Source organism: Strongylocentrotus purpuratus, unplaced genomic scaffold (assembly GCF_000002235.5).
Source record: "Strongylocentrotus purpuratus isolate Spur 01 unplaced genomic scaffold, Spur_5.0 spur5_scaffold_20, whole genome shotgun sequence".
NCBI classification, from domain to species: Eukaryota; Metazoa; Echinodermata; class Echinoidea; order Camarodonta; family Strongylocentrotidae; genus Strongylocentrotus; species Strongylocentrotus purpuratus.
Window position 1 is genome coordinate 49,921,262 of NW_022145606.1, and position 106,335 is coordinate 50,027,596.

At 38.4% G+C, this 106,335-nt stretch overlaps 2 protein-coding genes across 7 annotated transcripts; one reads left to right on the top strand and one right to left on the bottom strand.

Moving 5' to 3' along the window:
* Window positions 1-20,961: 20,961 nt before the first annotated feature.
* Window positions 20,962-29,317, top strand: LOC105447252 (collagen alpha-1(VII) chain-like). Of its 6 annotated transcripts, XR_004065704.1 has the most exons (8): window positions 22,337-22,556; window positions 23,264-23,383; window positions 23,550-23,669; window positions 23,834-23,953; window positions 25,567-25,686; window positions 26,274-26,387; window positions 26,684-26,761; window positions 28,733-29,317. XR_004065704.1 is itself a non-coding variant. In XM_030993551.1 (7 exons), the coding sequence occupies exons 2-7, from the start codon at window positions 22,391-22,393 to the stop codon at window positions 25,173-25,175; spliced, it is 792 nt and encodes a 263-aa protein (XP_030849411.1). In that variant the 5' UTR covers window positions 20,962-21,019; window positions 22,389-22,390; the 3' UTR covers window positions 25,176-25,189. The 6 variants fall into 6 exon arrangements, 5 of the variants coding, with proteins under 5 accessions (XP_030849411.1, XP_030849410.1, XP_030849414.1 ...); XM_030993551.1 differs by lacking the exons at window positions 25,567-25,686; window positions 26,274-26,387; window positions 26,684-26,761; window positions 28,733-29,317 and adding exons at window positions 20,962-21,019; window positions 24,382-24,465; window positions 24,994-25,189 and having other exon boundaries at window positions 22,389-22,556; XM_030993550.1 differs by lacking the exons at window positions 25,567-25,686; window positions 26,274-26,387; window positions 26,684-26,761; window positions 28,733-29,317 and adding exons at window positions 24,382-24,465; window positions 24,994-25,189.
* Window positions 29,318-47,162: 17,845 nt separating this feature from the next.
* LOC100890779 lies at window positions 47,163-95,008 on the bottom strand. Its single transcript, XM_030994041.1, has 16 exons — window positions 94,377-95,008; window positions 78,929-79,209; window positions 78,621-78,689; window positions 72,532-74,126; window positions 71,023-71,543; window positions 68,805-68,853; window positions 67,622-68,130; window positions 60,477-60,513; window positions 59,692-60,203; window positions 58,939-58,978; window positions 57,926-58,099; window positions 57,582-57,829; window positions 54,928-55,024; window positions 52,643-53,019; window positions 50,155-50,251; window positions 47,163-47,414 (listed from the first exon to the last, which is right to left on the bottom strand). Exons 2-16 carry the CDS (start codon window positions 79,203-79,205, stop codon window positions 47,163-47,165), a joined length of 4,854 nt encoding a protein of 1,617 aa, XP_030849901.1. The 5' UTR covers window positions 79,206-79,209; window positions 94,377-95,008.
* Window positions 95,009-106,335: the final 11,327 nt, after the last annotated feature.

A 106,335-nucleotide genomic window follows, 5' to 3' on the forward strand; every position in this document is an offset into this window, starting at 1 on the left:
TAAGAACACCATTTTAGGTGTCTGCAGATTCAAAATGTTGACATTATAATATAGAAGAAAGTGATATAGAAGAAAGTATTCTGTTTCAGGAAGAGCTAAAAACTGAAACTTGACAATGCTAACAACAAATATCTTTAATGAGCTCTAGCTTAAGATCTTACCATATGATATTTCCGTGTTTGTTTGGTGCCTGATCACTTGTCTTTTCAAAAATCTATTCATAGCCTATCCTATAGCGAGGAACATAATTAGAGGGCGCTCGACAACAATCCCTTTTTAGTGCCGTTGATTAATATATGATAGTTTGGCCAACCCGGATTAAGTTGGGCCGAATATGACGAATACTATTTTGTTAGGCGAGCACAAAACAAAATAATATAGGCCATGTCGAGACGTACTAAAACCAAGTTGGCCAAACTCTGTTTATAGATGGTTTTGATCCTTTCAAAAGATATTTTAAGCATTGAGAAGTCCCCCTTTGTGTATTTTTCGAATAATCATCTTCTTCAATCCACCTCACCCATCCCCAACGCCTGGATGTATGAATAATGATTACCTAATTTCCATGGCCACATCAGTTGTCATCTCTACGCTTAAGTATCAATACCATTTTCTACCCATGCGAAAATAGTATCTAAAGACTGGAAATGTCCCCCCCCCCCCTCCCCATCACACTCTGGATAAACTGTAATTATTACAAGGGAAGGCAAGGGGAGGGGGAAATCCAATCTTAATTTGTATGACAGTAGAAAAATAATATCTGAATGGCGAAAGTTTGAAATAAATCTGATAAATAATGAAAGAGTTATGGAAGTTTGAAATATGATATATGCAATTCCAAAGCTGGCACTTTTGCCAGTGGATTGTGACGTAGTTAAGGGCAACTGTCCAGTTTGTCGTGTACAACAAAACTTCTTCATTTTTCTCCGATATTCCCTCTCCCTTGGGGAACTATTCAAAATGCATCGTAGATAGCCAACTATTACATGTCCTCTGAAAAGAAAATATTCCTCTGAGTACTCCATTTTAAAAATGAACGTATTTTTCGTTTCTGTTTAGTGTTGGAACAAATGGGAGTTTTGTCCACTACTACATCTGCAGTGACATTACCGGTGCGGCCAATCTACAACCCTCAAATGTTATAGCTGTGATATCTTAATAGGGACGATGAGAAATGCACCAGTTACACGTTGTCTCCTGGGTATCAACTGCACATGTGGTTTATTACTAAAGCAGTCACAAGGTGGCGCTAGAACAACTCATCCCTTCACAATGAAAGAGTCATCAATATTATTGTTCGGACATCTGTGATAACATTCATGTTTGCTTTCACCACAATTTCTGAAATCAAGATCCAGATTGATCACTTGCCACAACCTGATAACTCAATGTTTATGTACATCTTCTTGTACAGATATCATACACGTAAGTTTTAACTGTCGTAGAGTTGTAAGAAAACCAATGATTACTATATGCATTGTATCTTTATGTCTTTGTTTTTTGTTTGTTTTCTATTTCCCTTTTTTAGAACACATACACATTTGTATTCATAACAATGTTTCCTTTAAACCACCACTATTAAAGAATCATTTCTTTCTAGCATCACCTTTCTTTCTTCCTTTTTTGTATCGTTGTTACGCCGCATAAAAATCAACATCATATCATATTTAAATCATTAAATGAGTAAGATGTGTACTGTATCTGTGTGAATAACAAATGAAGCATTCTACTTCATCTATAGCGCAATCCCCATACATGATACAAGTGCCATCATAAATATATGATAGAAACAACTCGTATACACATTATCAACCACAATTTTTTGGTAAAATGCATATCAATAAATAATGAAACAATGCAAATTAATAAAGTTACTTGAGTTTCGTATTCAGCTGTAAAGACGCACATAATGGAGTTATCACTTACAAAAGCAATCACTATTATACACAATTACTTAATCTTCCAACACATATATGCATCTTTTGTATATACTTCGTGAATTTTTTCGTCACACAAACCTATTTACAATAAATAGTGCTATTCTAGTAGCAATCCAAGGTGTAGTTGTCGAAATAGTAAATGATATAATGTGTGTATGTATATACATATAATACATATAAAGTACATATAATACAAAAGTTGGTTCATAATAAAGATATTTACAATAATAAAGATATGTACAATAATAAAGATATGTACATTATTACAACAAGTACATTAATTAGCTTCATGCATTCCATGGGACTCATTGGGTATATGTCTCACATTTAAATGGTGATGTCAAGTACTGACATAAACTGCATTATTTTGATAAAAAATGCTCCGAAAATATAATGAATAATACCAAACGTAATACAAGTCCTTTAACAAATAGATCGTTGTATTATGATATTATCCTAATCGAACAAAACCGAGTAAAATGAGACAAAACCTGGAAGGCCAGTTGCCCGAAAATATACTACATGTATTATTTCACGTTCTGTTTCCTTTTCATTCATCTCTCCCCCAATCGAATTGGGTGGGGAGGGGGGGGGGGGTACTCAGCGTTGAGGGCGTGTGAAATAACATATGTTTAAAGATCCACAATAGCTGTAAGCATGCATTTTCTTCAGTATTTCGCCATCAAAATAATCCCATATTCAAGTATCATGTTTGTACAAAGATTAGGTAAATAGTCCCATTGCAGATTTAAGTTATTTTCAAAATTCAAATAGCTTTCCCCAAAAATTGGAATAGGCAAAACTAATTTAAGAAAAGTTTATGAATAAAACGTATACCTAAATCGCAAATTTGTATGTTTCCAAAAAAATCCCAAACAGCTGGGTATTTTATGTATCTACATCTTCGATCATCACAACACTTGATTCATAAAAAGTGCAAAAAACACATTTGTACATAAGTTTCTATATCTAGTGTAACACAACCTGCTGTTTATATACTTTGAAAAACTGTAATAAGGAGTGAAATTATTCCAAGTACGATGATGGAAATGAGGCATGAGTTACAATCAACATCATAATTACCAATGACAATGCATAAAGCTGGTTAGCAGGGACCTACACTATCTAAACATGAAGATGAAATAAATTGAACTTCATTTCTCCTGGAAGTTAACATGTTCACTACTGATGTAACACATTCCCCATAGCTTTAATACAAAAATAGACCGGTTCCAGTAGGAAATGGGTAAATAAGTAGATCAGGTATATATCAGGTATGAGACAATGCAGCATGTCAACTTGACCGGGTAGTGTGTAGTCATCACTGGAACTCATCCAATGTGAGAAAAATAATGATGTCAGGTACAATGCAATGCACTATGTCAGCTGCAGCTGCACTGTGGCTCAATCAGTGCGGGTAATGAAGTAAATCTCATACGTAGGGGCATAATCCTGAATGAGAAAACATAATGGAATTACGATAGGAAGAAGAATATTCAACGACATAGAAGTGTAATGCTTACATATTCATTGGATTTTACATATAAATGATGATTTTTTTTTTTTACCTCAGGGTTATGATAAGACCCACAGTTTAAATGTCTTTATACAGATGGTTGTTTCACTGACCACCTTGATAAATGTCAGTTTTATTAAAGAATTCCTGATTCTGTTTCCTATTCGTGTCTAGGTAAAGATGTATATCATTGTAAAATCTTTCCCAAATGCATCCTCGAATCCAATTATCCTCTAGCTGGGGACTGTTGAATAAAGATGAAACGGAAAAGAGTGTAATCAGTAACCTCCTTTCCACGTTATCATGATTTTTTCATTTGCTGGACCTGAGTCATAAACAGAAAGCAGACAATGACTTATTAGCTATGTGGAACCCTAATTTTGTTATCAGCATACAACATGAAGCTTAACTAATAAACCTTAGTAACATCATTCTGAAAAGAAAGAAATCAATTCCCAGACATCATTACATCAACAAAATAGCAAATTTACTATTTCAAGTCCCTTATTTCATAATGATAATTGTTAATAAAGACAGATCTATATGTTTAGTATTAGTTAGCATTATATGAAAACATAGGGCCTCACTCCAATGACGTAGCATGGGTCTAGGCACTGATAGTGGCATTATGGGGGGGGGGGGGGGGGGGGGGGGGGGGGGGGGGCTCACACCACTCTCACTATATAGGTGGATACAATGCAAATTAACAAAGACAATTTTGAAAAGGGCAGGATAGGAAATGTTCTTCTTTTTCATCATCATCATCATCATTATCTTCTTCTTCTTCTTCTTCTTCTCCTTCTTCTTCTTCTCTACCCTCTTCCTCCTCCTTTACACTCTTATTTCTTTATATCGTCTTCTGTCTCTTTCTCTCTCTCTTTCTAATTTTTCACCAAAAACTTAATAAAACGGCACAGTTCTTGGAATGCGTCCCTGGCTCTGCTGCCTTTCATTGTGGTGGTAGAAATAGGGTACTTTATACGATACAACAAGCTGCTCACATTCTTTAAAACAAAATATAGTTCTTTAGATGACCGCAAAAGGGCAAACTGTGTAAAGGACAATGGGAAATGTAAGTAAAAAGGGTGAATTATCAAAGGGCGATTATTAGAAGAAAAAAAAAGGACACTTATCAGAAGAAAAAATGGCAATTATTAAATAGGAATAGGGGTCATCCAATCTCTACGTATATATTGAGCTTTACGGCAACATCGACAAGAAGCTCTGTTGACCGTACATACTTCGTTCATACGCATTGCACTAGAATGACGTGCTCCCGTGTGGCACCCCGGTATCACCTTGCGACAAAGCCATAACATAGAAATGATCACGAAAAGGACCTTGCGGATCATTCTCTCTGACCAGTATTTGAACTACAACAATGCCACCCCCCCCCCCCCCCCCGAGCCGAGTTCAATTTCGACGAAGAAAATCGGGGAAAAAAACATTAAACGCATCATCCAGTCAATCTGGTAACTCAGTGGAACCGATAAGCCTAGTGTTAGCCTAGGCCTAATTTTCAAAAGTAAATGCATCGCATATGAATCCACTAAAGTGACATTTTAGTCCAAAAGAGAGGAGCCAACCCTACCCAAATCAGAGGCTAACGAACAAAAGAGACATGAATTTTCGGTCTAAAACAGCTAGCCCTGCTCTTGGGCGGCGGAGCTCCCCGGAGTTATCCCTGCGCTATCTGCCCCTATAATCATCATCAGAGTAATTTGGGGACGAATACAAAGTTCACAAACCTCTAAAAAGGCTCCGTGCATGCAGATTGAATTTTTGCCCGAGGTTTAAAAGTATGGCAATAACAATAACCTTGCCAAACTTGCATGTCCTTGCATAATTAAAGATAAACTTTAGTACTGGTAATGCGATTGCATTGTGAAAGAAAAGGTGTGAAAGGATCAGAAACAGTTGATCATGTAGCATGTAAGTATTGGTGTGCACTGCAAGATTCTGGAGTCATCAAAATCATAATAAATTTGACCGAGTCTTGTTAAAGTAACAAACACTCACATAGAAAGCAATATATGGGACAACACACATGGTGTCGGGGATGGTACTCAGGCGCGTACGCAGGGGGGGTGGTTTAGGGGGTTAAACCCCCCCCCCCTTTGGAATTTTTTTGTGTGTAAACCCCCCTAAAAAAACCTAAACCCCCCCCCCCCCCCCCCCCTTTTGGATTTTTTTTTTTTTTTTTTTTTTTTTTTTAATTATTAAAAAAAAAAAAAATTAAAAAAATTATTCCCATGGCCGACCTAAAAAAGGTGACCTTTACCCCCCCCCCAACGGAGCAAAATGTCAAATTTCCAAATTTCGAGACCAAAAAAAAAAAAAAAGTGTCCTCTTACCCCCCCCCCCCCCCCCCCCCCCCCCCCCCCCCCGCCCCCCGCCCCCCGCTTATTCAGCGGTCGGCTGAGTCGTTGCGAAATTTTCGGACCGATTTATAAATGTTAAAACCCCCCCCTTGAAAAAATCCTGCGTACGCGCCTGATGGTACTACCTTGGTTTCCTTGTCTTTCTATGCTCATTACTCAGCCAGTATACATTTTCTTCCAAAATTGTTTGGCACATGTCATTTATCTGTAATCTTGAACATTCAGTGTAAGTTTCGTTTGATTCTGTGAGAATTTTTTTTTTTTTTTTACCAGTACTGGAGTTTATCTTTAAGTGTGAGTGCGTATTTAGGGTGCTTTTTCACAAAGTGATTTACGCGGATATACAATTTTAATCTCATTGAGACACCCCCCCCCCCCCCCCCGGCCCCTCTCACAGTTGGAAGGTCGGCTGAGTAGTGAGTATAGAGCCACAGGTCAAACACATTTTTTTTTCCAGAGACAGAGGGAAACATCAATCATGCCTGTGTACAAAAACAAAGCATATAGGCCTACATCTAGATCACAGTTGTGAACAAAAAATTATATTACTAGGTCTACTACTAGAAATATTCATGAAAGGTGGGATATAATCTATAACTAAGTGTATCTATGCCAGATGGCTGGTAGTAAATACCTGCCAATGTTTATGCAAATCTTAGCCACTCCAAAACAACAACAAACACATTATCAGGAGAAAACCAAGAAGGAAACAACATATATAAGTCGTAATAGAAAAGAAAGACTAATTGAAAGAAAAAGTAAAAGTGTGTCATTGAGTCATCTTATTTCTTTACGCAATTCGCACAAGAAAGGGAATGTATTGCCTCCCTGTGCACCCATCCTTTCCAACCCCTTTCCCCATGCTATATTTATCGCAATTGATCATTAATCATCATACAAAAGCAGGTATGAAATGATATGCAACGTCTTCTTTCTTTCAAAATTTCATGAAATAATCCCTCAATGTTTGGTTTACACGCTTCGAATGCTCACTACTGCCCCCCTAAACAAAAATCAATTTCTGTAATATATATTATTCATGTTCATACGTCTACTTCATCCTCCTCTATCTCTTCCTCCTCTTTAACTCTCTTACCCCCATTTCTCTCCCTCCCTGGACTCCATTTTCCCCGTCTTCTGTCACTCATCCCCTCTGTGCAATATAGTGTTAAACTTAATGCTCACTACCCGCCCAACCCTCTCCCCCACCCCCGATTATTCGGCCGGTCGGCTGAGTCGCTGCTTAATATTTACCCACAAATTGGGCCCCTCCCTTGCTGCCTTATGGATCAGCCGCTGCCCCACCCCGCGCCCCCTAGAATCCCGCGGATTTCCGCGGACCCAACTAGTAATGATAACAAGTCAACGCAAAGCGTAGCATCCCCTTGCAGGGTACAAATGGCCTATATATGTCAGAACAGGTTACTTTCATTAGACTAAACTATTTTATTACAAGGCAAGGAAGTTAACCCCATTTTCACATATATAATTAGGTGTTTTTGCTTATTTGATGAGCTATGATTAAAGAAAGAAACTTCTCAATTTCATGCAAGGAACACAAACAATAAATCATACTAAAAATCGTACCATCGAAACAACACCGAAAACAAGAATAATATTTGATGAAATATTTGATAGAATGTTGAAGTTCAAATCCAGACAGAGGAAACAAAGTGAAGTACGTGTACAAACGTAATAGGAACACATGGGAGAGAAGAAATATAAATTATGTCATTTAGCAACGTTTCGATATTCTGTTGAGCATTTGATGTGTAGGAAATGGGATAACAATCATCAACAACAATAAAGACAGATACCCGGGACAAAGACAAAAGAGTATGATACGAAAAATCAAAATATAAAACAGTTTGAAAAATTTACGAAGCAGAAGGGGATTATTTTACAAGAAAAGAGAAATTACACTAAGAAAACGTTAACAAAGAAAATGGGCCAAAAATGGAAAGAAAATTTAGAAATTGAATATTAAAAACAATATACAAAACAATATTAGCATCATAGCGGTCATTATACAGATGAAAATAAGAAATAGTGAAAGTGTACAGTGAACATAACGTGAAGCGATACTTACATGAAGAAGCTTCACTACAATGTGGTTGCCTAGTGAATATGAATATAGACCTTGGAGATGAGTATCCAGTCTACCGCCCTCTCTAGTTCCACACATCTGTAACCTATGTTCAGAAAACAGAGTGATGGAGGTAAGGTGTGTTGGATGTTAGGGTAAAGAGAAAGAAGCAGAGAGAGTAAGAGAGAGCGCGCGATAAAGAGGGGGAGGGCATGTATATTATATATATATATATATATATATATATATAGGACACAAGGTAGATAAATAAAAACACCGGAGAAGTGAATATTCCACTGACGTTTCGGGCATAGCCCTTTATCGAAGTGATTCAAGCATGAACAACAATATACAAAATCAAAAATATATAGGCGACGCTTGGTAGTCAAGATGCAAAGGCGCGTGAGAGTACGCGAAAGAAGAGAAAAAGAGATAGAGAAACGTCACAAAGCTCAAAAGTTGGACCATTGTGACGTGAGAAAATAGGAGAAAATTAGAAATATAGGGAGCGTTAGAAGAGCGTATCTCCAGGGGAGATACGCGGAAAGCAAAAGAAAAGGAAAAGAAGAGGCGCACAGAAAGAAAAATAAGCAATTGAAAAAGCATTATGACGTAAAAAAGATATTAAAGTTCAACAAAGTTCAGTGTGAGTTAGGGAAAGATCTGAAAGTGGCGTTCATCCCGTCCGGGTGGAGAGTGCCAAGTTTGAAGATTATCCTCTCCTCCATCAGCTTCCTTTCTTTCTCATCTCGGCAAGATTTCAGCACACATACTTGAAGGTCATCAGCATTATGATCTCCGATGTTGAAGTGGTGAGCTACAGGTAGTCCGGCTGTCTTCAGGCGTATGGAACGCAGATGCTCCGTGATTCTATCGGCTAGGCGTCTCTTTGTCTCCCTAACTCACACTGAACTTTGTTGAACTTTAATATCTTTATTACGTCATAATGCTTTTTCAATTGCTTATTTTTCTTTCTGTGCGCCTCTTCTTTTCCTTTTCTTTTGCTTTCCGCGTATCTCCCCTGGAGATACGCTCTTCTAACGCTCCCTATATTTCTAATTTTCTCCTATTTTCTCACGTCACAATGGTCCAACTTTTGAGCTTTGTGACGTTTCTCTATCTCTTTTTCTCTTCTTTCGCGTACTCTCACGCGCCTTTGCATCTTGACTACCAAGCGTCGCCTATATATTTTTGATTTTGTATATTGTTGTTCATGCTTGAATCACTTCGATAAAGGGCTATGCCCGAAACGTCAGTGGAATATTCACTTCTCCGGTGTTTTTATTTATCTACCTTGTGTCCTATTCATTTTATGCACCGACGCAGAACCATTTATTTTTACATTATATATATATATATATACATATATACGTATATATATATAGATAAAGAGAGGAATACATATAGTAGAGAGACAAACAAAGAACAGAGAAATTAAGAAAGAGAAAAAGACAGAGAATGCGATAACATAATACTCTTATTATTTCCATATTGGGATTTATATATTTTATATCTTTTTTTGTCTCTGCCCCATGAACGATTTAATTGTGTAGGCCTCATTTAAATTGTTTAGCGACAACAAAATACAAGCTCCGGGAGGTGGAAAGGGAAGAGGAAAGTTCGGGGGGGGGGGGTGTTTCATGAATCCTTGAAAATTTATATGAAAAATAATCAACTCAATTTTAAGGGCCTTAACATTTCCGATTTTAGGCCCCGTTTCATAATGAAAAACACAACAAAAACAAAAACAAAAGATTTAAGCTGTAAAATCCATTTTAAGATACATGGTATCATTTTTGTTTAATCCCAGAGACGGTTCCTTTCAGTATTAAACAACAAACCAAACGAGTATTTTTGCTTTTCCGCTTTAATTTTCCGTTAATCGATTCGAAAGGAGCCTTTGCCTAACCTTGTCAAATATCAATTTTTGTCAGTGTTTATAATTATCATGTTTGTTGTTAAATGGAACAAAATAATCCATGATATGATAGGTAATATGTATTTACACTTTGTTCAACCTATAATTTGTACAGGACCTCTCAGGAAAACACGTTTAATACTGAGAGAGTAACCCTGTTTAGGAATATATATATTTATATATATATTATTCCGATAGGTTCAGCCGTGATTTGCTTGAAAGGCGTAAATGACGGCCAACTTTAATTTGGGCATGTATCGGAAAATAGAGAATTCTGTACAAAAGTAATGGCCAATTTAGGGCAATTAAATACCATATTTGTTTATAAATTTGTGCCCTTATTCCGTTGATATACCCTCTCTCTCTCTCTCTCTCTCTCTCTTTCTCATTAACACACAACTACACTCCAATCACAACTCCCCCCCCCCCGCAAAAAAAAAAAAAATTATATATATATAAAAAAGGAATAAAGGAATAAAGGAATAAAGTATTAATGCAGAAAAATGATAAACACTGGCTTCTTAAATCATTGCTAGGTTATTTGAATACTCCCCATTAAAAAAACACAACATCATTGAATCACATCATTTCACAATTACTACCATGCGTTAGCGTACAATCTCATCCATTCATTTTTTGCCCCAACCCCTTTTTCTTTTAAGATGACAAACCGTACATTACTCAAATACAAAATAGAATTTACACAGATTTGTCAAGCTTTAAAGTGTAATCGTTATTGCTTTGCTTTAATGCACGAAAATTTACTTTATGATGACCAAAGGGCAAATTAATTCAAGAGATACAATAACAACATTTTAAATGACACAAATAAAAGTACTGCTAATAAAGCGACAGCCAGTTGTTAAAACTATTGCAGCTAATATATGCCATGTGAATTGGTGGAGATTAAAAGAGTAATGTTTGTGGTAAGGACTGGTCTTACTTTTTAACCTAAGGGTTATACACATTGTCATGTATTAAAGATCATGCAGTTGGTGAAGATGTATTTGTTATTGATACAACATTTTGTCTAAATGAAGTTAATTATCATTTTTTTCTATCAGCTTTAAACATTTTCTATAAATAATGGACAACATAAATCTGAGTTGATATATCACTTCCTGCCGGACAAATCTATTTTAACTGCAATAACAATATTCATGTTTTTGTAATTATTAGGCAATTGATAAAAATATACGATCAACTGGTAATTATCGACACATGGTCATGCCAACAGAACCTATAGGAAGAGTTCCAAATAAATAAGCCCTCAAATTGGTCCACTGCTGCTCAGATGAATTTGCTTCTTTGAAATTTCCAATTTGATATGTTAATATTTATCACCATGAACGGATTTATCTATGTAATTTAAGTTCAAGATTCAAGATTCAAGATAATTTATTGTCTGATTTAAAAAAATACAAAAATTCGTCCTCCACTGGCGAGTGACTTACATATACAAACAACATAAACAATATATAAACACATTCGAGGATACAAAGAAAATACTACAATAATAATAATAACAATAATAGTAATAGCAATAATAGCATTGACAAAACTGACATGTAAACTTGAAGACTGGCATTTAAAAATGAATCTCGATAATGCACAGAATGCATTGAATAAATTAATTTAAGTGCTCTGAAACATTCACCCCTTCTCTCCCAGAAAAGGGGTATGAGGAGAGAGAGTAAAGAACAAATCTGAGAGAGAGAGAGAGAGAGAGAGAGCGAGAGAGAGGGAGGAGTCGAATGGAGTAGAACAGAAAGGAAATGTGAGGGAGAAAGAGAAGAGGGGAGAAAAGAGAAGGTGACAGAAAACGAGGAGCTCTGGGAGGGAAGAGATGAGGTAGAGGTAAGAGTACAGGATATCAAGAACAGTGACTGCCCGTGGTAAAGAAGACAAATGAGTCGTCAACATTCGAAATTTGAAATTCAGAGCTGCAAGCTAGAGATAGACCCTGTGCAGTAGAAAGTTAGAATAAAAAAAGTGTCTATTAAGGAACCTAGCCTTAGCCATTTCACATTTACATATACATATACATATGTGTCATGAGACAGCGGCCATAACATACTAAACACATGTTAAAGAGGGCGTGCACAAAGTCTGGTACAAAGAGATACAGTGTAGAAGAGAGGGGAGAAATAAGAAAAAGTGGTAGAAAAGGGAGAGATGCACACCTAAAACAAAGCTTCAAGTGAAACGAGGGAAGAGGGAGGGAGAAAGAACATAGCAGCTGACATTCATGCACGCACTCAAGATACGTTGTTTATCCATTAAAAGATTAAAAGATTACTGTTTCGCATTATTATGGACGGAGTGAAAGGCATTTAAACACTATCATATATATATATAAATTCAGGAACAATAACCTCCATGACATAATCATAGTTTTTTAGATCAGCAACAACACTTAGCAATATATTTCTAGAAAGTGCAGGCTCAAATTGCTCAGCTAACTTAATATGAATTATGAATTTAGCTTCATCTTTCAACTGTAATTGTTATCTTTTTTCTTCCGCAAGATTCTACAATTCTGTTTAAAAGAATATAATTTTTGGAAGTATCATTGCTCTGGACTGGTTGCATTCTCATTTAATAACGATTTCCAGCAAAACAGATTTTTAAATTAAAACATCTAAAGATATTCAAAATGGTCCAGTCACTCTCTCTCTCTCTCTCCTCTTCTCTTCTCTGTCTGGTGCTGTTACTAAATTGACCTTGTGAAGAGTTGCTAAAGTGTAAACAAGATAATTATAGGTTTATTTGAGGAGGATTGAGAAAGTAAGAAAGTTTTTAGAGTTCATTAAAAACATTACTTGATGAAATCTTTCCAATATTGATGGCAAATTTAAGTAAACAGACTGAAGCACTTTTAACATCTTCTGATGAGTTAATTTAAAAATCTGTTTCACTGGAAGTCGTAGTTAAATGAGAAAGTGACCAGTCCACGATCTGGTTAGCATTGTGGTCCCTCTTGCTTAGAGCTGGAAAAGGAAACTTGTATCTGTAGGCTGGCTGATGTTCCATATGAAGCATAATGTTGGAGGCGATTCAGGCTCTGCAGTCTAAAATTTTGAATTGAAAGTTATGTAATAACACAATTAATAAATACTAGAGGACTTTTTCAATCTATCTACAACTTTGTTTATATTTCTGGTCATGTCAATTTCCTTGATTGGAATACAAATAAAGTAGAAGGGTAATGAATATTCTTGACAAATATCGATACGAAATCAGTTTTAGTAAGAAAAGATAACAATTAATTTAGGTTTAGGTTTTGGAAAGAAGAAAAAAAAAATCCATAATCATTTGTGAATGTTTTATACAATAAATTGGGTAAGATCGAAATTAGACCTCTAACAAGGACTATGAGAACTGTACTTACTTAAACAAAAAACAAATTATTGATTGATGTAGGGGCATGGCAATGATGACAGGCACAAAACATACTAATAAGATCAATTATGTGTACTGATACCGCTTACCTTTTCAACTTGAAGAAATGGACAAGACCTTAGGTATGAAATTCCAGCTGCCATAAGACGTGGAAGCTATTTTTTTATTACACACATTTTGGACTCATCTTGATTTTGATTTTGATCCCAAATAAAATCTTGATCTTAAATGTGTTGATCTTGAACATGAGCTTTCATTTTGTAATCTGACTCTACAACAGTCTAATCTTAATCTTGGATACACTGAACTTGAACCAAACCCTATTGTATGGAGATTTGATAAAAAATTACCCTCTGGTGAATAAAAGGGAAAGAGTTCCTTTCCTGGTATATAACAAACAGGTTGAAGCTTACATCATACATATGATTATTAGAGTTTGTTCAATCACATCTCTATACTTCAATTGCTGCCCTATGCTAAGTACAATTTTGATCAAAATCTGACTGATCTAGTAGTTAATCTATGTTTTTGACCTGTCATGGTTGGTTTCCTCTTAAATTAAGAATACAGAATTTTCAGTTTGTCATTGTAAAATCCAATATCCGGTATCTTAACCCTTTATCATAAATGAATATCAAGAATATAAACTCAGTAATTCATATCTATGTAGGTCTAGAAGAAGAAGAAAAAAAAAACCTCACCCTTATTTTAATGTCGGTGTTCAAACTTTGCTAAGAAAATCACATCAAAAGGCCACTTAGCACGGTAGGATCTGCAGTACACTTGAACTGGATTACATTATGCAGTCCAAGACGTTGAAGACACGGTGAGAGAGAAGTCTTATTCTTAGACTAGAGGTCTATTTCTTGGATATGACTCAGATGTCCAGGTCCACTCCATCTCTGACTCTGAAAGAAAAACAAAATAGGAGAGCTTGATACATGAGTCCACTAATACTAGAACTACATAACATTCTGCATCTAGTCTTAAATCTAACTTTTTACTGTTAGACGTAGACTAGATCTAACTCCTGTTAATTTAGATGTCACAAAAATACAAGTAGTCAACTACATCTATGACTCAGGGACTAACTCTAACTCCTAACTTATCTAAGTTAGTCCTGCACAAAGGGTGCAGTGTGAAGACTAGGTCTAGACTGCATCTACCCTAGACCTGGTATCATGTAGACTAAATGATACATCAAGATCTTGATCAAGATCTAACCTGGTCTTCGGTCTGACACTGTAGAGTCGTATTTTCTTGCATAAAATGTTGAAGTTAAAGCAATGATCTCGTTGATTGTTATTATTAACACAAAACAATGGCTACCGCACTGCCTACCGGCAAAAAAACAAAGTAGTCTAGCCTGGATCTAGAATCTAGGCCTAGATTCGGAATCTAAGCCTAAATCTAAATTTTAAGCACTAGACTTATCGACGAAACCATACAACACGATGATTCCAAAAGCCGTGGTAGACTTGTTTTGTTATCAAATGCAAAAATAAACTATATTTCTTACATGTCCTATTAAACCAAATATTCAACATCGTTAGACAAGTATGCTACAGTTAAACATGCATGAATGTAGGCTATATGAAGGGGACGGAAATGCATGAACCGGTGCAATTCGAAGAATTAACTTAAGTTTAGCTCAGTTGGGGAATGCTTTTAGTTGATATTTATTTGAAATATCGTTCGGTTACAAATGAGAGTAATACTTTCCTTCTACCAAAATAAAATTTGTCGTATCAACAAAACATAATTTACTTACTTTTCGAGGACCTCTCTTGCAGTAGTTTAGCGACGCAATGTTGTAGTTGATTGACCCGGAATCGACTAGCCTTGATTACAGAGCCCATTTACATTTAACCTACAATTTATCTAAATCAATTTTAGTCTAAGTCTGATTCGATGAAACGGCTCACGAGCATCAGTTTTAAGCCAAAAGTGATTCTGCCTTAAAAATTGATTTTTAAAATCGAAATTAATTTTAATTGATGAAACACCCTCCAGGGGGAGAAAAGGGGAAAAATTGTAATTTCCCAGCTTGGCATTGCTTAAGCTTCGAAAATTCACAAATTCTGAGTCGAAGAGTAAGAGCTGACGATGGCCTGGAGAGGGAGGGAGGGAGGGGCTGAGGCATACATGCCACCTCATGGAACTTGAAGTTCTTTGGACGATGAATCAGAAAAACAATGTAGAATAATTTTAAAAAGGACAGTTTGCCTTTTACGGTTCGTTGCAGCTAGAGCGCAACACCTTTGAATTCGCTGCCGGTATTCGCTGATTCGCCATTCTGCCCAAAAATAAAACACGTACTTGCAACCCGAAATATTGATACTGATGATAATTAATAAGATAGTCTAGTGACAATAATAACATGATGATGATATTAACAGTAGTAAACGCAATAATAATAAATTATGATAATGATGATAGTAGTGGCAAAATAACAACAGCAATAATAATAATAATAAGAATAAGAATGACAATTTATGATAATGATAATTAATTTTATCAGGATATGATTTTTTGTAAAGTCAAAATGAACTTAGATCTAGATCTATATTATTTTACCTTCCGACGGTTTATAATAATACATGCAACTGTATATCAAAATTTTGGATTTTCAATACAGGTATTCAAATTCAATCTATGCATTGCGACTGTAGAACCTACAATGAAAATTCTGAAATAACAATTGAGAGCAATAGTAAAACAAAACCCATCCTAACTTGGAGGTTACGCCCACGTTTTAACCTTTGCACCCCTTGACGCATTCGTATCATTTTGCTTTCTCACTGCAAACTAACTAAACAGGATCGTCTAGTAGGATTGTAATCTATTTTATACAAAATTGAACAAGAACCTACATCAGCTCTGACATCGTCTTCACATGTCTGCAGCACTCGAGGAGGTAAACCAAGTCTTCCTCGTCTGTGCACTTCACATCGTCCAGACGCAGCCACTGTAGGTTCTTGGTTTTTTCTCTGATCAGAAGACCCAGTCCTCTCATCGTCTCTCTCGATACACTCTGCTTCTCTGATGGGAGTGGGGGCCATAGCTGTGCGCTAAGCTCGATGTGTGTGAGCTGCTGTCCTCCGGTTCGACGAAGACCAGCCGTGATCTGAGCTATGTCTCTCTCTGCATCATCGATATTGATATCGATATCTCTCAAGCCAGGAAGCGATGAGAGCAGACCTTCATAGCTTTGTGACGTCACTCTCCCACCTGATAGCTTTGTGACGGATGGAAGCTCAGGAGGAGATGGAGGGAAACTGAGAGAGGAGTCTGAAATGCTGAGATGGTTCAGTGAGGTGTAGGATCTGAGACAGGACAATAATCTGGCAGTCATCTCGGTAGATAGCTGGCATTTCTCTACGAGGAGTTGACCATTATCCTGGAATTAGAAAGTAATTTGATATGTTAGACATATAATAAACAACAAATATTGGAAATGGGAAGAATTGAAGTGAAGGCACCGTGCTTTATGAAGTTGACATTATAATTCAGAAGCAAAAACAAAAACATTTGTATTATTTATATTCTCTTAAAATATTGCTGTACCTGTCAAGAAAAATGTCATTGCCCCCCCCCCCTCCCTCTCTCTCTCTCTCTCTCTCTTCAAGAAACGGGTCGTCTTTTTATAATTTCTCCAATGTTTTCCTAATCCATTCACCCCTTTGAATCCTTATGTTAGATCTCGATCCTTACATACATACTAAACACAGGGGGTAATTTTCAGGAGGGTGGTTGTTCTCGGGCGTACTTTGTCCTACACCCATACAACAGTTGCTTTAAAACATTTGAGTGATGGGAGAAATATGTGCTCGGCATTTAAGGGATTCCATTGTTACGTACGGAAATCCATTAGTACCACCATGTGAATTAAAATTTAAGAGGAATTAAGTGGCGACATTGCAAAGTATTAAAATGATTACTATATCAATACATGTCCAGGAATATATGATCTCTCTCTCTCTCTCTCTCTTACTCTCTCTCTCTCTCTGTCTTTCTCTTTCTTTCTCTGTCTGTCTGTCTCCGCCTATGTCTGTCTCTCTCTCCTTCTCACTTCCATCCTCCTTCTCCTCCTCTCCCTTTTCTACCTCTCTCCCATTTTCCCCGTGTATTCTGTAGCGTACATGTACACTTTTCTAGGGGGAACAATGTTTGCTGACTCATGTTTCCTGTAATACCCTGGTACTCCATTGTTCTTCCTTCTCCTCTTCCTCTCTTTCTCTCTCCTCCCCTCTCGCTCTATCTTTGCCAGCTTTATTTGCTCTCATTCAATCTATCTCCATTTAACATTCTCCAGTATATTACCTCATTTTGCTTTCAACGGCTGTAATAAGTATTTGGACAGTATTAGATAATTTATCAACTGTATGTTTCGATCATACTATATATGCTGAAAATTAGTAACACTTTACAATTTTATATTTATATTATGTCTTTCTTATGTTATTAAACTTTATTTTCCTGATCTTTGTTTGTTATGCAATTATGAGTTCAATATGTACTTATCAAGTCCATAGATATTGTATATACGTTGTTTTTATTGTGCAGGGCGCTCAGGGATAGCAGTTTGTAAACTGAAGAGGTAAGCCTGCTTTAAATAAAACGGTACAGATAATATACATATATATGGCCAATAAATCAATCACTTTGTTTTGCATACGTGTGAATCTGATCTGCGAATGACTGATTTTCATTTAGACAGTCAACCTGTCTCTTTATTTCATGATATGACGGACCGGTGGGTTGGTGAATGGCTCCAAACATACCGGTCATTCACGGTTTGTGTTAATGTTAATTTCAATTTTATTTTCAAGCTTTTGTAAATGTGTAGGGTCATCGGAAGCATAATCTTATAATCTTGTAGTTAACATGTACATGCAGCACCTACATCCAATATAATATAACAATAAACAGGATGCCACTATATTTTTACAAACACGCTATACACATGATATCCATTTAAATACATTTATGTTACACTGTCTAATGATATGTGATTGTCCAAGGGGGTTATTTTCAGGGTGGGGTAATTGTCCCGTTGGTAATTTGCCAGGGGAAGGGAGGTGGGTGATTGTCCAGGGGGTAATTGTCCTAGAACCCTTGTATTCATGTAGCAATCGATATACTTAGTAGGTAACTTACATGCAATGCAATCACACTGAGTGACTTCTCTGACTTGGTAGGAATGCGATGTCTTATTCTACCGTCTGACTTTGTCCCACAGCCAAGAAGCCTGCAACATATAAATGAAGTGTAAATTGCGTATAAAAAGAGGAATGGAAAGAAGATGTTAATTGCACCCATTTGTAGATGAGTGCATGTACGGTTGAAGTGTACCGATCACCTGAATATTATTTGTGTGCAGCAAGAATGTATAAAATCAACACGAAAATAAAAGACCTGGCATTATTTGGGTTAACGGTATGAAGTATGAAGAAATAGGTGGCAACATAAATAGGCCGCGCACGAGACCGAATTCGGTCTTCGGTTCCATGCGTGCCCTATTCTTCTGCAAGCACATACGGATGCGTCGACAACTCTACCACGAGGTGTCAATCTTCTAATTAATATACTTTTAAAAATTGTATTTAAACATGCAACAGCGGCGGCATTCCAGCCGGAAGGAGGGAGGGGGCATGATGCCCATTTTCTTCGAGTACCTCGAAAGAGCCCCCTTTTAATTTCTAATAAGTGTCCCTTTCCCCTTCTCATCAATGCTCATATCACTCTGACAAGTATCCCTATTCTAATTTGATAGGTGATCCTTTTGCTTTGACGAAATACCCATTTTCTTTAGTAATAAATGCCACTTTTCAAGCGCAAAAAGTGCCCCTGTTACTAGGGCAGACAGGGGCGTCGCTAAAGGAGGAATGTCGGGAGTTTGTCTGTAAAATTGCGCTGTCGTCGGGAAAAATGAGAAAAGGAAAAAAAGAGAGGGAAAGGGAAAGAAAAAAAAAAGGAAAAGGAAAAGAAAGGAAAGAAAGGAAAGAAAGGAAAGAGAAAGGAAAGAAAGAGAAAAAAGAAAAAGAGGAAGGAAGGAAAGGAAGAAAAGGAAAAGGGAGAAAAGAAAGAAAAGGAGAACAGGAAAAAAAAAAAAAAAAAAAAAAAGAAAAAAGAAACGGGGGTGAAAGAGAGGAGAGAGAGGGGGTAAGAGCCTGTGAGAGGATGGGTTGGAGTAAGAGAGAGAGGGGGTTGTTGGGTGGAGTCGCCTCGTCGAGGGAGCAAGAAAGAAACGCATAAATATGTTGCTGTGTCTGGTCAGCTATGTCGGTATTCTTGCTCGATCATCGTGCACTATATCAATGCAGAAGTCGGTTAGACGTATTATGTCGGTCAGCCGGCAAATTTGGTTTCCCTACGAACTGTGACTTTTTATCAGACAAAGTAAAACTTTTTGAAATGATTTAGAGTCGGGAACGGTAAAAACGAATCGTCTTCTTTCTCTTATAATTTAATGAAACGTCAAAACTTTCGCGCTTCGCGCAGGAGGGGCGATAATGAATTCAAACAAGGATTACGAGTAATAATTTAATATAACGTCAAAGCTTTTGCGCTTCGCGCGGGAGGAGCAAAAATGAATTCAAACGAGGATTAAGAGTAATAATTATTTGATGAAATATCAATGCTTCCGCGTTTCGCGCGGGAGGGGGGGGGGACTGAATTCAGACAACGATTACTGAGAGTCGAGAACCGTATACAACGAATCGTCTTCTTTCTCTAATAATTTAATGAAATGTCAAAGCTTTCGCGCTTCGCGCAGGAGAGGCGATAATGAATTCAAACAAGGATTACGAGTAATAATTTAATAAAACGTCAAAGCTTCTGCGCTTTGCGCGGGAGGAGCGAAAATGAATTCAAACGAGGATTAAGAGTAATAATTATTTGATGAAACATCAATGCTTACGCGCTTGAATTCAGATAAGGATCAAGAGTAGAGAACGGTACATCGAATCGTCTTCTTTCTGTAATGATATAATGAAACGTTAAAGCTTCAACGCTTCGCGCGGGAGGGGCGAAAATGAATTCAGACAAGGATTAAGAGTAATAATTGAAAGAAACATCAAAGCTTCCGCGCTTCGCGTGGTAGGGGCAAAACAAGAATTAAGAGTCGAGAACGGTACAACGAATCGTCTTCATTTATAATAACTTGATGAAACGTCAAAGCTTTCGTGCTTCGCGCGAAAGGGGGGAACTGGGTACAGACAACCATCCTCTGGTATATTTCCAGTCCATTTGTTCCGGATAATGATACACATACATGTTTTGTACTGAACATAATGGCATTCAGACCCCTTGCTAGCTTTGAGAAATTCACGTCATCTACATGTCGTCGCGGACTTTACGAACCGGCGAATAGTCAAATTTCAATGAAATTTTCAATTTTGTAATTTTTACATATTTTGATAGTGCTTACAAGGATGTATCAAAATGCCAAATTTCAGGACATAAAAGTGAATATTACTGAAATTATCAATGTTTTTGTATATTGACCATGTCCTAAATTTACCAAAAGTGAAAAAAGGGGTTTTACGAACCGGCGAATAAAATATTCGTCGGTTCGTAAAAACCGATGGGATGCGCGGCGCTGTAGTGTACTATGCGTTATCAACTACACTTAACTAGAAAAACTCGCGGGTTTTACGAAGCGACGAAAATATAGTATTTCGTTACTGTATCGTCTGCAGAGCCTGAAACATTATTATTATTTTCTGTTATTTCATCGGAATTGCCTGGAATAAGTTCGTCATTGTAAAAAGGGTGAGCTTTAAATGATTATGTCACATTATTATAGTTTTGATTAACCTCACATTCCAAATTTCAACACTATTAAGACTTAAATATAATATTTTCTTCGCTGATTGAAACAATGTTTGTAGCATGGTCCCAAATGCCTTAATTTATGTTAGTAGGTGCAAGCAATCGGCGCTAATGCTGTTTCGCATCGACATCCGGCGAAAGATTAATTACTTAACTTAGGGTTAAGTTTAGATATATAACTTAGATCTAAGTTTATGGTTAGGGTAAGGGTAACCTTACGTTACATTAGGTAGCCTTATGTAATCTTAACTCTAACCCTAACTTAGATCTAGATCTAACTTGGATCTATTCTAAGTTTGAAGTTCAAGTCTGAGCCTGGCCTTGGGCCGCCGATTTTTCTAGAAATACAATTTTACATTGTTTTTTGTATGGATCTAACGTTAGACTAAGGTTAAAAGTGTTAAGTTAGTTAGATTCTAAGTAGATCTAGCGTTAGTCTAGATCTAATAGAATAAACAAATAGGGTCTATGTCAAGACTCAAGTCCTAGATCTAACTGTTACTCAAGTTCGATTTAGTTTAGCCTAAGTTAGACTCTAGAGTCTACTTGAGTTAAGTTTAAGCCAGGGCAAGGGACAGGAGATGGATGTAACGTTAACATTAACAGTTACTCATGTAGATCTAACGTTAGATCTATGTTAACTTAACATCTACCAAAGATCCTAGATCTACATCTATGACAAAATGGCATGGGTGAATTCAATTTAATTTGAAATATTTAAAAGAGGGCGATTGACTAACAAAAGTTAGGGTTTAAATCTAACTTAGAGCTAGATCATCTAGTGCAACCTAACATAGATTCCAGATGAACAATAATCTAACGTTAAATCTAAGTTAGATCTAAGTTAGCTTCGTTGGTCAAAGTACTGTGAATAGATTTAGATCTTATTAACTAACGTTAGATCTATATCTAATTTAGATCTGTTAGATCTAACTGTTAAGTTAGTTCCCGCTTAAAATTTAATATCATAGATAGATTTACAACAATAACATCGAGACATTTAAGTTAAATGTCGATGTTGTATCGACGTTGTATCTAATAAAAAGAATTGTATCTATTTGCTTGGAGATCTGATCTAATTTAAGTTAGACCCAGACTATAGATCTAGAAAGTTAAACCTCTAGGCTACGGGCTCTAGATCTATGAGACTCTGGTCTATTTATTTTTTTATTTCAAGTGATTTTTTTGTGACATAGATCTAGTCATAGATCTAACGTTAGATGTATGGTCAACTCTTGCCTTGGTAAAATGTCAGGTTTAACTGTTATGCTATGAATTTTTTTTCTTTCTGCTGTTCCCTTATTTTCAGAAATGGATGTGTTGGTAAAGTGGAAGAAAGATGGGAGCCAGAATATTGTCAGTGCTGAAGACCTGCATCTGGATGGGAAGCGCTCAATTAAGAAGGGTGCAACCGTTCAGATGAGGGGGAAGTATTCTTGGTGGAAAGGGAAGGTCATCTCCATATTTCAGAGAATTGGTAAGATTATTAGTATGAATAATTCTTTTGTATTAGACAAAATATGAAATTGATATGAAAATCAATTGCGAAAGGTAAGATGATTTAAAATACCATGAAAACAGATTTATTTTCCATAAACAATTTATATGAAAAAGAATTGACAGTGTGAGAGAACGAAGTATAGTAATTAGGATTAATGTCAAGTGATACTACGAATGGTGATGACCCAATATCTGATGACGATACATCATTTACCACAATGACTGGGAACAAATCATTTTTAGCTCCAATTTGATCATTGTTTATAAATAAGAAGGACAGCACATGTTAATAATAAAAAAAAAAGGATAGGAATTAGGCGAGGCGTCAAAAATATCGATACCAGCAGGCTGCCGCCTCACGTATTGGCGCATCGAGGCTGCAATTACGGCCGAAGCCTGGCTTGGGCAATTATTTTTCTTTTGTTAGCCCAGCCGGCTTGCGCCAGGCTGGGATCTGAGGCTCGGTTTCCATTCGAAAGGCGGCAGCCGGCGTATGCTTTTGAACGCCATTTCCTACCGCCAGCGGTAGCCGGCTGAGCTAATTTAAAAAATGCAGCCAGGACGCACAAGTGCAGTTAGCTGCCGCTGGCTGGTATATTTATTTTTGACGCCTCGCCTTAATGAAATATGTATGATATACATTATTAGGATTTTGATTTAATTTACATTATTTTACATTCACAGTGCCAGAACGAAATCAAGGTCCCATAGGTCCAAGTGACTCTACTGGAGTGCTTCCACAAGGTCCCAAGGACTCTGCAAATGACGGTGAGGACGAAGATGATCTTCCTCTGACAATGCTTGGTACGAAACATTCTTATCTTCAATTTGATTATTGTTTCAAGCCTCAAATAAGAAGGATAGCACAAATTAATCACAAAAAGAAAAGGAAAAAGAGAAATGTATAAAATGAAATATCTGAAAACTTAACATCTTTAGGACTTCGATTTACATTATTTTACATTCACAGAGCCAAAACAAAATCGAGGTCCCATAGGTTCAAGTGGTTCTACTGGAGTGCTCCCACAAGGTCCCGGGGACTCTGCAAATGACGATGAGGACGAAGATGATCTTCCTCTGACAATGCTTGGTAAGAAACTTTCTTATTTTCAATTTGATTATTGTTTCAAGTCTCAAGTAAGAAGGATAGCACAAATTAATCACAAAAAGAAAAGAAAAGATAAACGTATGAAATGAAAAATCTGAATGATAAACATCTATGGGACTTTGATTTACAATATTCTACATTCACAGTGCCAGAACGAAATCGAGGTCCCATAGGTCCAAGTGGTTCTACTGGAGTGCTCTCACAAGGTCCCAGGGACTCTGCAAATGATGGTGAGGACGAAGATGATCTTCCTCTGACAATGCTTGGTAAGAAATGTTCTTATTTTCAATTAAGAAGGATAGCACAGATGAATCACGAAAAAAAAAGGAAAGAAGAGAAACGTATGAATTGAAATATCTGAATGATTAACATCTATGGGACTTTGATTTACAATATTCTACATTCACAGTGCCAGAACGAAATCAAGGTCCCATAGGTCCAATAGGTTCAACTGGAGTGCTCTCACAATGTCCCAGGGACTCTGCAAATGACGATGAGGACAAAGATGATCTTTCTCTGACAATGCTTGGTAAGAAACGTTCTTATTTTCAATTTGGTTATTGTTTCAAGCCTCAAATAAGAAGGATAGCACAGAGGAAAATTTACCCCCCAAAAAGAGAGAAAATGTATGATATGAAATATCTGAAAGATTAACATCTTTAGGACTTTGATTTACATTATTTTACATTCACAGTGCAAAAACGAAATCAAGGTCCCATAGGTTCAAGTGATTCTACTGGAGTGCTCCAAAAAGGTCCCAGGGACTCTGCAAATGACGGTGAGGACGAAGATGATCTTTCTCTCACAATGCTTATTAAGAAACGTACTTATTTTCAATTTGATTATAGTTTCAAGCCTCAAATAAGAAGGATAGCATAGGAAGTATTCTTGGTGGAAAGGGACGGTCATCTCCATATTTCAGAGAATCGGTGAAATTATTAGTATGAATAATTCTTTTGTATTAGACAAAATATGAAATTAATATGAAAATCAGTTGCGAAAGGTAAGATGATTTAAAATACCATGAAAACAGATCTATTTTCCATAAACAATTTATATGAAAAAGAATTGACAGTGTGAGAGAATGAAGTATAGTAATTAGGATTAATGTCAAGTGATGCTACGAATGGTGATGACCCAATTTCTGATGACGATACATCATTTACCACAATGACTGGGAACAAATCATTTTTAGCTCCAATTTGATTATTGTTTATAAATAAGAAGTATAGCACATGTTAATAAAAATAAAAAAAGGAAAGGAATGTATTAAATGCAATATGTATGATATACATTACATTCACAGTGCCAGAACGAAATCAAGGTCCCATAGGTCCAAGTGATTCTACTGGAGTGCTCCCACAAGGTCCCAAGGACTCTGCAAATGACGGTGAGGACGAAGGTGATCTTTCTCTGACAATGCTTGGTAAGAAACGTTCTTATTTTCAATTTGATTATAGTTTCAAGCCTCAAATAAGGAAAGCATAGATGAATCGCAACAACAAAAAAAGAAAGAAGAGAAATGTATGAAATGAAATATCTGAATGATTAACATCTATGGGACTTTGCTTTACAATATTCTACATTCACAGTGCCAGAACGAAATCAAGGTCCCTTGTGTCCAATTGGTTCAAGTGGAGTGCTCTCACAAGGTCCCAGGGACTCTGCAAATGTTGTTGAGGACAAAGATGATCTTCCTCTGACAATGCTTGGTAAGAAACGTTCTTATTTTCAATTTGATTATAGTTTCAAGCCTCAAATAAGGAAAGCATAGATGAATCGCAACAACAAAAAAAAGAAAGAAGCGAAATGTATGAAATGAAATATCTGAATGATTAACATCTATGGGACTTTGCTTTACAATATTCTACATTCACAGGGCCAAAACAAAATTGAGGTCCCATAGGTCCAAGTGATTCTACTGGAGTGCTTCCACAAGGTCCCAAGGACTCTGCAAATGACGATGAGGACGAAGATGATCTTCCTATGACAATACTTGGTAAGAAACGTTCTTATTTTCAATTTGATTATTGTTTCAAGCCTCAAATAAGAAGGATAGCACAGATGAATCACACAAAAAAAGAAAAAGAAAAAAAAATCATTGAAATGAAATTAGTTATAGGTCCACAAATATGCTTTGAAACAGAATGCTATCACTGCAGTCACATAATAGGATTGTGTTCGATAGTGTGTGACAGCAGTGAAAGCATTTTCTCAGTCTTTCATCCTCTTACAAAAACTGGCAAAAACTTTCTTTTTTACCCGTCACATTCACTTGCAATGTACTCAGTTATGCGTGACATTTATGATGCAGGAAAAGTATCATTGCAAAGGTGAGAAGTTCCTCCTTAATTATGTTACATTTCAAAATTGCCAGAATAAATGAGCTTGGAATATGGCCCCTGAAAAATTGGACTATCTTTATTATGATACGCACTTTTATATATATATTACATATTGCAGAGATGTTAGAGAGCTTTTTACTCAGATTTGGACATGACAAATATGAGCTCTTGAAAAAATGTTTTACTCTTTTAATTTCACATGGCAAGTTATATAATGAGATTGATATGTTTGTGATTACAGAGTTATCACAAGATCTGATTGAACTTGAGACATTTATGTCTATACCAGACATGCCAGGTGATGATGACGCCAGCCAGGATGACGCCATGTCAGTTGATTCAGAATCAGACACAGGTAAATGGATATACTGGGGAAAACCATAAATGTGTGTCATGTATGAATAATCAATTATCATCAAACCTTACTATACAATCTGCATATAGTGTGTAAAGATTCAGGCAAGTACTTTTGATAATTAATAAGCACCAGATTGATTTTAATTTGTTAACAACTGAATATCATTGCTTTATTAGTGAAGTATTAATTTGCATTTTGATACTTTGTTCAATGGTTTTAATTTATTGCATTTCTATCTTTGCAAACACCTTTCATCTTGTTCACATTTTAAAAATCTTATATTTGTTTTAAAGATCTCCAAGTTATCGAGTCTTTGGGGGAAGTTGACAAGCATCCCGGTGACCAGTGTTGCGGCAGTCTGCATTGCAAAGGTAATGTGTTTGCAGCATGCATCAGGTGTCAGACTTTGATGTGTTTTGAACACTTTGACAAAGGTGAAGAGTGTAAATTTCATGCTCCATTTGAAAGGGAAAACCCCCCTGAAAGTTTTGTCATAGAGGAATCAGTTGGAAATGACATCAATCCTTTGTTGGATACATCCCAAAATGTACCAGTCAAGACTCCTAAGTCAAAAAATCGCCTTGTTAAAGATGCTAGGAACAAAGGTAAATCCTATTTCTCTGAAAAATCTGACAAGTTTGTGGGAGGGCGAAAATTTGTAGAGTACAACAAGTGTGACTTGTCACGAAATCACAAAAAGGTTTCATGTGGTATCTTCACTGAGGAAGACAGGCGTGAAATAAGGTATGACTATTATGGAATGGGCAACCTTTCTCTGCAGAGAGAATGGATTGCACGACATGTATCTCACAAGGCCCATTCACATGTGAAAAGTCGTAAGAAACAGACAATGAGGTATACTCTTCCTCGACCTTCTTCATTTTCTTATCCTGGAGAAATTGTCACTGTTTGTCGTAAGATGTTCCTGAACACTTTGGGAATTGCCGAAAGGCAAGTGCGAACTGTACTTGGAAAAACAAAATCTGGCACTGGTGTCCTGGGGAGGGAAAGAAGAGGTGGGACACAGAAACCTCAAATCCAAAAGCGACAAAAAATCATTGAACACCTACAGTGCTTCCCACGAGTGGAGTCTCATTACTGTCGCTCTTCCACAACATGCCAGTATCTTTCTGGGGAACTGACAAAACGAAGGATGTTCAATATGTTTGAAAATGAAAACCCAGGGTGTGCCTCTTACTCCCTGTACAAAGAGGTTATGAGAGAGCTCAAACTCAAATTTCATCGACCCAAAAAGGACAAGTGTGGGATTTGTGAGACTTTCCGCAAGTCTAATGAGGTTGAAAGAGACCAGATGAAAGTGAAATACAACATGCACAGACAAGAAATTTCAAAAGTAAGACAGATAAAGTCTGAGAGCAAAACTCGTGCCCAGCATGATGACAAGCATGCTGCTGCTGTGTTTGATCTGCAGCAAAACATGTACTTACCAAAATCAAATAGGGGTGAGTTGTTCTACAAGAGAAGATTAGCATGCTACAATTTTACTATTTACAATTTGGCTAATCATGCAGGAAGTTGTTACCTTTCAAATGAAACAGTAACAAGAAGGGGAGCTTGTGAGGTATCGACATACGTCCTTGACTACCTCAGCAATTGTGATAAGGAAGGAAAGACGTCAGTTGACTTCTTTTGTGATGGCTGTGTTGGCCAAAACAAAAGCTCAATTGTCCCATCGATGGTACATAGGTTTGTATCCGAGGCCAAAAGTGTGCAAGTGGTAACATTCTACTACTTTGAAACCAATCATGGCCAGAGCGAGGGTGATAGCATGCATTCCACTATTGAAAAATGTCTTGCTCGCTCTGAAGAAGTTTTCCATCCTTGCCAGCTCTCTTCTATAATCAAGGAGGCAAGAAAAAATCCATGCCCATACACAGTCAGACATGTTCAAACCAATGACATTTTGGACTGGAAGACATATGGCCATAATTTAGGTATCCTGAAGTGCAGACAGGCGGATACTGGTGAGGCAATTGATTGGACGACCTTCAAGCAGATTAGAATAAGCAAAGAATTTCCTACCTCAATTCTTTTCAAAATCACATAATACTAATGATTTCAGTATTCTTTCACTAGGCAGATCCCGCAGCCTGCGTTCTACCACTCCTGCAGTTCACATTGATCCTCCTTCCCAGCTCTACCAAAGCAGACCCAAACTATCTGCTGGGAAGTATAGCGATCTTGTCAGTCTATGCAGAGGCACATATCCTGTCATTTCCCAACCGGAACTAGTTGATTACTATATTAATCTACCTCATGAATAGATTACAGTCACTACCATGTCCACCTTTTAACTCTACTTTTTGTTTTTGTTTTTGCAGGACGAGGATCACTACCTGAGTTGGACAATCATCTACATGTATAGACTTTCGATGACTGCTGGTTTGTGTCATATGGTTTAAGGGAATGCTCTATAGATTTGTTTTGATTTGTTTTAAATTATTAATGCTTAGGCTGATGTCCAAACCAAAATTCCAATAGTATTGCAATGCAAGGCTGGAAGTCATTGGATATAACTGCTTGCATAAACTTGCACACTAATATTTTGCACCTTAGCCATGTTACTAGCACAGGGCTGGAATTCTTTTACACAGTTATGGGATCTAGAGTCAACTCAGTATCACTGCTTATATTAACTATCACTGCTTCTATTAACTATCACTGCTTCTATTAACTATCACTGCTTTTGTCATCTTGCACACTGATATTTTTGCACTTTGGCACAGGACTACAATTCGTTGACTTGGTTATGGAGTCACAAGCCAACTTTGAAGAATTGCTCTGCCGCAAAATATACGATATTTTGAAAATACCACTGCTTATATATTAACTTGCACACTAATGTTTTGCACTTTAATTAGCACAGGACTACAATTCGTTGACTCGGTTATGGAGTCAAAAACCAACTTTGATGAATTGCTCTGTAACAAAATATGCAATATTTTGAAAATAACACTGCTTATATATTAACTTGCACAATAATGTTTTGCACTTTAGCACAGGACTAGAATTTGTTGACTTGGTTAAGGAGTCACAAGCCAACTTTGAAGAATTGCTCTGTAACACTGATTATATATATTAACTTGCACACTAATGTTTTCCACTTTAATTAGCACAGGACTACAATTCGTTGACTCGGTTATGGAGTCAAAAGCCAACTTTTAAGAATTGCTCTGCAACAAAATATATAATTTTTTGAAAATAACACTGCTATATATTAACTTGCACACTAATGTTTTGCACTTTAGCACAGGACTAGAATTTGTTGACTCGGTTATGGAGTCACAAGCCAACTTTGAAGAATTGCTCTGTAGCAAAATATACAATATTTTGAAAATAACACTGCTTATATATTAACTTGCACACTAATGTTTTGCACTTTAGCACAGGACTACAATTCGTTGACTTGGTTATGGAGTCAAAAGCCAACTTTGAAGAATTGCTCTGTAACAAAATATACAATATTTTGATGAAAAAAAAAACACTGCTACCCTCCCTGGTCATAAGTATTGCAACATAGCTAAAATGCATGCATTTTTATTTTTATTTTACAAGCCTTTCTGTATATTGTTATATTTCATTCATAACCATAGTGTTGTCGACAATTTGTGTATATTTTGAAAGGGAAGACTTGTCCCATTTCATTCATGAGAGCAGTAAATGATCAGACCCGGTCATTTTTTAAACAAAGGGGAGGATAACAGAACAAAGGCAAACAAACAAAAAAAAATTGGGGGGAGGTGGGGATTATCAGTGAGCGAAATCATGAAACTGTTTCATATTTCTCCCAAAACTGTTTACAGGTTTCGTTTGTATTTTTCGCAAAGAAATAATGGCCATAAGGTACCAATACAAGGGCAGGGGAAAAGGGCAACACCCAGAGAAGAAAGATTTCTTTGTGCCGTTGCTAAGGAGGATGCGCGCCAAAATCAGAGGTTGTGATTATCCAACAAAATATAATAAATGTGTGAAAATTTACTTTCAATAAACTAGTACAATATATTCACCTCTAAAAACTGACTATAATTTAATATATCGGTGGAATAAAGTTGCATTAAAACGTCTTTGCAATACAGATCTAAATCCTCCTTGGCAACAGCACAAATAAATTTGTCTTTGGGTGTTGCCGTTTTCCTCTGCCCTTGTCTTGGCACCTTATGGCCATTATTTCTTTGCGACAAGTATAAACGAGACCTGTAAACAGTTTTGGGAGAAATATGAAACAGTTTCATGATTTCGTTCACTGATAATCCCCATCTCCCAAAATTTCATTTGTTTTGCCTTTGTTCATTTGTCTTCCAATTTGTTTCAGAAATGACCAGGTCTGGTCATCTACTTCTCTCAGGAATGAAAAGGGACTAGTTTTCCCTCTCAAAATATACAAAAATGGTCGACAACACTATGGTTGTGATGAATGGAATATAACAATATAAAGGCTTGTACAATAAAAGTTAAAAATGTGCGCATTTCAGCATAGTTGCAATACTTACGACCAGGGAGGGTATATATATATCCACTTGCACACTTTTGGTTACTATTGGTACAAAGTTAACAAAAAAATGACTAAAAATACTTGTAATATACCATAAGATGAACTTTTCAATTGTGCAAGAGCTGTAATAGTAGAAATGTTGCATTGAGAATAATAACTCCCTGAAACTAAAATGATTTGTTTGCACTTAAATTCAATCAAGAATCATCTATACCATTATGGCAAGTCATGAGCCTGTGTATAGGAGAAGATACAACTAACAGGTATAAAATTGGAAAAGATGTGATGTAAAAGAAGAAGGAACACCATCTATATATGTATATTATGTAAAATATTAATGCTAATAATAAAAAAGCAAACAATTCATGAAATGTTTCATGCATCATTTTAAAGCTCTTTTCCTCTTCTTTCTTTTGACACCTAATACAATATGAAAGAGCAACGCATAGACGAGCAAGAAGAATTTGAAATTTAAATGTAGAAATCAAACTGCGCAAATCAGAGCAAAGAGAACTGCATTGGATGTCTGCAGCAAGTGAACAACTCATAATATGATAAGATTGGCTGATAAATCAATACCTTCTCTTACTGTTATTGTGAACACCAGCTATGTACATTATGTATATTATACTTATGTAAATATGTATGGTAATGTTATATCATATAGGATAGACAATCATTTTCATTGCAAAATCTGTTTAGATTAAGTATTCTATCAAAAAATATGTAGAAAGAAGTATTTATTATTGAAATTTCAGTTTAACCAATTTGATCCAAGATTTTGTGCCTGCAGTTTTTACATATATTTGTGAAGATAAAATGGTACGATTGGCTGATAAATCAATATATTCTATTACTGCTATTTTGAACACCAGCTATGTATTTATATATTTATGGTAATGTTAGATCATATAGGATAGACAATTATTTTCATTGCAAAATCTGTTAAGATTCAGGATTCTTACACATAATATTTAGAAAGAAGTATTTATTATTAACATTTCAGTATAACCAATTTGATCCAAGATTTTGTGACTGCAGTTTTTACATATGTTTATGAAGATATTAAAATGATAAGATTGGCTGATAAATCAATACCTTCTCTTACTGCTATTGTGAACACCAGCTATTTATGTATATTATATTTATGTAAATATTTATGATAATGTTATATCATATAGGATAGACAATTATTTTCATTGCAAAATCTGTTAAGATTCAGTATTCTTACACATAATATGTAGAAAGAAGTATTTATTATTAACATTTCAGTATAACCAATCTGATCCAAGATTTTGTGACTGCAGTTAATTTTTACATATATTTATGAAGATAAAAGGACAAGATTGGCTGATAAATCAATACCTTCTCTTATTGCTATTGTGAACACCAGTTATGTATGTATATTTATGTAAATATTAATTTTTATATCATATAGGGTAGACAATTATTTTCATTGCAGACTGTGTTAATTTTCATATCTATGCATGTAGCAATCTTACGTACAACTTGCTTTGCAATGATGTGTAACTGTCAAATATATCAGTTGTTTTAAGATTAGGTAATCCGATTTGTATTTATAATCTGCTAAATTATCTAAAGTGCATGGCAACTATGTAAGGCGAGGCGTCAAAAATATCGATACCAGCTGGCTACCGCCTCACGCATTGGCGGATCGAGGCTGCAATTCCGCCCGAAGCCTGGCTGGGGCAATTAATTTTCACTGATTAGCCCAGCCGGCTTGCGCCAGGCTGGGATCTGAGTTTTACCACGGAATCTTTAATCGGCCCATCCACCCCCCGCCTGGCGGCACGTCTATAATTGGCCCAGCCGGCCCCCGCCAAAAATAGGTTGTTAAAGTTGCAACTTTAAAGTTTCCAGTTGGCGGCCGCCGTACGGAGATGCTTAAAGTTTTAGTGGCGGCAGCCAGGCGGAGATGCTTGTAATCCAGAATCTGCACGGTCCTTTATAATTTCCCCCACACTTGATCCAAGCCGTCGAAGATGGCGTTATCAACAGACTCATAATTATGCTCACCAGCCTAGCCTGAGTTTCGCTGGGCGTCTTTATTTAATGATCACGCCATCATCGGCTGGTAGCAAGTAAGTAGGGAGAGGTAGCGTTGGTGCGGTGGAGATCAAAATTAAATAGGCCAGATTCTGGACTAAGATGCTTGAAGTTGCAACTTGTTGAAACGTGTAACTGAGCTTTCCCTAAAAAATGGCGCTCATTTTCCGATTGTGACGTCATTTCAAGCTATGTTTACATTTCTATTCACGCCGGCCTTTGCGTACAAAAAGGGATGGACGTGAAGCAACGAGGGGAAGGATACCGTGATAGACGTTGACAAAAACTTAGCAACACCCAACAAATCTTGAATACATAATGTTTCAGGCAAACGTGGCTGCCGTGATGCCGGGAACATAGTTTAGACGTAGCTTTGAGGGCGACTGTTATCGCGCCTGTTCACAGCGAAACGCACCTGTTTTTAAAATTGCTTGGATTAGCAAGTGTGCGCTTGTAAAAATGGCGCTTGGCTGAAATGCTCCCCAGGGAGTATGTGTGCGGCAAAGCCTGAATCCGATGACCGGGGTAATAATATATATAATTGTGAAGCGCTTCGAGAAGGCCTTCGGTCCTGAAAAGCGCTATTATAATAATATAAGAACTAGCTATTATCATAATTATTATTTACAATTTAAGTGTATAATTTCAAATATTTCATGTCATTTTATGTCTTTATATCCACTATCTTACACCATTTAAACTTGGTGTCCACTCAGGGGCGTCTCCAAAGGGAGGGGGGATGGGGGTGCGACCCCCCCCCCCCCCCCCCACCTGTCAGGATATTGTCGGTAAATTCGCTGCCGTCGGGAAAAAAGAGAAAAGGGGGAGGGAAAAAGGGAGAGGGAAAGGAAAAGAAAAGAAAAAAGAAAAAGAAAAGAAAAAAAGGAAAAGAAAGGAAAGAGAAGAAAGAAAGAGAAAAAAAAGAAAAAGAAAGAAAAAAGAATAAAAAAGAGAAAAGGGAAACAAAAGAAACGGGGGAGGAAAGAGAGGAGAGAGAGGGGAGATTAGGGTCTGAAAGAGGAGGAGTGGGAGTAAAAGAGAGAGGGGGTTGTTGGGTGGAGTCGTCTCGTCTAGGAAGCAAGAAAGACACGGGTAACATGTATTGCTGTGTTGGGTCAGCTGTGTCGGTATTCTTGCTCGATCCTCGTGTACTATATCAATGCAGAAGTTTGAAGTCGGTGAGATGTATATTGTCGGTCGGCCGACAAGTTTTTTTCCCTACGAACTGTGACTTTTTATCCGCTGTGACGACTTCTAGAGTGACTACAACTAGAATACTTGTAATTTCCCGAACTTTCACTTTCCTATAATATCAGCTAAAGAAATCAGAGGTTTAACATTTTTGTGGAAACTAAATTCAAACAAGGAGGGGGAAACTGAATTCAGACAAATGGGGCTTATTAAGAGTCGAAAACGATGCAACGAATCGTCTTCTTTCTATAATAATTAAGTCAAACGTCCATGCTTCCGCGCTTCGCGCGAGATGGGGGACATGAATTCAGACAAATAGGGCTTATTAAGAGTGGAAAACGATGCAACGAATCGTCTTCTTTCTATAATTATTTAAGGAAACGTGAAAGCTTCCACGCTTCGCGCGAGAGGGGGAAACTGAATTCAGATAAATAGGGCTTACTGAGAGTCGAAAACGATGCAACGAATCGTCTTCCTTCTAAAATTATTAAATCAAACGTCTAAGCTTTTCGCGCTTCGCGCAGGAAGGGGGAAATTAAATTCAGACAAGGATTAAGAGTCGAAAACGGTACAACAAATCGTCTGCTTTCCTAATAATTTAAAGAAACGTCAAAGCTTTCGCGCTTCGCGCGGGAGGGTGGGGGGAACTTCTTTCAGACAAGGATTAACAGTCGAAAACGGTACATTAAATCGTCTTCTTTTCCTAATTATTTAAGGAACGTCTAAGCTTCCGCGCTTCGCTCGGGAGGCCTATTCCCCACATCCCCCTTATGGGCGCGCTTTGCGCGCTCTTTAAGGGATTCGCTTGCTCACTACCGCCCCTCCCTAAAATAAGATCCTAGCTCCGCGCCTGCATTAAAATATATAGCTACGATGCTGACTAAGTTGACGAAATAATTCGTATATTTATGTCGTCGAGGAAAATGACCATTTGCGCATACGCAAGTACAAAAGATAGTCCAAAGGAAAAACAATTTAGCCTTCGGCCCCGGGTTTATATGGTTAAATTTGTAGATATTAGGACATTTAATTTTTTTGGTAACTGGTGGCTATTTTTGTCCTCTACACCGTTTTACAACCGAACTGCATATTCCGATCACTATCTTTATGATTCTGAAACACTTTCCGTCGTTTTCGCACTTTTACGAGAGGGCATAATTTCCGCGTCCAAAGTTTGAAGACCAAAATTTAGACGCAGAAATTAACTTCCTGACACTTTCAGCAAAGGAGAAAAAGAGAAGAAGAAAAAAGAAAGAAAATTGGAATCCCGGAAACGCCCCTTCATTTGCTAGCTTGCTGGCATTTTAATTATCTTAACCAATTATTATTATGAAAAAAATATTGAGATGTACCTTATCTTTATCGATCATCCCTTATCCCTGCTTCTATCCATACACCTCCTCTATTTTTACCTTTATATGATTCCACTATTAGTATTATTATTATTCTTAACTACTCTCAAATTTCCAAAATGTCTAGCCAAGATAATTCTGTCTTATTTTGTCTCGACATGCAACTATTGCCAATATACACTCTAAAAAAAGATACCCAATATTGGGTAAAATTGTACACTTTACGAGGGTAAAAAGGGAACATGCATGTTCGTTGGGTAAAATTTGACACAGGGGTGGTTGGGTAAATATTTACCCATCAAATGCTTAATATTTTACCCAACTGATGTGCAATATATTTGACCCAATGTAAAAGGTAACATTTTACCCAACGACAACCATGTTCCCTTTTTGACACAACGTTGGGTAATTCTTACCCAACTCATCCTGGGTACTCGTTTACTTTGTTGTTGTGTAATTTTTTATCCAAAAGTTGGGTAAAATTTTAACCCAACCGTTTTTTAAATTTACACAGATTTGGGTGAAATAGAAAATTTGTCCAAGGAGTTGGCTGGAAAGGTGCATGTTATATGTGTTACACAATTTGTTGTCCAGAATTATGTCGAATTTCATGTCCATATTGAGAAGATTTACATGCATTCATGCAAATAAATGCTGCGGAAAGAAACAATCGTAGTCTATTTCGAACAAAGTCGTCCATCTTCTGTTGATCTTGAACACGATTACGTAGTCCATGAACAGCTTATTCGGAACGACCGACCACGCTAGCGCTTCAATCATAGTTTGTAACATCAGTTGTGTCATAATACCAACGTGTAGGTGTCAAAACTTGTGTTTACCCAACGCGTGGTTAAAATACTAATCTGCATCGTTACTTTCTTACCCTGGAAATGCGCTCAGTCGAATATTGATATGACACTATGGCAAGTGTAATTAAATTTCAGAGGGACTTCGTGTTTAGCACAAGGTTGGGTAATACTTTACCCAACTTTTTTAAACAGCGATTTTGCACTCTATTTTTAGAGTGTAAAGATCCTCTAATGCCCCACTACTTGTAACTACTTGCTCCCTCTATAATAGAAGACAAGCCTATAATAAATCGGTGACCATTGGTCCCCATGATCCTCTCTTCTTATGTTAATCGAGAGCTGAGTTGATGAGATAGCCATCTGTCAGTGAGCACCCTGTGCGGTCTATTCACTCCTAGCCAAACTAGTACAGTCGGTTTTTAAAGACAACATTACATCTATGCCTTGGAAATGAAGGCCTATTTATTATCCGCTACTTTACTACGCCTCTGCAAGTATCCTGATGGGCCTTTGCCATTTGGGTCCGATTGTTCACGAGACCCCCCCCCCCCCCCCCCCTCATACACATGCCTTGCCGAGACATCAACATGGGATCAAATGTACACCTATTCTACTGACCAAATACTTAATTGGGTGATCCCCAAATCCTTAATCCTCAACCCCAACGATAGAATCTGGCAAACCGCAAATCTGGACAAAAGCGATCGAACAATAACGTTGAGTCGCTGAGCGCGCGACTACGTAGTGAAAGCTATATGACAATAGATGCTTAGAGCTCGCCGTTGACTTGTTTGTAAATAGGGACTTTTAGATTTGCGTGGACTCATACGTGTGACGTCCATTCAAGGCACTGCATTAAAAGGACGTCGACCGTAGCAATCCACATTGTTTTCGTGCAAATCTAAAAGTCCCTAATAACCGATAAAGGTGTACGTTAGATATAGTATTTGATCGTGAATCCTAACTTTTCCTTTTCTTTTCGTATATGTCTTTTTAACTTTATGTTTTCTATTTGTTTCCATGACGCACCGCTCCACGAAAAAGCAATAACAACAACGTAATCAGGAGTAGACAGGTACTAAATACAAAAGAAAAAGAAAATGAGAATGATAATGAAGAGAATGAATGTACACATATTTGAGAACATTACAGTTAACTTTAAAAACATTACGGTAAAAAAAAAGAAAAAAAAGTGCAATGCGATGCTGGTGTATCGCATTGTGCATTGTCTGCCTTCAGAGGGTTAACAGAACATACATGTATATGCTTAAGTTTTTATCTACGTTCTGTGATTTTATGATTCTTCACTACCAACATTTTGAAGCTTACAAACTTAGTCGTAATGAAAGTCATATCTTAAAACGGGGGATTTGGAAAAAAAGAGCGACGTTAGAGCAGATACAACGACAACACATTCTGGCCTTGCAATGCATATTGTCTTCTAGGACTATACAAATTTGTTTGTGTAGTCGCATATAGGCTACATCTTTCTATGTACGGTGTTTGTTACTTTATAACCAATGCTTCGCAAATTCCAGAACCTTGTAGTACACACCAATACGTATATGTTACATGATCAACCTAAACTATACATTTTGCGCCCCCTAAGTTTCAAAACAATTTGCGGCACCTCAATAAAATATAAATTTCTGCACCCTAAGTTTCAGATCAAATTTGCGCCCCTTAGTTTCAGTTCAATTTTGCGCCCCCTCAATAACATATTAACGTCCGACCCCCCCCCCCCAAGTTTCAGATCAATGTGGCGCGGGCCCTTCAATAAAATATAAATTTTGCGCCCCCAAAGTTTCAGAACAAGTTGCGGCACCTGAATAAAATATAAATTTCTGCACCCTAAGTTTCAGATTAAATTTTGCGCCCCCTTAGTTTGAGACCAATTTTGCGCCCCCTTAATAACAAATAAACGTCCTACTCCCTTAGTTTCAGATCAATTTGGCGCCGCCTCAATAAAATATAAATTCCTGCCCCAATGATTTCAGATCAATTTTGCACCCGGCCCTCAATGAAAGATCCATTTTGCGCCCACCTTAGTTTCAGATCAATTTTGCGCCCCCTCCTTAGTCTAAGATAGATGTTGCACCCACAGGTTAAAATAAATTTTGCGCTACCTCAATCGAATATAAAAATGCCGCCCCCTTAGTTTCAGATCAATTTTGCGACCCCCCCCCCCCCGAAGTTTCAGATCAATTTTTCGCCGTCTCAGTAAAAGACAAATTTTGCGCCCCGGTCAATAATGTATATATTTTCCGCCACCTAAGTTTCAGATCAATTTTGAAACTCCTCAATTAATCAGCACTGTCATTTTTCTGTTTTTTTTTCTTCCAAGTTTAATATTTTTCGTTATGTACTTTCAATTATTTCGCTCTATATCTAACACCATCACTTGAATACGGCGCATAACATGTGAACGCAACGTAGCCATATGATGGAAGGCACGTTTAAAAGGGAGAGAAAGAGAGAGAGAGGGGGGGGGGGGGAGGTGTCGAAGACCAAAGGGGAACCTTTGACCCATGTATTGTAATTATAATTTGGACAATTTGGAAAATGCAGAAACAAAAACAAACAAACAGATAATTTGGACATGCATGAAGTAATCAGTTGATCGAGTGAAACAAGCCCGGATGCGTGTGGCATGGAAAATTAAGGCGTGCCATTAATAGCGTGCGACCTATGCCTTGGACGTGTCGGGCAGCATGCTAAGACATTTTTGACGTCATGCTTTACTCAATATATTTACAGAACATTCATCAAACATTGAACAATAGACAAATTTAACATTATTAAACAAATCACTCCCTCCCTTTACACACATAGCCTATGCCATGCCGATACTTTGGGTAAGTCAAGTTAGGCAGCCTTAATCCGCGCCAGAACAATAGAATCTGGCAAGCCGGACAAAAGCGATCAAACTAGCGTTGAGTCACCGAGCGCGCTACTACGTATAGTAAAAAGCTACTAGTATATGACAACAGATGCTTATAACTGTTGCTGAGCTCGCCGTTGACTTGTTTGTTATTATTTATATTTATATACAGTCCCCAAATAACCGATAAAGGTGTACGTTAGATAGAGTACCCTTGCCATAGATCTTTTCATGAGATGTTAAGGACGACACAAATGGCAAGGGTTCTGCCTTGCCATTTATCCCGTTCTTAACATTTCATGAAATGATCTAAAACTACATAGTTTGGATAGTCAGAGATCATACACTCCTTCTAGAGATGAAAAGAGATCAATTCATGAGATGTTAAGGACAACACACATGGCGTTCTTAACATCTCATGAAATGATCTGCAATTACATAGTTTGGATAGACAGAGATCATACACTCCTTCTAGAGATGAAACGAGATCATTTCATGAGATGTTAAGGACGACACAAATAGCAAGGGTCCCCCCTTGCCATTTGTCCCGTTCTTAACATCTCATGAAATGATCTGCAATGACATACTTTGGATAGACAGAGATCATATATTCCTTCTAGAGATGAAAAGAGATCATTTCATGAGATGTTAAGAACGGGAGAAATGGCAAGGGGGAACCCATGCCATAGATCTTTTCATTAGATGTTAAGGACGACACATTAATGGCAAGGGTTGCCCCTTGCCATTTGTCCCGTTCTTACCATCTCATGAAATGATCTGCAATTACATAGTTTGGATAGACAGAAATCAAACACTCCTTCTAGAGATGAAAAGAGATCATTTCATGAGATGTTAAGGACGACCCAAATGGCAAGGGTTCCCCCTTGCCATTTGTCCCGTTCTTACCATCTCATAAAATGATCTGCAATTACATAGTTTGGATAGACAGAAATCAAACACTCCTTCTAGAGATGAAAAGAGATCATTTCATGAGATATTAGGGACGACCCAAATGGCAAGGGTTCCCCCTTGCCATTTGTCCCGTTCTTAACATCTCATGAATGATCTGAAATGACATAGTTTGGATAGACAGAGATCATACACTCCTTCTAGAGATGAAAAGAGATCCTTTCATGAGATGTTAATAATGACACAAATGGCAAGGTTCCCCCTTGCCATTTTTCCCGTTCTTAACATCTCATGAATGTGTGTACATCTTCTTTTCTGAGACAAGGCATAATTGTCCAAAGGTGCGAAGCTCTTTTTTTCTTGGGTTGATGAATAGCCGAGTAGGCTTACGTTCTTTGAAACTTATTACTACCCCTCATTCACGAAACAAGTCTTTTTCTTAGTACATATCTCTAAAACGGAATAAGAATTAAACTACAAGACCCAAGAGAACATCGTTTCGAATGTTGATGGATATAATGTGAGAAACCATATTACAAACGACTTCGTCCTCAATTTATTGTAACGTTTGGCTTTCATCTGTATGAGCATTAAGCAAGCCAATTTGTAAACGAACATTGCCTAGAAAAAGAGCAGCGGATCAAGGGGGAGAGGGTTGAACCTTTTTTTTTCAAGGGGGGGGGGGGTGTAGGAATTATGATTTGGACATGCATGTGAATATGACAAAATCAATGACCGAAGGCAGTTATCTTGAAACACTGGGACAAAGCCATCAAAGGCCTATACGTGTATCTATATAAAAAAAATGTAGCACTGGCCCGACTCAAGGGTGAATATAATCATGTGAGCACATGTCTTTTTTAATACCTGTTAGTGTCGTCCTATATATACATCTTTTTGTGTACAGTGCTTGGTACTTTACCAAAACCGCTTTGCCAAATTTCTTATCATATTGATGACACCAGAACCTTGCATTACACACCAATACTTTATGCGACATAATCAACTTTTTCGAAATCATTCCACACCGTTTCTTCCACAATGCAATCGCATGACCAGAACTCAACTTTATTTTTAACTGTAGCTATGTAGTCATGTTTGAGCTAATAGTGCCTAGATAATCACCAGTTAAACAAGGGAGAGGGGGTTAAGTAGGTGCGCAATATCTTCGCTTTTTTTTGGGGGGGGGATACAAATTACATATAACATCCAGGGAAATTACCGTCTACTTTTTCTATGTATGTTTATTAAAATCGCCATATGATCTCTACAGTTTATCTTCATGTATGCTTTGATAATGCATTAACATTTCCATCATAAAAAGCGATGACGACAAATTGTTGAAAAGCCTCTGTACATTGTCTCGTTGATGATCTAAACACGTCGACCCCCCCCCCCCCCCCCGCCTCCCACCGCTAATTCCCGTCGATGAATGTGTACATCTTTCTGACACAAAGCCTCATTGATTAATAGCCTAGTAGGCATACGGCCTTTGTGAATTATAACTACCCCTAATTCCCGAAACAAGTCTTTTTCTTAGTACACATCTCTAACACGGAATAAGAATTAAATTATATATTTGTATACCCAATACGAGACCCAAGAGAACATCGTTTCTAATGTTGATGAACATAATGTGAGAAACCACATTACAAACGACTTCGTCCTAAATTTACTGTAACGTTTTCACGTTTATCTGTATGAGCATAAAGCAAGTCAATTTGTAAACGAACATTGCCTAGATAACGACAATGTTTGAGCTAATAGTGCCTAGATAATCAACGGTTAAACAAGGCCAAGGGAGAGGGGGTTGAAATAGGTGCGCAACTCTTTGCTCTTTTTTTTTTTTTTTTTTTTTGGGGGGGGGGGGGGGGGGGGGGGACTATAAACGGAATATACATGTTAATAATGCATACACATTTCCATCAGAAGCGATAACGGCAAAATGTTGCAAAGCCTCTGTACATTGTCTCGTTGATGATCTACACACTGTGACCCCCCCCCCCCCCCCGCTTTCCATCGCTAATTCCAAACTATAAACAATGAATGTGTATATCTTTCTGAGACAAAGCTGTCCAAAGGTGCGAAGCTTCTTTTCTTACTGACCTGCACATAGCAGTACCTTTTGTCCCCCTACCCCACCGACTCCCTTCCCCACACACCGAACATTTATGATGTACATGTATTGAATGAATACAATAAAGAATGCAACTAAAACAAAATCTGGCCAAGTTACGTAAGAGGAACAATGGACGTGGCCGAGTGTAAAGGTATGTTGGATACGTGTATGCCTGGAAAAGACCACCCGTTTGGGCGGGGGGGGGGGTTGTTGTTTTGCAGTTGTTGTTACTGTTTTCAAAGAATGTTAATGGATCGCATTACGACGTACTCCTAAATAACAATTGTTATCAAACAAATATCGTAGAACCAGATTTTAATCTAATTAAAACAAATAATCATGCCAGATAAAGGAATGTACAAGAAGATGTGATGACATCTCTCTCGCTCGCTCTCTCAGTGCCATTTTCCATCTTCATTTCTGGTATTATTTTGTTTCCGTTTCGCTATTTGCTTTTATTCCGAAAGTATTCCTTTCGATCTTGAGATAAATTATTATACCCTAACCTCGATATGGAGAAGAAAAGCACGGAACGATCGAGCGCCTGATGACATCGAAACAAAAAGAATATTACTATACAATAATTATAAAAAGTAAAACATCGAGACAAAAAATGGAAACTAAAGAGGAATCCAAAGCGATGGGCTGGAGTTGATCGGAGAGACAAATATCATAATAATTAATCAACATAATGCCCAACTTTCTCTCTCTCCTTTTTTCTTCAGTGTCGTTTTCAATCTTCATCCCTCATAGTGTTTTCTGTTCCGCGATTTTTAATGAGATCGCGTTTCGACGTAGCCTTTTTTACTCCTAAATAATCATAATTTTAAGGTAGAACCAAATTTGACCCTATATTAAATATTCATTCAGATATAAAACAATCGTGGACAAATAAAGGAATGAAAAAAAAATGTGATTAAGTAAAATGTCACCGACGAAAAGATGACATGAAAAAAGATTGATTATCTCTCTGTATCTCTCCATCCCCTCTCTCTCTCTCTCTCTCTCTCTCTCTCTTTCTCGCTTTTTTCTCTCTCTGTATCTCTCTCTCTCTCTTCGTCCCTGCGCTGGCTTTATCAGGGCCATTCTCCATCTCTGTTAACGTTTTCCTTTCTGCTATTTGCTTTTATTCAGAAAGTGTGTATTCAATTCGATCTTGAGATAAATCGTTATACCTTAACCTCGATATGGAGAAGAAAAACACGGAACGAGCGCCTGATGGCATCGAAACATAAAGAATATCACCGTACAATAATTATACAAAAACAAAAAAATGACATATAATGAAAATGTTGCTAAATGATGGTCATTTGACGGTAATTTAATGCCTAAAACCCCTGAAATTCTTGGGGCTCCGTCCCCTGGACCTCAAGCCAAAGAGTGTCCTGCCAGTGTCACAAAATAATAAGGTATCAAAAAATACTCACCTGACCGTAATAAAAACGCCTAAAACCCCTGAGCTTCCGGCGGCTCTGTCTTCTGGACCAAACCAAAGGCCCTAAAGCGGGCCCCTGAATATTTATCTGACCGTAATTAAACGCCTAAAATCCCTGAGCTTCCGGGGGCTCCGCCCCCTGAACCCCATGCCAATACGTGACCTGCCAGTGTCACAATAAGGTCCCCCCCCCCCCCCCCAGAGAGCCAGCGAGGTCACTGTGACAGGTGGCTATCTCATTAACTCAGCTCTCATTTAACATAAGAAAAAGAGGATCATGGGGGACCAACGTGCACCGATTGGGGAAGTTTTCTATATAGAGGGAGCAAGTAGCTACAAGTAAAACAGTGTGCCTGACGTTTCTTTAGTAATCGCTTTTTAAAAGACTTTTTGAATTTGGCCGCTTTTTAAAGACAGATAATTAAGACGTGCGCTGGCCGGACAATAATTGATATTCTATCTTTCCTTCTAAATCACGCACTTGCATTCTCGACATTGCTTCTGTTTTCTTTTTCATTTTTAATAGAGCTATAGAATTTCTAATTTAAACGAAAAAAATACACTCGAAGAAAAACTGTTTATACCTTCTACCCTTTTCTATTATCGACCTATTTACTCAATATATTTACAGAAAATTCATTTAATAAAAAGCTATATGACAATATATGCTTCATTGTCTTGCTTGCCGTTGACATGTTTGTTTTTATGTATGTATTCAGTCCCCAAATAACTGATAGAGATGTACGTTCGATTTATATTTTCTAAATTCTTCGAAAAACAAAGTACCCCTGATTTCTAGACTGAACTCTATCTTTCAAACGCAACTCATCAGAACTTGAAAACATGACGGCGGCATATTATAATATAATATAAATATTATCTGTCTCGCCTTGACTTGACAAAGATAATATTATCTACCTCACCTCGACTTGACAAAAATAACATTTTGGCAGGCATATTTAAAAACAGTTCATTTTGGCGGGCATACGGACATTACTTTTAACCAATCAGATGGCAGGATTAGGAAAGATTCTTAAAGTAAGGTATATAATAGGATTTATATCATTGAAGCATAAAAAAAATAAACACAAAGATATGATTTGGGTATTATAAACAATAGGCGAGCCAGTAATTTAAAATAGCAAATCTTATGTTGTTACCAAAATTATTTTTTTGAATATGAAAATACAAGGCATCTAATCTATTTACAGGCAGGATGCATCTACATGAAGTGAGCCCACATATATCCACGGTACGACTGGTCTCTTTATTGAAAAGGGCATATCAGAAAAGAATGACCACATATTTGTCTCTAGTGACAAGTTGTTATTGTTGTTTTGGGTTTATAATGCTGTCCAATCTGAAAAGATTATTTTCGCAAGGCTATACTGTTTTTTCGAGTTATTTATCAGTGATGATAAGATGGCGCTGTTTCTTTTGCTCTGACAAATTAGATTCTGCTTTATGAAGATATCGTTCGGCAGGATGTGGCGGTGAATCAGGCGCCGGGTGGCTGGTTCAATTAGGCCGGCGGGGGCCCAGACGACCTCATTAAGAAGAGACTCGGCTCCCATGCGAGAGGCTGGAGTTTGGCGGCATATCACTGTCCTCCCGTCGGCGGCAGCCAGGCTGACCTCATGTTTTTTAGCTTTTTCCGAGAATCGATTTCCATTCGATAGGCGGCAGCCGGCGCATGCTTTTAAATGCCATTTCCTACCGCCAGCGGTAGCCGGATGAGCTAATTTAAAAAATGCAGCCAAGACGCATAAGTGCAGTCAGCTGACGCCGGCTGGTATATTTATTTTTGACGCCTCGCCTAATGTAACATGAACAATTGCATTGTACGTTGAAGACTATTTGACGATTAAAGATGCGATTTATCACATGTTTGTATGTAAATTGTCTTACAGGAAAAAAAAAGTGTTTCTCGAAATATGACTTGATTTGCTGTCAATGTTGAAAATGTCAGATCACAAGAGTTAGCAAAAGGTTGGATGAAAAATAAGGAGAGGGTATGACATTATATGATTGAAAAGAGAGAGAATGGAAGAGAAACCATTATTTTGGACCTCCGGCCATCCTCAAAAAAAGGATCATTAAAAAAAAAAAACGGCCGCTCACAGATAAGCAGGGGGAGGGGGTCATAAAAAATATTTTAAAAAAAACCTAAACAATTATAACGAAAATAAAAATAGATATGCCATTGCAGGTCTTATTGTTGGGAGGACAATATCCTTCAGGGTTTTGCAAAACATGACAAAAATTGGGGGGAATGTAATTTTCCCCCATTTTGGGGGCCGCGTCCCCCTTCCCCCAACTGACAAAAATGGTGGGGTGACATTGCATGGTATGATGTCCCTACCTTAAGAAAGAAAACAAAAACGTGTCAGCCATCCCCCCCCCCCCCGATTGACGCCAATATCTGGATTAGCTATAGGAAACAACAAATAAACTGCAAATAACGATTTAAATGAGAAAAGTAGGCCTAATTAATGTGTGTGTTTTTTTAATTTAATTTGTTATTAAAGTTTCTAAGCATTTACCCGAAGAAAACGGTTAAATAAAAGTTTATCGAGATAAACATGAACGTGAAACTATTCGCCCCTTCGTAAAGGCCGCATTTACGTTGCAATATGCGCACGGGCAGGGCACCGAGTGGCATTACGAACTGGCGAATGTGTACATTCGTCACTTCGTAATATACATGCTTATGTGTATTGTGCGCGCAACCGTGGCTATACGTTGGACATTACGAACTGACGAATGATTTATTCGCCGCTTCGTAATGTCAGCGCTTCAGTACATAATACGCGCAAACGTATAAAACGCGTGGTATTACGAACCGACGAATGTTGTTTACACAAGGACAGCAGGCTCGCTAGTTTAGTTTGCTATAATATTTGTAAATCACTTAAAAGAGCAACTTTTATACTCCTCACCTTTTAAATATTTTTGGATTAGGAGTAACGTAACCCCTTTTATTTGGCGATGTAGTAAGTGCAATTTTCTTCAAACGCGATTATCTCCGAATGATGTTTGCGCACTAAATATTAACATTCGCCGGTTCGTAATGTCCGCGACGATGTATACGATGTCATGAAGAGGTTGGCGAATTTGCTACTTTCCAGCTGACAGACTTTCAATCTATTCTTTAAACCATGAACGAAGTTATTAAATCAATAGTAAACATCCAATAAAACAGGTATATTTAAAATAAATTAAAAATAGAAATACAAATTAAGCGCCTTTAGTTAGAGGCTACGTGTCAATTGCCCATTGTAAACTAAAGCAAAATAAACATCTGAAGTTCAAGATGTTTGATACTGTTAGCATTAAAATGAGGTTATCATCAATGGTTATTACATGTATTATAACTATTAATGTAAATTATATCATCATTGCTATCAATATTTGTTATTTGGGGGCTACCAACATTATGATTATTATTATTATTATTATTAATATTATTCACTGACTAAAGATGTGTACAATAAACTCACATTACATGATTCATCGTCTCCACATGTTTGCAACACTCGACGAGTTCAACCAAGTCTCCCTCGTCCGTGCCCTTTACTCTGGATAGACAAAGCCACTGCAGGTTCTTGGTTTGTTCTCTGATCAGAAGACCCAGTCCTCTCATCGTCTCTCTCGATACACTCTGCTTCTCGGATGGGAGTGATGGCGGTGCTGTAAGCTTGATGCGTGTGAGCTGATGTCCTCCGGTCCGACGAAGACCAGCCGTGATCTGAGATATGTCTCTCTCTGCATCATCGATAGTGATATCGATATCTCTCAAGCCAGGAAGCGATGAGAGCAGACCTTCATAGCTTTGTGACGTCACACTCTCAGCTGATAGCTTTGTGACGGATGGAAGCTCAGGAGGAGATGGAGGGAAACTGAGAGAGGAGTCTGAGATGCTGAGATGGTTCAGTGAGGTGTAGGATCTGAGACAGGACAATAATCTGACAGTCATCTCGGTAGATAGCTGGCATTTCTCTACGAGGAGTTGACCATTATCCTGGAATTAGAAAGTTATTTAATATGTTTAATTTAATAAACAACAAATATTGGAAATGGGAAGAATTGAAGGGAAGGCACCGTGCTTTATGAAGTTGACATTATAATTCAGAAGCAAAAACAAAAACATTTGTATTATTTATATTCTCTTAAAATATTGCTGTACCTGTCAAGAAAAATGTCACTGCCCCCCCCCCCCCCCCCTCTCTCTCTCTCTCTCTCAAGAAACGGGTCGTCTTTTTATAATTTCTCCAATGTTTTCCTAATCCATTCACCCCTTTGAATCCTTATGTTAGATCTCGATCCTTACATACATACTAAACACAGGGGATAATTTTCAGGAGGGTGGTTGTTCTCGGGCGTACTTTGTCCTACACCCATACAAACAGTTGCTTTAAAACATTTGAGTGATGAGGGTAATCTGTGCTCGGCATTTAAAGATAAACTTGAGTTCTGGTAAAAAAAGAAATTGAATTCTCACAGAATCTAACGAAACTTACACTGAATGTTCAAGATTACAAATAAATGTCATCTTCCAAACAATTTTGGAAGAAAATGTATACTGGCTGAGTAATGAGCATAGAAAGATAAGGAAATCAGGGTAGTACTAGCCCCGACACCATGTGTGTTGTCCCATATACATCTTTCTGTGTAAGTGATTGTAACTTTACCAAGACTCTGCCAAATTTATGAAGATTTTGATGACTCCAGAACCTTGCATTACACACCATTACTTACATGCTATATGATCAACTTTTCTGATCCATTCCACACCTTTTCTTTCACAATGCAATCGCATTACCAGAACTCAAGTTTATCTTTAAGTGATTCCATTGTTACGTACGGAAATCCATTAGTACCACCATGTGAATTACAATTTAAGAGGAATTAAGTGGCGGCTCCCACATAATTATTTTGAGACATTGCAAAGTAAATGATTATTATATCAATACATGTCCAGGAATATACGATCTCTCTTTCTCTTTCTCTCTCACTTTCTCTCTCTCTCTCTCTCTCTCTCTGTCTTTCTCTGTCTGTCTGTCTCCGCCTCTGTCTCTCTCTTTCTCCTTCTCACTTCCATCCTCCTTCTCCTCCTCTCCCTTTTCTACCTCTCTCTATTTTCCCCCGTGTATTCTGTAGCGTACATGCACACTTTTCTAGGGGGAACAATGTTTGCTGACTCATGTTTCCTATAATAGTACTCTGGTACTCCATTGTTCTCCCTCCCCCTCTTCCTCTCTTTCTCTCTCCTCCCCTCTCGCTCTATCTTTACCAGCTTTATTTGCTCTCACTCAATCTATCTCCATTTAACATTCTCCAGTATATTACCTCATTTTGCTTTCAACGGCTGTAATTAGTATTTGGACAGTATTAGATAATTTATCAACTGTATGTTTTGATCATACTATGCTGAAAATTAGTAACACTTTACAATTTTATATTTATTTTATGTCTTTCTTATGTTATTAACCTTTGATTTCCTTATCTTTGTTTGTTATGCAAATATGAGTTAAATATGTACTTATCAGGTCCATAGATATTGTATATACGTTTTTTGTTTGTGCAAGGCGCTCAGGGATAGCAGTTTGTTAACTGAAGAGGTAAGCCTGCTTTAAATAAAACGGTACAGATAATATACATATATATGGCCAATAAATCAATCACTTTGTTTTGCATACGTGTGAATCTGATCTGCGAATGACTGATTTTCATTTAGACAGTCAACCTGTCTCTTTATTGCATGATTGGTGAATGGCTCCAAACATACCGGTCATTCACGGTTTGTGTTAATGTTAATTTCAATTTTATGTTCAAGCTTTTGTAAATGTAGGGTCATCGGAAGCATAATCTTATAATTTTGTAGTTAACATGTACATGCAGCGCCTACATCCAATATGATATAACAATAGACAGGATGCCACTATATTTTTACAAACACGCTATACACATGATATACATTTAAATAAATGTATGTTACACTGTCTAATGATATACTTGAATTCCGTAACAGGACAATTACCCCCAAGGACAACCACCCCCGAAAAATTACCCTCCAAGGAAACCACCCCCCCCCCCGAGGACAATTACTCCCAGAAAATTACCCTCTAGGACAATTAATCCCCCCCCCCCCCCCGAGAACAACAAAGGACAACCACCCCTGAGGACAATTCCGCCCCCCCCCCCCCCGGAAAATTACCACCTGTTCATTAAATGGGAAGTTCATCCTGATAATAATTCGGTTTTTTTTTGTTCGGGGGGAGGGGTGATTGTCCAAAAGGGTAATTTTCAGGTGGGAATTGTCCTCTGAGTGGGAGGGGTGTGATTGTCCAAGGGGGTTATTTTCAGGGTGGGGTAATTGTCCCGTTGGTAATTTGCCAGGGGGAGGGAGGTGGGTGATTGTCCAGGGGGTAATTGTCCTAGAACCCTTGTATTCATGTAGCAATCGATATACTTAGTAGGTTACTTACATGCAAGGCAATCACCCTGAGTGACTTATTTAACTTGTTAAGACCAGTGATGTGAAGTCTTAGTCTACCGTCTGACTTTGTCCCACAGCCAAGAAGCCTGCAACATATAAATGAAGTGTAAATTGCGTATAAAACAGAGGAATTGAAAGAAGATGTTAATTGCACCCATTTGTAGATGAGTGCATGTACGGTTGAAGTGTACCGATCACCTGAATATTATTTGTGTACAGCTAGAATGTATAAAATCAACACGAAAATAAATGACCTGGCATTCTTTGGGTTAACGGTATGAAGTATGAAGAAATAAGTGACAACATAAATAGGGCGCGCACGGGACCGAATTCAGTCTTCGGTTCCATGCGCGCCCTATTCTTCTGCAAGCACATACGGATGCGTCGACAACTCTACCGCGAGGTGTCACTCTTCTAATTAATATACTTTTACAAATTGTATTTAAACATGCAACAGCGGCGGCGGTACCTCACAAGAGCCCCCTTTTAATTTCCAATAAGTGTCCCTTTCCCCTTCTCACCAATGCTCATATACTCTGACAAGTATCCCTATTTTAATTTGATAGGTGATCCTTTTGCTTTGACGAAATACCCATTTTCTTTAGTAGTAAATGCCAATTTTCAAGTGCGATAAGTGCCCCTGTTACTAGGGCAAACAGTGGCGTCGCTAAAGGAGGGATGTGGGGGTTCGACATCCCCCCCCCCCCACCTGTCGGGATTTTGCCGGTAAAATTGCGCTGCCGTCGGGAAAAATGAGAAAAGGAGGAGGGGGGAAAAAGAGAGGGAAAGGGAAAGAAAAGAAAAAAAAGAAAAGGAAAAGAAAGGAAAGAAAGGAAAGAAAGGAAAGAGAAAGGAAAGAAAGAGAAAAAAGAGGAAGGAGAGGAAAGGAAGTAAAGGAAAAGAGAGAAAAGAAAGAAAAGAAGAAAAGGAAAAGAAGAAGAAAAGAAAAGAAAAAGGAAACAAAAGAAACAGGGGGGGTGAAAGAGAGGAGAGAGAGGGGGTAAGAGCCTGTGAGAGGAGGGGTTGGAGTAAGAGAGAGAGAGGGGGTTGTTGGGTGGAGTCGCCTCGTCGAGGGAGCAAGAAAGAAACGCATAGATATGTTGCTGTGTCTGGTCAGCTATGTCGGTATTCTTGCTCGATCATCGTGCACTATATCAATGCAGAAGTTTGAAGTCGGTTAGATGTATTACGTCGGTCAGCCGGCAAATTTGGTTTCCCTACGAACTGTGACATTTTATTAGACAAAGTAAAAACTTTTTGAAATTCAGACAATGATTTAGAGTCGGGAACGGTAAAAAAAAAAAAGTCTTCTTTCTCTAATAATTTAATGAAACGTCAAAGCTTCCGTTAGCGCGGTAGGGGGGAAACTGAATTCAGACAAGGATCTAGAGTCGGGAACGGTAAAACGAATCGTCTTCTTTCTCTAATAATTTAATGAAACGTCAAAGCTTTCGCGCTTCGCGCAGGAGGGGGCGGTAATGAATTCAAACAAGGATTACGAGTAATAATTTAATAAAACGTCAAAGCTTTTGCGCTTCGCGCGGGAGGAGTGAAAATAAATTCAAACAAGGATTAAGAGTAATAATTATTTGATGAAACATCAATGCTTCCGCGCTTCGCGCGGGAGGGGGGGGGGGACTGAATTCAGACAAAGATTGCTGAGAGTCGAGAACCGTTTACAACGAATCGTCTTTTTTCTCTAATAATTTAATGAAATGTCAAAGCTTTCGCGCTTTGCGCGGGAGGGCCGAAAATTAATTCAAACAGGGATTTAGAGTAATAATTGAATGAAACATCAAAGCTTCCGCGCTTCGCGCGAAAGGGGGGAAACTGAATTCTGACAAGGATTACTGAGAGTCGAGAACCGTATACAACAAATCGTCTTCTTTCTCTAATAATTTAATGAAAAGACAATTAATGAAAAAACAAAAACAAAATCGTAATGGACGACCTAAAGAAGATGAACCCCCCCCCCCCCCCCCCCCATAAAAAAAAAAATAAAATAAAAAATCCAGCCCATTTGTTCCGGATAATGATACGGAGAAATTCACGTCATGTACATGTATACGATGTCATGAAGAGGTTGGCGAATGTGCTACTTTCCAGCTGACAGACTCTCAGCTATTCTTTGAACCCTGAACGAAGTTATTAAATCAATAGTAAACATCCAATAAACAGGTATATTTAAAATAAATTCACAACAAAAATACAAATTAAGCGCCTTTAGTTGGAGGCTATGTGTCAATTGCCCTATGTAAACTAAAGCAAAAACACCATCTGAAGTTCAAGATGTTTGATGCCGTTAGCATTAAAATGAGGTTATCATCAATGGCTATTACATGTATTATAACTATTAATGTTAATTATATCATCATTGTTATCAATACTCATTATTTGGGGGGCTACCAACATTATGATTATTATTATTATTATTATTAATATTATTCACTGACTAAAGATGTGTACAATAAACTCACATTAGATGATTCATCGTCTCCACATGTTTGCAACACTCCACGAGTTCAACCAAGTCTCCCTCGTCCGAGCCCTTCACTCTGGTTAGACGCAGCCACTGTAGGTTCTTGGTTTGTTCTCTGATCAGACGACCCAGTCCTCTCATCGTCTCTCTCGATACACTCTTCTTCTCTGATGGGAGTGAGTGCGGTGCTGTAAGGTCGATGCGTGTGAGCTGCTGTCCTCCGGTCCGACGAAGACCAGCCGTGATCTGAGGTATGTCTCTCTCTGCATCATCGAAAGTGATATCGATATCTCTTAGGCTGGGGAGCGTTGAAAGCAGACCTTCATAGCTTTGTGACGTCACACTCTCAGCTGATAGCTCTGTGACAGATGGAAGCTCAAGTTGAGATGGGGGGAAACTGAGAGAGGAGTCTGAGATGGTGAGACGGTTCAGTGAGGTGAAGGATCTGAGGCAGGACAATAATCTGGCAGTCATCTCGGTAGATAGCTGGCATTTCTCTACGAGGAGTTGACCATTATCCTGGAATTAGAAAGTAATTTGATATGTTAGCCATATAATAAACAACAAATATTGGAAATGGGAAGAATTGAAGGGAAGGCACCGTGCTTTATGAAGTTGACATTATAATTCAGAAGCAAAAACAAAAACATTTGTATTATTTATATTCTCTTAAAATATTGCTGTACCTGTCAAGAAAAATGTCATTGCCCCCCCCCCCCCTTCTCTCTCTCTCTCTCTCTCTTGAAGAAACGGGTCGTCTTTTTATAATTTCTCAAATGTTTTCCTAATCCATTCACCCCTTTGAATCCTTATGTTAGATCTCGATCCTTACATACATACTAAACACAGGGGGTAATTTTCAGGAGGGTGGTTGTTCTCGGGCGTACTTTGTCCTACACCCATACAACAGTTGCTTTAAAACATTTGAGTGATGGGAGAAATATGTGCTCGGCATTTAAGGGATTCCATTTTTACGTACGGAAATCCATTAGTACCACCATGTGAATTAAAATTTAAGAGGAATTAAGTGGCGACATTGCAAAGTATTAAAATGATTACTATATCAATACATGTCCAGGAATATATGATCTCTCTCTCTCTCTCTCTCTCTCTCTCTCACTTTCTCTCTCTCTCTCTCTCTCTCTGTCTTTCTCTTTCTTTCTCTGTCTGTCTGTCTCCGCCTATGTCTGTCTCTCTCTCCTTCTCACTTCCATCCTCCTTCTCCTCCTCTCCCTTTTCTACCTCTCTCCCATTTTCCCCGTGTATTCTGTAGCGTACATGTACACTTTTCTAGGGGGAACAATGTTTGCTGACTCATGTTTCCTGTAATACCCTGGTACTCCATTGTTCTCCCTCCCCCTCTTCCTCTCTTTCTCTCTCCTCCCATTTCGCTCTATCTTTACCAGCTTTATTTCCTCTCACTCAATCTATCTCCATTTAACATTCTCCAGTATAATATATTACCTCATTTTGCTTTCAACGGCTGTAATTAGTATTTGGACAGTATTAGATAATTTATCAACTGTATGTTTTGATCATACTATATATGCTGAAAATAAGTAACACTTTACAAATTTATATTTAGTTTATGTCTTTCTTATGTTATTAACCTTTGTTTTCCTTATCTTTGTTTGTTATGCAATTATGAGTTCAATATGTCTATAGATATTGTATATATGTTGTTTTTATTGTGCAGGGCGCTCAGGGATAGCAGTTTGTAAACTGAAGATGTAAGCCTGCTTAAAATAAAACGGTACAGATAATATACATATATATGGCCAATAAATCAATCTCTTTGTTTTGCATACATGTGAATCTGATCTGCGAATGGCTTATTTTCATTTACACCGTCAACCTGTCATTGCATGATATGACGGACCGGTGGGTTGGTGAATGGCTCCAAACATACCGGTCATTCACGGTTTGTGTTAATGTTAATTTCAATTTTATTTTCAAGCTTTTGTAAATGTAGGGTCATCGGAAGCATAATCTTATAATCTTGTAGTTAACATGTGCATGCAGCACCTACATCCAATATAATATAACAATAAACAGGATGCCACTATATTTTTACAAACACGCTATACACATGATATACATTTAAATACATTTATGTTACGCTGTCTAATGATATGTGATTGTCCAAGGGGGTTATTTACAGGGTGGGGTAATTGTCCCGTTGGTAATTTGCCAGGGGGAGGGAGGTGGGTGATTGTCCAGGGGGTCATTGTCCTAGAACCCTTGTATTCATGTAGCAATTGATATACTTAGTAGGTAACTTACATGCAAGGCAATCACCCTGAGTGACTTCTCTGACTTGTTAAGACCAGTGATGTGATGTCTTAGTCTACCGTCTGACTTTGTCCCACAGCCAAGAAGCCTGCAACATATAAATGAAGTGTAAATTGCGTATAAAAAGAGAAATGGAAAGAAGGTGTTAATTGCACCCATTTGTAGATGAGTGCATGTACGGTTGAAGTGTACCGATCACCTGAATATTATTTGTGTGCAGCTAGAATGTATAAAATCAACACGAAAATAAATGACTTGGCATTATTTGGGTTAACGGTATGAAGTATGAAGAAATAGGTGGCAATATAAATAGGCCGCGCACGAGGCCGAATTCGGTCTTCGGTTCCATGCGTGCCCTATTCTTCTGCAACCACGAGATATAACTTACACCCCCTTCACAAACACGGATTTTTATTCACGGATCTCTCACGGATCCTTGAGATTTGGCCACTATGTAGGTTTACATTACGACCGATTTAAGAGTTGTTACGAGTTATCGCGATGTATTAAGGCAAAGTTCCACGATCTGTCACGAGTTGTCACGGATACTTACGAGCAACTTACGTGTTACTTATTCTCCTTTCGTTAGTTCAAGTCATCTAGTTAATTAGGATTTCTGATAGCATTGTGTACATAATTGCATGGGGACATTACTGCATTTTCGAACACTTTAGCTGAGCTACCCTACTTTAGTAGAAGTGTCGAGTTTTATTTGTCCAGTCAACCTACACTGTTTCCACTAGTAGACTACTCCTGCTTTTCGGCATCTACAAATAACCTCCAGTTCTACTAGTGGTAAGTAACAATCGTTCATTCAAAGATTTTTTTACATATGTACGTCAAAGGCCAAAGGTCACAGCTCATTAAATATGCAAAAAGAGATAATTATGTACATGAGAAAAAGCTGCAGTAAATATAGTATTGTATAATAGAGGTAACTTGCTCTGACGTATATAGGCCATTGTACCTGGCGAGGGGATGCAACGCTTTGCATTGGTTGTTTAAATTGTTTTTTTTTAAACAGGCAACAGAGGCGGCACTCCAGCCGGTGTCCCTTTTCTTCTTAAAAGAGCCCCCCTTATTTTGTGTAAGTGCCCTTTCTTTTTCACTTTTTATACCCACAATTCCCCAGTTTTCTTTCCAATAAGTGCCCCGTTCCTGTTCGCATAAATGCTCTTATCACCTGTGATAAGTATCCCTATTCTAATCTGATAGTTGACCCTTTTGCTTTGACGAAATACCCATTTTCCTTAGTAATAAATGCCACTTTCTAGTGCGATATAACGTGTCCCTGTTATATACTATGGAACGTGTCCCTTTCCTTTCTATGAAGTGCCCCTTATCATCCGTAATGAGTGCCGATTTCTAGGTATGATAAATACCCATTTTGAGATCTGATAAGTGATCATTTTACTTTGACAGATGCCCATTTTCCTTTCTAATTCGTTATGTGTTTGCATAACACACGATTTATGCTTGTAACAAAATGTTCATTCATACACTCAAAGACCATGTGATATAGACATGTATGTTTTAATAAATGAATGATGTAGTAACATAAGTAGCCTGATCAGAACAAAATGTCGCACTCTGTACATATTTCCTACTTCTATGCGGAGTACAATACACGAAGAGTTGACATGATCGACCAAAGTGAAATGCATATTATGAATACGAATCCCAACGCACGAGGAAACATACACTTCTTTCAAAAATATAATCGTTCATATAGACTGACCTTCGACATTAAAGACACGCGTTTTTGCTTCATACTAATCAATTTATTTTGTCTTAAGGTTGACAATTATATTATTGGCATCACACCACTGATTAAATGTGATATTCTCAGTTATAACTACTAAATCAAGACAAGCTTTTCCAGGTGGAAAAAAGTGGTCAATTCAGCTGCAAACAATCTTTAATTGAGAAATTTAGTACATGTATAGGTCATTTAAATACATCATAACAACGAGTAGGGCCTTATGTGATAACAGAAACAAAATAAAACCGTTGAACACTTACATGCAAGACAGCAAGATGATTTGTTTCGGTATATTTCTAGCCTATTTGTTCCGGATAATGATACACATATATGTTTTGTACTGAACATATTGGCATTCAGACCCCTTGCTAGCTTTGAGAAATTCACGTCATCTGGTTGGTGAATTTGCTACTTTCTAGCTGACAGACTCTCAATTTATTCTTTGAACCATGAACGAAGTTATTAAATCAATAGTAAACATGCAATAAAACAGGTATATTTAAAATAAATTCACAACAAAAATACGAATTAAGCGCCTTTAGTTAGAGGCTATGTGTCAATTGCCCTATGTAAACTAAAGCAAAAACACCATCTGAAGTTCAATATGTTTGATACTGTTAGCATTAAAATGAGGTTATCATCAATGATTATTACAGGTACTATTAATGTTAATTATATCATCTATGTTATCAATACTCATTATTTATTTATTTATTTATTTTTTTTTTTTTTTTTTTTTTTTTTTATGTATTTATTTATTTATTTATTTATTATTATTATTATTTTTTTTTTTTTTTTTGGGGGGGGGGGGCTACCATCATTATGATTATTATTAGTATTATTAATATTATTAACTGACTAAAGATGTGTACCATTAACTCACATTAGATGATTCATCGTCTCCACATGTTTGCAACACTCGACGAGTTCAACCAAGTCTCCCTGGTCCGTGCCCTTCACTCTGGATAGACAAAGCCACTGCAGGTTCTTGGTTTGTTCTCTGATCAGAAGACCCAGTCCTCTCATCGTCTCGTTCGATACACTCTGCTTCTCTGATGGGAGTGATGACGGTGCTGCAAGGGTGATGTGTGTGAGCTGCTGTCCTCCGGTCCGACGAAGACCAGCCGTGATCTGAGGTATGTCTCTCTCTGCATCATCGATAGTGATATCGATATCTCTCAAGCCAGGAAGCGATGAGAGCAGACCTTCATAGCTTTGTGACGTCACTCTCTCGGCTGATAGCTCTGTGACGGATGGAAGCTCATGAGGAGATGGAGGGAAATTGAGAGAGGAGTCTGAGATGGTGAGATGGTTCAGTGAGGTGAAGGATCTGAGACAGGACCACAACTTCTCGGTCATCTCGGTAGGTAGCTGGCAGTCCTTTATAGTCAACATGTCAATCTATGGTGACATACAGAAAGAACAAGTAGTCATTGTTACATCATTACATTAGAGAGCCGCATGTAATTTCAGAGACAGAGGTCAAATTTATCCGTTAAACCTATCATTACTTCTTATTATCGAGTTCTTTTGAAACTTCATGTCAAACTACAAATAGTAATACATTTCATTAAAGAAAGATCTTGATGGTTTTGAGAGGAAAGGAGAAAAAAAGAAACAGCATTAACACAAAATTCCTAGAATCTTACAAATCATTTGAACTCATCGATCGACACGCGCTAAACTATCTTAATTCATTTCTTAGCTATAATTTTCTATGTAATCGTTTGGCTTATTTCATTAATTTTTAATTTTCAATAGAAAAATGTACAATATCAAAAAGGAAACGATACCTACTGTATACATTTTCAACTGTATTTAGTTCCTTCCCACAAGTTTGTTAGAATTATAATTGTAATATACTACGGGGCCTATAGCCAACAAGCTATGCTTTTACCTTAGGCTCATTAATATCCCCATTTTCAAATTTGAATTAGTTGTTAATTAACAAATAACTACAAGCAAACCAAAGTCATTTAATACATTTGATGTACTTGTGTTTATTGCGAATACCTGTGTACTGTCAATATATTTATATTTCTAGCATAAACACATCTGACAACGTATAATGTTAAGTGTGATATATGAATACATACCAAACTGAAGTAAATTCATTGTTTTAAAGAATACTATTTCCGATAATCCAACTCCCTATTTGGTAGAAAGTGTGAAATGCTTTCTTAAATATTAAGAAACGAATGAGGCGCATATATGGACACGTACAATTAGAGCATACTTACATTTGATACATGTTTAGCTGAGTTTAGCGACCCAGAAAACCTAAATCATTTCAAAGAGATGAAGAAGTGGGGAGAAAGAAAGAGCCAGTTTAAACAATTGTGAATAACAATTTACATAATTGAGCCGATTTACATATTTCAAAAGTCAAACAATTTTCTTATAGGGCTTTTTTTGTGTATTATCTGCTTTGACATCTTCTTAAAAATGTTGAGAATAATGTGTATTTATTAATGATGATGTTTTGTTCAGCCTTGCGACTGAAAGCAGGTTCTTTTTATCCTCGTATTGAAATAAATAAAACAAAATCAAAACCTTACATGACCTTTGTCTTAACATAACACCAGTAACTATCATCTTTGGTACTCAATGACTCGTTATCCAAGTTAAATCGGCTTCAGGTGGATACTTTGGTAATGAATTGACTGGTGTAACACATCAGCCTAGCCAATGAAATTAAAGGCCCATTTCAATGCCGAATGATGGGTAAACAAAAAGGGGGGGGGTAAACAAGCTTTCAATCGATTTTACTTGACATAATAGTTACTCACTGTTCAAAATACAGACTCGTTATCCAAGTTAAATCGGCTTCAGGTGGATACTTTGGTAATGAATCGACCGGTGTAACACATCAGCCTAGCCAATGAAATAAAAGGCCCATTTCAATGCCGAACGCCCCGAACGAGGGGAAAATAAGGGGAGGGGGGGGGTAAACAAACTTTCAATCAATTTTACTTGACATAACAGTTACTCACTCTTCAACATACAGACTAGCTGACATTAAACGCGTTGAAGACTGGACAAGATCGATCACTGCATCCTCGAGTCCGAAAACAACTCCGGACAATATCGCCTGAGATTTTGTGATAAGAAGACCCAGTCCTCTCATCGTCATTCTCGAAATGCTTGATACATTCTCCTCTGATTGGAGAGAAGAAAGGTCGATGCTTGTGAGATCCTGTCCTGTCAGAAGTCGACTTAGACTAGTCTGGATCTGAGATATGTCTTCTGTCCTTGCATCTCCGATAGAGATATCGACCTCTTCCAAGCCGTGAAGCGATGAGAGCAGACCTGTATAGCTTTGTGACGTCACTCTCTCGGCTGATAGCTTTGTGACGGATGGAAGCTCAGGAGGAGATGGGGGGAAACTGAGAGAGGAGTCTGAGATGGTGAGATGGTTCAGTGAGGTGAAGGATTTGAAGCAGGACAACAACTTTTCTGTCATCTCAGTAGATAGCTGGCATTGCTCTATCTGAAGCCTAGTATTCTGCAATTAATTACAAATAGACAAACCTTTTCACTTTTATATACATTGATCTATATATTGAGACTAAACGTGTGGACATATATAGAATCCCACGTCAGAGAAGCTGAAAGTACAAATATTAAATTCATATTCCGATAATTAATTGAGTTCTTTCAACAACAAAAAATGCAACTGTATAGCAACTCCCTTTTATTATAGTTAAATTCAGAGGATATCCCTTTGCTGAATATTTCAAATCGAAATGCATGCACCCGTAAAGGAAAAGTCACTCACCTGAACGGTGTTCTTTTTGTTCACAGATTCACCTCCACTGCAACAAAAAATATTTAAAAAGGAATGAATGTGATTCAAGTAAATCTTGGGAAACGATATTACATCAATAAAGATTGCAAGTGAATTGTACATCCCCTCTTTACAGAGGTAAATGAAAGCAACAATACTAACAATAACAATAATGATAATAATCATATTATTATAATGGTAATAATCATAACAAATGTAACCATGATCATGATATCAATAATAAAAAGAACATCCATAAAATACCATAAATACATTATTTGGTGTTCATGCCGTCTTCAAATTAAAAAGCGCCATTAACACAAAGATCTGTAGTGACCAAAATTCGCGGAGATTTTCGAAAATATATTAGAAAATGTGATATTCGATCCATGATTTCTCATATTCTACACAAATATATTTATTTCAATTATTAGCAAATGGACGGCAAAGTTTTTAACTACGAATTGGTGCAACTACAAAATGTATCGTCAAAGGATTCAGGAGATATCGCGATCTAAAATTCGGTGCCCGATTGGCGTGCGCGCTGCAGGCAACTCACGAAAAAGTCATAACAACAACGAGACCTTACTTCGTGCACGCGGGTTACATCTGATTTATCAGAAAATTCAATCGATCAAATGTAAGATAATTGGATATTTTGCAAGGAAAATTATCATACAATCAGTTACTATCAGGCGTGGTGATGTTTAGAGGGGATCGTACCCCCCCCCCCCCCTGGAAAATTTGAAAAGTGCACACACAAAAATGTATAGCAAATACTGACTAAAGACAGTCAAAGACTGCCAAACTCTTTCTTTGTTAGGCTCTGGAGGGCCCAAGCAGGGCCCAAGAGTGCAGCGTTTGGACTAGGCCTAATACAAATGCAAAAATGTTCTCGCTCGGTCGCTAGATACGCTCCCTCGCATAATGTCCTTCAAAATGTACAAGTAAATAGTGTGGAAAATCTGTATTTCGTTGGTATCACGTAAGCACAGTTTACACTGTATGTTTTCAGGATTAAGAGTAATAGAAATAGATCAGTGCTAAAAAATGAATAGACCCTGCTCCGCTCGCTCTTTTTATTAGGCCTAACGTTAGATCTAAGTTTTATTTTTTAAGGAGTCCCTTCCAGCCTGGTTATACAAATATTGTCGCCTGACTTCCTTAGGTAAGGGGGAATGGTGTACATCTTTCTAAAAAATAGTATTATTAAGTCAAAATCAAGGCCCTTAATTACATGACTAGATTCTAGAGTCTAGACCTAACTTTAGAATCTAATTTCTACTAAAATTTACCTAGATTCTAGATCTAGACCTAGTCTACTAAATATTTACAACCCTTCGGACTGCACACCAATTACCGGCAATGTAAAAGTGAAGTGTGATGTAGTAGGAGTTGCCCCCACCCCCATACAAGCCTCCTACCACAAGAGGGCGCCATTGGCCTTCTCGCACTGGGACGACAAGCTCGTACCAGCTTCTAGCACAAGAGGGCGACATTGGCTTTCACTAAGTGGGACAAGAGATGGAGAACTGACATAGACTGACTGGTACACGTTGAGATACACTCCGAGTAACTAGACCGGTAAGTGAACGTTCTTTGTAGCATTTAAGTATTGTAACTACGTAGCCTATGATCCATAGGTCATCGGTCATTTGTAGCATTTAAGTATTGTAACTACGTAGCCTATGATCCATAGGTCAGGGCTACTTCATTGGCGCTGCGAGCAAATTGCTTTCTTGCATTTGCGGTGATTTTTAAGATTTGTGATTTTTGCACAGCGAGCACGGCTGCCCTAAAGCATAGGTAAAACATATGCGGTCCGATGCGCTGGGCTAAGCTGCTCGCTGTGAATTTGATATAATCAGTAGACTAGATTTTAAGTTGAATTTCGAATTTTCGTCTTGGGCAGGGCGGATTACTCTGCTTTGCCTATTTCGTAATTTTTGGTGTATAATTCTTTGTTGTTTCGTGTGGGTGTTTCGGGCCAGGCTGTAATATTAGCCCGGTTTGGGACATTTTTGCTGTGATTTTTTTTGGTCGGTCGTCTGCTCTCGCAAACTCCAAGTGTAGTTCCGTCACGGCTGTATGCGTGCCTGGACTTTTTCACTGGGGGTTTGAGGGCAGTGCGATTCGAGTGTGCGTGTTTGAATTTTCTGTAGCGAGTGTTTGAACTTTGTTTGTGGTGTGGGGTGCCTGATTAGGCATCTTTTTGTGTTGAGCGGTTGTTTTGTACGTGAGTTCGAGCCAGGCTGTAATATTAGCCCGGTTTAAAACATTTTTCAAGTGCGTGCTATATTTCTTGAGCGCGCAGGTTTTGGAGCCTGCCGGTCGTGGCACAGCGCTTTGTTACACACTACAGCGTATTTGATTCGCGGAGGGATATTTTTTAGTCCTTCTCCTCACGATCGACGCCATTTTGTTTTTGGTTGTTGGCTGTTCGCCGACGGGACCTGGATCTCTTAAATCTAGGACCTAGACCTGATTTTAGGGTTGATAGCAGTAGGCTGTCTATAGTATTTTAGGTGCGTGAGTGTTTGGTTTTGGTGCGTGTTGTGTGTGGATCCACCCACTCAGTGTAGTGCGGGAGTCCTTTCAAATAAATAAAAAAAAATCGTGCGGTGTGATTATCCGTGTTGGAGTGATGTGAGTAAACAGCACCTAGTTAAGAATTCAGGGAACTTATTTTTCCGTCGGGTTATTTCCCCGACGTAACTTAGTTGTAATTTTAGTAGACTAGTCTAGGCCTAAGGCTTTTGCGATTATGGGGTCGCTATGACATATAGGGAGGCTAAGATCCCTATTAATAGGTGTTCTTTTGAAGAACTCCTCGCAGACGTGCCGGGGCTAGCTCCTTTGCAGGCCGGGATCATGTTGGGTCTCCGGACTGAACACGGGAATATTACCCCGGGATTATTTTGGGCGTCCCCAGGGCTAGTAGAGTCCAGGGGGCTGCTAGACAGGTTCGACTTTGCTCCTCGGGAGAGTACCCGGGGGGCAGAGGGGGTTCCCAATCAGAGTGTTTTTGTCACTCCGTCGGGGCAGCGTGCCCTGAGCACCAGCATCCCCTGCGGAGCCCAGGCCCAGGTGGGGGGACACCAATACCCCTATGATGTATATCCGTCTCCCTTGGTTAACCGAGGGGATGTATCGGGTAGGCCCCAGAGGGGCAGTCCCATCCCAGGGTATCAGAGGGGTCGGCTAGGCTTAGGGCCCCTCCCCTTTCCCGAAGAACCGATCCGTCGGGGTCCTGCTCCCAGGAGGGATGGGAAGGGGGGAAACGCTGGTAGAGTATCCTACCAGCTACTCCCCTTTTTTGATGGGCGCGGAAACTGGAGGGCTTTTCTCCATAAATTCACTGCGTTTGCGGACCAGCAGGAATGGGATGGGGCCCAGAGAGTGAATCAGCTAACCTGGTGTCTAGAGGGGAAAGCGGGAGATTATTTGAGCCTGACTCTGGAACAAGAGCCGGGTCTGAAGTATTTCCCGCTGGTCCGAAAATTGGCGCAGCGCTTCGATCACGGCGGGTTGACGGAATCTGCTCAACTCGAGTTTGCGTATGCCAGGCAGGGGCCAGAGGAATCCTTGCTTGAGTGGTCTGATCGGGTGTTCGGGTTAGCTCTCCGAGCATTCCCTGGGGTCCAGGGGTCCTATTCGCACCAGCAGGCGGTCCTCCGCCTGTGTCGAGGGTGTTTGAACCGGGAGGCGGGATGTCACGCGCTGGCTCAGCATCCCGCCACCGTTGAAGAGGCAGTAGGGCATATACAGTGGCACCAGCATGTGCACCGAGCCATGTACCAGCGGGGGTGTCCTGTTAATTCGGTTGCCTTTGAGGATGCGGGGGAAATTGAAGTCCGCCAAGTGGATTTATCCCCCCAACCTCCTAGTCGACCTGAAGACGGACAACTCGCTGCAGTAGAACGCCGAATGGTGGAGCGCCAGGGCCGCCTAGAGGCCCGGGTAGCTAACATGGAGCCCAGGGTAGCTAACATAGAGCGGGATGTCCGGAGGATCCTAGATACCCTACAGTCAAGGCCGGCGGCTTCCCGGGAAAGAGCCAAGTCCCCGGGGGGTGACCGGTGTTATGCTTGCGGGGGGCACGGGCACTTCCGGAACCAATGTCCCACAGCTCGTGGCGACAGAGGGAATGTGCGTGTTTCCTTTGTCAACTGCCCCGAAGTGGAAAGCCCCAGCGGGTCGGAGGAGGAGACCAGCCCCCGACCCGAACGAGGCCAGCTAGTGACCGGGACGCCGGGAGGACGGGCAGTTATTCCCCAGGCAGCTGTTAAGCATGTGGGGGAGCCTGTTTCCGGTGAAACTGGGTTGAATGAAACCTCCACGAAACTTCCGATTCCTCCACAGGTGGTCGGGTCGCTGGACCCGATGCCAGGTCCCACCTCGGATCCGGAGTCGGGATCGGAGGAAAAAACGGAGGTAGTGGTTTGCCGGCTGCATTCCAGTTCCTCTCTTAATATCCCTATAGTGATAGGGGGTTTCCCCCTTAGGGCAATAGTGGATACGGCGGCTGAGGTGACTATCATCTCGGATCGGGTGCTTCAGCATCTGAAAACGCAGCCCAAAAGACTGCGGAAGGCCGTATTACATGCTCCAGGTAGGGATATAAGCATGAGGGGGTCAGTAGTGGGGCCGGTGAGCATTCTGTTGGGGGGACAAGAGTTCCCCAAGCAGTTGTATGTTGCACCCATTTCAGACGACATGTTGCTGGGAAGGGATTTTCTCCATAAACATAGGGCGGTGATTCACATGCATCATCCCAGGTTACTGCTAGGGGAAGTGGAAATTCCCATGCAGCATGGGGATAACCCCAGGCGGATGGGTGTAGCAAGGGTGTATGCCCGCAAGAGGGTAATCCTTCCTCCCAATGCCGTTAAGAGGGTGACTGGGGTTATCGACCAACGGATAGGGGATTTTGTGTTTGGACCACTGCTAAACCCTGTTCCTTATATGGGGCGGGGAAGAGTGCGGAGGTAAGAGAGTTGGTAGCCCGGACACGGGGTAACCGTCTCCAGGCTCTCCTAGAGCAGACTCGGGTTAACGCCCAAGCGCTCTATGGCCCGTTAGGTCGGGTGTGCACGGGAACTTCTGTTCCTGTAGCACTAAGTTTTCAGGGTGCGCTTGAAGGTGGGAACTATTGAGTTCCTATCTCCTTGTTTTTGCTACATTAGCTACGGGAACTTCTGTTCCTGTAGCGCTAAGTTTTCATGGTGCGTGTGAGGGTGGGAACTATTTAGTTCCTATCTCCTTGTTTTTGCTACATTAACAAAAACATATACCGTAGGTCGGGTGTGCACGGGAACTTCTGTTCCTGCAGCACTAGGGGTCCGTTAAATTTTCAGGGTATACTTGAGGTGGGGATTATTTAGTCCCTATCACCTTGTTTTTGCTACATTAGCAAGAACATATACCGTATGTCAGTAAGTTTTTTGGATTTTTAGTATTTTTTCCCTAAATGCCCGTTGGCATATGTTTTGGTTGTTCCAGGGGGGACTTTTTTCCAAATGGCCCGCTCCGTGCTATAGCGGAACTGACGCCTCCTTCCTGCGCCGGAGTGACCTAGGTGGGTTTCTGGTTCTCCAGTCACACTCCGAAAAACCTGAGTAATATACCCCTCGGGTAGGTAAGATGGCGTCATAGCCTGGGAGGACAAGCGGATGGTTCCCCGCTATGGGGGCGTGGATTGTTTTGGGTAGGGAATCTCCCCCTGGCAATTGTAGTGTTAAGCATTAAGTATGTTGGTTTTTTAATGAATAAAACAAAAATATTTTCATGTTGTATTACCCCGTGTTTTGCTCGTTTGGGGTCAAGTTTGGCATGTTTAATACATGTTTTTAGATTAGGATGTTGTACGGCCACAAGGGAGGGTAAAGCATAATTATTATTTTTTTTTTCCCTCTGTCCGGTTGTGGGTAAGATATTTCACTGGGTTTATTTCAATTGGTCCTGGGTTTTTTAAAACGGGGGGGAATGTAGTAGGAGTTGCCCCCACCCCCATACAAGCCTCCTACCACAAGAGGGCGCCATTGGCCTTCTCGCACTGGGACGACAAGCTCGTACCAGCTTCTAGCACAAGAGGGCGACATTGGCCTTCACTAAGTGGGACAAGAGATGGAGAACTGACATAGACTGACTGGTACACGTTGAGATACACTCCGAGTAACTAGACCGGTAAGTGAACGTTCTTTGTCTCATTTGTAGCATTTAAGTATTGTAACTACGTAGCCTATGATCCATAGGTCAGGGCTACTTCAGTGACAAAAGCATATTGCTTGTTTGTATAGCCACTACTATAGCCTAGGCCTAGACTAACAAGATCTAGACCTATAGATCTAGAGGTCTAGTTTTGCTAAAGAATGTAGATCTAGTCTAGACTCTAACAAAGTTAGATCTAGGCTAATGTTTTAATCCAACAAAACTTGTGAAATGTGAAAGTGTATTAGGCCTAAAGGGGGTAGCCTATAGGTCTAGGCCTAGTCACTTCCGTCACCTTCGCCCCTCTCGTTCACTAGATCTAACAAAGTTAGATCTAGTCTAGACCTCTACTAGTCTAGGGTCTATGCTCCCTTGTCCCTCGCACTTTGTCGCCCCGGTCATGAATATAAATCGCCGCCCCTGGTTGGTACTACTTTTTATTTACAATTTTGATGATATTTGCTCTCAAAATAAAGATTTAGATCTAGAATAGGTCTACAAACCCTTGTCGGCAAGTTCATATTTTTTTCGGAACGGACGCAAAAGACTGCAAAATTTGCCGATCTTATGTCAATATTGTGCTTAGGCCTAGGCTTAGTCTATTTAGATCTAGAGTCTAGGCATAGATCTAGAGCTAGAGTCTATAACCTCCAATTCCATTAAAAAAAAATCGTCTCTCTGTAATTTTAGGTTTTTATTTCCATTGGCATTAGGGCCTAGATCTAGATCTAATGATATCAGACTTTCGAAATGTTACCGATTTGTTGAGATAGCGAACTATGGTCACACCACCATACTTGAATAAAGATCTAGATCTAGAGTCTAGGTCTAGACTTCTAGATCTAGATCTACCTAGTAGTAGAATCTAGACCTAGATTTAGATCTAGTCTAGGGATCTACACCTCTAGTAGTAGATCTATACCTACCCCAAATTCAAGTACGTTAGTTGTTTAGTCTTGACAAACAGGTCCACCAAGGCTTCTTCGTCTCTGCCCCTCCCCCCGGACACATGCAGCCGCTGTTGGTTTTCGGTTTGGTCTTCAAATAGAAGACTAAGCCCTCCAATTGACTCTCCTGATTTAATCTTCCTGTCTGCGCCGAGTGCTGGCAAGGCGTGTAGTCTAATATGAACAACGAACTGTTCATCCCTAGCACTAGTCTGATTCATAGGCCTGGATGCGATGGTGTTGCTCGTCTCTGCAACATCGATAGAGACATCAATATCTCTAACTCTAGGTATCGATGAGAGCAGACCTTCATAGCTTTGTGACGTCACTCTCTCAGCTGATAGCTTTGTGACTGATTGAAGCTCAGGAGGAAATGGAGGGAAACTGAGAGAGGAGTCTGAGATGATGAGATGGTTCAGAGAGGTGAAGGATCTGAGACAGGACCACATTCTGGCAGTCATCTCAGTAGATAGCCGACATTTCTTTACCTGCAGGACGGATAACACAGAGAGAAGATTTTTATTTTCACGTAAATGCTATTATGCGAAACCGGGTACATAATGAGACCCCCCCCTTTTTTTTTGGATTAAAGCTTAACGGTGGGTGGACATTAAATGAATAATGATAATACCAGTATACATGACTGGTAGGGCGCACAGCGATCTCGGGCATATGATAACGCGGGAAAATGTAACTCACTTGTGTGTGTTTTTTTTTTTTTGGTATTCTTTTAATCCAATTAGTATAATATAGCCTTGATTGCACTTCGGTAACATGAATTAATGGTAATCGTCATCTCATGCCTTGTGTTTTTTTTCTCGGGCCGACCAGCCTTAGTGCAAATGGGCGCTGATGTGGCATTGCAGACAATGGGTACGCGTATAGGGTTGTTTGAATAGGGTATGACGCAAACAATACACTAATTTCACCATAATGTTCACCATCGACAACTGACCGAAAGAGAAATATGCTAATTACAATCATCACCATCGATATCACGTGACTAGCTGTGGCCCGATCACAGCTTTGTATCTGTAAGAGCTATTTGTGATTGTTTAACCTAAACAAAAAGTATATTTGCATTTTCCCGTCAGGCGCAAATATTAAATTTATTTCCTAAATATTTGTAGTCGTATATTATTAGTTTAAGATATTTGCTTACCTGGAAACCCGATTCTCGATCGTATTCGAAACATCTACCATCAAGAAATCTATAGGAATTGAAAAAGAGAGTTGAAAGCGAAGACAAGAAAAACAACACATAAACTATGGGAATTGTGTTGGGGGCAGTGGCGTATGCATGATTCTTTTCAAGGGGAGGGTTTTTACAATTTGAAAATCGCGCCGATTTTGTTGTTGTTTAACCTTTAACAAATGTTATGGGGGGTTAACCCCCCCCCCCCCCCCCCCTGCGTATGCGCCTGTTTGGGGGATTCATGAAGTATCGGACACGGCCTGTAAGTACCGTTTGATACAAACATGCAGAAGGTTCTAGTTAGTTGAATATACATGTATATATATACATAAGTATAATAAAGAGATCATTAAGACTTTAAACAAAATATAGCATGACAAACAATGACAGGCGTTGTGAATACTGAATAGTACCGTGACAAATGCGAGTTGAAAGAAAATAACTGCTTACAAATGTGTAAATGTTTACATTGTCAGTATGGGATGCAATAGGGATATGAGAACAATATAATAAAGATACTCCAAGACCCCCACAATACACAAATCCCTCGAGAAGGCCTTAGAGCTAGCTGGGGTGGATTAAAGGATTCCCATGGAAAATTATCGCATTTAATACATTATAGTATTTGCATGCCCCCTCCTTTCAGGTGGTAGGTCTATGTTTCATCTCACCAATTTCAAATATATTTGTAATTTCAAGCAGTTTGTGTAGTGTGTTTATTTTTACGGATCTTGAATTGATAGTTCGTAATACGTGCAAAGATGTTAAAGAGATGGTTCATTGAAATGTGGAAAATGGGCAAATTACACCTCTACAGATTGCTGAGAACATTAACAAAATGAGCAAAGTACATTTGAAGCCCTCACTGTTGTGAGGAATAAATTATATACAATTTTGTTACCCTTTCCTGAACCCACTCACAAAGTGAATTGACGGCGTTATTTTACATGCGAACCGATGACGTCACAATATGAACAACCTACAACACACATTCGGGACAATGTTGGATACCCATTGCAATTTTCAGATATGGGTTAACGTTGTTTGTATATTTACCGCTAGTGGTGATATTTCCTCTATTTTTGGCATCTTGAATGAGATACACTGAATAAATGATACTTTATACAAATTTTGTTTGATTTTTATATTTTTTCCCGTCACATTCGAGCATGAAAATCGGAAAACTAATCACATATTCTGAGGGCACTTCAGCGTCTGGGAAGGCAAAGGACATTTTGCATGCTGCCCTAACGACTCTTTTGGAGTAATGTATAGGCGACAAATTTACATAGAATTGTCCAGATATTCATTACAAAAATGTGTGATTAGGCTGATTAATTTACATTTTTGATAAATTAAGTCGTAGGACCTGATAAACCGAGAGAAACAGATCAGTCCGGTTCGCGATTCACTAGCTCGAGCGCCGGGCTACGGGCTAGGCTGGCTAGCAAGCTGCGCTAGATGTGATGCACGCATACCGCGTACGTGCGATATTGCACACACAGAGTACGCACGCACAGCTACTCGCTAGCTACGGGAAACTTGAACGCTACATACATCGACGATATATTCACTCGCTTTTTGGAAGTTATATACCATTTATCTAGACTAAAGTCAGATTAAGAACCAAAACCATGCCATGGAGGAGCCTTCTTCTATCTCCTCAAAACTCAAATCAAGTATGTTTTCGTCAATATCCATATTTCCAGGGGATTTTGATGAAGGTAAACAGCGTTAGGTATAAATGGGTACGGTACTCGAGAGTCAATGCAATACATGTGAATAGCACGCAAACTGTATCTCGCACCGTCGTCAATCATTTCAGCTGAGCGGCCCGCTGTTCATATTGTGTCGTCACTTCAAAAATCAGCTGACTTACGATGTTTTCGGGGCGTTGGGTGGGTTGATTTTTCGTCAAGTTCAATCAACTTTTATAAATTTCGCTCGAATGTACAAGTTACACAAATGTAATGATTTTACTCAGTGTAATTTTTCGATTGCAATGATACCAAATTCAGTCAAGTTTGAAATCAATAAACCATCTCTTTAACATACAATTTGATGAAACAAAAGCACACAAAAACTAAACTATTATTCGCCTTTAATAGTTTACAGTTGGACTTCTTGTTTGATTTTGTCCACTTTAATTTCATTGATACATGTATAAACATCTACTCAAACTCACTGTAAATGCAGACTATCCAATGCTTTCAAAGTTGACGACTCGACAAGTTCAACCAAGTCTTCTTCGCCCAAGCCCTTCACTCCGGACAGACAAAGCCGCTGCAGTTCCTTGGTTTGATCTCTGATCAGAAGACCCAGTCCTCTCACCGTCTCTCTCGATACTCTGTTTTTCTCTGATGGGAGTGATGATGGTGCTGTTAGCTCGATGCGTGTGAGCTGCTGTCCTCCGGTCCGACGAAGACCAGCCGTGATCTGAGATATGTCTCTCTCTGCATCATCGATAGTGATATCGATATCTCTCAAGCCAGGAAGCGATGAGATCAGACCTTCATAGCTTTGTGACGTCACTCTCTCGGCTGCTAGCTTTGTGACGGATGGAAGCTCCGGAGCAGATGGGGGGAAAACAAGAGAGGAGTCCGAGATGGTGAGAGTATGTAGCATCGAAAATGATCCGAGGCATGACCATAGTCCACTCGTCACGTCGGTAGTTAGAGTAGATCCCTCGAACGTTATAGTCCTTACCTGGTGTTAAGATATATACAGATAGAGAGTGAGGGATAGACAGAGATATTGGAGAGAAAGGGGTGAGAACGAGAGAAAGGGAATAGGTGAGAGAGAGAAAGAGAGATCGAGGGTGAGTGAGAGAGAGAGATAAAAGTAGAGAGAGAATTGAAGAAAGATTGTACAAATATATTACAGGGAGTGTACCATGGCATCTACGTCTTCTTTTGGACAACTGCACGTGAACGAATGGACTTGATTAACGGAATATGATTCATGAAATGCATTAACATTACGGTAGGGGAAATGGACATAGCCTCTGAACGTTACATGTTCATTGTACTTCTCATATTACTCCTGTTTTGTCTTCACTACATTGGTTCCCTGTTGAATCCCGTATCGTATTCAAATTATCTTTGCTTGTTTTTTTACTGTATACATGGATCTGCACCAAAGTAAAACTTTTTGATGCGTTATAATCCTCCAAGATGCTTAAAATCTTCCGATTCTAAATAGCTTGTTGTTCCGAAAACCAAGCAATCATGGGGGGGGGGGGGTCGATCATTTACACACGCTAGACCTTATACCTATGGAATCAATTGCCACAATATATTCCTTATATTTCAAGTGTAGGTTGCTTTAAGAATGCCCTCAAAACTCATTTGTTCAAAGCGGCTCTCCAGTAGATTTGCTTTCACATTGTGTTTGTCCCATTTTGGTGTATTTTCGTGTACTTGTAATTTTTCTTCTCCATTGCGCCTCGAACACATTAGTCATGTAGAGTTGGCGCGTTACAATTACTTTATATTATTATTATTATTGTGTGCTTCAATTCATTCGTAAGGCTTAATCAGACGCGGTTATATATAATAATCAATACATAATACATGAGAAAATACTTAGCTCCTTTAATATACAGTTATGACAGAAGAACGACACGTTCTTCCATTACTATGTTGTTCACAACTACATTTTTTGTCAAAAGTCCGGTTATTTGAAATGTGCATACCTCATGTTTCATTTGCTGTGGAAGATTTTGCATCCCAACGACGGTGTAGACAGTCGGTGACTTTAGAACAATACTCTGTGCAGTTACGCATCTTTCAACAAACGAAGACACATTTTCTTCAGTACCCTTGGTCTCTGATGAGCAGTCAAGAATAATGCGATATCGTTCGCTCTCATCCAAATAACTGTTTGAAAGGAGCGCCTCCATTATTCGTATACAGAGGCTGTTATCCGTGCCAGCCGCGAATCGGATGAGATTTTCATAGTCGCCGATGTTTGCGTTGATCTTGAGCATTACTCTGTCTAAATTGGAAGTCTGCCAGGGCCATTGACGCTTTCTCGATTTAGCTTTAGCAGCAAGGTATTTCCCAGCCGAGTGTTCTTGAGCGAGTTTGTGATAAAACTCAATGGTTATGGCAGTGTTCTTGTCAGATCGTTGGAGCCGTGTGGTTATAACAGATATCTTGGATACTATTCCAAGATCGCATGCCCTATCAAGGATAGAGGGAACTCTTCGGAAATCATGGGGCGTGAAGACTAGTTTTTTAGAGTCGTCGAGTAGACCAGCTAGAGCAACCTTACCCAGTTTACGAATGATTTCGATTAGTTCTTCTTCTGTTATGCTGTCTGTTGATGTTGCTCGGGCATTGGCATGGTGCATCAGAAAATCATTCACGCTGTCTAATAATTCTGTTTGAGTTGCAGTTTCAGAGTTCAAACGCCCGTCGCTCCATAAATGACAGACCATGAGACAAAATAGAGGTGTTTTAGCAAGTTCATCAATAAGTGGTTGGCCATCAAGGTAAACCTTCAGACCATGCCCACTATCAGGACTCGATGTCGAAGCAAAGAACTTGTTGATGTACTCACGTGAGCTCTCTTGCGAGAATCCTTCGATCCACATCTTTGTGTATACCGTTGAAAGATCATTTTGATTGAAGAAGTTCTCAAGGTGAGGGCGTGTTGTTACAAGGACCCGACACTCTGGAAATTCCTCCCAGCGGATGACTTTGACCATATTGCTCTCTAAGCTTCGGTTTGAAGAAGAAATACCGGCATACTCATCTAGTCCGTCTAGTATGATGTGACAGATTCCCTGATTCTCTCTAATGAAACTCTCCAGACCCTCTGGTGTGAGATCATCAACATCACTCAAAAGCTGGGATTTAATTGCTTCTCCGATCGATGTACGCTGACTTGTGTTTCGGAATTTCACAACAAACAGAAGTGGCAGTAGTTCTAATGCTGACCCCTTTTCTCTGTGAACCCAGTCGTAAGCCATCTTAGCAACAGCCGTAGTCTTCCCTCGTCCAGCTGGGGCCGAAATGAGGATTCGAGCTGGCAGTCTTCCGTTTACTTTCTTCGAAAATATTTCAGCAACAGAACCCTGGAGTTTTTCCTTCATTTTCTTGTCTTTTCCACGACCGTCCTTCTTCACCATTGTGACGACCGTGTGCATATCTTTGAACTCAGCATAATCACTTTGATCCCACGGTTTCATTTGAATTTTGCACAATTGATTAAGGTACTTATTCTCCAACTTTTCGCGACATCGCTGAACAGTCAATGATGGCGAGATCTTCTTACTGTAGATATCTGGAATGATGCAAGCATATAAGACAACAATTAATATTGCACTCCCACAATATCAGCCCCTTCACACTCCGACCCAGTAGGGTTCGTTAAGTTTTGTTCTTCTTGATGAAACACATGTTGTTGTTTTTAATTTCTTAATCAATATTCATTGTTCCGACGTTTTTCCTCTTCCACCTGAAGTATAAGCCCCGAAACACACGAAAAGAAAACCCCAACCTTGATAGCAGATTGCTCTGACAGAAAGCAGAAACATGAGAGAAGCAGACAGGTGAGCTTATTTTGAATAAAATCGTTAAAATTCATAACAAGAGCGTTATAACTTTGTAAATGTTGCAATCAATATACGTAAGGGAATGTTTGTATTGGACGAATCAGTAGTGTTACTATGATGTAGTGGCGGACAACTCTCCTGTTCCAATACACACAAAAAACACCTAAAATGTCAACAAAAACGACCAAATGTGTTACTAAGGAGGATAGTTCCTTTTTACACTGTTAGAACAAGTATTAACATTTTTAATCAAGTTGGTTACAATTTTAATCAACCACAGATTACCATATGAATCACTCAATTGTGGATTAAATTTTAAACTGTGGTTGATTAATTTTTTTAATCGTTTATTGGTTAAATGTATTTGCTCAATGTTGGTTTAAGTGGTGTAGATTAAACTTTAACCATTTGTTGGTTATCTATGCTTTTTTTCGGGCTGATTCACTCAATGTTGGTTAAACTTACATGGGTCGTTGGTTAAAATCGTAACCATTGTAGGTTAATTCTGTTTTGATTCACACGATGTTAGTTAAATTTGTTGGTTACAGTTATAACCACTGTTGGTTAAACGTACGGGGGTTTGGAGGTCTTATCCCCGTGTTTGCAGGTAAGAAATTATTTAAATATTATTATCATCAATTCTAAGATTGTAAGGAAGAAGTGAAATAAGTTTCTTGCTCAAATTAAAAACGTTTAGAGTCTCGTAGGCTGTAGCTCAACCAGTAAGTGTAACGGATGACCTAGCCAAATTGCATGCATATTAAAGACGTTTCACTTTACGATGACTATCTTATTTTGTTTCTAATTGGTTTAAACAATTATATACAATTAGAGAAAAAATTAGGTAGTCATCATAAAGAGAAACGTCTTTATTCATGCATGCAATTTGGGTAGGTGATCCGTTATACACTTCTCCTTCTTTGGGTCTGCCTCCTTCACAGTTGAAGATTCTTGCAGACTGATAAGTGTGTGTGTGTGTGTGTGTGTGTGTGTGTGTGCTTACGAGAGCAAGGTGCATGGTGCGATGCTCACATAATCATGGTGTAAGTAAACAGTTACTTACTGGTTGAGCTACGTACAGCCTACGAGACACAAACCGTTTTTAATTTGAACAATAACCTTATTTCACTTCTTCCTTACAATCTTAGAATTTATGATGATAATATCAAAATAATTTCCAACCTGAAAACATGGGGATAAGACCGTCCAAACCTCCATTCCCTCAGCGTCCTCGCGACACCCTCCATTGTTTTTTGTTTAAATATTTTGTTGCACACGTATACGTATGTTGCGTGTGTATTAGCATGTGTCGGGCGATCGCAAGGTTAAGGGCTAGCTACGCGATTCGATCGTTCCGTTGGGTCAGGTGACCAGTACTTTATTAACTTTGATTAAACTTTAACAGGGAGGGGGCAATCATTACTGTGGGAATTTTTTTTAAATCCATGCCGGGTTACAATGTTTGCCAACGACTTGGACATAACCAATAAAGTTTAAAAGGAATAGTTTTGATCAACACTGTTTTTAACAAACGCAATATTTAAAGTAAATTTTAATCAACACTACATTTATAACGTTTTTTGATAAACAATTCTTTAACCCGCAGTTTGGTTAATACTTGTTTTAACAGTGAAGAGGAATTATAATAACTATGTTATCCATATATAATTGTTGTCTAGTGCCTAATTGGAGAAGGCACGTATGAGAAAAACAGAAATTAATATAATTTGTCTACACTACAAACGGAAGAGTTGCCCGGGACTATGTCACAATCCAGTGACCAAATTGCCAACTTGAGATTCACATAATAAATATATATATAAGATATAGTGATGACACGTCTGAAAGCTTCATCATTTTCTAAATATTTTCTCAATTTATTTCAAACTTTCGCAATTCGGTTTCTCTTCTTTGTTCTGTTTTCACACTAATGCACTTATTACAAAGATTGGATTGTCCTGTACGCTATTGTTATTTTCGATTAGACAGTAGCTCAGTCGGAAAAAAAAATCTCTCAAAAACGATATGGAAAGTTAAGAACGATTTTTTTTAAAACTTCTTTTGTTTACATATTAATTATATAAAATAAAGCCCTCATTTTTTTTTTAAACTTCTTTTGTTTACATATTAATTGTATAAAATGAAGCCCTCATTTTTAACTTCCATATACATTTAAGTCGTTGCTTTTCACGGACTTAGTTGACGGGTTTATTTTTCTATTATTTTTATTTTTTAACTAGAAGCCAGGCGCCCTTCTCGCCAACTTTTCACATTTTGGTATTCAGTTTGTTAATCTGATTATCAGTTATACGTGAAATTTATAGAAAGATAAACCGACGATCCGAATCAATTAAACAATTACGTAAAATATGAATTGAAAGTAGACTAGTATTTTCCAAGAGTCAAATCTGATTAAACGGCAGCAAATTTATCCATCCCTATCCCCCCCCCCCCCCATGATGATAATAATACTAATAATGGAAATTATAACAACATAATTATCAGGGAAGCCTTATCAGCAATTATATTATCTTTTTTATTTTATTTATAGCTTGTATCTATTTATATATATGGCGTAATTTTAGTTTTTTTGGTTCTCGATGATTATCAGGTGGGCTTTATATCGTACAAACCACCTTATAATTTCGTTAGAATTGCCTTTATTATTATTTATTTATTTATTCTTTATTTTTCTTATTTCTAACCACTTTTTTGTGGACAAGATAACCTGAAAATGGCTAAATCATCAAATGCCTTCAAATTTGGCACACATATGTATAGGCATATTTACAAAGCACAATAACGTTTTCAACATTGACCTTCACTGATGACGTCATCTAGGCACCATTTTGTAAAATTTTACGAAAATGAACTCATGATCATATCTTCATAACCAAAAGCTATTTCTCATTCATATTTATCATGATCAAGGTTAATATCCGTCTGGTCAATTTCAGGTCAAAAAACGCGCGCGTGTACGTACGTCCGCGCGTCGTGACAATTTTGAAATGCTCAAAATCGTCTCAAAATCATTTTGCATACGTTTTAGGCCATTCTAAGCATTTTATAAAAAATCGCGCACACGCGCATGCGCGCGCGTTTTCGCGCGTAAAACTATTACACAACATAGAATCTTTTTTTTTATTTCTTTCATAATACTCCACATATCTTTTTACAAACAAATTGATACCATGTTTGTCTCTTTATGACTATTAATAAGGGAATGATCGGCCGTTTATCAAATTTCCGTGCGCGCAAGCTCTTGTAATACATAGCATATATGGGCAAAAACATGCCTATACAAAATCCATTTTAGCTCTTTAGGATGCAAGGTGACCCTATTTTTTTTCATATGTTAATAGAGTATGATATGGAGATATTGTTTCATGTCTCATTTGACCCTCAATTAACTCATGACGTCATCATAATGGCCTCCGAACTCAAAATTCCAATTTGCATATTATGAAGTCAGCATATTTATGGAAAGTTGATTGTATCTCTGTAAATATTGATCGATTTCCTTCCAAATGTTGATATGTTCTAGCTGAGACAATGCTTTACAAATACAGTGGTCAGGATTTTTCATTTTGACAAAAGCATCATGGCGTATTTTTGCAATTAAAGGAGGCATGTCAATTCTTCACATTTTGCGTGTATTCTCTATGTGACATGATTTTTTCTCAAAACTAGATTCTACATTCTCGTCTTTCGCGAGCAATATCTCCGTCGTTTTAGCTTCGTTTACGCTGAGCTTCGAGTATGTTTTAGCTGAGACAATAAGCTATCTCAAATGTGCCATTTATTTTGTCTTAAATTTTAGTTTGACCAGCTCACCTATACTTGTTACAAACAAGTATTACAAATCTAGTTTGTGATTGTTATCAATATCATTCTTTAAAATGTTGTCTCCTTTTTTTCTTTTTTTTTCCAACATGTTTTATTGCGTGAAAGTAGAAAACAGCTAAACTCTTTATCAGGTGTCTGACAGAAATCGGAAGTTGTTTGAACCTTCGCAAACTTAGATCACTACTGTAGGCTTAATGTGTGAATCTCTAATCGGCAATTTTGTCATTCGAACTGAACATTGAAATATCAATATTCGTTTCTCTTCTAAATAACCTAGGAGCTATGCCTAATATATAGTATGGATGCCATGTCGTTGTATTAGCCCCCCCCCCCCCCCCTTTCCACGAAGAAGAATCAATGTTGTAATGCAATAATACCTGAGCTACTGTGCAGTGGAGTCGCATCGACTTGTTCATGTGGGTCCTGCTGCTTTGAGAGATATTCACCTACAGGAAATGTATACAGAGTCATTTTCTGATGTTATTTATGCATCCATGGCTCGGGAGAATCGAGCATTAAAACATATTCTTTTTATTTAGAAACGAATAATGTTTCAATTTCAGAAATCAAACAATACACCTGAATACAGCAAGACTGCTAGACTGATCAAATTTACTTTGAATATAATAATCAATCATACAATATAGATAGACTATAGTTCATTCAGTTGCATTTAAGTGTTTACCTTTGGACAATTTTTTCCCCAATCCACCAAGCTCCACATCATGAAGCTTCCTCGCCAGGATCGATCGTGATTGGCTTGTATCTGCTTGTTTAGTATTCCACTTGATCAGGATATCCTTCATAGCCTCATTGTAATCTTTTAGATGAGTTGAGAGAATTGATTGATTTCGATTATGGGAGTACCCCAGGGCGATGCACAGTTCTGAGTAACTAGTATGAGGTATGTCTCTGGAAAGATGAATCATCTCGACTTCCTGTAAATATGGTAAAGGCTCCATTGTTCTGCAAAGGGAATAAACAAAATGCATTGGGTCATCATGGTGACTTAATCGAATCAAGGAGTTGTTATAGGCGATCAAACAAGACTATTAATTATCAAATAGTCATAACTATTTCAAGAAAGTTAGAAACTTCACAGGGTTTAGATAAACTACATGAATAGTTTTCCTAAACTAGTTATCCAAAGGTAACTCGAGATGCTTAGGAATAGATTTGTTGGTTGACTTGACTAGACATGGTCGATCATAAATACTATGACAAAAGACATAAAACGCCAAATGTTGTCATGGTGTAAAGAGTGTCAACTGTTCCAGGGAGAATGACTGCAGTTAATAATGTGTTGGTACCAAAACTTAATTATTTATTTTTTTCACTTCTAGAACCAAACTCGCAAATTATGAAAGACATAAATCTTTATCATTATGCATTTGTATGGGGTAGCAAATCTGACAAAATCTGTAGAGAACAAACGTTTCAACTCTACAATAAAGGCCGGGTTTAAACGATTTAATAGACAAAAATCATGCATAATCTTTAAGATATAATGGATTAGAATATTTAACTGATTCCCAGGTGCAAAGTTACATGTGGCACAAATTTCATTCATTCTTTTGCCAGACTTATTCTTGTCACTTGTACATTGGTTTTGTTTACCTAAAAGATTTGACAAACTTGACGCCTGTTTGGAAAGAGATTATCTTAGCTTGGCCTCTCTTGGTTGAACTTTGTATTGATGACATCGCATGTCAACCTCTCTGGAATAACTCCCGATTCAAAACGAGCGATAAAGTAGTATATTTGAGGTCTTGGACAGCGGGGCGGAATAGCACAACAAAATGGACACTTCTGGAAAAAGAAGAAGGGGAGCACTTGCATTGCGACTGATTAGATCTAATTATTTAGATAATCGACAATAGTAAAATTATACTATGAATGCAAGCGAGCGAAGCAGGCGAGTTTGGGGGAAATTTGAGTAAATGTTGCTTTCAGTCGCTTTAGATTAGAGGCACACGTGAAGGAGGCTATGAATTATCCATTGTTTCTGTGTGAGATGAGGGGTTATGAAGGGTTATAAAAAACATCTTTTCATAGCATGTATACATTCTGCACACTTTGTAAGTAGCAATGTGATACATAGGTCAAAACGGGTACTTATCAAAAGGCAGTCATAAAGAAAGGAAAAGAAACTATTTTTTAAAGAAAAAAAGAAAAGGTATTCATTTGAATCGGCACTTATTATAAATGATTTTTGTTCTCCATTTTCATAAGGAAAAGTGGCAATTATTAAAAAAGAAAATGTACACATGTCAAAGTAAAAGGGGTAGTTATCTAATATAAAAAGGGACATTTATCAGAGGTGAAAAGGGGCATTTTAATATATGAAAGGGAAAGGGGCACTTAATACTAGGGAAAAGGCCACTTATTTTTAGGGTTGTCAGAGAATTTTGTAACCAACTTGTACTCGAAACCCCTGATAACCCTTTTTTCTTTTCCTGGTCACGTAGGATATACGGAATGTTGTGCCCTTAGTATATATAACGATATTCACTTTGCTTGTTGTATACAAAGGCTCAGTATCAATCGTGATTTGGATTCATGTTATGAATATAAGAAAAGACTTAGCAGAATATTTATCGTGTTAATGAAAAGATCGTATTAGTAGCAGAATAAATATTTCAGCTGCTGATACTTTCAAAACTAAAATCGATGTATAGAGGTCGATCAGATGAAATGAGACAAACGAAACAAATGTTAAATATATATTGTATATGTGAATAAATTAGCTGAGATAACAATGAAATTACCACGTATTTCAAAACTGTAGTCGGCAATTACAATTTCGCTTTTCATCATGACAAATATTAAATACAAAAATAATGAATAGAATAAAGTATATGTTTTTGCGAACGTTTTCCATATGTTTTCCTCCCCATGTTGGTTCTTTGTATACTTTACGTCTAAACACAAACTCTTGACGACTTATCAAAGTATTGTCCGGCTCCAGACTATGGGGGGAATTTGATTGTAGGAAAAGTCAAAAAATATAGTCGTAAAAATATCCGGACCACAGAGAACATGAATGTGTCCAGATAACAAGTAATAAAGGGGAAAAAGGAAAGCAAGGAAGAAGAAGAAGGGGAAGGGGAAGAAAAAAGAGCGAGTATGGGCCGATGTTCAAATTCAGCTTTCTTTAAAAAAATGAAACCCGATTCTGATGATCGTTTTAATATCTACCATGTGATTGCCATGCTATGTAACATAAAATAGTACCACAGTGTCGTTTATTGTAATAAAAATATTCAAAATCAAGAAGAAGGAGAAGAATATTTGTTTCTATCTCTCTCTCTCTCTCTCTGATAAATCCCTCGAACGGTAGAATTCACCGCGAAGAATCAATGGTAAAACTAATTATTTTAAGTCCCGGCTGAAAGAGTAAAGTGCCACGTCATAGTTTTATTAAAGAGTAGCAATGGCAAACGATGATATTATCTTAAAAACATTCAGAAAACATTAAAAAAAGAATGAATGAGACAGATATATGACCATGTAAACAAAATATTTGTTTTCACGTAAATCCTTGAACACTAACTAACCAAGGGAAACTCGGGAAAGATGCAAATAAGGGTTTAGTTGAAGACAATAATGTATACAATATTTCCTGCTGTTTAGACATTTAATTGAAATAAACAAAAAGCTAAGCCCGGGGCAAAAAAATTGGATTACAGGGCTGTCAAGGTGAGAACATTATTAACAATGTTGACGATACCGTGAGTACACCAAACATTTTTTTCATCATCATTATGCACACGAATGATGCAAACATTCATGTTGAAAATACCTCATTTGCATCATCACTGTAGGAAATCTCGTACATCAAGAGATCAGTCAATTACAATAAACCTGTGAAAAAGTACCTTAAAAAGTATTTACTCCATCATCCTTTTTCAACGATTATTTTTATATTTTTTTCTATTTTAAAGCCCCTCTTCAATGTTGGGAGCCCCGAATTCGCCAAAATTTGGCAAAATGGCAAAATGGCAAAATGGCAAAATGTCACTGTTAATAAGCTGTATCATAATGTAAGAGAGGATGTTATTTAAGACGGGGTCTGGTCGCTATTCATAAGGACCGCTATTCGTAAGGACCGCTATTCATAAGGACCGCTATTCACAAGGTGTAACTTCCCGTACTTCCGGGAGCGCTATTGACAATGGGAGAAGAGGGTCATTATTCATAAAGAAATAAGAACCGTGAACCGTATTAGGATGGCTATTCATAATTAACATTGGGGGGGGTCACTACTCATAAAGACAGCTATTCATAATACGAAATGAGGGTCTCTATTCATAATACGAGGAGAGGGTCGCTAATCGTAATACGAAATGAGGGTCGCTATTCATATAATGAGGAGAGGGTCGTTGTTCATTTTATGAGTAGAGGGTCGCTCTTCATTATACGAAATGAGGGTCGCTATTCATAATATGAGTAGAGGGTCGCTATTCACAATACGAAATGAGGGTCGCTATTCATAATTCAATTTTCTTTCAAATTATTCATCATATTACTGATGAATTTATCTTTCATGCGATTGTCATGTGACGGTATGTGAAAATAGTGCCTTAATGTCGTGTATCGTCATCAAAATATTAAAATAGCATTTGAGAGACGATGAACAAATAAGAATAATAATACATCGCTTGGAAAATATTATTTTATTTCTCTCTCTCCCTCTCTCTGTCTGCTAAACCCACCGAACAGTGGAATCAACAGAGCGGAATCAACCGTGACACGAATTATTATGAGTCATATATAGCTGAAAGAGAGAATTGCAACGTCATGGTTGCATTACAGAGTATCGATGGGGAACTCCTGTTGCTGAAATTGATCAATCTTGACAGTTTCTCATGACCAGTTTAATATATTGGCCAGTAAATATGAAATATAGGGAGCAATATCTGTAAACAAATGCACTGGAATGTTATCGTGACTTTAAGCCTTTTGGTATCAATTAGCAAAACTTGACTTCTGATTTCAACTGGAGTTATTGGTTCTAAAAAAAGAGATTGCTCTATATTCTGCCCCAAATAATCGCCATTTGTTTCTTCATTACATAGCTATACGTACTGTTTACTTCATCATCCTTGTTCTTTTCTTCATTTAATGATTTTGTTTATTGTAGTAATTACTGTCTGGAATAGGCTATATAATTTTGTTAAATAGTGGCGTAGAGGGGAGGGGGGGGGGCAAGAGGGCAAGTACATGTTTCCGACCGTATTTGAATAGACGATGGAAATCCTGGCACTACACCCTACCCGACTCAAATTATCTAAGCAAAATTAAGTTCATGGAATGTTAATGGACTTGATGAAAGACTGAACGGAACAAAACAATGTAAACTAAATGTTCCTATCTTTAGGGAGAAACTTATTACAGATATTGTATTTCTAATATAAGTGAGACGCATTTATCTTACAGTGAACACATCTCATATAAACGATATGGTGGTGGTGGTTATTTTATCTGACTGCTAAGAAAGCATAAATGCTTGCTAGTAAGCAACCAGACGGCCGACGGATTTAGGTCCGCTCCGAGGGACCTGGTAATGATGAATAATGCCTTACTAAAAGGCACTAGCGCATCGACTTGGTTTGAACCCGGGTCACTGGATTACGAGACCACTGCTCTACCAACTGAGCTATCGCGCCTTCTCTATATAAATAGTCTGTCGGTCAAACAAACTCTAGCAGACTGAGACGAGGATTAGGAGTCCTCTTTAAACAACCTCTTGTAAAGGGAACTACCATTATTGAAAGAACCTGTAGTGAATATTATGTGGCTGAAGCTCAGTCATACAATTTTCGGCTTCAGAAATGCCTAATATATCCATTCTAAACTGTTAATTCATCACACACATTGATAACTGGAATAAATATAGAGATATTGGGAAACCTCGAAATAAAAAGATAAAATATTGAACGCAAAATCTAGAACAGTTATTATTATGGGATAGCTCAATGCCCATATTAATCAAGATGAATGTGGCTACATCAGACTTTATTCATGTGATCCATTAGTACACTCTCTACCTAGTGCTTACATTTCAGACACAGCCCCCTCAACGTAGAAACTTGTCGATACAGCAAGTCACTACTAATTACGGAAAACAAACATTTCGATCTATCCGCATAACTGCTCAACTCTGAAGATTATTCGGTCAGACAATGGAAACAGTAACTGGTACTGGTAATTTGATCTGCCATGTGAAAACTATTGGACGGTTTCTTATGAATAGTACCGCAATGTTTAGTGTCATCAAAATATTCAAATAGCCTAGTATAGCGATGATGAACAAATAAGAAGAAAACACACACATCGTCGTGCACTCCGAGCAGTGGAATCAACCAAGCGAACTCAACTATAAAATGAATTAGTCTGAGTCATACTTGAAAGAATAAATTACCACGTCATGGTTTTATTAAATGGTGAACGATTGCTGCTAAAATTCAGCAATGAATGTTGCTGAGATTGCTTTACCTTAATGTAAACATTTTATTTGTACATGTTATTCATTCTGTACCAAATAACCAAATACGTTTTGGGAAAGATGCAAATTAGGGTATACTTGAATACAATAATTCATAAAATATTGTTAAGAGATTGAGTAACTTTGTCTCACATTCTGGATTTAGCTCATGGTGCAATGATAATTATAAACCTTTTGGTCAGTCAGGAAACCCATGACTATTACAAGCCGATCTCATGTCTGAATCAATATATTTATGATTGGAAATCAAAATCAAATTTCGGGTTTTCCTAACGGTTTTCCTAACACTACAGTCTATTGGGCAAAACGATTATGGTAAAAACCGGTCACTTAAACAGATTCTGTTACTTTTATGAGGCACTTTATGATCATTTTAAGCTTATTTTTTGTAGGGCTTTAATATTAAAACATTTCAAAGTCACTGATGACACGTAGGGCCCTGCATCTCATATTTAACATGTAAGAAGCACGACACAGAGTGTTCAGCTGCATGTGGCAACTGTAGAGCGTCGGCATGTACGTCGTTCATTATGCATACGGTATGCTATAGTATTTTTGACCGAACAAAAATTTGTGTTTAGCGCTTAATTAAACTCAGCCCTTAGTCATCAAGAAGCTGAAATATTGGGAAATATCAAGTTTTGGCAGCCATTTTGGAAAATGGCTGCCATTTAGGCTTTTTGGTCAGATTTAGCTCATTAAAAGAGGTTTCATTGTATTCCCGGCCCCAGAAAATGTATACTTAGCAATAAAAATCAAACCCCTAAGTCATTTAGAAGCGAAGACATTGGGAAATATCAGGTTTATGGCAACCATTTTGGAAATTGGCTGCCGTTTCGTCTTTTTGGCCAGGTTTAGCTTCTTGAAATGTGTTACATTTTATTCCTTGCCCCTGAAAATATATGTTTAGCAGTGAAAATCAAACCCCTTAACCCTAACAAGGCCGGGATATTTGAGTTTTAAGTACGGCTGGGGGGGGGGGGGGCATTATGCCCCCCCCCCCATAAGATCTCGGCCGCTTACGGGCCGATCTCCGCGAAAATTTGCACGCATGTCAAGTAAAGTGTATAGAATACTACGATAATTTTAATTTTTTGAAAATTTCACTCATTTGTATATTTATGATATAAGGTCATACAAATCACATTTTTACCCATAAATGATATATTATTCATATTTAAGCATTCTTTTTCACTACATATATTCATTAGACCATTTTGAATAATAATACGACTAAAAAATTGGAAGAGCCAGCTTATTCCTTATGTTATTCCTTGTTTTGTTAATTATTATGTATTTCATTGTTTTTTTAACTTATGTATGTTATTGTTTTTGTTGTTTTATTTCATTTCTAACTACAATTCAACTATTTTGACTCCCAAAACAACCACCTAAACTATAAACAAGACCCAATAACCCATGTTTGTTATGTTTTGTACACAAATCACGAAAATGAGCGATTTTCGGGCTGACATGCAAAGACAAAAGGTCACGTGACCTTGTAACCGTAGGTCCGATTTTCAAAAAAATAAAAATAAAAGTTGGGCAAGACTCGAAAGAAAAAAGTCAGCGAGCGATGGGGCGCCATCCATATGCGCATATGGAAACGTTTGCTTGTATTTGTCTCATAAAAGAAGTTGATCACAAACTGACTCCCACACGGTGTTGAGTGCTCAGGGGTCACAGGCCACTGGCTTCATCGGGCAGGTAGTTCCATAATGTCAATGGGTAAATTAACTATTACAAAATGAGGGGACACATTACATTGCACAATAGGGACACACATTGTTTTTATTGTGCAGAACATACTCTTTTATTGACTTACTTATTGCATGAAACTATAAAACCAAAATGCATTTTGTATTCTAACAATAATTTGGAGTACAAAGAATAATAACAGGTGAATGAAATGCATAAACACCACAAACACCTGGGGAGGAAGCATTCATAAATTTGAATACATATAGTTGATAAACGACTCCGATGAAACTATAAAACCAAAATGAAATTTGCGTTCTGGCAATTGGAGTACAAAGAATGATAGCAGGTGAATGAAATGCTTGAACAGCAACACAAACACCTGGGAAGCTAGGAAGCATCCATAAATTTGAATAATTTAGTTGATAAACGACTCCGCATGTTGACGTTTGTTGGAGCAGAAAGCAGTGGATTCTTAACAACACGAACCCATTTAACAGAATGTCGGAACGTAAATTAAATTTGGCGCGGTTGGAAAATGCATCTTTCTACCCTGCGACTTGAATGTTACGATCCAGTAAATTAAAACAGTAAAATACCTCTTATTTTAAAATTACTCATTAAATAAAACACAAAACTTTAGTGATATCAGAACAAATATGTTAAACCTTACTAATAGTTTAAAAAAAAGATGAATAATCATTGTGAAAGTGTCGCATTTTACGATAAAAGACGCCGATTTAGCGAAGATGCCGTCATTAGTGCGCTTGCATCAGGGAATTCAAGGTCAAAAGGTCAATTCAGACACTGATAAGTTATTGGTCGAGCCTTTTTGTTTCCTTTATTCCGACAAAATTATACAATCAATCAAAACAAGTTTAATACCAGAATAAAGCTAACGATTAGTATTTTCATTAACCGCTTGCCCCAAAGTCGCTTGACCACATTGAAACGAGTGAGAGCTTGCGAGAGCGGCCAAAGTGTGATTGAAACTCGCTATTTGCTCTTCTCCAACGCAAAAAGAGACGACATTGTGCTGGATAAATATATTTTTTCCGACAAAAGTACAGAAAATGTGCATATGTTCTTTTTATATTATAGTTTATAAAATGTTACCCGAGTGACTTCCGGGCGCCCCAATGCTGGAAAGAAACGCACATTTTAGAAAACTTCACTTTTTCATGGAAAAATGTTTATTTGTTCTTTGCACGCAAGTCAGATTGAGCGGATGATACAACGTTTCCATATGTCTCGAACAATCAGAAAAATCGTGGAGGGAGGGGGAGGGGGGCATGATCCCCCCCGGCCTTTTTAGGGTTAAGTCATTTCAAAGTAAAGATATTGGGAAATGTCAGGTTAATGGCGGCCATTTTGGGAAATGGCTGCTGCTTCGACTTTTTGGCTAGGTTGAGCTTCTTGAATATTTTTCCATTCGATTCCTTGTCCCTAGAATGTATGTTAAGCACTTAAAATCAAAGCTCTATGTTCTTTAAAAGCAGAGACATAGGGAAATATTTGAAAAATGGCCGCCATAGAACTTTCTCCCACCATGATTCCTTAAAGGTAAAGAACAGTTTTGGAAACTCGCCCCCCTCTCAAAAAATGAAATGGAAGCTCTTATTACCAACCATGTGAAAAGAGTATGTTTTGACTAATACGTGAGCATACAAATTTTGCCGAGAAACCGCCTACTAATTGATAGATTTGGTAAATTGAAACTTTACCAAGACTGGGCAAAATTTCTTATCATTTTGATGATTCAAGAACCTTGCAGTACACACCAATACTTATATGCTAGATGATCAACCTTTTCTGATCGATTCCACAACGTTTCTTTCACAATGCAATCGAAAGACCATATCTGGTCTTAATCTTTAAGAGTTTTGAGGACATATTTCTGTGTATATAACAGTTGACAGACTTTCTGTTGCAATTTGTGGGAGGTCATATCAAATAATGCGTGGACTAATATGATTGCAGGGCGCCCTCACGGAGAAAACAACGTTAATAATGTTGACCCCATCGCGTGTAAACCGAACTTTATGTCATCATCATTATGCAAACTAATGATACAAACATCCATATTAGAAATATCTCATTTACATCTTGACTGGCCAGGGGTAAATCATTCACTTCAAACGTCCGGCCAATTACAAACCTTGGAAAAGGTAGCAGTAAGAGGTATTTACATGTACTTTATCATTCTTGTTCCCATTTCTTGTATTGTAAGACCTACTTTTTGGAATAAACTAGATAAAGTTTGTAGTAAATCAGTGGCGTAGCTCCAAAGGGAGAGATGGAAAAGGGCACGATTATTTCTCCAATTGTATTGAGAGAGAGAGAGAGAGAGAGAGAGAGATGAGGCGGAATGGACGGGTTGGCCCGGGGTTCAATTTCTATTTTCTTTCAAATTATTCAACCTGGTTCTGATGAATTTATTCGTCCTGTGATTGCCATGTGACGGTACGTACAAATAGTTCTACAATGTCGGTTATTCTCAACAAAATATATTCAAATAGCATTGAAATGACGATGAACAAATAAGAATAGTAATACATCGTAGGTAATCGCGAGAATATTCTTCCATCTCTCTCTCTCTGCTAAATCACCCGAACAGTAAAATCAACAGAGTAGAATCAACTGTGACCCGAATCATTGTGAGTCATAGCTAAAAGAGTAAATTGCCACATCATGGTTGTACTAAAGAGTAGCAATTGTGACCGACTGTTGCTTTATACATTCAGCAACCTTGCCTTTTTTCTAATGACCAGTTAGATATATTTGCAAGTGAATGTGAAATCGCACTATCTTTAATGAATTACACCAGAAGGTTATCGTGATCACAATCCTTTGTAGCAAAACTTAGGTTCTAATTTTAACTGCAGTTATTGGTTACCAAAGTAGAGTTTGCTCTATATTCTGCCCCAAGTAATCAACATAATTATGCATTCGCTTTATTAGATATATATAAATAGCGTTTCCTTCTTTATCATTGTGTCCAGGGTTTTGTATTATTATTTTGTTTTCTGTAAGACTTACTGTCTTGAATAAGCTAGATAATGTTGTAAATTAGTGGCCTAGCTTAAAGGCCCGGTCACACAGCCCTCCACGGGCGTATCGCGGCCGAATCACGGCCAAAAATTTCTGCCCGTGAAGCAGACGCTGTTGGACGCTTTGAGGTCGCGATAAAGACGCGATACAGCCGTACTTTACCCGTCGTTACACGCGGTAAGAAATTCACACGCGGTTGGCCGCGCGAAAAAGTTTTGGGCTGCCCAAAAATTTAGACCGCGGGTAATCGCGGGCGGTACACGTGGTACACACGCGGTAAAGACGCGGTACAGACGCGGAACGAACGTGCTAGGACGTGCTACGGCCGCGGTTAAGACGTGGTTACACGCGGAATTGGACGCGAAATTTTAGCGGGTAATCGCGGGTGGAGCACGGTCATAGCACGTTTGTTCCGCGTCTGTACCGCGTTGTTATCACGTGCATTAGCGTGTGTACCGCGTGTAAGCGTGGTAGGCCGCGGTACCGCCGCGCTTCAGCCGCGATAAGGACGCGGAACAGTCGCCGGCGTCTGTTCCGCGGGCATACCACGGGTAAACCGCGGGTAAGCCAATTTTGCACATTTTCCACCACGGGCAACCGCGGGCAAAAAAAAATCGCGAAATTTTACCCGCGATACAGACGCGAAAGGCTGTGTGACCGGGCCTTTAGGGGGAGAAAAAAGAGCGCACGTCTAATCCTCCAAACGTACTGCGGAAGAGTAAGAGAGGGAGATAGAGAGAGAGAGAGAGAGAGAGAGAGGGGTGAGGAGGGGAGGGGGGTGTTTGACCCAGAGTTCAAATTCAGTTGTCTTTCATATTATTAAGCCAGGTACTGATTAATTTATCTGTCAGGTGACGGTTGCATATGAATAGTACCACCATGTTTATTGTCATCAAAGTATTCAAATAGCATTGAAGAGACGATGAACCAATACAAGAAATAACACATCGTCATTCACCTCTTTCCCTCTCTGCTACATCCTCTGAACAGTGGAGTCAACCAAGCGGAACCAGCTGTAAAACGAATTGTGAGTCCTACTTCAAACAGGAAATTGACACGTCATGGTTGATTGTTGTATCAAATGGCTAACAATTGCTGCTTAAATTCAGCAACAAATGTTGCTAATGCTTTCCCCTAAAATGCACCATTAGACATAAAGCTATATTTAAAAACTAACCGACAAAACTGATATTCTCAACCACTGCCATGACGTCATTTCCCATAGATCTTTTCTGCTGCATCCAAAACAGGAGCGAGTTTATCGAATTAGCAGGTATCAATATAAGAAAGAGATCAATTGAGAAAGAGAGATAGTGATATAGTGAGATAGAAATTGCATGAGCGAGAGGGAGAGCAAAAACAAAATGAATAAGTGAGTGGGTAAGAGAGAGAGTGTGATTAAGTGAAAGAGAGGGAGAGAGAGAGAGAGAGAGAGAGAGAGGAGAGAGAGAGAGAGAGAGAGAGAGAGAGAAAAGGGGCCGGGAGACAGACAGAGAGACAAAGAATGAATGATTGGATGGCTGAAGGAGGGATTAAAGAGATAGTTAAACTGTAATTGGGTTCCAGTTATTAGGTATGCCAAAAGCGAAAGAAATCGAAATATGTCATGTCTCGAATAGATATGAAAACGAGTGTCAATATAAAAATGTTATCGCTACCTCACTACACTGCACAAGGAACTCAATTGTGTGTGACCAATTTGAAGAGCTATTCTTTTTAGGGGACATTGCAGCTTTCGTATTCGTATAACTCCTTGTTTCTCGCCCCCGCAAGCATTTTTTGGGGCGCCCACCTTCTTTTTTTGTATTGTTATTTGGTAACAAATTAATTCTGTGATATTTTAGGATTAGATGTAAAACAAATTTAAGAAAAAAGGTATAATATTGATAATTTTGATAAATATTTCAAAGTTCATTTTACGTATCAAACTACAATTTTGTGAATGTATTTAAGTTTTCAAGTGTCAAGTTTATTTGTTTCCTCTTTATCAAAACATAAGAGGACACATTTTTTGGTCCCGAAATTTGAAAATTTGACCGATCGACATTTCGTTCCGTGGGGGGGGGGGGATAAGGTCACCTTCTTTTAGGTCACCCATTAGCATTATTTGTATTATTTTTATTATTTATATAAAACATTTATACAAACAAATGAGGGGGGGGGTTACCTCCAAAACACACCAACAAAAAATAATTGAGGGGGTTCGCCCCCCCCCCCCTGTGTACGCACCAGGCAACAGGAACCCTCCAATAAACTACCCCCCCCCCCTTCCCTTCCCCGCTTAGCTGGTGGTTATAGGGTTGCTTGGATACGGTTTAAAACCAATACCGTATATACTCATTTGACCGAAAAAGATATCACGTGAAAAGATTTACCATGAATCGAATATGCTAATTACGAACAACGTAATCGATATCACATGACGACCTTGGAATCAATTACAACGTTGTATCTATCATATAACTATCTAGTAAACTCTACAGCGCTGTGATGAACAATAAAACAACGATGGGGAAAAAATCTCCCAACAGTGCCATTTTACGGACCTACAATTATATATTGCTCAAAAGCTTCTGAACAAATTGGGTCATCAACAAAATTGTTAAGACGGCTTTAGATGAGGTTTTTATTATATCATGTTTTAGGTGGTTCCAAAGCTTTGGGGCAGCACAACTGACAGCGCATTATCGAGGTATAACTTTAGAACTGCATGTCGTAAGTTATTTCAATATGGATGTGTTTATTTAGATAACATTTCAGACAACTAGTTAAACGAGCAAAACTTTTCTAAATACAATATCATGCTTTACTGGCAACCAATGTAACCGGGGGCGGCCTAGTAACTTACAAAGTAGGGGTGGGGGGGGGAGGGGGGGGGGCTCCAAGAAAAAAGGGCACCTACAAAGGGAAATCTCTATCAAAGCGAAAATATACCATTTTTAGACATTGGTGTATACCCCTACATTGTGATTACATCATCAGGGATGATTTCAATATGTGTTTCATTTCATACACCATACAAGATATTGCTTGAGCATCACACTTTGCAGTCGGGTGTAATGGTCTGAAAAAGTATTTGTGTAGCGTGCGAGCTTTAGGGGAAATTGCTCTTAGTCGCTTGAAGTCAGGGGCGCATTTACTGATGAGAGGAAAAGGGGACATTTATCAGAAAAGAGAAGGAGCACGTGTCAAAGTTTAAACAAATATATATCAGAGGGTTAAAATGGGGCACTTCTTCCACCTTCAAAAAGAGGCGCTCACCAGGGATTTAAGAAAGAAACTGATGAGAACAGGAAATGGTATTTGTCGACGGAAAAGGGGGGCCCCATCAAATTTTGATAGATGCATTTATAAGAGGTGAAAAGGGGCACTTATGAAACGGGGATAGGTCCCTTATTAGAAAGAAAAAATGGGCATGTATCATTGTTAAAAGGGACATTATCAGAGGTGAAAAGGTGCATATATCACACCTGAATAGGGGCCATGAGTAGATATGAAAAGAGGCACTTAATATGTGAATGGAAAAATGGCATTTATAATAAAGGAAAATTTGCATTAGTCGAAAGAAAAATTGGCACCGCTCACATTTCAAAGGGGCATTCATCGGAGGTGAAAGGGGCACGTATCTGAAGTGAAAAGGAATGACTTCTCGTACCTGAAAAGGGTCATTTATCAGAGATTAGAAGGGGAAGGGGCTCTTTTTATTAAATGGCGGTACTTATCATTAGGAAAAGGGGCACTTGGGAAATTATAAGGTCTTTTATCCAAGTTAAAAAGGGGTAGTTATTAAAAGGGGAAGGGGCACTTCTTACAAAGTAAAAGAGGCACCTCTCAGATTTGAATATGGCAATTATCAGAGGTGAAGGGATACTTATCATGCCTGCAAAGGGGCATTTACTAGAGATTAAAAAGGGCACTTATGAGAATGGAAAATGGACACTTATTGCAAAGGAAAATGGGAACTCGTCGATGTAAAAGGGGCACGTTTCAAAAGAAAAGGGGCACTTATCAGAGGTGAAAAGGGGAAGGCGCACTTTTACAAATTTAGAGGGGCACTTGTCAAAGTAAAAGGGGCACTTTGTCTATGTAAAAACGGGCTCTTCTTACAAAGTTTAAGGGGCAATTTCGGTTATTTAACTAAATGTGGGGCACCGCCGCCTCTGAATGTAACTTAATGAAAACGGGTGTAATATGGGAACATTTTTAAGAAATTCAAAGGACACAAGTCTTGCAGAGGCATTCTGAACACGATGCATCTTCATTATGTGTGAATCTGACAAACTAATCGTGATAATTAACAGCTTATTTTTTCATATTTTAGGGGCGTACTACCTTTTAATATGTGGTTATGAATTCATCATAACATATGTTTTTTGGGGTGAGATAACTGATAATTAAAAGTTCAAGATGAGATGCGGATTTGGGGTAGTTCTCCTCTTTCAAGTCAAGTCCTTTTTTTGTGAGGGTATAGAAACTATATGGCAAGTGCTAATGTGATGAGATACTGCATATGTAGGTCTACCGTTAGGCGCCGAATGGTATAGAGTGCGGATTTAATCAAGATAATTTGTTACCGTTTTTCGCAGATAAATATTCTCAAACAACCTTATTTGTAAAAATAACACCACCAAAGATATAAAACTTGACCACTTTACATGTATATGGACATAAAGAATAGATTTTTGTTCTGATTTGTTATGCTTTGGTTTTCTCACATTCATTAAAACACAACCGCCTCCCCAAAACCAAATGTACAAACCAACACTCACAACACACACACATTGACTAACAATAACAAAACCCTCTAAATTGAGGTGAAAAAGGGCACTTCTTTTACCCACAATTTATCATATTGAAAACAGTATGAAATACTCACTGTATTTGTATAATCAATCAGTAGGCCTTTAAGTGCAGGTCAATGACGTCATTTACTGCCTACTTTAGGTACAGGATGAGTTGTTTAGATGTAAATTTAGTTGAGTAATAAATGAACTATACACAATCGGTTAGGATTTCTAAGGTTGCTGTCCGTGGTAATATTTCGTGTACTAAAACCCTGTTCAAAGCGTAGGACGTTCTATAAATGGCTCAAACTGGTATAACTTGTGAGAACGAAGAAAACTTAAACAGGAGTATTTCGAATCACAATTCCAGCCAAATGTTTAAGTGCCCGATTTCGCTTGCTTTGAAATCTCCTCATTCCAAATGCGATGTAACCTGCTTTAGTTAAGTAAGTATGACAGTTATCAAAAGTCGACTCCCTGTTTCGAATAGACCGACATGAAGCAGCCTACGAGGAAGTAATAACATACAGCGTCAACAAGTCTAGTTGAACGTGACCAGGTCGAGAAAAATAAATAGAAATGTTGACAATACCTCGCTCGCATGAATAAACTTTACAGATAAGTATTCGTGTCGGATTTCGATGTTGCATTACAGGGGTAGCGGAGAGTCTTTCAGATTAGGGGTGCACCAACAAAAGAGCACTTTCTTTAAAAAGAAGAGGAAACCTATATACAAATGGTAACCTCAACATATCCCAACGTAGGTTAAAGGGTAAACATTTAGTGTAAAAAAGACACATTTCTTTATTAAACGACTTAAATAGAGTAAGGACATTTGATAGCGTTGAAAACGAGGGCGATTATGTTCTGAACAGGGGCACAGTTTGTTCTTTAAGGGCTTGTGCCTTCTGCCTCCTCGGCTATCTTCGTGGTGGTAGAAAGGGAGTACATTTTAGTACAAAAAGCTGCTCCAATTCTTTGAAACTAGATATGTCTCTTTTTATATGACAGCAAAAGCACACGTTTTGTAGGCGACAATGGGAAATATAGACAAAAATACACTTACTAAACGGGAGTTATATAGAAAGGTAAAGGGTGACTTATCAAGAGAAATTTTTCACATTGGTAAAAGAACCACTTGATAGAAAAGGAAATGGGGCACTTATCAGAAGGGAAAAGTCCAATCAGAAAGGAAAAAGGGGCACGTGTCGAAGTAAAGGGAGCATTTATCAGAGAGGTGAAAATGGACACTTCCGGCACCCGAAATGGGGGTGCTAATAACAAGGGGTTAGGGGCATGTATTAAAAAGAAAAAGGGGAACTTGACAAATCTAAAAGGCACACTCATTAGAGATGTAAAGGGACACACATATTAAACTGGGAAATATGCACCAATAACAAAGGAAAGGGGCATTTATTGCAAAGGAAAGAGGTACTTGTCAAGGTAAAAGTGGCACCTATCAGATTTGAATAGGGGCACTTATGAGAAGGGGCACTTTTCATATTAAAAGGGGCACCTATTAGATTTTGAACAGGGCTCTTACCAGAGGTGAAAAGTGGCACTTAGGAGAAGGAAAAGGGGCGTATCTCAAAGTCATTAAGAAAACATTGGAAATAGAATGTGTAAGACAATGAGCCAATTACAAATCTGGGAAAAGGTAAAAAATTAGAAGCATTGACTTCAATATTCTAGTTTTTAGTTTTGTATGTCTTGTCTGTGATAAGTTAAATAAAGTTGTAAATAAGTGGCTTGGGGTAGGGGGGGCAGTTTTAACATGCTGGATCCAACACTATAAAAGTTGAATCCAGCATGTTAAAAGTTACAATCTGACATTTTGAAAGAGTGGTCACTCCTCGGTCTTTTTAAGTTGATATTTAACATTTCAGTTTTTAGAGTGTAAACCTAACATTATTTCTTTGTCAATATGCAAACGAACAGTAAAAACATCCATATAGAAAATATCTCTGTTAATCATGGCTCTTATAAATCATGCACTGCACCCAGGCAATCAAAAACCTGAGAAAAAGTAGCCATGAAAGTAATTACTTAAACATTCTTGTTTCTAGTTTATTTATTTTTTAATGGTAAGACCCATTCTCTGAGATAGACTAGATAAAGTTGGAAGTCAGTGGCGTACAAATGTAGTTCCAAAAGAAGGGGGGTGCATGTGCATTTCTGTAATCGTATTGCGAGAGAGAGAGATAGACAGAGAGAGAGATAGAGAGAGAGGGGGAGGGAGAGAGAGAGAGAGAGGGAGAGAGAGGGGGCGGGGTAAGGGTATGGTGTAAATGTATCTGTTATGCGACTGTCATGGGACGGTACGTAAAAATAGCACCACAATGTCGTTTATTGTCATCAAAATATTTCAAATAGCATTGAAATGACGATGAACAAATACGAATAATAACACATCGTGGGTAATACGCCGGCACTATGCACGATAAGCTCGATCTAGGGGCGAATGGAGAGAGAGATTAACTGAGTTTGTGCGTCAATGGAAAATATACATAGGGAGAGAGAGAGAGCAAAACGAGAGTGAGTTTTTTCCTCTCAATTATTAGGTATAAATAACAGCAAGAGATATTAAAATTGAGAGACAGAAAGTGAAGAAAAACAATTAATAAGCGAATGGGAGAGCGAAAAAAGAAATTAGTGAGTGGGTGAGAGCGAGAGAGTTATTTACGTGATAAAGTATTTCAAAGAATGTAAGAGGAGGGGGGGGGAGATACTAAGAGGTAAATTGAAATATTAAGTGAGAGAGAAAGGCAGACAAGGGCAATGAGACAGACAGACAGAAAAAAACATGGACTGATTGGATGGCTGAAGAAGGGAGAGAGAGGTAGAGAGAGAGAGAGGCTGGGAGTGGGAGACAGAGAGAGAGAAAAAAAATGACTGATTGGATGGCTGAAGGAGGGAGAGAGAGGTAGAGAGAGAGAGAGAGAACGGCTGGGAGTGGGAGACAGAGAAAGAGGCAGAGACAAAATACATGACTGATTGGATGACTGAAGGAGGGAGAGAGAGAGGTAGAGAGAGAGAAGGGCTGGGAGTTGGAGACAGAGAGAGAGAAAACAAAACATGACTGATTGGATGGCTGAAGGAGGGAGAGAGAGGTAGAGAGAGAGAGGGAGAACGACTGGGAGTGGGAGACAGAGAGAGAGACAGAGAAAAAAACATGACTGATTGGATGGCTGAAGGAGGGAGAGAGAATGACTGATCGAATGGCTGAAGGAGGGAGAGAGAGGTAGACAGAGAGAGAGAGAGAACGGCTGGGAGTGGGAGAGAGTGAGAGAGAGAGAGAGAGAGAGAGAGAAAGAAAAAAAAAGACTGATTGGATGGCTGAAGGAGGGAGAGAGAATGACTGATCGAATGGCTGAAGGAGGGAGAGAGAGGTAGAGAGAGAGAGAGAGAGAGAGAGAGAACGGCTTGGAGTGGGAGAGAGTGAGAGAGAGAGAGAGAGAGAAAGAAAAAAAACATGACTGATTGGATGGCTGAAGGAGGGAGAGAGAATGACTGATCGAATGGCTGAAGGAGGGAGAGAGAGGTAGAGAGAGAGAGAGAGAGAACGACTGGGAGTGGGAGACAGTGAGAGAGACAGAGAAAAAAAACATGACTGATTGGATGGCTGAAGGAGGGAGAGAGAATGACTGATCGAATGGCTGAAGGAGGGAGAGAGAGGTAGAGAGAGAGAGAGAGAGAGAACGGCTGGGAGTGGGAGAGAGTGAGAGAGAGAGAGAGAGAGAGAGAAAGAAAGAAAAAAAAGACTGATTGGATGGCTGAAGAAGGGGTAGAGAGATAGGATAATTGTCATTGGGTACCAGTTATTCTGTATGACAAAAGCGAAATATATTGAAATATGTCATGTCTGGAATAGTTATGAAAACGAGTTTCAATATAAAGATTGTATCGCTACCTCACTACAATACACAAGGAATCCATTATGCGTGAACCATTCAAAGAGATATTCTTTTCAGGGGACATGCACTGCTGCTTTTGTATTCTTCCACACTAAGGCCAAGTAAAAATGATTGCTAGTTTCTCTTTCCCGCAAGCATTCTTTTGGCGCCCGCCTCCTTTGTTGGTCTTTTCTCTGGTTATGTGATATGTTTAGCTTCAGATACAAATTTATTTCGGTGATATCTTAGATGTAGATCTAAAGAAAATGTGTAGTTAACGGGGAACTTCATTAAGGTCTCAACACGTGCATGAAAGTTTATCACGGTATCTTGAGTGGTCAGTCCCATTCGTGTCAAATGATGTAGTGTCAAGTAGATCAGTCCCATCTGTGTCAAATGGTGTAGTGTCAAGTAGATCAGTCCCATCTGTGTCAAATGGTGTAGTGTCAAGTAGATCAGTCCAATCTGTGTCAAATGGTGTAGTGTCAAGTAGATCAGTCCAATCTGTGTCAAATGGTGTAGTGTCAAGTAGATCAGTCCCATCTGTGTCAAATGGTGTAGTGTCAAGTAGATCAGTCCAATCTGTGTCAAATGGTATAGTGTTAAGTAGATCAGTCCCATCTGTGTCAAATGGTGTAGTGTCAAGTAGATCATTCCAATCTGTGTCAAATGGTGTAGTGTCAAGTAGATAAGTCCCACCTGTGTCAAATGGTGTAGTGTCAAGTACATCTCTTAGATTTCCATACTGAACCATGTCCATAATTATTATTATATGTTTATCATTATTTGGCCTGGGGGGTTAGGAATTTTGTCTGGAGTGTCGTTATATAAACCAAAAAGTATACAAACTAGGTATGTGTCCTTAATTAGCCAGAAATTCCTCCATAATTAGTCTTAACAAGTGGTAGAATATCACAACTTTTAGTGCATCGCGTTGCCGACGACTCGCCAGATGCTTTAGTTGTAGGGTGTGCGCAAGAGGGCATTACAGACTGAACTTCGAGGAGGCCTTGATTTGTTCACATTCATTAAAACGTAACTGCCTCCAAAACCACATGTACAAACAGACACTCAAAATAACTACAAATAACAAAGTATTCTAAATTGTTTAAAATAAACAAGTATAGTACTAATAAGATTGATTTATATCGTAGCTACTCATTTATAAAAAAGTACTCTATTGTAGTATTGTTATTATGATTTGCTTACTTTTTGTAACATTTTAAAGACTATGTATGACTACTCGACTAGATATATTATTTAAACAATCAATTATTTGTTTGTACGCTATATAGAATTACTAAATTAAAACAAATATTTAATAAACTTTGGTTTTCTTATTTATTGTTTTTACCCGAAATGTTTTGCCGTAGACGACTGTAAGCACAAGTTAATATGCAGCAATGCCCAATAGCATTTGTATGTGCGACCAAAAAATAAATGGATGAGAAACTAGGTTTGTATGTGTATGTTGTGATTTGCTTTCCTTTCATCGAGTGCATGCCACAAGAATTCACCTACCAGAAAAAAGACGATTCTACAGAGTCGTAGTTGTAATTGTAGCTATTATTACTAATTGTGCTACTATAGACCTCAATAAGTATTATTCTCTGATTCCAGAGAACAACAACGATGCAAAAAGGGCAGTTATGATAATGAAAATGGGCATTTACCAGGGCTGAAAGGGGGCATTTATGGAAAGGGGCACTTTTCAAAAGGCAAAAGAGTATAATTATATTAGAAATATAAATGGGGCATGTGTCAAAAAGAAAGGACCTCTTATCAGAGATGTAAAAGGATATTAAAGTGAAAGGGATGGAGCTATTATTAAGAAGGGGACGTATAGCACTAACGTATGCCGACGTACGTGAATTTTCACCAACACGCTACTGCACGTTGACATTAGTTAGGGGTAGGTTTGGTATAAGTTGTATACGTTAAACTCACGCTAGTATAAGCTGGCATACGTTGTTGTACGCAGAGGCCGAATAAATTTGTGTGTAGGTTCAAACATGTTGGGTGTATGCCGACGTCCTCTTTATAGGTTAGGCATACGTTAGGCAACCGTTACACATAAGCTAGACAAACGTTAAATAAGAGGTAGGTAACTCATACGTCGAAAAACGTTGGCGTGAAGGTATACCGTACAGCTAACTTATTGATAACCTATGAGTAACTTACTTCTAGCCTATATCTAACCTATATCTGACGTATCTGCAACGCATATTGACATATTCAGACGTATTCAACGTATGTCTGACGACGGAGTAACTTATTTAACGTGTCTCTACCGTACAACTGGCGTAGTAAATTCGTTTTTTTCCTTCAAATTGTAAGCATGGAAAGTAATATTGAAGTTATTTAGAAGTAACGTCACGTGATCTTCGGCAACACGCCGAGCGCGCTGCGCATAATGTTCGCATAAGCTACTCATACGTTGGGCATACGTCGAGAACGCTGGACATGCGCTGGCCATACGCTGTGGTTCGCTGCCATACGCTGTCATAAGTTAGTGATAGGTTACTAATAGGTTAGACATACGATATGTATACCTTTTCAATACGTTATGCAAACGCCCAAATTATTCATGCTGCAGAATTGTCGATGTTTTTTTTGTTGGGGGGGGGGGAGGGGCGTTTGCCGACGTTTTGACATTATTTCATGATTGTTCATATGCTAGCTATAAGTGTTACAACTTCATAGTGTGACCGGGCCATAATAAAGGAAAATGGATGCGTGTCGACGTGAAAAGGGGCACTTATCGGAATGGGAAAGGGGTACTTTTATGAAAGAAAGGGGGTACTTGTTGAAGGAAAAGGAGCACCTATCAGATTTCAATGAGGGCATTATTTTATGGGAGGTGAAAAGGGGCATTTATGATAAGGGGAAAGGGACCTTATTTAGAAATGAATGAGGGCACTAATCACAGGAAAAAGAGGGTACGTGTCAAAATAAAAGGGGCACTTAATGGAAGGGGAAGGGGTACCTCTTACAAGTTAAAGGGGAACCTCTCAAATTCGAATAGAGGCATTTATCAAAGGTAAAAGCGGCACAGAGATGGTTAGTGGCATTTATACGAATGTGGAACGTGCACATATTACAACGAAAAAGGGACACTTATCTGAACTAAAAGGGGAAACTTTTCCTAAGTAAAAATGTACGCCCTTTAGGGTACCTTTGTTAGTACCCCTCCCCCCCCCCCCCCCCCCTCGAAGTGCCGCCTTTGAAGTAATAGCACACAGCGTCAGCAAGTCTAGTTGAACGTGATCAAAATAAGATGACAATAAAATAAATATAAAAATGCCTCACTCACATGGATTTACATTATAGATATGTGTATTCTTGACGGGTTTCAATGTTGCACGGCAGGGGCGGCGGAATCTTTAAAAAGAAAGGGCACCGAGTGCAAAGAGAAGAGAACACCTACAAAGGGTAACCATGAAGTATAATTAAAACAAGTTGTACATTTGTGTACACCCCTGCCTTGTATCAGGGATGACCTTCAACATTTTTTCTTTACTGTTTGAGCACCATACTTTGCAGATGTTTGAGATTGTCTGACGATTAAAAACAATGCAGAAAACTTTTCGATAAAATTATGTCTCTTTTAACATGAATGACATTGGTAATGTTAATGCAGATGCCTTGAGTTTAAAAAACCCCTCATATTGGTTAAATCTATATATTCTTGAACGAAGGGCAATTGGTTACCTTGGTACTCTATGAAAGTAAAAAGGACATGGAGTTAAAACGATGAGAGGTTGAAAGATGCCTATTTTAGTAGGTGGCTGTGATTGTAGTTTAAAGAGGCAAACGTTTAGTGCGAAAAAGGCACACTTCATAATTTAATAAGAAGGGGCAAACGTTTAGTGTGAAAAAGGCACACTTCATAATTTAACAAGAAGGGAAACGGGCATGTATTACAAAGAAAACGGGGCAATTTTTTATTTTCAAAATAAAAGGACAGTTATATCAGAGGTGAAAAGCGGCACTTCTCATACCTGAAACAATTTAATATAAAACAGTATGAACTACTCAAATTGTTTGAATAATCAATCAGTAGGCCTTTAAGTGTAGGTCAATGACGTCATTCACCGCCTTTAATTTAGGTGCACGATGACTTGTTCGATGTCAAGATACTTGAGTAACAAATGAACAACTGGTTAGGACTTCTAAGGATGTTGTCCATAATAATAGTCCGTGTACTAAATTCCCGCTTGTGTAAACTATGAGAGTAAAGAAAACTTAAAGGTATTACAAAGTTTTGGTATGGGTCATGAATTTGGTTCAAATTAACATATTGGAAGCAAATGCGTTCCTACAATATGCATTGATCGTTGTCGCGGTTGAAATCGAGTCTAAAGTTATGAAATTATAAATAATAAACTCTTTATGTTGTATAGCTCCCTCTCAAGGTCAAGATATTAATTTAGTTATGAAACAATGTTTCTTGACTACAATCGACCGATTAGCTATTCCCGTTTGGAAATAATATATCCCAACTCCATATTCTGAGATTTTCATGGTCGCAGCTACCATTGTACGGCCATAGGCGCTATTTGAAATTTATAAAAATTTACCGGGAGTACCGGTAAATTGTTATATTTAATTTTTCTCGAAAACAGAAGTGTTTTAGGTGCTAAATTTTTTAGTGCGTATAATACATCCACAGGGGCATCCAAATATATCAAAATTGTAAAGATTCACTATCCACCCAATTTTCAAAATTTCCCAAAACTTTGTATTACCTTTAAACAAGAGTCTGTCGAAACACAATTCCAGCTTTCTTCTGGAGTGTCCGGATTTCGCTTGCATTTAAATATCCTCATTCACCGAATGCCATGTAATTCGCTTGAGGTAAGACAGATTTAAGTTCTCAAAATTCGATTCCTTGTTCTGAAGAGACCGACAGCCAGCATCCTACGAAGAAGTAATAACCTACAGCGTCGACAAGTATATTTGAATGCGATCAAATTGAGGACAAAATATTAAAACAGTTTAACAATGCCTCGCTCGTATGGATTAACAATAAATAGATATGTATTCCGGACGGATTTCAATGTTACACTGTAAGGGTCCAGGGTCGGAAGTCCCGCATTTTAGCAATTAATAATTGTCAAGATAGCTGTCTTGAGAAACTCGAATTCATCCCTTAAATTGTGCACTACCCCTATGGCTTTATTTCGTTGGAAATCAAACCTGTCTCTCATACGCACTCTCTCTCTCTTTCTCTCTCTCTCTCTCTGTCTCTCAAAGGTTACACGATGTTGAGTAAAAACATGCCTCATATTCACACGCACCCTCTCTCTCTCTCTGTCTCAAAGGTTGCACGTACACTTGTGAAAACATGCCCATCCACACAATCAGACAATAAGGAAGTGTCGATCGCTGACCTCTTTACGAACTCTTGTGATATGTATCCCATATTAGAAATTGTCGTGTCGAGACGCGAGTTTGTGTAGATTTGCTGTAGTTTTTTTTAATAGAAATTAGTGGTAACTTGCACCCGACACTTCGACAATATGATGATGTATATCGAGAAACATTGCAGTGGCGGATATACGGGGGGGGGGGGGGGTAGGCCAAGTGAAAATGTGATGTGCATAGAAAAACGCCAACATGTGTCCAGATCCACATAGTATTCGTATCGCAGTGGGTCGAACCCCCCCCCCCCCCCCCTTAACTTAATCGATCAGAAAAGGTTGATCATCTATAGCTTAGATTCACTGCAAGGTTCTGGAATCATCAAAATGATAAGAAAATTGGCCCAGTCTTCATAAAGTTATAAGCACTGTACACAGAAAGATGTATATGGGACTACGCACACGTGCGCGACACGTGCGTTTTTATCTCTCACACACCAACATATAAACTCATTTACCAAATATATCAATTAGTAGGCGGTTTCCCGGCAAATTTGTTATCATCATGTATTATTAAAAACATATTCTCTTTCACATGATTGGTAATAAGAACTTCCATTTCATTTTGTGAAATTGGGGCGTTTCCAATACTGGTCTTTACCTTTAAACTGTTACTTGGTTTAAAAAGACGTTATCATGCACTGCTTGTTATAGTCTCCATTGTGTTTGTACATGTAGATGCCAGGAAAACATCACTTACCGGGGTTCAAAATAGCACCCCAAAAATAAAGCATAACTTGGGCGCAGCCATATTCTTGATAATGTAACATAACAGGCGAACTTATACCAAGCTCTAACGGGAAAGACTTTTCAATTTAATTGCAAACCATTTACTTTTCAATAAGGACAAATCACAGCTTAAATAACAGGGGAATAATTCATTCAAAAAATAAGTTATAGCACTTGACAAATCTATTTTTTTATGCGAAATTTTTACCGAAGAAGAGCATCAATGTATTTATGCAATTTTTTACAATTTTAGTTCAAAATATAAAAACAGGTTAATGAAATGCTCCATCGCTACACACACACAGGAAAGAAACATCCATAAATGTCAATACATTTACTTATTTAACGAGTTCGTATTAGTACGTCACGTAATCATGACAATGGCGTTGCCCATGTTGTGTTGGTTAACTGTTCATTATGCTAAGAATACCTTGCTTTATATCTCTCTCATACACTTTGGTGAGGGAACTTGTATATTAAAGGGTAAGAATGCAATGAATCTCTCTGAATATTTCTTGGGGTGAGGTCTCCTTTAAGTTCGCATCTCATGAGCCGAAATCACTGAACTTTACGCAATGCGTAGTGTAAAGTTCATTGACCGAAATATGCGCGTGTTTTTGTATGGTGTCTACAAATACGGTATGTTATTCCATAACGGGAAATCTTCTGAAAAAACATATCGGGATAATCTTTTCCTTTTGAAGCTCCTCAAATATAGATTTAAAGCAAGAAAATTAAGGTATGAAGTCTTAAAGTTGCGACGAATTGGAAAGATGTCAATTTTACATCTCCCATACAATGTTCCTTTCCGAGTTCTTGTTCTCCTGACTGTTCAGTAAAAGCCCGGTAATAACAATGCTATAGTAAAGCAGTGGTCTAGTAACCAGGAGGTCTAGGGTTCAAATCCAACTCCACGCGCTAGTCCCTAACGGTAAGCATTAATCATCTTTGATTGGCAAAGTCCCTCTGAGATCCCCTGTCAATCCCCTGGTTGTGTACGTGCAAGAACACACATGCTTTCTTAGCTGTCAGATTAAAAGTATACCGTTTCAGGAAGAGCCCAAAACTGAAACTTGACCATTATATGCTAACAACAAATATCTAAATGAGCTCTAGCTTAAAATCTCACCATGTGTTATTTTCAGGGTCATGTGGTGCCTGGTCACGTGTCTTTTCTTTTCGAAAACCTAATCGTAGCCAAATCTTTCAATAGCGGGGGAACCTATTAAGAGGGCGCTCGACAACAATCACGTGTTAGTGCTCTTGACTGTAGGACAGTTTAGCCGACCCGGATTGAGTTAGGCCGAATATGACGAATAATGTTTTGCTGGCCGGGCTAGCACAAAATAAAAGAATATACGCCATGTCGTGACCTACTAAACTAGATGGCCAAACTCTGTGTATAGATGGTTTTGATCCTTTCAAAAGATCTTTTAAACATTGAGAACTCCCCCTTTGTGCACTTCCGAATAATCAGTTTCTTCAACCACCCCCCCCCCCCCGCCCCATTCCAATAAATGTATTCTTCTAGATCCACTCGGCATCTATGGATAATGATTACATAACTTTCATGACAACATATCAGTTGCCTTCTCTACACGTTTGGTACTAATAACATTGTTCTACTCATGCGCAGATAGTATCTACGGACTGGAAATGCCTCCCCCTCCCATCACACCATCATGAACTGTATTTATTACGTCATCCCTCCATTTCCAGAATCACTCCTCCATTATAAGGTTCATCGACATCTCCTGCCTGAGAGCAGAGTCAATAACTGTAGCCGTACCCTGCGAAATGCACTTGATTTGTCCTTGCCTAAGATTAGAACTTCGAGGTACAAAAATTCTCCCATCCCATCTTTCACTCGATCCTTGAATAATAATAAATAGAGGCTTAGGTAATTATCAGTATGTTGTATATCATGTATTTCAGCAATATAATTATGTGCAATATCAACTGTCATGATGATTGGCACAGCAGGTTATCACATTCATTCGTATTTT

What these genes read in the sequence shown, in the direction of transcription:
- LOC105447252 (XM_030993551.1), top strand. Translation starts at nt 22,391, where the DNA reads ATGGATGTGTTGGTAAAGTGGAAGAAAGATGGGAGCCAGAATATTGTC. An exon ending in TCTTCCTCTGACAATGCTTG is followed by an intron (nt 23,384 to 23,549) that starts GTACGAAACATT and finishes TTACATTCACAG; the next exon opens with AGCCAAAACAAAATCGAGGT. An exon ending in TCTTCCTCTGACAATGCTTG is followed by an intron (nt 23,954 to 24,381) that starts GTAAGAAATGTT and finishes TTACATTCACAG; the next exon opens with TGCAAAAACGAAATCAAGGT.
- LOC100890779 (XM_030994041.1), bottom strand. Translation starts at nt 79,205, where the DNA reads ATGGAGCCTTTACCATATTTACAGGAAGTCGAGATGATTCATCTTTCC. An exon ending in TTGGATAGTCTGCATTTACA is followed by an intron (nt 68,854 to 71,022) that starts GTGAGTTTGAGT and finishes CAATTCCTATAG; the next exon opens with ATTTCTTGATGGTAGATGTT. An exon ending in CTAACGTACTTGAATTTGGG is followed by an intron (nt 60,514 to 67,621) that starts GTAGGTATAGAT and finishes TTTTTGTTGCAG; the next exon opens with TGGAGGTGAATCTGTGAACA.